The sequence below is a fragment of the Gobius niger genome, assembly GCF_951799975.1.
Source record: "Gobius niger genome assembly, chromosome: 11".
Taxonomy (NCBI): domain Eukaryota; kingdom Metazoa; phylum Chordata; class Actinopteri; order Gobiiformes; family Gobiidae; genus Gobius; species Gobius niger.
Genome location: NC_136862.1, coordinates 33,419,500 through 33,533,718, shown reverse-complemented (window position 1 = coordinate 33,533,718; position 114,219 = coordinate 33,419,500). Strand labels below are relative to the sequence as shown.

The 114,219-nt window shown below is 43.4% G+C and overlaps 6 protein-coding genes across 7 annotated transcripts; 3 read left to right on the top strand and 3 right to left on the bottom strand.

Moving 5' to 3' along the window:
* The first annotated feature begins 1,015 nt into the window (after positions 1-1,015).
* LOC306970409 (P2R1A-PPP2R2A-interacting phosphatase regulator 1) lies at positions 1,016-7,524 on the top strand. The gene is made up of 10 exons (XM_079566388.1): positions 1,016-1,318; positions 2,336-2,552; positions 4,271-4,349; positions 4,505-4,561; positions 4,667-4,713; positions 5,674-5,728; positions 5,820-5,884; positions 6,528-6,580; positions 6,666-6,747; positions 7,179-7,524. The coding sequence occupies exons 2-10, from the start codon at positions 2,455-2,457 to the stop codon at positions 7,252-7,254; spliced, it is 612 nt and encodes a 203-aa protein (XP_079422514.1). The 5' UTR covers positions 1,016-1,318; positions 2,336-2,454; the 3' UTR covers positions 7,255-7,524.
* Positions 7,525-12,001: 4,477 nt separating this feature from the next.
* bacc1 (BPTF associated chromatin complex component 1) lies at positions 12,002-27,481 on the bottom strand. The gene is made up of 6 exons (XM_079566387.1): positions 27,182-27,481; positions 25,483-25,577; positions 25,273-25,374; positions 23,764-24,014; positions 21,785-21,877; positions 12,002-12,331 (listed from the first exon to the last, which is right to left on the bottom strand). Exons 1-6 carry the CDS (start codon positions 27,200-27,202, stop codon positions 12,267-12,269), a joined length of 627 nt encoding a protein of 208 aa, XP_079422513.1. The 5' UTR covers positions 27,203-27,481; the 3' UTR covers positions 12,002-12,266.
* Positions 27,482-27,526: 45 nt separating this feature from the next.
* rnasekb (ribonuclease, RNase K b) lies at positions 27,527-32,218 on the top strand. Its single transcript, XM_079566403.1, has 4 exons — positions 27,527-27,749; positions 29,148-29,230; positions 29,306-29,411; positions 31,700-32,218. Exons 1-4 carry the CDS (start codon positions 27,672-27,674, stop codon positions 31,736-31,738), a joined length of 306 nt encoding a protein of 101 aa, XP_079422529.1. The 5' UTR covers positions 27,527-27,671; the 3' UTR covers positions 31,739-32,218.
* A 3,831-nt stretch (positions 32,219-36,049) lies between these two features.
* LOC306970407 (T-cell immunoglobulin and mucin domain-containing protein 4-like) lies at positions 36,050-61,105 on the bottom strand. 2 transcript variants are annotated; one of them, XM_079566386.1, is made up of 7 exons: positions 61,061-61,105; positions 60,532-60,870; positions 40,432-40,476; positions 40,253-40,362; positions 38,023-38,095; positions 37,882-37,910; positions 36,050-36,177 (listed from the first exon to the last, which is right to left on the bottom strand). In XM_079566386.1, the coding sequence occupies exons 1-7, from the start codon at positions 61,098-61,100 to the stop codon at positions 36,172-36,174; spliced, it is 642 nt and encodes a 213-aa protein (XP_079422512.1). In that variant the 5' UTR covers positions 61,101-61,105; the 3' UTR covers positions 36,050-36,171. The 2 variants fall into 2 exon arrangements, with proteins under 2 accessions (XP_079422512.1, XP_079422511.1); XM_079566385.1 differs by lacking the exons at positions 60,532-60,870; positions 61,061-61,105 and adding exons at positions 42,149-42,487; positions 42,799-42,938.
* An 8,833-nt stretch (positions 61,106-69,938) lies between these two features.
* hspb9l (heat shock protein, alpha-crystallin-related, b9-like) lies at positions 69,939-72,492 on the top strand. Its single transcript, XM_079566486.1, has 3 exons — positions 69,939-70,176; positions 70,661-70,947; positions 72,075-72,492. The coding sequence occupies exons 1-3, from the start codon at positions 70,054-70,056 to the stop codon at positions 72,319-72,321; spliced, it is 657 nt and encodes a 218-aa protein (XP_079422612.1). The 5' UTR covers positions 69,939-70,053; the 3' UTR covers positions 72,322-72,492.
* A 14,518-nt stretch (positions 72,493-87,010) lies between these two features.
* On the bottom strand, positions 87,011-92,197 carry fam53c (family with sequence similarity 53 member C). Its single transcript, XM_079566485.1, has 4 exons — positions 91,732-92,197; positions 91,561-91,618; positions 89,010-89,824; positions 87,011-87,397 (listed from the first exon to the last, which is right to left on the bottom strand). The coding sequence occupies exons 2-4, from the start codon at positions 91,565-91,567 to the stop codon at positions 87,104-87,106; spliced, it is 1,116 nt and encodes a 371-aa protein (XP_079422611.1). The 5' UTR covers positions 91,568-91,618; positions 91,732-92,197; the 3' UTR covers positions 87,011-87,103.
* Between the last annotated feature and the right edge of the window lie 22,022 nt (positions 92,198-114,219).

Sequence of the window (114,219 nt, the reverse complement as noted above, 5' to 3'; positions counted from 1 at the left end):
GTTTGGAACTATAGGAATACATTGGGAGAGGCCAAATATTAACTACATCTTTGGTCGTTTTGCGTGATTGAGGGCACGCACAAAGACCAGACAGGTACACATCAACTCGTCTAAGCTCAGGTAAGAACATATCTCAGTATATCTCAGTATGGAAAAACGGTGGCCTGTTCCTTTAAGACGGGGGGTAAGAGATTAAAATACATGAGTATCCCAATAGATCATATATAAACATTTATATTTATTTATGTCAAGTTAGTCCATGGAAATACCTGTACATTTCCTGGCCGGCGCGTGGTTTATAAGCTTTATAAGCCAGGCAGGACCTTTCCTCCAGAGGCTCCGGGTTCCCCCGAGAATCAAAACATGTACAATAGGTTGCCCTCTGGAGCCGGGACCCCTGAAAATGAGACTCTGAATTCACACATGAACTCATGTTTTTGCCTTGTCGTCTTTAACCCCTTACCTCCCGACATAACCAAGAACTTTTTCTCCAGTTTGGCTTTACCCAAATCTCCTTGAACAAAAGCATCAAAAATAACGACAAAAACTAAAGACATCTGAGGTGAGATCAAAAGAGTAACAAGAAAAGTGATGAAAAAGCAACAAAAAGTGATGACGGGAAAAATCTTTGATCCGTGTAGTTGGTCTTAGCTTTCAAATTGTAGTGAAGCTTTAAGATTTCAGTAGAACTTTTTGTTTGCTCTTTTTTAGAATTGGGTAAAGCCAAAACTGGAGAAAATGTGCTCGGTTCAGGTGGGTGTTAAGAGGTTAAGTGAGTAGCTGGAACTGTCATATGTAACAGCTGCCTAAGTGACTGTAGCAAAAAAGAAAGAAAGAAAAAAGTCGTTAACATATTTTCTGTGTGGTTTTCCTGTTTGTGCCAGTGCCAGACGCAGCTGTGGTCACCTTTGCTCCTCATGCTGTTTTTTTTCTCTCCCTCTTTTTTTTTTTTTTTTTTTAAAGATCATTATTTACTTTTCATGTTTCAGGGTCTTTTGCTCCTCCTGCAGTTCCTCCCCGAGCCCAGACCGCGGCGCCGTTTCCTCGAGTGCCGGAGAGCTAACACAATTTACCGAAGGACCATGTTGTAAAAACCTCCTAAACTCCAGATTCTCGCCGTTTTGGGGGCTCGTCGCGCGGTGTGCGGGAACCGGAGCGGCACCGACACTCCCCTGCGCTCTGTGGCCGCCTCAGAGCCACGCCGAGGGGGGGGTGGGCTTCTGCGGAGCGAGTCGCCGCCGCCGCTGCGCCTGGAGTTAGCTTCGAAGCTAATCCGAAAGTCACCGAGGCAGAGCCAGCGCGAGGGCCCAGGTCTGGGGTGAGTGTGGCGGGGGTCGCAGCGCAGACAGTCGGGGTCACCACCTTCATTTATTCCTTACAAAGACAATTACCCCACCTTTTTAACAGGAATAAAGTGCCCCCTTTTTAAACGTTGCAAATTGTATATCTTAAAAAAAAAAAAAAAAAAAAAGTTAGGCTTTTATCGTGAACAACATCCCGAGTGGGTTTAGTGACCACTGTTGAGGTTTGGGCTCCACTTTCTGACGTGGAGTATGTTTTCATCTGGGGGGAAACGCAAATTAAATTGTCCCATTGTTGAAGTTTTATATCCCTCACTTACACCACTTTTGGAGTCATGTTCTGGGGGTGACCACCTGAAACTGAGGCATGATGGGGAGACGGACTGGAGAAAGTTTACATCATTCAAAGCTAATCATAATGCCTGCAGTGTATTCATTTGTCGTTTATCCACCAAAAAACCCGTTATCAATCCGAAATGCCTGACCGGACAAGAGACCAGCCAAGAGCCAAACATTATAGACCTATATGCCACACAGTAAAATTCATATTATAAGACATTTCATAGGATATCACTTTAAAAGAAAAGGACCGAGGCCTAAAAGAGGTGCTGGTGATTCCCCTGGGCATGTATTTGTGGTTGTAGTCTCTCCAACGGTGGATAAAGAATGTTTCTGCCCGCTGGAGGGGAGCCTGTGTGGGCTGCTGGTTTTCTTGGGGTCGCTGTGTGACTCCTCAGAAAGGGACCTCCACCGAGTAGCTCCACATAACCTTTGTACACTTACTACATGCGCTTGTTTAGTTACATTATAAACGCGTTTTCCTTTTGTTCGTTGCACGTTTAAATCAATCTGCAAACAAACCGTAGGTAGAAACGTCTAAAGAGGAAGCTCGAGACATTGTGTTCATTATCTCGGGGCTAACTGTCCAGGGTGAGCTCTAGCTAGGTCCCATAGTGCACAAGTGTCTCCGAAGCACAGTCGACTCGTTTCTGTTCCCTGAAAGTCGCTCACGGGGTGAAAATGTTCCGTTTCAGGGGGCCATGCGGTGAGCTGCGGTGAGGCCTGCAGGTCAGGCTTTCAGCGGCCTCGAGTGGGACCTGTGGCCGCCTCTGAGCGCTCGATCCGCGGCCTGACGGAGCCCCGCGCGCCGCTGATGGAGCGGATGGAAGTGGAGCCGAGCGCGTGCGCAGCAGGAGTCGGGGGCGGGGCCCTACGCAGATCCAACAGCGCCCCCATGATCACCGGCGTCAGGTGAGGGAACTGCAGCCTCCACGACGCACCGGAGCAGAGTCACTCAAAACACTGCATTTGGCGAGTTTTCTTTTTGTCCATTGAAATGTCAGAGTCTCGTTTCTGCAAGGGGAGTCTTTGCTCCAGAAAAGAAAGGAGAAAAGTTCTAACTTCTTTGCTGCACAACAACTCAAATTGATGTGAATGAATTAACTTTTTATAGTTAAAAAAAAACATGGAACCTCAACAACAGTCCATGCACAGTTCAGATGATGGTTAATGAAGGGGTTCAGCGGCTGTGATAACCAGAGTGTTGGTGGTTCAATTCAATTCTAAAAAACTTTATTTGTCTCCAAGGGGCAATTTAAAACAGAGCAGAAAGTCATAGTCATAAATAAAAGATAAGTTAGTCAGATCAGGTGCTGTATATCAGGTAGCCACAAGAGGGCAGGCTTCTCTGACCCCAACTGCACTACTACTAGCACTACTATTATTACTACTACTACTACTACTACTACTACTACTACTACTACTACTACTACATGTTCAGGAGATTTACAGCCTCAGGGACAAAGGTTGCCCTTCTCCTCTCAGTACTGCAAGCCGGGCGGTGGTGCCTGCGTCCAGACAGTAGCCACTCAAACCGATTGTAAAGCGGGCGAGAGCTGTCCCATAGAATCCTTTGAGTAGATTTCCTAGTCTGCTCTTTGCACAGGGTGGGAAGAGCTCGAACAGGGCATCCAATTATTTTTGAACAACTTTTGGGATGTTCATGAGATGATTGTGGTCCTTAATGTTTAATGAGAAAAACCAGCAAGTGAAGGAGAATGTGACAATACTTTCAATAAATGAGTAGTAGAATGTAGTCAGGATAAATAAATACTGCCTCTGATGTTACTTCTTGAGAATAGCCTCAGTATTGAAGGTAAACTTGAGAGAGCTGTCCAAGATGGTTCTCTGGTATTTGAACTCCTGAACTATCGCCACCGTCTGTCCTTGGACGATGGTGTTCACCGACACCGATTCTCTCTGACTTTTAGAGAATGTTCCGATCATGTCTTTGGATTTGCTGATGTTAAGTCCCAGACAGGACCTCTCACACCAGCTATGGTGATGTGTACTGCCAGAGAGCAAGGACAGGAGCACAGTTTCGTCCGCAAACTTCACCAGATGGCAATTTTGCTGGGAAGACCTGCAGTCTTATGTCAGGATGAACAACTGTGGCGAGAGGACACAACCCTGAGGTGATCCGGTGAATGTCGTAGTCCGAGGAGATGCTATTCACAAGGACTCTCTGCGATCTGTTGGTCAGAAGGTCTAAAACCCACAGAATCAGGTTGTGAGTCTCTCAGCCAAAATGTGGGGCTGAAGAGACGTCTGCAGAGGAGTCTTGCTGTACCGTTCGGGGTTTCAAGATGCCGGTGGATAGTGTCCAAGATTAATAGCTTGGCATCCTCAACCCCCCCGGCCGCCCAATTTTGAAATGTGGCTTTTAACCACCCTGTCCAATGATTTCATGACTAGAGAGGTGAGCGCCGCCGGAAATCGTTGAATTCTTTAGTGACTCCCTTTTTTTGGGAATTGGGAATTTGGGAATCGTCTGTGTGAATGTGACCCTGTCAGAGTGATTTAGAAGAGGGCATCTGAGTGGGAGTCAGGTCTCTGTCAGTCTGCCCCTGGGCGGTGGTGGCTCAGGATGTTGCTGATGAAGTTGATGTTTAATGTGTTTGTGTTTTCAGCGACGGCTCGATGGTGTTCAGCCCCTCGTCCTCCGCTCGATTCAGACGCAGCAGTGTCTCAGTCAACCCGCCCTCACAGGTCAGTCAGATGCCCTCCCGCCCTGTGTCAGATGCCCTCCCGCCCTGTGTCAGATGCCCTCCCGCCCTGTGTCAGATGCCCTCCCGCCCTGTGTCAGATGCCCTCCCGTCCTCCTGCCCTTCTGTCTGTGTGTTGTAATGAATGTGTGCTTGCAGCTGCTGCCGCTGTCTCCGTTTCCCCTGCACCCAGACCGGAGCGAGCACAAGAGACACGTGAGTTCAAAACCAGGCCTGGACCGGGACTGAAGTGGAGCTGAAGCAGGGCTGAAGCAGGTCTAAACAGGTCTAAACAGGTCTAAACAGGTGTGTGTGTTGCAGGAGGAGAGCATGGAGCTGGCTCTGAGGGGCAGTCTGCAGCGGCTCAGGTCAGTGAAGGACTTTTTCTCAGGCTGTGACCCCGAAAATCACTCAACCAACAGCTCAGGACCCCGTCTACAAGATTTAATTTATAATCATTTAAGGAGCAAAACGTTTAAAATCTGGTTGAATTATGTTAGTTTGGAGACTGTATTTTTCTATTTGGACAAATTTGAACAAAGTATACAGTTATACAGTTTTCAATCGAAAAATCATATCAGAAATGTAAGAAATATTGTCTCAAGATCATCTTGCAACCCCTACTTCAGGGTCCCGCGGTCCCCCAGGGGGTCCTGACCCTGGCTTTGGGACCCACTGCAGTTAGGGACAGTGCCACAGGGGGCGCTCTCATGTTCTCCCTCACCTGAACAGGTCATCAACTCTCTTTTCTGGTGCATTCACACTGAAAGATCGCTTGAACACGGTGCAGTCCAGTGCTGCAGCTGTTCAATATTCTGTCCGTTAATCGAGTGCCCGGATAAATGACACTTTTGTGCTTGTAAACAACTATATCAATAGTGTCTTACGAAATACCTGTCACAATTGCTCATTTTAACTTATTCCCCAAAATTTTATTCAGAATTACCAGGGCAAAAAATACATACAACCTATTTCTTATCATATTATTTATTCTAGCAGTTATACTTTTTTTAATAAGTATAAAAGTACTTTACATGAGAATTATTACTAATAATCCAATTCAAACAGTACAGTTTGAGTTTTCAATGAAATCCAGTTGAGGTGAGACTCGGCTCTGAGTCCCAGAAGCCTGATAAAGCTGAGCTCTGGAGTCGGGGCTTTTGAACAGGCCAAAAGACGACTGTCGGTCATTTCACACATGGACATTGGGCTTCGGCTCCGGTTCAACAGCAGTGACTCTGAAAGTTCGTTCGTTCGTTAGTTGAAGAATGGTTTCAGCCCGATTTTGTGCATTTACAAAATGTACTAAGATGTTGTTCTCTCTTCAGTGCGTCGAGTCTGGTCCCGTCTCCTGCTGCGAGTCACTGGAGTCACTCTCACACGGTGCGTTTTACAAACGTTCAAACGTCCAAACGCAAATTCAACCTGGAGCTTCAGTTTGTTTCATTTATTGTCATTCATTTTTCTTCTTCAGTGGAGCCCCTCCCAGGACTCAGGGGTCACACCTAACTCCTCCCCCAGCCCCACGCGCAGGTTCAGGTACTGGACTAGAGCCTAATAACCGCCTTTCCATGGTAGCCTGCCAGCCTCAAACCAGAAATAAACATTTTCCGTCTTATTCTGCAGAATAGTTTATTGTTGAGCTAAATGTTTAGCAAAACAAAGCGAGCTCATTAGCAACAGTTGTCTTTGTTTGGGGACGGCACTCATTGCGTGTTGCATTGTGGGGCAGAGGAGTGAAAATAACAGTGAAGAGCCTGATTCACTACAGCTGGTCATGTGACCACAGATGTTTCAGAAAGTCAGCGGCTCATTGGCTGGGAGGTGTGTTGCTTTGGTTTGACTGCTGTCAGCTGTTAGGATGTTTTCTGGCAACGTAAAAAGCAACAAAAAATTGACTAAAACCCAACAAATGAGTGCTGGAAAAACATATCCAAAAAGTGACAGCACGGCAACAACGTGAGGAGAAAGATCAATTTAGATGGTTTTGTAGATCTTAGCTTTCAAACTGACCCAGAGGCTGTTAGCTCCAGTCGAGGAGCTTTTAGTTTTGGGCAAAGCTGAACAGGAGAAAAATGCACTGATTAATCCGAGGGTTAAGAGTAAAGTTTGTCCACTAGAGGTCAGTGTTGAAGCGACTCTGAGGCTTCTTCCTTTGAGACTCACTGTGCTGTTGTTTCAGACCGGCCGTCAGCGCAGTGCGGTGGCCGCCGCTGGCTCCTCTCAAGAGAAAAGGTAACTTCCCCTCAGCTAATCCTATAATACACCTGATGATGTCACGAGGTGGGGCTCCTCTGATGCTCATGTGCTTTCTCTTCAGGAGGAGTGGAGTCGGACGGTCCGCCTAAAAAGCTGTTTGTCGCTGGAGTCTCAGACCCTCAACGGAGCAACTTCTCTCTGAGGTCAGGACGAAACCAGATCTGAACCAGGTTTAACACTGTTCTGAACCAAGTCTAAACAACAAGCTAGTTTTCCTTTAGAAAGCATAGCTGTAAAGTCTGGTGCCTCATTTTTCAAACTCTCTACAGCTGTATATTCCTCCTGTGATAACGCTGGGTTAGGCACAATCAAAGAAACCAGGCTGGTTTTTGGAAAGGTGCATTATAGAAATCTCGTATATTAATGAAGCCGGACTTTGATTGACAGGCCGTTAGCATCCGAGCTAATGGTGCGGGCGCGGCTACAACCTACAGTGAAGTCTACAGTGAAGATCCCGCCCTTTTGTCCTTTTTAGGTCTGGGTAGGAGGAGTCCTTAACGTAAACGGGGAGGAGTGAGCAGACTGTCTCTAATGTTTCCCGTCTCAGGGACTAACCCAGGTCCTGTGGTTACAGTGTGTCCGAGGCCGTGGACTCCCCCCCTCTCAGCGCGCCGCCATCATTCTCCTCCTTCTCCCCGCACCAGCACTAGCCCCGCCCAGTGGCTCCTGATGGGACGGTGAGCTGAGACCAACACCTGTGAGCGGAGGATTGTGGGAACCGTAGTCACAAATGAAGCACTTACAGAAACAAACAAAAAAAAAGCACCAAAAATGAAGGTTTGATGTTTTTTTTTTGGAAATAAACGTAACAATCTGTAAAGTTATGTCTGTGTAGGTGACGTTCGCTTCATCCTCTGTCAGCGCTCAAATCAGAAACGCGCGTTTATGAAGAGAATGTAACGGTGTTTAAGCTTTAGGCCGGCGGCTTCACTCAGAAGATCAGTGGGTTTGAAATGTTTTCTGATTTGAGCACAAAATTAGGGCATACCTTTTGATTTTGATTTGTAATTTGTGTTCCATCTACAGTTCTGTGCAAAATCCCGGTCCAAATAAAGGCGAGGCGCTGCAGTAATAAATTCAGAGACGGACATGGGCTCGTTCAGCTGGTGAAATCACTAGGTTTAAGTTTAAGGCTGAACACATCTTTGAACACATCGGAGGAGATTGTGTTTGGTTATGTAGTCTTTGAATAAACATTAGAGTAAATCCTGTGACGGACACATGGACAGTCACTGGCTACAAACACGACCAATCATCTACCAAAGCATCTCTGAATGTTTCCCCTGTCAAGTCGAACACTAAAGGAAAATTAAAAAGCAACAACATTTGAACGAGACACTCAAAAAGTAATGATGCGCCTGTTTAGTAGAAAGACTTTTTAGTTTTGGTGTTTTTTTGATGCTCGCTCTGAGATCAGAGGATGTTCTTGTCTTGGCGGTGCCTTGGCAGTGGTCTACCCGATTTTGCACAGAGCTGTAGATCTGAAATGCTTGTTTGTCGTGATTTGTACAGTTTTTAAAGTTGTGAAAAAATGTAAATAGTTTGTACAGTTTTCAGCCTCATATTTTTGTTGAAACGCAAAGATTGTTATTGGAAATGGACACAAGGAAGTTCCTCACCTCCTGATTCTGTGCAGAGAATGTTTCAAAATGTGGAAAAACGTGGCCAACTAAATGTAGCCTCTTTTTTTGTTTCTAGGGTTGAAGCTTGACGCATGATGAATGTTAAAGATGAATTATGTGACCTTTTTATGTGCGTATTTGATCAGCATCAGCAGTGAAAACATACCAGAAACCCTGAAAAAACACTTGTCATAAAGGTCAACACTTGCAAAGTAAAGCGCCATGCTAACCACCTAATGTCAAATACGCACTAATATAGGGTGACCAGATGTCCCAGGTTTCAGACCTTTGTCCCATGCCCCAATAGATCTATCCAAACCCACTGATGTGTCCCAGTTTTGCTCAGTCCTTGTCCCAGTTGTCCCTCAATGCGGATTGTCATGAGACGTCCATTTAGTTCCATTATATACATTATTATATATTGTTATTTTTAATATTTAAAGCAGTACTAAGTAACGTGTTTACCTTAATAAATCCTCCCCGTAGTCCCTGTGGGGGATATACAAGTGTTTATGGGATGATTGGAGGGTCTTTCATCGCCCCCTGGTGTCTGTGGACAGAAAACCATGTTTGCAACTTGACTGCCACCGGTCCGGAGAAAGCAATACACACTAATGAAATCATGAAGAAGAAGCTAACAGGCTAACGGGCAAAGCTAACTGCGGGCTAACGTCACTTTAAACAGTATTTACAGCCAAGTTTGAGTGAAAAAAAATATTTCCGTTGTACAATTGGATGCACAGTAACCCTCTCTCCCTTCGCCTTTCCTGTCAGCGTAGTATTTACTCTCCAAGACAATTAATAAGTTAAAAAATTGTAACTTGCTACGACACCTGCAGTTGCGCTTATGGCCTCTAGGGGGAAGAGTTACTTAGTACTGCTTTAAATATTAAAAATAAATGCTTTAAATACATATTAACTTGATTTTAATATGTTTTTCTGCCCTGAAGTAGCATAAGAGACATTAACTTTATACTATGGGGGTCCGGAGTTGTTCACGTGTCAATTTTCTGGGTCCCGGCCAAAAAAAAGTTTGTGAACCCTTGTCTTAAATAAAGATACAGAGCCATGGGGAGGATTCAACAGCCCATAAATACTTCAAACCTGACAATGCCATCCAGGAATCTAACGTTAGCTACAAGTGCCGATTATTTACTTCTACTGGACAAGCTGCTGTGAGAAAACATCCATATAGAACGAGACGGCAACAATGCTCATGGAATCACAATTTTTCCCTTTTTTCCCGCCGTTTTCTGGCGAACTCTAAACATTTTATAACACACCAGTAAATCACGCCAAAGTTGGGTCCATGTGGATGTTTATTCAAATTGTTCAATAGAAGCGAAAAATGGCACTCGCTAGCATTGCTTTGCTAAAGCTAGCGCAGGTAGCATGAAGCTAACATTAGATCCCTGGTTAGCATTGTCCGTTTTTAAGTATTTATGGGCTGTTGAAGCACTTTGCTCCTCCCCATGACTCGGTGTCTTCATTTAGTAGAAAAATATACTTCATAATTCAGCATTTGTTGGAGAACGATGGAGAAATGGGAGAAAGTTTTTGTATTCCCCTCCTGGCTGCTTCAAACATGACCATAAACGGGCATTTTCAAAGATGTATGTGTGTGATAAATGTTAATAGTCCGCCAAAAAGAGTCCAAAAAAGACCATCAAATCCTTCCCTTAGTCCTGGTTTGGTCCCTGTGTCCATTTCCCCTCATTCTAATCCACGTCAAACTTCCAAATGTATTTTTATTTTGGGCGCGTTTTGCACATTGTGTGGGCTGTAAATTCTGCTGCTTCGCCTCAGCTTTAAACTCTTCAGCTGCAAAAGAAAAGTCATATTATTTTCATAGTGTCCGCTCTGTTTGTTTGCAACAGAATGAAGAAGTCCTCACTAGAGTAGCAGAGTTTGGGCCGTGCTCGACCTGCTTTAGTCCCGTGCTCACAGTTAAAGGGAAAAGCACATCATAAAAACAGTATTTTTCTGTAAATATTCTATTTTCTGATAAAAACAATGTATTTTTATGAAATGATTTGTCTGTCATTCCTCATAAAAGCATTTTATTATTGTGTAAAAAACAAAAAAAAACAATAAATGCTGTAGATACCACTGAAATCAGTCTGTTTATTCAAAATAAACACATGAATTTGAATTTTTACAACAGAACCATGATCCAAACACAGTCCGACAGAGACTCGCTCCTGTGCATGTTTTAGGTTTGCCAAATGTTCTCAAAGCCACACTGCGGAACACTTCCCCAAATACCAGGCCTTTATTTCATGCCCAGTGTTTAAAACAGGACTTTTCCATATCACCATCACGGGACAAAGAATACATTTTTTATCATTTCACTGGCAATGTAAATAAATGACAGGTTTAAGAAATGCTGTTAGCTGCTAGAGAGTATAAGTATAGTTCGTAAAAGCAACAGTTTGAGGTACATTTAAAGCACTTTTAATCCAAATTGGTTGGATGATTGGGCATTGCAGTCTCAGCTCCACTGACCTATACTTTACCCTGGTTTAGTTCAAAGACTTCAGGTCTAACCACGTCCTGGACCCAGGTCTAAAACCAGGTCTAGAACCAGGTCCAAAACCAGGTCTAAAACCAGGTCTAGAACCAGGTCTAAAACCAGGTCTAAAACCAGGTCCAAAACCAGGTCTAAAACCAGGTCCAAAACCAGGTCCAAAACCAGGTCTAAAACCAGGTCCAAAACCAGGTCTAAAACCAGGTCTAAAACCAGGTCTAGAACCAGGTCCAAAACCAGGTCTAAAACCATGTCCAAAACCAGGTCCAAAACCAGGTCTAGAACCATGTCCAAAACCAGGTCCAAAACCAGGTCTAAAACCATGGATCTCGGTACCTGCTTTCAGTTTTTTGATACCAGTTTTACCCAAACATTTTCTGATCCCAAACATGTATCGTTTTAAGGGGGGGTATTATGCATTATGGACTTTTTCAAGCTTTACATCATGTTATTATGTCATTCCCTCATTAAAAACATGCCTGAAGTGTTGCCTTGGCACATTCACGTATTTTTGAGTAATCTGTAAAAACTCTGATGGCGGCCATTTTAGGGATAGGTTTGCCTGAGTCCTCCTAGGAACGCCCCCACCTCCAGGAGACGCCTCCGAGCTTTCGTCACCAGCCGAGTAACCAACCACTGCCCCTCAGCAGAACCCCCTCCCCACTGATGCCACAGACAGCGTGTGGAGGGGGCGTGTCTAAAGGCTCAGAGGTTCTTAAAGAGACAGAGGCCTATTTCAAGACATTCACTACAGCCATTTTGAGAGAGACATTTTATACAAGGCAGTTATTCTAATTTACTGCATTTACAGACCGACAGAAGGTTTGTCATCACTGTAGTGTGATATAGACTGGTGCTATGGGACTGAAAAAAGCAGAACACCCCCTCTTTAATGGTACCAGCCCTGTCGATAACCCACTGCAGAAACCAGCGTTCATGTTGCCCATGACGTTATATCATGTGACCTGGAATGTTCCGCAGTGTGGCTTTAAAGGGCCTTAAAAACCCTCGTCTAATATTGTTGCAGATGAAAACAGAGGCCGGAGTTCTGCTTCGGTTCCTTCATGTTCGTGTAACTCAGCACGTTCAGTCTCCTCCTTCACAGCTCAAAACACTCCACCTGATGATGTCATGAGGTGGTCTCACTCAGACAGCATTTGTATTTAAAATATATTCTCCAGACGTCTACGTTAGTCTAAATTCTACAACAAGACAAACCGAGATTAAAGAGTCCACATGGGTTTCCTCCTTCCACCTGCAGCGTCTCGTCATTTTCTTCTGAACTGTCACGTTAAGTTGGATGTACAAAAAAAAAAAAGAGTGTTCGTGAAACCAAGCCACAAACCGACAAATGAGAAAATCTGCAAACCCCGCCCCTCCAAAAATAAACAAGTATATCAAATGTAACACGCTCCTCAGTGCGCCACCTTCAGGCAAAACTGTGCTACTTCGTCAGAGAGTCCTGCTAAAAAGAAAAGAAAAGTCGCTCCAGGGTTCAGGCGGAGGTCAGGGGTCAGCGGGAGAGCAGCGGGAGGTCGCTGGAGTTCATGATGAGGCTCGAGTCCAGGTTCAGAGATTCTGCAACAAAACAGGAAACGGTCAGAGGAACAAGAGCCAAAGGTTTCAGTGGGACAGTTGTCCAGTTCAAAATATTGGTTTTAGTCTAACACAACTCAAACCTGTTCTGCAACTTTATCCTATTGTCCATTACACTAAATTATGTTGGGGGGGGGGGGGGGGGGGGGATTACCAACATTCTGGTAATTTCTTTCAAAAATCATAACTCTGCAAAGGAATGGGCTCGAGACTTACTTTTTTTTTTTTTGGACATACTTGCGAATTTATGCCCTACAAGTCGTGGGCCGAATTCAATCATCTCACGGGCCGAATTTGGTCCGTGGGCCGTAATTTGCCCAGGTCTGGTCTAACATATACAAATAATTCAAGCTAGGAGTTGGTAAAAATCTGACAAAATAAACATAAAAACCCAAACAGTGCGGTTATATCTATAAAGTTACAAATAATTTAGAGAGCGCAGTTAGCCCTCAGTGGACGTTAGCAATATTAGCATCACAAGGCTAACAGTACATTTTATAACCGTAGAGGCTTAAGTCCTTCGCAGGAGCTCAGTGACAGATGGCAAGTGGCCAGAACAACTAAAGGGATACACAAAAATATATACATATATGTTTTAGTCCGTGCGTCGCCATGTTGTTTTCCCCAACTCGGAGCACGTGAGGATCGTCCGACGTCAGATGTATATAGTTCCCCTTTTTATCCGCTTAGAAAATGGACATGTTTACTTTTGTGGGACTATTGCTGGGGCTGCAGGTGACATCACAGCGCTCTAAAGGCCAATGCTATTGTATGGAGGAAAAATTATTTTGATTTTGAGGAAATGTTTGGTCTTGTACAGAGATCATGGACCCAGTGACTGACATTAATGATCATTTTTCTAATTCATACATTTTCTTTTGAGCTACGGCTTGTGAAAGTGTAATGCTGTTAATAGGAAAAACGGGCTCCTGCAACCCAGCAATAGATACAGACGGCATCTCTGGAATCGCCCATATATGGTCCTGTTTGAAAACAATTAAGGGGGAAAACAATTTTTTAAAAATGTATATTTTCTCTAATTATTCAAAAACTACTGTAACAAATGCTGAATTATGAACATAGTTTCTACTAAATAAAGATACAAAGACATGGAGAGGAGCAAAGTGGTTCAACAGCCCATAAATACATGAATAACGGAGAATGCTGACTTGATGCTACATGTTAGCATTGGGCTAATGCTAACGGTTAGCTAGCGCGAGCTACAACTGCCGTTTTTTCACTTCTACTGAACAATGTGTTGTGAGAAAATATCCATGAGGGCCCGATTTACACCTGACTTTATTTATGTGATAAATAAGTTCATATTCCACCAGAAAATGGCTTAAAAGAGTGAAGAATTGTTTCTCTAAAGCAGGGGTGTCAAACTAATTTGGGTTTGTGGGCCAAAATCTAGCTTCCTTGGCGGGACGTGGGCCGCCTATGACGCGATCAATATGCGCCCGCGTGTTTATAATGTAAACAGGAAAATACTATAGAGAAAACTGTTTTCCAATAAATGAATTATATTGAGCTTTGATTTTAAAATGGTGCTGATTTGGTGAAAAGCCCAACAGGACTGTAATAATAATGGTTCACACTTGTATTGCGCTTTACAAGCCTGTGTCACAAGCTTCTCATAGTACACATTATACTGTATTCATTATTCATTCACTCCACACTGTGGTAGTAAGCTACTATTGTAGCCACAGCCGCCCTGGGGCAGACTGTCCATTTACCACTTGGCTATGATATGCTTATATCTCTTATTATGTCAGTGCCTTTTGCTGGACATGTGTGGAATTCTTTCCTTTTTTTAGTCTAAGCTGCCCCCTAGTGGCTGGAATGAGCATACTGGTTATTTCCTTCAAAATCCATAACTCCACACAGGAACAGAGACTTACTTTCTCTTTTTGACATACTCAGGAAGTCATGCTGTACAAGTCAGGGGCCGGATTTGGCCCGCGGGCCGCCTTTTTGACATGTCCCATACCCAGAGGCTACATTTAGGTGATATCAGCAAGAAAACATTCATGAATTTACCTCAGAAACAAATTAGCGTTCAAAAGAGGCCTCAGTTCTAAATGCTAAATCCTCTTCATTTAAGTTGTGTGTAAGTAAAAGTGTTATTTTTGTGAGGTCTTTCCATGTCTGTGTATCTTTTATTTAGGTGAAAAACATATTCATAATTAATAATAATAATGCATCGGTATATATTTATATAGTGCTTTTCTGGACACTCAAAGACGCTTTACATTGCATTATTCATTCACACCATACTCAATTCTGGCTGCTTCGAACATGACCATATATGGGCAATTAGGTTTCAGGTGACATCACAGGGTTCTAAAGGTCTATAATATTATATAGAGGTAAAAGTATTTTGTTTTTGCGGACATTTTTGGTCTTGTACAGAGAGATCATGGACCCAGTGGCTGATATTAGCTAGCATTTTTGTAATTCATAAATTAAAACTAGCTCCTGCCTCCCACTGAGTACTGTGACATCATCACATTCTCATTTGAGTGCTGGTGTAACCATGGCAACAATGGCAAGCCATGTGACCTAGAATCATGAGTTCCGTTACCTGGGATACCAGGTAATCACTTTGCCGCCCAGGACATTTCAGAAGCCTTCACAAGCGCCAAGACAGCGCTTAGACAGCCTTCAGAAAACCTGTCTACACGGCCACAGCATTCATCAAATCAATATTTAACAAAGAGAGACATGGATGTCTCAGACTCAGAAAACAGTGATTTCTCTGACTCTGAGGAACCCTCTGAGGTTACAGACGTGTCCATTCCCTCTGAGCTGGGCTGGAGCGGTGAAACCAAGAGACCACCGACCCACCCAAGACCACAAGAGTTCAGGACAAGTTTCCCCTGTGATGGGCTTGAGAGAAATGTCAATGGTGTCAGCCCAGAGACAAATCATCACCCAACTGCTCGTATGCACTCTCTGAGGAGAGATGTTATGCAGGAGCTAATGGAGGAAGAAGCTAAATCCTCTGAACACCAAAGTCGGATGTACAAAGATGACAGGAAGTCCCAGACTAAAGGTGACTCGAGCAGTGTGAAAGCCTCTGTGAAAAATTTCTTTAAAGGACTTTGGAAAAAAGTGTCTTGTAAAGAACGCAAGCTCGCTAAGAAGAGAGCTTTTATCCAGATGGTAATAGAGGAGGAAGCGCTCAGGAGGAAAATGGATGCAGCCTCTGACCACATGAGCCAATCTCCAAAATTGCTGGCAAAAAATACTCAGCTCCACCCAGATACAGAGTCGTCTCCAACTGCTAGCGTGCTCTCTCAGAAGAGACATTTTATCCAGATGCTAATGGAAGAGGAAGCGCTCAGAAGGAAAACGAATACAACCTCTGAACACATGAACCAATTTCCAAAATTGCTGGCAGAGAATACAAAGCTCCACGAGGAAATAAACTGTTCTCCAACTGCTAGTATGCTCTTTCTGAGGAGAGATTTTATGCAGGAGGTAATGGAGGAAGAAGCGATCAGAAGAACCATGGCTAAATCCTCTGAACACCAAAGCCATTTTTCAAAACCACGGCCTGCATCTGATCCGACAGCAAACACGCAGGACCTGACTCAGAACAGAAAGTCCAGACCACACTCTGCTCCTGGCCAGTTTCTCAGGGAAGAGGTAGAGTCCACCCTCCCTAGATCCAATGAGAGCTTTATAATCAGTTCTCCAAAGAGGTGTCAAAGTCAGAAAGAGTCGATGACACAATTCTCCCCTGACGGGCGTCACACTTCCACAAAGACGACTGTTGAGAGTTATGTCAATGGCATTATCAAAACAGAACAGTGGGAGGTGAAGGAGTTCGACGATCTGACACAGCAGGAGGATTTGACTCCTTCTCAACAGAGGACACTCCTTAACAAATCGCATCAAGTCCAAAGAAAGGAAAAGCAGGAAGTCCTTCTCAACACAGAGTCTAGCCCCCGTCGCAAACAGAATCAAGAGACTCCTGTTCACCTTTTCGATGTATCTTCAGCCTACCCGCAAAACAGAAATAACTGTTCTTTCCTGTACAAAGATGACAGGAAGTCCCAGACTAAAGGTGACTCGAGCAGTGTGAAAGCCTCTGTGAAAAATTTCTTTACAGGACTTTGGAAAAAAGTGTCTTGTAAAGAACGCAAGCTCGCTAAGAAGAGAGCTTTTATCCAGATGGTAATAGAGGAGGAAGCGCTCAGGAGGAAAATGAATGCAGCCTCTGACCACATGAGCCAATCTCCAACATTGCTGGCAAAAAATACTCAGCTCCACTCAGATGCAGAGTCGTCTCCAACTGCTAGCGTGCTCTCTCAGAAGAGACATTTTATCCAGATGCTAATGGAAGAGGAAACGTTCAGAAGGAAAACGAATACAACCTCTGAACACATGAACCAATTTCCAAAATTGCTGGCAGAGAATACAAAGCTCCACGAGGAAATAAACTGTTCTCCAACTGCTAGTATGCTCTCTCTGACGAGAGATTTTATGCAGGAGGTAATGGAGGAAGAAGCAATCAGAAGAACCATGGCTAAATCCTCTGAACACCAAAGCCATTTTTCAAAACCACGGCCTGCATCTGATCCGACAGCAAACACGCAGGACCTGACTCAGAACAGAAAGTCCAGACCACACTCTGCTCCTGTCCAGTTTCTCAGGGAAGAGGTAGAGTCCACCCTCCCTAGATCCAATGAGAGCTTTATAATCAGTTCTCCAAAGAGGTGTCAAAGACAGAAAGAGTCGATGACACAATTCTCCCCTGACGGGCGTCACACTTCCACAAAGACGACTGTTGAGAGTTATGTCAATGGCATTATCAAAACAGAACAGTGGGAGGTGAAGGAGTTCGACGATCTGACACAGCAGGAGGATTTGACTCCTTCTCAACAGAGGACACTCCTTAACAAATCGCATCAAGTCCAAAGAAAGGAAAAGCAGGAAGTCCTTCTCAACACAGAGTCTAGCCCCCGTCGCAAACAGAATCAAGAGACTCCTGTTCACCTTTTCTATGCACCTTCAGTCTACCCGCCAAACAGAAAAAACTTTTCTTTCCTGTACAAAGATGACAGGAAGTCCCAGACTAAAGGTGACTCGAGCAGTGTGAAAGCCTCTGTGAAAAATTTCTTTAAAGGACTTTGGAACAAAGTGTCTTGTAAAGAACGCAAGCTCGCTGAGAAGAGAGCTTTTATCCAGATGCTAAATGAGGAGGAAGCGCTCAGGAGGAAAACTAATGCATCCTCTGAACACATGAGCCAATCTCCAACATTGCTGGCAGAAAATATGCAACGCCACCCAGATGCAGAGTGTTCTCCAATTGCTAGTATCCTCTCTCTGAGGAGAGATTTTATCCAGGAGCAAATGGAGGAAGAAACAATCAATAGGGCAATGGATAAATCCTTTGAACACCAGAGCCATTTTTCAAAACGGCCTGCATCTGCTCTTACAGCGAACACACAGGGCCTGACTCGGAACAGAAACTCCAGGCCAAACACTGCTCCTGCCCAAGCAAACTAAAACATGCAGGAGCACTGCTTGGATACCCTTGTTTTTTTCTTCAAAGATCTAACTTTGGTGCTCTTCAGTGCAGGGATCAGCAATAGACTTTAAAAAGATACAAAACTGAGGTAGTATTGGTAAAAGGCCTTTATTGCAGCATGGCCATTAGATTAAAACATTGCCTACGCGTTTCAGCCGTATAGGCCTTCGTCAGGGTACTGCCCTGATGAAGGCCTATACGGCCTATATGGCGTTTCAGCCGTATAGGCCTTCATCAGGGTACTGCCCTGACGAAAGCCTATACGGCCTCTATGGCGTTTCAGCCGTATAGGCCTTCATCAGGGTACTGCCCTGATGAAGGCCTATATGGCCTATATGGCGTTTCAGCCGTATAGGCCTTCATCAGGGTACTGCCCTGACGAAGGCCTATACGGCCTATATGGCGTTTCAGCCGTATAGGCCTTCATCAGGGTACTGCCCTGACGAAAGCCTATACGGCCTATATGGCGTTTCAGCCGTATAGGCCTTCATCAGGGTACTGCCCTGATGAAGGCCTATATGGCCTCTATGGCGTTTCAGCCGTATAGGCCTTCATCAGGGTACTGCCCTGACGAAGGCCTATACGGCTGAAACGCCATATAGGCCGTATAGGCCTTCATCAGGGTACTGCCCTGATGAAGGCCTATACGGCCTCTATGGCGTTTCAGCCGTATAGGCCTTCGTCAGGGCATTACCCTGACGAAGGCCCTCACCCCTCACCCCCAACACACCAAAATAATTATTTAAAGGCCTTTGGGAGAAAATCCCAAGTCTCTTCTAAAAAGCCCAAAACTCCATTATTCTTACCTTTTTTGTTTTGTTTCCTTAATTTTCTCACTTGTCTTTTTTAACTCTTCGTCTCTCCTCTGTCTGCATGTGTTAACGTTCTTCTCAATCTCCGGCATGCAAGTGTGTTTTGACATGACACAGTGGAATTTGGCTGAGGTGTGCCACGTTGAACAAGAATGGTAGGTTTAGTACTGTTCTGGTTCCATGCGTGCGCATACATTAAACCCATGTCCCCATGGAGTGACTTTTAAAATGCATTTGCACGCTGTTTGATTTATTTGAATCGAAGAGAAGGAGCTAGGGCACAGAGGAAAAAAGGAGAGAAGAGGAGAAGGATCTAGGGCACAGAGGAAAAAAGGAGAGAAGAGGAGAAGGATCTAGGGCACAGAGGAAAAAAGGAGAGAAGAGGAGAAGGAGCTAGGACACATTCAGTTAGAGGAGCGAGAGGAGAATTTGCATTTGTGGCTTTTCAAATTTGGACATTTTAAGGGAATAGGCCACCGTTTTTAAATACTGAGATATGTTTTTACCTAAGCTTAGACGAGTTGATACGTAGCTGTCTGGTCTGTCTGGTCACGTAAACAAAGCACAGACGGCAAAAGCCTCCCCTCCTCTCCTCTATGGACCCAAACGGAGGTGAAGTTAGAAGCAACTTCCACATTTTCCATATTTAAATACGGTTACATGAGCCTTTACAGCAGGGGTGTCAAACTCAAATACACAGTGGGCCAAAATGTAAAACTTGAACAAAGTCGCGGGCCACCATTGAACAAATGAACCTTTTAATATGGACCCAAACAAGATTTGCTTTAACATTGAATATGGAACAAGCAACACTTATTACTATACAATTAGGGGTGTAACGGTTCATGGGGATGTATTGAACCGCTTCGGTTCGGCCTGTTCGGTTCGGTCCACTTGCTTACCGTTTCGGTGTATTATTTTCATTAAATAATGTAAATTTATTATTAGCCTCATATTAAGTGCCGCGGAACGAAGTTCCTACGCGAGTTTCCGCACGGACGCTATTGAAGCTGCATGAGTAGCTGAGAGAAACTCAGAAACTGCAGTCGTTGAAGGCGCTGGCTTTAAGTATTTGATTAAAAGTCTTGAGCCTCGCTACAATATCCCATCACGTCCGCACTTCAGCCAAAAAGTTATACCAGCGCTCAGAGCCGGTTCTTCCTATACGCAAACTACGCAAGGTGCGTAGTGTTGCTTCACTGATTAATCAACGCGTTGTTACGCCAGTGATACACCGCACGCGCCTTTCAGAGCCGAGCGCCCTGAGCGGCCGAGCGCCCTGAGCGGCCGGGCGCCCTGAGCGGCCGGGCGCCCTGAGCGGCCGGGCGCCCTGAGCGGCCGAGCGCCCTGAGCGGCCGAGCGCCCTGAGCGGCGGCCGAGCGCCCTGAGCGGCCGAGCGCTCCCGCGCAGAGCACGTACATGTAACTGCAGGCGAGCGCTGAGAAGCGCCACGCTGTTCACTCCACCTGTTTCTTTGTTGAACTGAACGCATGTCTTGGCCTCAATCAACTTGATGTCATCCACCTTCACTGCTTTCCTTTTGGGAAAAGTGACGAGGCCACAAAAAAAGAGCAGCAGAGTGACTTGAGGGAAAGTCTTGATGTGGAAAAATGACAAGGTGGTGTAGCTATACTGCCATATGTCAGGCAATATTCCTCTCTCTTTATGAAATAAGCACCCAATACTACTACTATAGTCGTAATAATAATAATGATCATAATAAAAATCATACTAATAATCTTAAACTTGTATACACTCATATAAATAATCATACAATGCAGGACAATCTTTTATTTATTTAGTAATAATGTGTTTTATACATTTTCACCGCGAGCCGCAGACGAGAAAAATGCGCGCGGAGGCATTTTTGAGTTTAGGAGCGGAAGCGGCTTTGGGCTGAGGCGCTCAGCTGCGCCGCCTCGGCTGCAGTGTACACGCACGAGAGCGCGCTCATCTGATGAACAGGGAGCCAACTGAAGCGAGCCTTGCGAATGCACGCGGAGAGGCACTCCCAGACCAATTCGGCTACAAAAACGCGTCCAGTGTATCATTGGCCTTACGGGGACAGGCTCTTCCAGCGCGCACTCACTCTCCGCCTACTTCGCCGCATATAACACCAAAACGGAGTAGTCTGGTGAAGTGAATGAGCAGGAGAGACCGACCACCTTCCCCTGTCTCTTCCAAAGCGCGAGTGCTTCTCCGCTTGTGTCCCGCTCGGCCGTCTGTCTCCCGGTGCTTCGCCTCATGCGCGGCTCACAGTCTAAAACGGGTTGGGCGACTCACAGGCTAATTCTCAGCGGTAAGACAGACACAACCGTCAGGAGCAGGTTTCAGTTAGTTTTAAATCAGCGGTTCCCAATCTGTGGGTCAGGGACCAGAGGTGAGAGAATGGGACCATTTGCCATTTACTATTTTAAAAAGGGAAATAGACTAGTAGTCGTCCTAAATCCCAGTCTCACAGTGGTTTAGTGGTTAGTGGTCCTCACACAGGGGGTCGCTTTTATTTATTTCTATGCAAGAATTCTATTGTGTATTGGCAGCTTTTCAAAAGAAAAATTTTGTTAGTTCTTATTTATTTGTACCGAAAATTAACCGAACCGAGCCCTCCAAAACCGCGAACCGAACCGAATACAATTTTAGCGTACCGTTACACCCCTATATACAATATATAACTTAATAGTCCAGATGTGCAAAATCTGAAAAAAAAAGTATAATACCGGTGGGCCAGCTCGAGTAGTCATTTGGTATAACCTCGCGGGCCAAATATAATTACATTGCGGGCCAAATGCTCTAAAGATTCTATTTTCCCCCTCGGCGAAGCCACGCCCCCTTCTATGACGCGATGCCGTCTGTATCTATACTTGGATTGTGTAAACGCTCACGTCACGGTAAATGGTCGCTTCTAACTTCAGCCCCATTTGGGTCCATAGTGGAGAGGAGGAAAGGGTAAACGCTAACGACGTCTGTGATGTTTTTGCGTTATTGAGCGCACGTGCAAAGACCAGACAGCTACGCATCAACTCGTCTAAGCTCATGTATGTGGATCCCTGTAGCGCCCCCTGCTGTGAGGAGGCCGAGTTGTACCTTGGTCAAAGTTGAGTTTTTTGGAGTCGAGGCCTTCGATGTCCACGAGGTCAGAGTTCACGTCCGAGTCGTTGAGAGCGCTCAGGGTCACGTCTGAAACGGCAACAAAAACATAAATGAAGAATTTGTAACCATAGCAACACAACAGCAACTCATCAGCCTCAAATGTCTGCGCAGGGACTCCCCAAATGGTTTTGTCCACATAAAGAGCTTTTCTTTTCCTCAGTTCAATCCCATTATGGCTCAGGGTTTATGCAGGCAAGTCAAATCTATCGCTCTTAAATGTAATTTTATTAGGCATTTTTTCCCAATAAACTTATCGCCCTTATGAACGGAAATGTGGAGGTTTCAGAGTAAAAAGGACACAAGGACAAACTTGATTTAAAAAAGGCCTAAATGGACTTTGGACCATCATTTTCATATTTTTTGATGAACTTATTGAGTATAATTGTCGTCATAATTGTCAATAATGTCATTCATTTCAGAGAAACAGATTTCACGTCTATTGCATCAGATTTCATGTTTTGAATGACATTTATTGACATTTTAATTGAATTGTGCCTTAATTTTGGCACAAATCAATCAACAAAAAACCCAGAATGTTTTTGATGTTGTGCGCCCCTGAGTTTGGTGATGGATTGTGATATTCAGATAATTGTGATTATCCTGGACCATCTCCACTCATCGTAGTGACTGATTTTATGTGGACTTCTCCAGTCCCATGTTAACAGATAGGAGAAAAGGGGCGGGCACAATTCATGGCGGCGCCAGGGTTGCCAGGTATGGGCAGCCAAACCCGCCCAAAAATATCTGAAAACCGCGGAAAACCCGCGGACATACGGCACGGCAAGAATTTTCAATATTCTTTACTAGTTAGCAGAGCCCATGTGCTCCTACGATGATGAGAAACCGCCCCTACTCCCCTCCCTTATTGAAAAAGCAGCTTACAGAGCCTTGGATTTGCCTTCGAAATAGTGACTTTGATCAATTCAACATTGATTACAGCAAGGCAAAAAACCACGGACAGTTATTTTCACCCGCGGAATGGCTTTAAAAAACGCCCAATTCCGCCCAATTCCGTTTAACCGCGGACCTGGCAACCCTGGGCGGCGCCCACGCGAGCCTCTGGAATAAGGTGAATAGAAAAAGTACATTGAGCAGGCTAATGCTAACGGCTATAGGAAAATACATTGAGCAGGCTAATGCTAGCGGCTATAGGAAAAATACATTGAGCAGGCTAATGCTAACGGCTATAGGAAAATACATTGAGCAGGCTAATGCTAGCGGCTATAGGAAAAATACATTGAGCAGGCTAATGCTAGCGGCTATAGGAAAAATACATTGAGCAGGCTAATGCTAATAGCTATAGGAAAAATACATTGAGCAGGCTAATGCTAATGGCTATAGGTAAATACATTGAGCAGGTTAATGCTAACAGTTATAGGAAAAATACATCGAGCAGGCTAATGCTAACGGCTATAGGAAAAATACATTGAACAGGCTAATGCTAGTGGCTATAGGAAAATACATTGAACAGGTTAATGCTAAAGGCTAAGGAATAATACATTGAGCAGGATAATGCTAACGGCTAAGGAATAATACATTGAACAGGTTAATGCTAACGGTTAAGGAATAATACATTGAGCAGGATAATGCTAACGGCTAAGGAATAATACATTGAGCAGGTTAATGCTAACGGCTAAGGAAAAATACATTGAGCAGGCTATGCTAATGGTAAAAGCTATAGGAAAAATACATTGAGCAGGCTAATGCTAATGGCTATAGGAAAAATACATTGAGCAGGCTAATGCTAATGGCTATAGGAAAAATACATTGAGCAGGCTAATGCTAATGGCTATAGGAAAAATACATTGAGCAGGCTATGCTAATGGCTATAGGAAAAATACATTGAGCAGGTTAATGAACGCTGAGACATTTCCGGACTAGCCGACTTGCTAACTGCGTACGTTAACCCTCACCTGCAGTCTTCTGCTTCTTGATTGGAGGAGGGGCCAGCGAGGCTCCGGTCTGCATGCCCGTGGCCACGACGACCTGCGTGGGAGCCGTCACCGCAGAAACGGGTGCCGACGTGGAGGTTGCCATTGCGACGGCGGCGACTGATGCCGCAGACGAGGGAGGTTTCTTCAGAGTCTTCTTCTGCGCCTCAGAGGAGAGTGGCACACGGCTGTCCTCATACAGCTTCCTCTTCACCGTGCTCTTGATCTGAGCGCTGAGATAGAACACAAACATCAGCATTGGTCACAGCTGCTCAGCCTGGACTTTAGAGCTCTATAAACAGGGATTCTTGAGGTGGTTTAGCAGTTCATATCTCGCAGTGGAGTAAATTTGCAACAAATATATCATAAACATCTAAATTTTAATTCAAAGCTGCTCTCATCTACTCCATTTTGCCGGCCCACAATACTTTGCAAGACGTGCCAGCGAAACAGCGAGCTAACTTCATCCTGCAGAAGCAGAGACAAGCTCCACACCTCCCCTGCCTCACCCCCAACTTACCCTCAGCCCAACATACCGCTCACCCTCAACACACCCCTGACCCCCAACACACCCCTGACCCCAACACACCCCTCACCCCAACACACCCCTGACCCCAACACACCCCTCACCCCCAACACACCCCTGACCCCAACACACCCCTGACCCCAACCCACCCCTGACCCCAACACACCCCAATCACAAGTGTCAATAATTCATTTGTGTTTCAATAACGTATCGGGCCAGAGCAGACTATCAAAAAGCACTGCAGGGGCTGATGGGTCACAGCAATGGTTGGTCAAAAAAATCAGCAGCCTCAGGGGCCGGATCAAAATGTAGGAGTCTGGATGTGGCCCACGGGCCGCATGTTTGGCATCGTTAGCCTAAACACACTTCTCTCTCAGTCTGAGCTCCGGCTGACACATGCTTCTAACTGACTCACCCAGTTTGGAAAGAAATATACAGGAACTCTTCCTCACTTCCACAATCATGTCCTTATTCATTCTAGTGGAGGTTCCTAGCTTTCAAATGTGGAATGGCGTGTTCATATATACTAGTCAAACTTGTGCTTGTGTCTGATCTGCTGCCTAAAGGTGCATTATGCAACGTTTTATGGGAATCAGTGTGTGTTTGACCTTTCAGTGACCCTGCGACTGCTTGGGTGGATACCTCGACGTCTTTACTCTCTGTCCTGGGGGTCTCTATGATGCTCCAGGACCAATTTAGTGTCAAGCTTTCTGGTAGGTTTTCTCGATGGAATGTACACGTTACCATGGAGAGCATGTTTTTAATGGTACCTGTAGGAAACCTACGCAGACACGAGGAGAACGTGCAAACTCCACACAGAAAGGGATCAAACCCAGAATGGAAAGTAAAGGCGGCATACAGCCACCGGGTGACTGAAAGGTCAAATACGCACTAATATGATTTGAAACAGGCCCATTCTCATGAGCTCAGACTGAAATGTGCTAATCCACACTGAGGGCACTCACACGGTGCGCTCTTTGATGACGCTGCTGATGTTGTTGAGGTCGTCTCCGAAGCGTCTCACGGCCAAACGCAGCATTTCTATCTCAGTCTCCGTCCATTTGGCCCTGAGACAAAAACATAACCAAAGAAATGGTTATAATCAGCGTCACAGCAGACCTCAGAGACCCCGCCCTTCACTCTGACACTGGACACAACCCTCTCCCCATGCTCACCCGGCGGGGCTGGAGTCGGACACTGGGTGCAGCTGCATGGTCAGTTCTCCCAGTTTAGAGAAGGCTGCTCCGGCCGCTGAAAAGATCTCTCCCACCTGTAAGACAAATACAAGGAGAGGAGGTAAACAAGAGTGAGAAGAGTCTAACTGGAGAAAACATGCTCAGCTCCAGTGGGGGTTAAGAGGTTAAGATATGCAAACATTTCTTCAGAGGAAAGAGAACTGGCCAAACGGGAAACTTTTTAGAAAACAAATGTGGTAAATTTCAGTCAAAACAGCAGCTGAATATGTTGTAGAGCAGTGGTTCTCAAAGTCAGGGTCGGGACCCCTTGGGTGGAGGTCCTCATGTGATTTTTCAAGATGATATAAAAAGATAAATACGACTTTTTTGCATAAAAAGTTCCATAATGTTCCTTTAAATGTCCCTATTTCACGTTCTAGAATGTGATGATGCCAGAATCTCAGATGAGCCAATAAAATTCGGGAAAATCCACTGTTTCCATGGAGATCCGCCATGTTTGTGGCTGTTTGCATACATTTTCCATAGACTAACAATAGCTAAAAACAGTATCAAAAGTGGAGAAAAAACCTGTGGAGCAGCTCCGTTAACTGCTGAGTCACTGCTGGTAAACACATCAAACACACTTACCCGCCTCAACCAAGCATGTTTTCTCCAGTTCTGCATTACCCAAATCTAAAAGCTTCTAGACTGGACCTTACAGCCTATAGGCCAGTGCGATGCCTCATTTTTTGTTGCATTATTGCTGCTTTTTTGTTGCATTTTTGTCATGTTTTTAACGTTTTTGGGTCACTTTTTCAGCACGTTTTTGTCGCTCTTCGTGGCTTTCTTGTTGCTTTTTCATCACTCTTTAATCGCTTTTTTGTCGCTTTTTATTGACGCTTTTTCAGCACGTTTTTGTCGCTCTTTTGCTGCGTTTTTTGTCACATTTTTGAAGTGTTTTTGTTATTTGTTGCTTTTTCTTGTCACTTTCTCATCACTTTTTGGTTGCATTTTTGGCACGTATTTGTCGCTCTTCAGCCACTCTTTTGCTTTTAGATTTGGGTAATGCCAAAATGGAGAAAATCCACTCTGTAGGGAGGTTAATTAAAAGGTTAAAGTGAACAATAACTCTTGTCTAATTACTTTAAAAAAAAATATCTCCATTACTTTATTATACAGTTCAGGACTGTGGCGTCATATTGCTAAGCATTATGGGATTAGCAGCAATAATAAACTAAAGGAGATTTTAAAAGCTAAAATACTGGAGTTAATGTGCACATTAAAACACTTGGACACTACTGTGAGACTACGCGCAACTTTACGCCAGTTTTAGTTTCGTGCAGATGGGCTCAATCCAATCATTAACCATAAAAACGGCCAAAACATCAGCATTTTGAGTTACCATAGTTACCGCCAGAGAATACTTAGCCGTAAAACTGTGTGCTCTTTAGAATGTTGTGATGTCAAACAAAGCCACAATGCTTCTGGTTGTTTTTTCCTTTGTCACTTGACGCTCTAGAATGCACCAGTGTCTGATGCGCTTCGATTTCAGACTTGATCCGTCCGCGATGTTTCCGCTTTGTTGTGTTTTGGTTCACGCAGTAACACATGATGATGCTACTTCAACACCAAACATCCCACTTCTTTATTTCTGACCAAACTCCTCCATATAAATGCGTATTATTTGTTTAAAACATACCTTTGCTGATGCGGACGTCATGGTGCGCACTGATGAACGGTTTGATGTTTTAAAAATGAAGTGAAATTACTGCAAACACAATGAATGAATCCAGTCGTTAGCTTCGTTAGCTCCGGTGGCGCTAACTGCTTCGCGGCGCTTTAACTCGTTCCATTTAGACGCGAAATCACAGTCGAATCAAACCACAGCCTTAAAACCTTGAGGGAAACCCCAAAAGATTCGTTTGGGAGTTTTCAAAGTTCGTAACAATGTGTAAATGTTGACGTTATTTAGCCACAATGCTAGCAAAAGAGAACGGGAACGGAAGGGCGCGCTCTGATTGGCTGATAGTGCTTCCGGGTGCGTCATGGTCAGCTGACACGCTGAGCTCCGCAGTCCGTGCTCCCGTCCTCCTCTCTCCGTGGCCGTGGATCAAGTGGCTGTTTTGGGGTGTTTTTTTCCAGGTGAAACGTCGGCCTAGAGTGGAGAGAACCAGGGGAGAGCCAGGGCCATGCCGTCGCTGCTGTTCTGCGGGCCGAAGATGGCCGCCTGCGGGATAGTCATCAGCATCTGGGGGGTCATAATGCTGGTAAGAGGCGCAGGCTGTGACCAGGCCCGACACGGACTATAACCAGACAGCTCGGGAGTGTCGGTGTTTGAGCTTATTCAAGTGCTCGTTCCAACTGTAGCTGGGCTCAAAATACGAAGCAAGATTTGAAAACCTTTATTTAGCAGATAATAATTGACATTAAATGGAGATAGTCCTGCAGCGTTACCAGGAATTAGACGGATCCCGGATAGGTCACTTTCACATTATCGTTTATTTTGATAGTTCATCATTTTGTGAAGATCTGTTAAATTATTGCAGTTGCGATTTTCTTTCTCCAAACATTGCGTTCTAAAACGTTCGTGATGTATGGCGCTGGCGTTAGTAAAATGCTAATAATAACCTATGTCATTGTTTATATCATTATACTAGTTTATATCATATGTCAAGCTTATGTAAGTGTTTTAAAATAAGCATTTTGCGATAAATATCCAAACAGTTTGATATTTTCTGATTTTAATCCGCAGTTTATCTTCAGTAAAGGGAAATGAATGGATCATGTGACTGGATTCACGTGACAGTGACGCTCAAAAAGGAAGTCACCACTGCCTCTTTTTAAAGGTCCAAAACATGGATCTATTATATTAAAAAAGTATTAACACAAAAGTATTAACACAATATTATGTGATATGATATGATGTGATATAATATAATATAATAATTTTACACTAGTGTCCACAATAGCAGAGGTGGGAAGAGTAGCCAGAAAATGTACAAATAGTAATTACTTCGAAATAATTTTACTCAAGAAGAGGCAGAAAATGTTGTTTATTGTTTTAATGTGGGCCAAATATCAAAGTAAAATAACTTTCATCACTCATCATTTGATCAGTTTATGCATTTAAAGCAGTACTAAGTAACTTATTTACCTTAATAAATCCTTCCCGTAGTCCCTGTGGGGGCAATACAAGTGTTTATGGGATGATTGGAGGGTCTTTCATCTCCCCCTGGTGTCTCTGGCCAGAAAACCATGTTTGCAACTTGACTGCCACCGGTGCGGAGAAAGCAATACACACTAATGGAATCATGAAGAAGAAGCTAACATGCTAACGGGCAAAGCTAACTGCGGGCTAACGTCACTTTAAACAGTATTTACAGCCAAGTTTGATTGAAAAAAAATAGTTCCATTGTATAATTGGATGCACAGTAACCTTCTCTCCCTTCGCCTTTCCTGTCAGCGTCGTATTTACTCTCCAAGACAATTAATAAATTAAAAAAATCGTAACTTTCTACTACACCTGCAGTTGCGCTTATGGCCTCTAGGGGGAAGAGTTACTTAGTACTGCTTTAAATATGTCAAATAAAATAATTGCAAATCAAATCGCAGTATTTGTCCAACAAATCGCGACTGATGGTGAACACTGTGTGTGTCGTGTGCAGGCGATGCTGGGGATATTTTTCAGCGCCAAATCCGCCATTCTCATCGAAGACGTCCCCTTCACCGAGGAAGACATCCGCGACGAGTGAGTGCGTTGTTATTTCATCTCACCCGCAGCCTCCGCCTCTCTGACCGTGCTGTTTTGTCTGTGTTCCCGCAGTAAGTTTCCTCCTCAGAACATCTATAACCTGTACTCCCAGGTGGGGATCAACTGCTTCATCGCCGCTGGGATCTACGTCGCCGTGGGAGCCGTGTCTCTGTGCCAGGTCACTCTCTTCAAACATTTTACACTCAAACTGTCCATCCTCAAAGGGACTGTGCACGGTGACAGGAGCGCAGTCATACCAGAGGGATTGGGATGGAACGTTATTGTTAAACGCCGCCTTGTTATGGGCAGCTAGTAACTTACAGACTAACATCAGCTAAAACCAATACAACTTTGGACGTCAGGGCCTCACACCACGTTAGGTCGGCCGCATGAATGTATCAGATGAATAATTATAGTTCTACCACAGGCAGAAACTGTGGTTTAAGCCAGTGTTTCCCAACCAGGGGTACAGGGACCCCTGGGGGTACTTGAGCACTTAGCAGGGGGTACTTGAAATTATTTCAGATAAAAAAAAGGTGAAACTGAATAGAATTTCAATATGAATTTCAAAGGAAAGTTAGTTTTAATTATATTTTTCAGTAAATGGTTTGATTTTGAGAGTATTTTAACTTAATTTTGAACACAACACACTGTTAAATACTGTATAATATTAATTTAGTTTGTTGTAATAATATTGGCAAAATCCTCAAGGTAGGGGGTACTCGAGTATAAATCCACGACTCAAGGGGTTGTGGATTTAAGCAACAAACATCTCCCAAATGTCAACTTTAAATCATGGAAGTAAACGACGGGCATCACTGAAAAACACATTTTTAAAAACTGTTTTAATAGAGCTCCAGTAACAGAATGAAAATAGTGAGCTGAAAACAAAGCAAGATTGGTACAACAACACTCGTTTGTACACATTTACAAGATAGATTCCACAGTCATGTACACTTTCAGTATTTACATTTCTTTAAGGTGCTGTACAATGAAATGTTTACCCTATTTTGCTATTGACGGCCCAAGTAACGCCCTTAAGAAAAAATGCAAGCAAAGAAAGGCAGCTGTGAAAAGACGACAAAACGCCTGTTCTTGTTTTTCATCATCCTTAAAGGAACAGGCCAGCGTTTTTACATACTGAGATATGTTCTTACCTGAGCTTAGACGAGTTCATGTGTGCCTGTCTGGTCTTCACGCGTGCCCTCAGTCGTGTAAACACAGCACAGATGGCGTTAGCCTCTCCTCTTCTCCTCTATAGCTCCAAACGAGGTGAAGATAGAAGCTACCAAGCTCTTCCACGTTTTCCTTGTTTCAATATGGTTACATGAAGTGTTAAACTATAAAGTATAATTACACAAAGTTAAACAATGTGGATTTTCTAAGCGGATAAAAAGGGGAACTATATTGTATATTGTAATACCTGGAGTAGTTCAACATCCGGGCTGTAATACCTTCACTTTACAGTGCGGACGCTGAACTACTCCTGGTGTTACTACGCCTTACAATATAGTTCCCCCTTTTATCCGCTTAGAAAATCCACATTGTATAACTTTGTGTAATTATACTTTGTAGTGGAACACTTCACATAACCATATTTAAATAGGGAAAACGTGGAAGAGCTTGGTAGCTTCTATCTTTACTTCGTTCGGAGCGATAGAGGAGAGGAGGAGAGGCTAAATGCTAGCGCCGTCTGTGCCCCAGACTAAAACTATGACTAAAATGTCCAGACATGTTAGTCGACTAAAATAAGACTAAATAAAAATGAAAAGGAGAGACTAAAATCATCCAAACTTCTATTGACCGTCTGAAAGAGCCTCAGATCATGTAAATTCACTGTTAAAGGTTCAGCTCTGAGCTTTGTTCATGTGGAGCAGCTCCATGAAGTTGAGGACCTTGATTAAATATGATTATAATGAATATTATAAAAGCAAAGTTGATTAAATTAGTCTTAAATTTAGTTGACTAAATTGACATGCAATTTTAGTCACTAGACTAAAATTGAAAAGGTTAAATCTCGACTACATTTTAGTCAAAAGACTAAAACTAAAATAAAATATGTTGTCAAAATGAACACTTGGGTGAAGAGTAGGGCAGGGTGATATGGCTTAAAATCTCCATCACATAATTTTGATGATTATGGCTTCCAGATTTTAAATTTAGGTTTTTGCAAGCTGAGCCATAATAATCCAAATAAACAAATAAAGGCTTTACATATCTCCCTTTGCATCTAAGGTCGTCTATATCATATATTAGTTTCACAGTTTAAGTTGAATACCCGAAGTAAATGCACTTTTTCATGATATTCTAATTATATTACGAGCACTTGTAGTTAAAAATGGATAAATTAGATTTGGGTAAAGCCAAACTGGAGAAAATGCGCTCGGTTCAGATTGATGGACGTGACATTCTGCTCAAACAAACCAGGTCACTGATTAACCCCAGCGCTCTCGTGTGGTGTTGCAGGTGCGGCTGAACAAGCGTCAGGAGTACATGGTGACATAAAGGACGACGACGACGACCTCCGCGTGACCTCAGCACAGGCCCCGGACACCGAAACACCCGACCCGACCCGACCCTCCATGTTAGTGTAGCGTGATGTAACGTCAGCAGTGCTTTTCCCTCTGGACATGGTTTATGGTTCATATGTGTTAATATCCACACCAAACAAAAACGGACACAAAGTTCAACACGTTCTTCTCCGTCATGATAAAAAGTGTCTGCATGATTCAGAACACGGAGCTGCTGAAGGCGCCGTGTTGGGCCTGCGCTCTGATTGGTCATGAGAGTCCCATGCTGCGCTCTGATTGGTCGTCTGTGCAGTCGATTATTTATTTGTGGTGAAGTGAACGTGTATCATTCCAGAAGTGTGATTTTTATTCCGTTTGTGTTGTTTTTTTGTTTTTGGAGATTGAGATGAAATGATCTGATGAATATAATTGTTCATATGAGTTTATGAGAAACGTGCAATAAACTCGTTCTGTGTTAAAATGAAAACCGCATCTTCATTTGTTACTCATTTTAGACCAAAGTGTGAAATGATTGTCTCTCTGGAGCAGTGTTTCAATATTATATTAAAATAAAACTTCTTTTTAATGATAAATTGCTGTAATAATCAACAATACACAATTAAATACCAATAAATCTGAGTTTAGCAGATCATTTTCTAAACAACTGGCTGCACATTTCAGACCAACGCCATCATCTCCGGGAGTTCCTGGTTCCTGGTGTGTGTTTGGCGTGGACAGCACCGTCCAGCCGGATGTTAGGAGAGCTTTTTTTTGAATGATTAAACTCTCTAAATTTGTCTTGGTCCCTTGCACTAGTTTGATCATACGTGCAGTTTTATCAGTCAGCTGGAAAAACAATAACTTCTTCGTGACATAAACAGAAATATAAAAGAGACGGAACTCCCTGAGGAATCATTCACTACCACCACACAGCGTTAGAACCGGGGCATTTTGTTTACAATTTCAGAGCCGTTGGAACACATTTTGGTTAGGGGGGGTTGAGGGACAAGATTCCCCCCAAAAATGCTGTTTCTGTGCTCACTGTATTTCATAGTTATTATTATTGCCTGCGATGCACAAACCATCCACCGGGAGGTGCTGCAGCAGCCTCAGCACCCTGGGCAGGTGAGGCGGAGCAGACTGGAGCAGGCCTGAGCTCCTCAAACAGCGCCCGTGCGTCAGGTTGGTGTGAATCCTCCTTAAGAGTTTAGAGGGTACTTTGAGTAGACTCTAGCGTGAGGCAAAAAAGTTCAGGAACCCCTGCCCTAGAGCCTCGAAAACAAATTCATCCTTAAGTCCTTGGTCCTAGCTCAGCTGCAAATGTTCTCCTCTGGTCTGGTCCTGGGTCAGATGTTTTCCTCTGGTCTGGTCCTGGGTCAGTTGTAGATGTTTTCCTCTGGTCTGGTCCTGGGTCAGTTGTAGATGTTTTCCTCTGGTCTGGTCCTGGGTCAGATGTTTTCCTCTGGTCTGGTCCTGGGTCAGATGTTTTCCTCTGGTCTGGTCCTGGGTCAGATGTTTTCCTCTGGTCTGGTCCTGGGTCAGATGTTTTCCTCTGGTCTGGTCCTGGGTCAGATGAAGATGTTTTCCTCTGGTCTGGTCCTGGGTCAGTTGAAGATGTTTTCCTCTGGTCTGGTCCTGGGTCAGTTGAAGATGTTTTCCTCTGGTCTGGTCCTGGGTCAGTTGAAGATGTTTTCCTCTGGTCTGGTCCTGGGTCAGTTGAAGATGTTTTCCTCTGGTCTGGTCCTGGGTCAGATGTTTTCCTCCGGTCTGGTCTTGGGTCAGTTGATTTCCTCCGGTCTGGTCCTGGGTCAGTTGAAGATGTTTTCCTCTGGTCTGGTCCTGGGTCAGTTGAAGATGTTTTCCTCTGGTCTGGTCCTGGGTCAGTTGAAGATGTTTTCCTCTGGTCTGGTCCTGGGTCAGTTGAAGATGTTTTCCTCTGGTCTGGTCCTGGGTCAGTTGAAGATGTTTTCCTCTGGTCTGGTCCTGGGTCAGTTGTAGATGTTTTCCTCTGGTCTGGTCCTGGGTCAGTTGTAGATGTTTTCCTCTGGTCTGGTCCTGGGTCAGTTGTAGATGTTTTCCTCTGGTCTGGTCCTGGGTCAGTTGAAAATGTTTTCCTCTGGTCTGGTCCTGGGTCAGTTGTAGATGTTTTCCTCTGGTCTGGTCCTGGGTCAGTTGTAGATGTTTTCCTCTGGTCTGGTCCTGGGTCAGTTGAAAATGTTTTCCTCTGGTCTGGTCCTGGGTCAGTTGTAGATGTTTTCCTCTGGTCTGGTCCTGGGTCAGTTGTAGATGTTTTCCTCTGGTCTGGTCCTGGGTCAGTTGAAAATGTTTTCCTCTGGTCTGGTCCTGGGTCAGTTGTAGATGTTTTCCTCTGGTCAGGTCCTGGGTCAGTTGTAGATGTTTTCCTCTGGTCAGGTCCTGGGTCAGTTGAAGATGTTTTCCTCTGGTCTGGTCCTGGGTCAGTTGAAGATGTTCTCCTCTGGTCTGGTCCTGGGTCAGATGTTTTCCTCTGGTCTGGTCCTGGGTCAGTTGTAGATGTTTTCCTCTGGTCTGGTCCTGGGTCAGTTGTAGATGTTTTCCTCTGGTCTGGTCCTGGGTCAGTTGTAGATGTTTTCCTCTGGTCTGGTCCTGGGTCAGTTGAAAATGTTTTCCTCTGGTCTGGTCCTGGGTCAGTTGTAGATGTTTTCCTCTGGTCAGGTCCTGGGTCAGTTGAAGATGTTTTCCTCTGGTCTGGTCCTGGGTCAGTTGAAGATGTTTTCCTCTGGTCTGGTCCTGGGTCAGTTGAAGATGTTCTCCTCTGGTCTGGTCCTGGGTCAGATGTTTTCCTCTGGTCTGGTCCTGGGTCAGTTGTAGATGTTTTCCTCTGGTCTGGTCCTGGGTCAGTTGAAGATGTTTTCCTCTGGTCTGGTCCTGGGTCAGTTGTAGATGTTTTCCTCTGGTCTGGTCCTGGGTCAGTTGTAGATGTTTTCCTCTGGTCAGGTCCTGGGTCAGTTGTAGATGTTTTCCTCTGGTCAGGTCCTGGGTCAGTTGAAGATGTTTTCCTCTGGTCTGGTCCTGGGTCAGTTGAAGATGTTCTCCTCTGGTCTGGTCCTGGGTCAGATGTTTTCCTCTGGTCTGGTCCTGGGTCAGTTGTAGATGTTTTCCTCTGGTCTGGTCCTGGGTCAGTTGTAGATGTTTTCCTCTGGTCTGGTCCTGGGTCAGTTGTAGATGTTTTCCTCTGGTCTGGTCCTGGGTCAGTTGTAGATGTTTTCCTCTGGTCTGGTCCTGGGTCAGTTGTAGATGTTTTCCTCTGGTCTGGTCCTGGGTCAGTTGAAAATGTTTTCCTCTGGTCTGGTCCTGGGTCAGTTGTAGATGTTTTCCTCTGGTCAGGTCCTGGGTCAGTTGAAGATGTTTTCCTCTGGTCTGGTCCTGGGTCAGTTGAAGATGTTTTCCTCTGGTCTGGTCCTGGGTCAGTTGAAGATGTTCTCCTCTGGTCTGGTCCTGGGTCAGATGTTTTCCTCTGGTCTGGTCCTGGGTCAGTTGTAGATGTTTTCCTCTGGTCTGGTCCTGGGTCAGTTGAAGATGTTTTCCTCTGGTCTGGTCCTGGGTCAGTTGTAGATGTTTTCCTCTGGTCTGGTCCTGGGTCAGTTTTAGATGTTTTCCTCTGGTCTGGTCCTGGGTCAGTTGTAGATGTTTTCCTCTGGTCTGGTCCTGGGTCAGTTGAAAATGTTTTCCTCTGGTCTGGTCCTGGGTCAGTTGTAGATGTTTTCCTCTGGTCAGGTCCTGGGTCAGTTGAAGATGTTTTCCTCTGGTCTGGTCCTGGGTCAGTTGAAGATGTTCTCCTCTGGTCTGGTCCTGGGTCAGATGTTTTCCTCTGGTCTGGTCCTGGGTCAGTTGTAGATGTTTTCCTCTGGTCTGGTCCTGGGTCAGTTGAAGATGTTTTCCTCTGGTCTGGTCCTGGGTCAGTTGTAGATGTTTTCCTCTGGTCTGGTCCTGGGTCAGTTTTAGATGTTTTCCTCTGGTCTGGTCCTGGGTCAGTTGTAGATGTTTTCCTCTGGTCTGGTCCTGGGTCAGATGTTTTCCTCTGGTCTGGGTCAGTTGAAGATGTTTTCCTCTGGTCTGGTCCTGGGTCAGATGTTTTCCTCTGGTCTGGTCCTGGGTCAGATGTTTTCCTCTGGCCTGGTCCTGGGTCAGTTGAAGATGTTTTCCTCTGGTCTGCTCCTGGGTCAGATGTTTTCCTCTGGTCTGGTCCTGGGTCAGTTGAAGATGTTTTCCTCTGGTCTGGTCCTGGGTCAGTTGAAGATGTTTTCCTCTGGTCTGGTCCTGGGTCAGTTGTAGATGTTTTCCTCTGGTCTGGTCCTGGGTCAGTTGTAGATGTTCTCCTCCGGTGGCGCCCTCTGCTGGAGGTGTAAAGTTGAGGCTGAGGAGCTGAACTGCACCTGGCTCAGATTCTCAGACCTAAAACAAAAGAGGTTCAGGTTCAGTGACAAAACCGATGTTCATATTAAATATTCCACAACAGACAGCACTGGTCAAAGGTCAAAGGTAATGCGTAAACCTTTTTTTGTGTATTAGTTTTATTTCATGAAGCTCATTGAGAAGCCTAGAATAAACACTGACAATTTGGAAGAATTTAAAATATAAAACATAAAACATATTCCCCATGTGTTCATTCAGAGTTAAATGTCTTCAATGAGAATCACATAATGGACATAGTGTTATAGATACAGACGGCATCTCTGGAATCGCCCATATATGGTCATGTTGGAAAACAGTTAAGGGGGAAAACAATTTTGAAAAAAATCTAAACTTTCTCTAATTATTCAAAAACGCAACAAATGCTGAATTATGAACATAGTTTCTACTAAATAAAGATACAAAGAGATGGAGAGGAGCAAAGTGGTTCAACAGCCCATAAATACATAACAAAAAAACGGAGAATGCTAACTTGATGCTACATGTTAGCATCGGGCTAATGCTAACGGTTAGCTAGCGCGAGCTACAACTGCCGTTTTTTCACTTCTACTGAACAATGTGTTGTGAGAAAATATCCATATGGGCCTGATTTACACCTGACTTTATTTATGTGATAAATAAGTTGATATTCCACCAGAAAATGGCTAAAAAAAGTGAAAAATTGTGTTTCTCAAAAGATTCTATTTTCCCCCTCGGCGAAGCCACGCCCCTTTCTATGACGAGATGCCGTCTGTTTCTATACAAATTGGGAGAGTGGAGTTGAACCACCCATTATATTTCGAAAATAAATCTTTTTTTTTTTTTATGTAAGATAACAGATTTCAGACAACAACAAAAAAGCAACTTTTTATGAAAAATGTATTTTTTGAGTGATTTTTTTTTTTAATTGTGTAATTTGAAGAAACAATGAATATCAAACTACAGAACATTTTCATGTACAATTGTATAGTTTTTGCATGATTTATTTGTTATTCTGGGTTTGGTAGAGACGAGCAGATTCAAATGAAATATCAGGGGGCCCTGCTTGGACGTTGAGGGTCCTCCTTACCCTGATACAGACAGCCAATGTTTCGTTATTCATGTATCACTTTGAAATCTCCAGGGCCAAAGTTGGTAACCGAGATCACCAAGATCACAGAGACAGCAGCTACACACACCAGTGCACAGGTGTTAAAGATCAGACACGGTCACTAGGCAAACTCTGCTAAACTCTAAAGGCCTATCCATACTTCACAAGACGGAATTACTTCCGTCTTGTGAAAATGAAGTCACTTGCCTTGTGGCCATGGAAACGTTATGTAACTGACGACAGTTCCATGGCGACTTCATTTTGTTCTGCAGCTCAGGGTGCAAGAACAAAACGTTATTAGTATGAATGAGCCTTAAATCTAATGGGTGTCTGAGAATTCCTACGAACATGGGACCTTGCGGCTGTGAGGTGAAAAGGCTAACCACTCTGCCGTCAAACCGAGAATCAGCAGAGTGACACGTCAGTACCAGGGCAGGAGAGCGGCGAGGAGACACCGGCTCACACCAAAGCTACAGTTTTAGTTTGAGTCAAAGCAGAAGAGGAGAGCGACCCTCAGCCCCAAATGTCACAGTCACTAACGGAAAACGCTGATTCAGAAACACGACTCAGCAAAACACAACTAACTACATGATTGAGGAGTGAGGAGAAGGACTTACATTTTCTTTAAGAGACGCCATTTTCTCACTGAAAAAAACAACAACAATTTACAATATAATTTAGTCCTGGTTTAGTCCCAGGGTTAGTTTTGGTATAGTCCAAGTGTAGTCCTGGTTTAGTCCTGGCTCAGACTCACCCAGGAGGAGGACGATGACTGCGGTGATGATGCAGACCAGAGAGAGCAGCAGACAGAGCATCAGCACCTTGGAGCTTCTGACCATCTGGAACATCACATCAAAGTGTCACAGAAGTCACTAAAATGTGATTCAGCAATCTTCACCCTGCAGCTAACTCCTGTATATGCTAACTCCTGTGCATGCTAACTCCCGTGTATCCTAACTCCAGTGCATGCTAACTCTGTGTATGCTAATTCCTGTGTATGCTAATTCCTGTGTATTCTAACTCCCATGTATGCTAACTCCCATGTATGCTAACTCCTGAGTATGTTAACTCCCGTGTATGCTATCTCCCGTGTATGCTAACTCTTGTGTATGCTAACTCTTGTGTATGCTAACTCCTGTGTATGCTAACTCCTGTGTATGCTAACTCTTGTGTATGCTAACTCCTATATATGCTAACTCCTGTGTATGCTAACGCCCATGTATGCTAACTCCTGTGTATGCTAACTCCTGTGTATGCTAACTCTTGTGTATGCTCACTCCTGTGTATGCTAACTCCTGTGTATGCTAACTCCTGTGTATGCTAACGCCCATGTATGCTCACTCCTGTATATGCTAACTCCTGTGTATGCTAACTCTTGTGTATGCTAACTCCTGTGTATGCTAACGCCCATGTATGCTCACTCCTGTATATGCTAACTCCTGTGTATGCTAACTCTTGTGTATGCTCACTCCTGTATATGCTAACTCCTGTATATGCTAACTCCTGTGTATGCTCACTCCTGTGTATGCTCACTCCTGTATATGCTAACTCCTGTGTATGCTAACTCTTGTGTATGCTCACTCCTGTGTATGCTCACTCCTGTATATGCTAACTCCTGTATATGCTAACTCCTGTGTATGCTCACTCCTGTATATGCTAACTCCTGTGTATGCTAACTCTTGTGTATGCTAACTCCTGTGTATGCTAACGCCCATGTATGCTCACTCCTGTATATGCTAACTCCTGTGTATGCTAACTCTTGTGTATGCTCACTCCTGTGTATGCTAACTCCTGTGTATGCTAACTCTTGTGTATGCTCACTCCTGTGTTTGCTCACTCCTGTGTATGCTAACTCTTGTGTATGCTAACTCCTGTGTGTGCTAACGCCCATGTATGCTCACTCCTGTATATGCTAACTCCTGTGTATGCTAACTCCCGTGTATGCTAACTCTTGTGTATGCTCACTCCTGTGTATGCTAGCTCCTGTGTATGCTAACGCCCATGTATGCTAACCTACGTGTTACCCCCTGTCCTCTAAAGCCACACTGTGTTACCAATGTAATGCTCAGCTCAAATGTATGTTACGGTTCTTTTATTTGTCTTTGTACAACCGTCCTTCTGAGTCTTCCTTCCCTCACACTGGGCAAACCCTCAGGTGATCCGTGTGCAGCCACTGAGTCTCAATATACTGATAGAGCATTAGTGTGTGTGATTCATGTTGGGCTGTTACCAGAACACGGCTGAACTGTGGAAACACTGAAAACCTCGATCTAAACGTGAGATACTTCAGATGTTTCGGTCTGACTCAGACGGAGAAGACCCCAAACCACCAAATGTCAAATTCACAGAACGGAAAAGGCTGATTCAGCTGTTCATCATCAGCGCACGACACTCGCACAACCACAATCACATCACAACTGCCATTTCAGCAGGCACACAGAGGCAGCACACGGAGTTAGTATGATGAGCTCTGAACACAACACGTGTGTTATTTGTGTCAATTCCAAAGCTGATCACCAGTGTAATACTCATCAGACTTATTTTCCCCTGACCAGAACCACCGTGGTCCACTTCATTATTGCTGAAGGAGGAGCGGGCTGAACCGGGTTCTCCTCCTGCAGGGCTGAAGCTGCAGCTCACAGAAGGATCTACAGGCCTGGGAGGTTTGTGTTTCAAGTGGAGAAAGTGTTCTGGGTCATTATGGGACTGGCCCAGGACATCACACATGTGACAGGAAACAACCACAGCCTCACATCACTGTGCTGTGCCCTGTGTCAAAACATCTCTGCAAAGGCGTTCATTTGGCCTGGAGCCTGTGGGACCAGAGGTGTCCCGGGGGAGGCATCGGGGTATTGGCCCTCCATTGACCTCCCGGTCAGCCATTCCTGGAGGGAGGTTTTCCTTTCATGGATTTTGATCACATTTATCATGTATTTGTGAAAACGATACATTATTGTTTTCATAAGGTCAGTGAGTAAAGTGGTTCACCTCTGCTTCGGGCCCAGAGGGGGAAGTCCACAGCCCCGCGGCGCTGGTCACACGGTCAGAGCGGGTCACATGGTCAGAGCGGGTCACATGGTCAGAGTTGGTCATGTGATCTGAGGACAGGAAGCAGAGGGGTCAGGGGTCGCCTCGGGGCAGACTGGGCTCTGGTTTTTGAGCGTTACCTGGAGATGTGCCGAGTGAAGCTGTGGAGGAGGTGGGCTCAGCGGCTGGAACACAAATGGACATAATCGCACTCTCACAACTCCAATCAACAAACTATTTGACATAGTTTTAAATCATTTAAATAAATGTGCCTTTGCCGGAGGGCCCGTGTCACAAACGGGAGAGCTTTGTTCATTTGTCTGACAGAGTGACTCAGTGGCAAAGCACTGGGTTCAATAGTTTGTGTTCCTGTGATGTCACAACATTATGAAGAGTCTATTGTTTAAAAATGAGACGGTCAGCAGCTGAAAATCCCCTGCTGGTTTCTATGGTAACCGTTCAAATGCAGATTTTTTTTTGGGTTTTCTTGGTCTAATGTTAATATTTCTTTTCTTTTTTTCAGGGACAATCCACATGAAACAAAAATGGTCAAAGTGTGAGATCTTCTCACATTAGCCTCTCATAAAAGCGTCCGAAAGTGGTGACAAATGTAGGATATACAAATATTTGTGTGATGTTGGCCAAGACTTTCAGCCGTGAGAATAATTTATTAGGTTTGTGGCTCAAGTCATGACGAAATAATGATCAGGTTACATTTTTTAAAAATCTGTTTTTGCTGACAAAGTTCTGTCTTGTTTGCAAAGTTCTGTCCGGGTTACAAGGCAGACCCATCCAAGACGCCATGAGCTCCGCTCAGCGAGTCAGAGTCAGAGGGGCCCTACTGAGTCCCGCTAAAGCAGAGGTCACTAAACAGGGCACTCTCAGCGCTCCCTCCCTGACTGCAGAGCCGTAAACTACAGCCCAGAGGAACAGGAAGAGAAAGTCCTACATCTGAGCCTCATGATACTTTGGACATTTTTAGAAATGGTTTCAAACTGAAATACGGCTCGCTAAAAAAAAAAGCGGAGGACGCCCTACTGAAATATGTACATGCGATCGTAATACGCAAATAGCGCGGCTGTTTCGATCCGCAGCAGCACACTGGATATAACAGAGGTGATGTGTATTCTGCTATAGGAGCGCAAACTTACAATAAAAGGATTCAATTAATTGCATTATTTTCAAATCACAGTAATAGATTAAATAAAGACTTAAAAATACTCATATAACCAAATTAACCCTGTATGTTCCGGACCTTTGCTCGACAATTTTTTTTCATTTCGGAACATGAATGTGTGACTCCTGCACTAAAGCCTGCAGGACAGAGCTCTGTCTGTGCTTTTTATGCAATAAAGTGATTGAGTAACTTTCCCCCTTCTGTTTTTTTTTGTAGAGAAACGAGTTCTTTGCTTTGCCACCATGCTGTCGTGGGATGTTTTTAGTTGTTAGCACTGTGGACGGGACGTTCAGTCATTAGATAAAAAAGACACGTTTGTGAATCCAATCACTTCCAAATAATGATTAATTTCAACATCAATTGTCAGTATGTTGAGGTTTAAAAGCTCCTGCCCCTGGAGGACAATAAAGTACTCATTACCTTAGAGAAGAGGCTGAGCTTTGTGTCAGGTTTTGTTTCAGGTGAATAGACCCCTGGATTGTTTGAGGCTAATGGCTGGAGGAAACACACTTACACTGAACAGAAAAGACTGTTCACATTTATTAGAAAGAATCCTGCTGCTGCTTTGGAGCCATCAGAGCTGCTTTATGGGGAACATCTCTATCCACATGAAACAAAAACTGCCACAAAGTTCAGCGCCTCCTGTCTATGGTCTATCTAACATTCTTGACACTTCGTACCTTGTCTGACCTCCAGTGTGATGTGGTGTTTCAGATCATTGAACCATCCAGGCATGTCCACCCTGCAGCTGTACGTCCCTGCGTCCTCCACAGAGACCTTCAGGATGGTCAGAGACACGTTGCCCTGATCCAGCGGCCCCAGAAGAAGAAACCGCTCAGACACTCGCTTCGTTACTTTCTGTCCGTCTGAGGAGATGAGTGGTTTTCCTCCACACATCCCAGTGGAAGGAAGTTCTCCTTTAGACCAACAGCTTCTCAAAGGTCCAGAAGAAGAGACTGTGTAGGAACATCTCAGAGTGACGTTCTGACCGCTGTCCACCACCACCTCAGCTGCACAGACTGGACAAGAGACATGAGTTAGACCTGGTTCAGTCCTGGTTCAGTCCTGGTTCAGTCCTGGTTCAGTCCTGGTCCACTCCTGGTTCAGTCCTGGTTCAGTCCTGGTTCAGTCCTGGTCCACTCCTGGTTCAGTCCTGGTCCACTCCTGGTTCAGTCCTGGTTCAGTCCTGGTTCAGTCCTGGTTTAGTCCTTGTCTAGCCCTGGTTCAGTCCTGGTTCAGTCCTGGTTCAGTCCTGGTCCACTCCTGGATCAGTCCTGGTTCAGTCGTGGTCCAGTCCTGGTCCAGTCCTGGTTCAGTCCGGGTCCTGTACCTGTCAGCAGGAGGAGGCTGCAGTAGTTCCAGTAGTTCATGTTTCTTGTGATGACTCTGAGGCAGTGACAGCTTTAAACCAAACCACGTCACTGGACCAAGACCCGCCTCCGCCCCGCCCCGCCCTCAGACCAGCTGAGGTCTAACCAGGACTCGTTTTAGTCCATTCTTCAGCGCCTCCTCTGTGCTTCTTTGGAAACAGGTGAAACGTTTCAGTAGTGGAGGATTAAGTCACCACAGTCGTGTTTGATTCTGCTCTTTCGTGAAACCGCAGCGTCTCGGGTCCAGTTTCCTGTCGCCACTTCCTTTTTCAGCCTTAAAAACGTTATTTTCTCTAGAGGTTCAATTTTTGACTCACACGTTTATTCTTCTTGTTTTAAAGTGTAATATTTACATCATAATAGCAGTTATAAGTTAATGTAAGTTAATGTAAGTTAATGTAAGTAAATGTAGGTTAATGTAGGTTAATGTAAGTTAATGTAGGTTAATGTAAGTTAATGTAAGTAAATGTAAGTAAATGTAAGTAAATGTAAGTAAATGTAGGTTAATGTAGGTTAATGTAAGTTAATGTAAGTTAATGTAAGTTAATGTAAGTAAATGTAAGTAAATGTAAGTAAATGTAAGTAAATGTAAGTTAATGTAGGTTAATGTAAGTAAATGTAAGTTAGTGTAAGTAAATGTAAGTTAATGTAAGTAAATGTAAGTTAATGTAATTTAATGTAGGTTAATGTAAGTTAATGTAAGTTAATGTAGGTTAATGTAAGTTAAAGTAAGTTAATGTAGGTTAATGTAAGTTAAAGTAAGTTATACCATGGTCTGGGTGAATACTCGATTCTGATTGGCTGGTGGGTGCTAACAAGCGTGCATTATTTTCGTATAACCGCACACGTAGTCCGGTAGTTAAATCACTGGGATATCACTCCGCTGTGGGCGTCGCCATAGCAACGCATGACACAGCTGAATCAGATAAACACGTAATTAGTGACTGACAAGAACGTATGAGATGGATTTTGTTTAATTTCAACGTTTTGGGCCAAAACAAAATGTTTGATAAATGGGAAGTAGAGGAGAGTGAGCAGCTAGGTTAGCTACTGTTAATAACATATGAGCTTTACATTTCTATTGAAAACGGTTAAGGCACTATTCATGATTTTCAGGCGTACATAAAATGATCCTGCATTTAAACATATTTGTCTGGATTAGTAAAGTCAATCATAAAAGTTTCAGTTCGTGGGGGCCAGGTGTAAGCGGACTCCACCGCAGCTGTTTCCATAAACAGTTGAGCTCGTTGAACTAGCTAGCTAGCTTCAGGTTAAAAACATGGATCTATTAAACAGCGTAAAAGTGAAACAGCTCCTGCCCACGAGTGCCGCACATCGGTGTTTACTTCCACGGAAAAGTGCCGGGTTAGTCCTGTTGTGTTGTGATTTTGGCGATGCAGCGTGTGCTTATGTTGTTTGGTTGCGCCTGACTGAGATCCTCGTAACTGCGGAGAATGACTCGCCCTGAGACGAGCCTTCGGTGACCGGCTAATAACCAACATAAAATAGTCCCGGTGGTCTGGCATATTTAGTGAGTTTAGTAAATGAAACAAATATTTATTATAAATGTTACGTTTGTGGGACCATGGTATAAGCGGATTAAACAACGAGGAGCCGTGCATTCGACGGTTATAATGCACTTCGCGGAGTAACACCACTCCGCTGCGCGTCGTGGTGTTCTTGACTCCGCGTCGTGCATTATAACCGTCGAATGCACGGCTCCTCGTTGTTTAATCCTTACTTAATGTAAGTTAATGTAGGTTAATGTAAGTTAATGTAGGTTAATGTAAGTTAATGTAAGTTAATGTAGGTTAATGTAAGTTAATGTAGGTTAATGTAAGTTAATGTAAGTTAATGTAGGTTAATGTAAGTTAAAGTAAGTTAATGTAAGTTAATGTAAGTTAATGTAAGTTAGTGTAATTTAATGTAAGTTAGTTTAGGTTAATGTAAGTTAATGTAAGTTAGAGTAAGTAAATGTAAGTTAATGTAATTTAATGTAAGTTAATTTAGGTTAATGTAAGTTAATGTAAGTTAATGTAGGTTAATGTAGGTTAATGTAGGTTAATGTAAGTTAATTTAAGTTAATGTAAGTTAATGTAAGTTAATGTAAGTTAATGTAGGTTAATGTAAGTTAATGTAAATTAATGTAGGTTAATGTAAGTTAATGTAGGTTAATGTAGGTTAATGTAAGTTAATGTAGGTTAATGTAAATTAATGTAGGTTAATGTAATTTAATGTAAGTTAGTTTAGGTTAATGTAAGTTAATGTAAGTTAGAGTAAGTAAATGTAAGTTAATGTAAGTGTGACGAACAGGCTGTTCGTCACTGCACACTTGCACTTTACACGCACAGCACTTTAAATATTCCCAGCACTTTTATGCACACTGCACTTGAAACACGCTAATTTGCACATATAAGAATTGCACACGATTGTCGTTTTTAAAATTATTTATTAAAAGATTTATTGTTGCCCCGTAGGTCCGGTCGGGGTACGTCACCTCCGGTGATGGCGGCCGGTCCTGCGGAGGCAACACGACATATAAGATTGGAGTTGTGCAATTGTATGTGTCATGTTTTTAGAATTGGTTGATGTTTTAGGTGTTGCGTGCATGCGGTGAATGTTGGGGGTGTTGGTGGGGGTGAATGTGTAGGTGTGTGTGTGTGTACAACTACTTGGCGGCGTCTGGGCAAAAGATTCCCCGGGGGACCAGACGCCGCTGAAATGCGTTCCGGGCTGGACCAAGAGAGGAACGAGCTTGGGGGGGTAGTTGTACAAGTTTTAATGGGTTTAGGATTAGTTGGTTCATTTAGGTGGTTTTGTTTGGGAGTTTTGTATAGTGAGGGGTTTCTTTTCTTTATGTTATGGTTGTGGGTTTTATCAGAGGATTTTAATGTGTTTTTAGATGCTAATGTCATTTTAAACACCCTGGCAGTTTTTATGGTTTTACCCAGTTTAGTGGGAGGGTATTTAAGACCCGGGGTCCCCTCACTCTGGAGAAGGCTGCTGCTGGCGACATATGAAACCTCTGATGCACTTTATTTTTGCACTGTGCACTTTATTGTTTTTGCACAAGAAAATGAAATTAAAAAAACGGCTACCGGACCACCAGACTGCCTCCTTGGAATTCTTTATCCGCCCACCGCCACCCGCTCGTGCCTCCGTGTCACATTTGGTGTCAGAAGTCCTACTCAGCGCTGTGAGTACAAAAAACCAACATGAATACTAGAGGAGGGAAGAAAACGGAGCCAGATGACGGGGATGCTACACTGTCTGGCTCTGCAACGTCTAGTGGTGGTCCTAAAAATGAAGTGGAGGAATTGACGGCCCTGGTTAGGTCGTTGATGGAAAACCAGGAGGCCAGAGACAAAAGTCTACAGAAAGAAATGTGTCTGCAGGAGCAGCGCTGGAAGGTTATGCAACAACAGTTCCAGCAGATTCAGCAGCAGCAAGTTCAGCCGTCTGAGCACTCTGAGCTAAATGTGCGAAGACGTACAATTGGTATACAGCCTTCTCGTGACTATGAAGAAGAGGACCTAGAAGATGGGCCAGACCCGGGCGGCAGCGGCGGCTATGGCTACAGACCGCAGAGGGAGCCCAAACTTCCTGTTTTGATGCCAGAAGACGACATTGAACATTTTTTAATTACGTTCGAGAGGATGGCCATGGCCTGTCGCTGGCCAGAAGAAGAGTGGGCGGTCCGTCTGGTTCCCCTGTTGACTGGGAAGGCACGCAGCGCTTTCGTGCTGATGGACATTCGGCACTCGGACGACTACGATAAGGTGAAGGACGCAATTCTGGCCAAGTACGAAATAACAGAAGAAACCTACCGGCGTCGCTTCAGGTCACTAAAAATTGAGCAGGATGAGACGCCCCCGGAGCTGTACGTGCGATTGAAGGACTTGATACACCGGTGGCTCCAACCTGAAAAAGTGAATAAAAGTGTCATTTTGGAGAGACTTATTCTGGAGCAGTTTCTTCAAATGGTCAGTCCAGAGCTCGAGGTGTGGATCCGGGAACGTGACCCAGATAGTGCAGAAGAAGCTGCCCGTCTGGCAGAGGCCTTCCTGTCTGCACGCCAAGGGACCAGAGTTGACTACTCCGGACGGGAGCCCCGCTTCACCCAGTCAAGTAAGTCCTTTGGGGGTGATGGGTGTGGTCCGGTCCCTGGGGGTAATAACAGTAAGCCATCTCCATCTTACCAGTCTCAATCAGGTCCATCAAAAAAATCCTCAAATTGGACACAGCGCCAAGATATTAGGTGCTACAACTGTAACAACTTGGGCCATACACAGCATTTTTGCCCAGCCCTAAAATCTAAACCGTCTTTATTGTGTGCTGTACCAAGACAAACTGCAGTACCAAATATAGAAGCGGGGGGGCGCACAACACCTGTGCTAGTTAATGGCCAAAAAGTAGAAGCACTGTTGGATTCTGGTTGCTTTCAGTCACTGATCCAGTCCAGTTTGGTCCCAGAGGAGAGGTGGTCTAGAGACAAAACACCACTTAGCTGTATTCATGGAGATGAGCATGGTTACCCCACAGCTGAGGTTTATATGACCATTGGAGGGCAAACTTACTTGCTTAACGTGGCCCTGGCAGAAAATTTGCCGTTTGATGTCATTCTTGGTAACGATGTTCCAACCTTAATTGATCTTATTGCTCAAAATCACCTGACAGGAAAAAAGTTTAATCCTGTTTCTCAAAAGCCAATTGCTGAACCAGTTAACTCTGTCAATGTCCTCACCAGAGCTCATAAAGCAAAGGCTATGTTTGAAGAACTGCCTTTCTGGGAGGAAGAGTTTGAAGCTCAGCCAGGGAAGCTTAGAAAGACAAGAACCCAGAGAAGGCAAGAGAAGTTTGCAGGGGCCCCCAGAGAAAATGATGACTTGGCTAAACCACTTAGTCCAGTGGAGTTTGAAATCCCGTCAGATATTGGTGCACTTCAGAAACAAGACCCGTCTCTCAAATCTTGGTTTGAAAATGTGACCAATCAGGGGGAAACGAAACGTCTGGATGGTGCCAGATACATTATCAAAAATGGCATTTTGTATCAAATTAATGAGAAAATTGAAGCCCTTGCATTACCGCACCAGTTCAGACAACAGGTTATGGAACTGGGCCACTCCATCCCCTGGGCCGGTCACATGGCTTTTCAAAAAACCCTGCGCCGAGTGGGCAGTCGTTTTGTGTGGCCTGGCATGTATACACAAATTGCTAAATTTTGTAAGTCCTGTGGGAAGTGTCAATTGACAGCAGGGAAAGGAGTCGCTCAGGCCCAGTTACAACCTCTACCGATAATTGGTACCCCATTCGAAAGAATTGGCATGGACATTGTGGGCCCACTTGAGAAAAGTTCGACCGGAAACCGATTCATTTTGGTTCTATGTGATTATGCCACCCGATACCCAGAAGCTTTTCCGCTGCGCTCAATTAAAGCTAAACAAATTGCTAACTGTTTGTTGCAGCTGTTTTCCAGGGTGGGTGTCCCAAAAGAAATTCTAACAGATTGTGGTACCAATTTCATGTCAAGATTGTTAAAGCAGGTCTATCAGCTGTTGGGAATTAAGGGGATCAGAACCACACCTTATCACCCCCAAACGGACGGGCTGGTAGAGCGCTATAACAAGACTTTGAAACACATGCTGCGCAAGTTTGTTTCCAGCACAGGCGCTGACTGGGACCAGTGGCTACCGTATCTTCTGTTCGCCTACCGGGAGGTCCCACAGTCATCGACCGGCTTCTCCCCCTTCGAACTATTGTACGGACGCCAGGTGCGCGGGCCACTGGACCTCCTGAGGGACTACTGGGAGCAGACGGAGAATGAAGGCGACAACATCATCGCGTATGTCATCAAAATGAGGGAGCGACTGGAGGCAATGGCGGCACTGGCGCAGGAGAACCTAAGGGAGGCGCAGCAGCACCAGAAAACCTGGTTTGACCAAAAAGCAAGAGAGAGAGTCTTCAGCCCAGGCCAAAAGGTACTGTTACTATTACCAACGAGTGACAACAAACTGCTTGCGAAATGGCACGGACCTTATGACGTTACTAAGAAGGTGGGGAATGTAACGTATGAACTCTATATGCCAGATAGACAAAAGAAGCACCAGGTTTTTCATGTTAACCTGCTTAAAGAGTTTCATGTTCGTCAGGAGCCTGCACAGCAGTTGTTGGTCCGGGTTGTGCAGGACGAAGAGGTTACTGAGAAATATTTCCCTACCGGTGCTGAGGAAACTTCTGCTATTGACCTCTCCCACCTCTCTCCCTCCCAGCAGGAATCCATTCAGCCACTGCTCGACCCGTCTCTGTTCAAGGAGACCCCTGGCTTCACCTCGTTGGTGCAGCACAAAATACGCCTGAAGAAGGATGCCCCGGTGCGTCAGAGAAGCTACAGGATACCGGAGCGGTTGGTGCCTGTTTTACAAAAAGAAATCATGCTTATGTTGGAGCTGGGAATCATTGAAGTGTCCAGTAGCGAATGGTGCAGCCCCATCGTACTGGTACCCAAGAAGGACGGCTCTCTGCGATTTTGCATTGATTTCAGGTACCTAAACGCCATCTCCAACTTTGACCCGTATCCAATGCCACGGATCGACGATCTGTTGGAGCGAGTGGGAGGAGCGGCGTATATCACCACCTTGGACCTCAGTAAAGGTTACTGGCAACTGGCACTGGCCCCAGAAGCAAAGGAGCTGACAGCATTCAGGTCACCATTTGGTATGTACCAGTTTAAAGTAATGCCATTTGGTCTGCAAGGGGCGCCAGCGACTTTCCAGCGCCTGATGGACCACATACTGCGGGATGTGTCTGAGTTCTCAGCTGCCTACCTGGACGATGTGGTCGTGTACAGTAATTCCTGGGAACAACATCTACACCACCTCCAGGAGGTCTTGCAGAGGATCAGAGCAGCTGGTCTCACCTTCAACCCCCGGAAGTGTTCAGTGGCCCACCGGGAAGTGCAGTATCTGGGTTTCACTATTGGCTTTGGGAGGATCAAGCCACAGGTGGACAAAATGGAGGCTGTCCGGGCGTTCCCAGTCCCCACCACAAAAAGGAAGGTGAGGGGATTCATTGGACTTGTCGGTTGGTACAGAAAATTTGTGCCAAACTTTTCTGAACGAGCTGCGGTGTTAACTGATCTGACGAAGAAGGCAGCCCCAAACAAAGTGCGCTGGACGGAAGAGTGTGAGCAGGCATTCAAGGATCTGAAGGAGGCCATCTGCACAGAACCAGTCCTCCACAGCCCGGATTTTAGTCAGCCCTTCACCCTTCAGACGGACGCCTCACAGAGCGGGCTGGGAGCTGTCCTGATCCAGGAGAAGGAAGGAGAGAGGAGACCGGTTGTTTTCCTCAGTCGGAAGCTGTTGGACCGTGAAACCAGGTACTCAACAGTGGAAAAGGAGTGCCTGGCAGTAAAATGGGCTGTTGACTCTCTCAGATACTACCTGCTTGGACGTCACTTTGTGCTGGAAACGGATCACCGGGCTCTCCAATGGCTGCACAGGATGAAGGATGCCAACAATCGCATCACAGGGTGGTACCTCTCGCTGCAGCCTTACGACTTCACAGTCCAATATCGGCCGGGCAAGTCGAATGTGGTAGCTGACTGTCTCTCCAGGAGCACAGAAGACTGAGGCTTCGCCATGGAGAGGGAGGGGGAAGTGTGACGAACAGGCTGTTCGTCACTGCACACTTGCACTTTACACGCACTGCACTTTAAATATTCCCAGCACTTTTATGCACACTGCACTTGAAACACGCTAATTTGCACATATAAGAATTGCACACGATTGTCGTTTTTAAAATTATTTATTAAAAGATTTATTGTTGCCCCGTAGGTCCGGTCGGGGTACGTCACCTCCGGTGATGGCGGCCGGTCCTGCGGAGGCAACACGACATATAAGATTGGAGTTGTGCAATTGTATGTGTCATGTTTTTAGAATTGGTTGATGTTTTAGGTGTTGCGTGCATGCGGTGAATGTTGGGGGTGTTGGTGGGTGTGAATGTGTAGGTGTGTGTGTGTGTACAACTACTCACCGCTTCTCTTGTGTCCAGGTTGGCGGCGTCTGGGCAAAAGATTCCCCGGGGGACCAGACGCCGCTGAAATGCGTTCCGGGCTGGACCAAGAGAGGAACGAGCTTCGGGGGGTAGTTGTACAAGTTTTAATGGGTTTAGGATTAGTTGGTTCATTTAGGTGGTTTTGTTTGGGAGTTTTGTATAGTGAGGGGTTTCTTTTCTTTATGTTATGGTTGTGGGTTTTATCAGAGGATTTTAATGTGTTTTTAGATGCTAATGTCATTTTAAACACCCTGGCAGTTTTTATGGTTTTACCCAGTTTAGTGGGAGGGTATTTAAGACCCGGGGTCCCCTCACTCTGGAGAAGGCTGCTGCTGGCGACATATGAAACCTCTGATGCACTTTATTTTTGCACTGTGCACTTTATTGTTTTTGCACAAGAAAATGAAATAAAAAAAACGGCTACCGGACCACCAGACTGCCTCCTTGGAATTCTTTATCCGCCCACCGCCACCCGCTCGTGCCTCCGTGTCACAGTAAGTTAATGTAAGTTAATATAAGTTAATGTAGGTTAATGTAGGTTAATGTAGGTTAATGTAAGTTAATTTAAGTTAATGTAGGTTAATGTAGGTTAATGTAAGTTAATTTAAGTTAATGTAGGTTAATGTAGGTTAATGTAAGTTAATGTAAGTTAATGTAGGTTAATGTAAGTTAATGTAGGTTAATGTAAATTAATGTAGGTTAATGTAATTTAATGTAGGTTAATGTAAGTTAATGTAAGTTAATGTAGGTTAATGTAAGTTAATGTAGGTTAATGTAAATTAATGTAGGTTAATGTAATTTAATGTAGGTTAATGTAAGTTAATGTAGGTTAATGTAAGTTATATATTATATATATTAGGGATGGGCCAAGATCAAATGTCACAAGATTTTTCATTTCATTTTTAACAGCACACATTATAGTAGACGAAAAAATATTTAGTTAAGCTGCCCACAGATGTTTACATAATGTATTGTTTTGAACTTTTAAATGTGTTTTTTTTGTCTCTACACACAATAAAACATACAGTAAGAATAACTTTGTATTTGCATCTAATATTTCTGACATTTTGAAAGGTGAATCTTTCTGTGAAACTGTCTTGTGAGAGGAAAGGGGAAACATTCACTGGTCAGTGTAGTTCAGAGAAACTGGACTCGTGATTTTTGCCATTATGATGAGTTGTTTATTTTCCATATCAATTCAAAAGTACTGCAAGTATATCAATTCAAAAGTACTGCAAGTATATACATTCAAAAGTACTGTAAGTATATAAATTCAAAAGTACTGAAAGTATATCAATATCAATTTCCAGAACTAGAGAACTCGAGACGCCTCAAAATAAATTGGACACATACATTTATAATAGTGTCCACATGACTTTGTAACCGGCGTATAAAGCACATTCAAAACATGTAAACCATAGTACTATAGTATGAAGTGTGAAGTCAAACCTGTGTTGTAATGCTAAGTTCAGTTGGATGCTGATTATTGTACATTTAAGGAAAGAAGAAAGCTCTCATTCTTCTGTTTGGTCATGTCCACTGTCCCCCAGGGGTCCGACTGCTGCACCAGTCGGCCTGTGGAGCCCAGACCAGCGCAGAGACTGAAGTTGAGGAGCAGGACAATCAGCCTTTTAAAACCATTCTAGTTCTTTACTTCATGCATGTTAATGAATGAACATTTGCAACATGTCAGGTTCTAGCGACGATGCTAGGGTTTACATCTGGCAGATGATGAAGAACATAGTGCAGGTGTGTTTAAAGGAATAGGCCACCGTTTTTATATACTAAGATATGTTCTTACCTCACTTTAGTCGAGTTAATATATCCCCGTCTGGTCATTGTCCGTGCGCTCTGTCACGCAAACGGAGCACATACGCAGCCTCTCCCATATGTCACATAGCTCCGAAAAAGCTCACGATAGAAGCTACCAAGCTCTTCCACGTGTTCCCTATTTAAATAAAGTTACGTGAAGTGTTTTCATGCGAAGTATATTTACACAGAAATGTAACATGTCGATTTTATAAGCAGATAAAAAGGGGGACTATATTGTGAGGCGTAATGATACGAGGAGTAAAACGTCCGCGCAGTAACTCCTAAAGGTTATTGACGGAAGTGAGCGGGGGAAGTCTTTAGGAGTTACTGCGCGGACGCTGTGCTCCTCGTATCATTACGCCTCACAATATAGTCCCCCTTTTTATTTGCTTATAAAATCGACATGTTACATTTCTGTGTAAATATACTTCGCATGAAAACACTTCACGTAACTTTATTTAAATAGGGAACACGTGGAAGAGCTTGGTAGCTTCTATCGTGAGCTTTTTTGGAGCTATGTGACATGTGGGAGAGGCTGCGTATGTGCTCCGTTTGCGTGACAGAGCGCACGGACAAAGACCAGACGGGGATATATTAACACGTCTAAAGTGAGGTAAGAACATATCTTAGTATGTAAAAACGGTGGCCTATTCCTTTAAGATGAAGAGCGTCTCAGCCTGGATAATCGGCCGTGGCCGGAGTAAAGCGTCTGGAATCAAGTCACAGAACCGAGCGGAGCCTCAGATCACACAGCGCCTCGTGTTTGTTTCAGAGTTCGTGAATACGACTATGTTACTGTTTATGGTGGACACATTTGTGTTTTTCCCACTCACCATCAGAGCAAAGGATGGACTCTTACAGTTTAGGATTCAAATAGATAATAAACAACTTATTTAAGCCTAAAAGTTGGACACATCCTCAGCTTAGTGTCAAATCTGACACATTTCTACAGATCTAAAGTAGATCTTTGTGGTGAGAAAAGAGAAGAAGAAGGCAGCACTTTTCAGATCAAAACAGAAATCAGACCCAATCATCGGCCACTCAGCTGTGAGCGCCACCATGCCCACCATGCCCACCATGCCCACCATGCCCCCCATGCCCACCATGCCCACCTGACCCAGGCACTGCAGCAGCATCTAGGACACACTGCAGGCGCCTGGTTCATCTTAAACACACCTCAGGCCAGGCTACAACAAAAACAATTACACAACAGCTAAAGCCTGGAGCCCCTCACAGGCCCCCTGAGCTGAAAGAAGCCATTTTCACCACTGCATGGACCTCTGCTGTACACCTGACTTAGTCCGGGTTAAGTCTTGCTGTAGTCCTGGTTTAGACCTGGTTCTCGTGGCCTTCTCGGTTGTAGGTCGAGCCTGTGGACTCTCAGACTCTCAGACCTTCAGACTCTCAGACCTAAAAGAAAAGTGTTCAAAAAGTTAAAAGCGAAAACACAACGCCCGGGCCTTTCCGGAACCATTCCCTCCTCCCTTCCCCTACACCCTTCCACTCGGGCCTTAGTGAGGGCACCTTCTGACGTTCACTCAACAGAGAACATGGAGCTGTGCACAGACCATAATGTTCCAAAATCACAAGTTCCACAGATCATACTTTTAAATAAAAAAAAAAGTTCCCTTATGAGTTTACAAAGTAATCCAGATTACAATTGCTCGAATTTACATTATATATGTTTTAGCTTCTTCAAGCTCACAATAAAATCATATTAAGTCTCACTGTCGCTTTCTTTATCATTAATAAATGTCATATGACAATAAAGTTGTTCAAATGAACACTTAAGTGCTCCTAAGTAAACACGGAACTGATGTCGTTTGGTACGTGTTGCTCATGGGACGGCTCTCAGGTGTAACACACCTGTTAAGTCTGCATCGATGCAGACTTAACAGGTGTGTTACACCCAGTGCTAGTTTAAACTGTGTGCAAGACCTTTACTAGGGGTGATTAATAAAAATAGTAAATGTTTGACAGCATGAGTTAAATAACATCTTGAGGTCCACAGATGTTGGTTTCCTCTCAGAAGCTCAGTCTGACAAAGTGACAGAAGAAAACGCTGCACTAATGTCGACTCTTCTGCATTTGCGATCAGAACCACATGTGCTAAACACAGTCCGAATCTCTAATGGAGGAAAAGTCTACTCTACAAGAAAAGAAAGTGATCCTGATGTAATGAGCGTCAGTGTGGAGACTCACTCAGGAGGAGGATGGCTGCTGTGGTGATGCAGAACCAAGGCAGGAGCATGGAGAGCAAGAGCACTGTGGACCAGAGGGTCTCCTGAAACATCAGACCAAACGTGCTTCTGTCAGGCCACAAATCCTTCTTCAGCTTTACCATATGATGTTCAGCCCTGAACAACAGCACCCAGGGTGACACGGATCCACCGAGTGTTATGCACATGTCTTTTAAACATTATGAGGCATCTAATAATAATAATAATAATAATCATAATAATGATGATACAGTCCTGACCAAAAGTTTAAGACCGGTTGGAAAATTGTAAGAAAAAAAAAAAATATATATTTTGCATAGTTGGATCTTAACATCTTAAAGGTCCTATATCCTGCAAAATCGACTTTTTAGAGCTTTTAGCCATGTTGTTATGCTATTTCCTTATCAAAAACACCCCCAGAGTGGTTTGTGGCTTCATTCACGCAGCTCTCAGTAATCCTCCTGAAAAAGAAGCGCGTTTGGCTACGAGGACGAGGAGTTTGTTCAACTTTTTTCAAGAAGAGGCAACTCAGCTGTTTTTCTCTCCTGGATTCAGCGACTTTCACCAAAATATTGTTTTTCTGTGACTGTCTCTGATGGATGTTTGGGGAACCTTCACCTGAACCAAAGTGGATTAACTTTTATAACCAACGCGAGTCCCATAATGTAAACAGCGATGGACCAGAGGGTGAGTCAGTCCAAACGCGGGTTAGCTTGTGTGTTAGCATATTAGCATGTGTGTTAGCCATTTATGAAGCTGTGTTGCAGATGTCAACTCCTTATAACTGCATCGTGAAGTAACTTCACTCATTGTTGTTTATTTATATTACGGTAAAGTTGTATGTGCGGAGAGAGGGGGCGGAGTTAACTGAATCGAAGCGTTGTGTCTTCCGGGTTCGAAAAATACCTCCAGAAAACACTTATATTTATCACAAATGAGTGCTCCATAGTGGTAGAGGTACAATATATCATATAAATGCCTATACTTAACTTTGGAATGGCTAAGATCCTTTAAAGAGGGGGTATTCTGCTTTTTTCAGCCACATAGCACCAGTCTATATCACACTACAATGTTGACGAAACCTTCTGTTGGTCTGTAAATGCAGTAAATTAGAATAACTGCCTTGTATAAAATTGCTCTTTCAAAATGGCCGTAGCAAATGACTTGAAATAGGCCCCTGTCTCTTTAAGAACCTCTGACCCTTTCCGACACGCCCCCTCCACACGCTGTCTGTGGCATCACAACACTGCGCTCATTGTCTCAACAGTATTGAAACTACGATCGGTGCATTTTAATTTTTATTGTTGGAAAGGACCTACTGTTTATCACTTTGTGAACAATGGCCACACAGGATATTATTTGGAGACGAACCTTCCACACCGGACGCTTGGAAGGGGCTCTGGCCTGAAAAATAACTGCTGTTTGGAGGCTCTCTCTTTGCATCTGCCATGCCCTATGGATCTCTAACTATACCCCCATGGACGACACCAGGATCTGCAGGAGCCCATACGATTCAAAAGACGGACATTATCTGTGCAGGTGGACAGTGGTTTTTCGAGGTTACCCGTTAGCTTGTTATAATCGACTACAGCTCATTGTTGATGAAAAGTCTGCAATAAACCACAAATGTGTAAAGCCAGGCTCATTGTGTGATCATCGTAAAGGCTGCTTCGAGTAGTTGCCTGTTTAGTGACGTTTTCAACGCATAATATGCTGCTTGTATTCAGTGAATTTTCCCGTTAGCTTGTCGCGGCTAGCTTGTTAGCTCCGGGAGAAAGCCACTCGGCTATGACCCATTGTAGATGAAATGTGAGCAATAAACTTCCAAATCAACAAGGCAGGCTCCGTGTGTGATCATTGTTAAACGGTTCTTTATGTGTGTGGTGGTTTTATTGACTTTATGTGTGCATATTTCTCGTTTTCACGTGATGACTCGAGGTTTAGCTTAGCATTAGCTTTCTCCGGAGGCTCTGTGCATCATCAAGGCCCAGCGCAGAACCAGACACTGAAATAAGTGTTCTTGTCACCGGTTTTAATCCTGGGTGTTTCGGTAACAGAAACACTGATGTGTCTTTGTAAAAGTCTGCTGTGGCTCCGGTTCACAACACATGGAGCTAATCCTCCATTATGACTCTGTTTACATCTTAGGGCTAGACACTGCGGGGAGGGGGTTCTGCTGAGGAGCAGTGGTTGGTTACTCGGCTGGTGACGAAAGGTCGGAGGCGTATCCTGGAGGTCGGAGGCGTTTCCTGAAGGAATCAGGCGTTTTATCCCTAAAATGGCCGCCATCAGAGTTTTTACAGACTACTCGAAAATACGTGAATGTGCCAAGGCAACACTTCAGGCATGGTTTTAATGAGGGAATGACTTAATAACATGATGTAAAGCTTGAAAAAGTCGATTTTGCATAATACCCCCCCTTTAAAGAGACAGATGCAAGTTGGCCATTTTTTACTCACTACTGCCACCTCAAGTCTTAAGTGTAACTGCACCTTCTATATTAAGCTCATGCATGACGGCATAAACACCTTTTTGAGTGACAAGCAGTTGTGGTGAACAGGTCTGAGCTCATTCAACACATTAGGACATGGCTGAACATGTAGAGGGATGAAAACACTTAGTTTTAACATTTTTAAACTCTGTAGTGTCCCTTTAACTTCAATGTGCAACAAGAAGAAATGTGAGTAAACCTTTCATTGAGAGCAACAAACTGAACTGAAATAGTCTGTTTTTACAGCTGATCCAGTTCGACTTTACCCAAATCTAAAAGCTTCCCGACTGGAGCTTACAGCCCATAGGCCAGAGTAACGCCTCAGTTGAAAGCTAAGACCTACAAAACTGATCGTGAACTGTTTTTTGTCGTGGTTGCTTTGTTCATTGCTTTATTTCCTTTCTTTTCTTTCGTGTTTTCGTCGTGTTTTTGTCCGTTTACAGCCATGTTTTTGTAGCCTTTTCATCGTGTTATTGTTGCTTTTCCAGCACGTTTTTGTTGCTTCTTTGTCGCTCTTTTTGTTGTTGTTGCTTTTTCCATCACTTTTTTGGTTGTATTTCATCCTCGTTTTCGTCCCTCGTCTTGACACTGTTTCCATAAAACTTTGAGATTTGGGTAAAGCCAAACTGGAGAACCTGTGCTGGGTTGATGTGGGGGTTAAGAGGTTAAACAGTGTTATACTTCGTGCGCCTCAGCCTTGGTCTCAGAGGAGGGGGTCCAGAGCTCCTCAGGGCTGGTCACAGGGTCTGAGCTGGTCATGTGATCTGCGGGACAGGAAACAGAAGAATATTATAATATAAAGTTGTTTTTTCTCTGAATTGTTTTACTGTTTCATCTGGCTCTCAGGTGAAGAAAGTGTTACCTGGAGTAAAGAGGCGCTCGGGAACCGTGGAGGCCGTCGGCTCTGCGGCTGAATCACAAAAGGAAACGACATGACATGTCACAGTTTGGGCTCAAAGATCTAATAATGTGAATGATGGAGCGCGAGGGAGAAGTTTGGGCACCTGCAGACTGAATACCTCGTAGACCCAAATATGTCAAGTATCACATCTTAAATGGCTTTTCTAAATTATTTTAATACATTCTTCATTCATCCTAAGAATTGTTCCCTGTGCCACAGGCTGCAACACAACCCCAAAGGAGGCCTGACCACCTCCAGGATGAACCGCTGGACAGATGTTCTCTTCATGAAGTGCCCCTTCTTCTCCAAACTGACCTCAATGCAGCCAAAACAATCTACAGTGGGATGATGATGATGATGAGGATGATGATGATGACAGTCCCCATATATTTTGGAGACAAAAAACAGAGGTTCAATTAGAGCTTTTTGGCCAAAATGAGCAAAGGTCTGTTTGGAGAACAAACAGTGGCCCAGGGAACCTTTCTATGGTCGAACAAAGAATGTATAAATAAATGTATAAATTGTGAATGAAGACACACCGCCTGAATCACAGCTCCACAGTGTCCAAGCTCATTGAAGCTGTGGATAAACCTCCAAAGAGCAGCGCGTCACAGAAAGCTGGAAGACTTTTGTTTGGAAGAAAGAACTAAAATCCCTTAAAGTAGAGCTGAAAGACTCGGTTCATAGAAGCTGTGGTACTTCCTGTATGTGGGTCTGAGGCGTTATTTCTGCAGGGCCCAAACATTTGATCTGGTCTTTGTAACATTAATATTATTTTGAAAATGTAAATGACTGATATTTCACTTGTTATGGGAGTGTCTCATCTACAACATCTGGCCTGGAGATCTTCTCTTCATTATTCACATTATTGAGAGTTTGGATCCGAGGAGCCTGAAGTCTCTGTATGTTGTCACGCGATAAAAGTACTGAGTATTTGAAGATGATATTTTCACCGATGTGTCCTCTGCATTTGACCCATCCCTCAGTGTTAAACCTGTCAGGAGCAGTGGCAGCACTGCAGTGTACTGTAGTACTGTAGTGTACTGTAGTACTGCAGTGTACTGTAGTACTGTAGTGTACAACAGTTCTGCAGTGTACTGTAGTACTGTAGTGTACTGTAGTACTGCAGTGTACTGTAGTACTGTAGTGTACAACAGTTCTGCAGTGTACTGTAGTACTGTAGTGTAATGTAGTACTGCAGTGTACTGTAGTACTGTAGTGTACAACAGTTCTGCAGTGTACTGTAGTACTGTAGTGTACTGTAGTACTGCAGTGTACTCTAGTACTGTAGTGTACAACAGTACTACAGTACACTACAGTACTGCAGTACACTGCAGTACTGTAGTGTACTGTAGTACTGTAGTGTACAACAGTTCTGCAGTGTACTCTAGTACTGTAGTGTACAACAGTACTACAGTACACTACAGTACTGCAGTACACTGTAGTACTGCAGTGTACTGTAGTACTGTAGTGTACAACAGTTCTGCAGTGTACTCTAGTACTGTAGTGTACAACAGTACTACAGTACACTACAGTACTGCAGTACACTGCAGTACTACAGTACACTACAGTACTACAGTACACTGCAGTACTACAGTACACTACAGTACTGCAGTGTACTGTAGTACTGTAGTGTACAACAGTACTGCAGTGTACTGTAGTACTGTAGTGTACAACAGTACTGTAGTACACTGCAGTACACTGTAGTAGAATAGGAACCCATCTCCACTTTTAGGCTGATGGGAAAACCCAGAGTATGTCGATGTAATGGCCCCGTTCAGCCCTGGGGCCTTGTTTCAGTGAGAGCCCGGAGCCCCAGGCTGCATCAGAGCAGAGGGAGGGGCTTGTGAAGCATGTTGTCGACTGGACTGGGTTTGGTTGAGTGAGTACCTTTCACTTACATTCACAGACACAAATTTAGGCTCTTGTGGTCACAAGGTGACTTCCTGGATGAATGAGAGCCTGCACAGACTTGTTCAAACACTTTCATATGGTTTGTCTTTTACAGCACTGTGTGATGATATCTGTGAAAAGCACTTTAGAAATAAACTTTACTTACAGTGCCTACATTTGTCTGTCCCTCTTCACCACAGTCATGACAGTCAGCCCCAGGGCAGCACTGGCTGCACTGGCATACAGACTCCCACCAAAGCATGAACATGTAAAGACTGTGTTGTGGTTCTAGTGGAGGCTCATGACACAGTTGAGTCTGTACCTTGTCTGACCTCCAGTGTGATGTGGAGTTTCAGATCATTGAGCCATCCAGGCATGTCCACCCTGCAGCCGTACGTCCCTGCGTCCTCCACAGAGACCTTCAGGATGGTCAGAGACACGTCGCCCTGATCCAGCGGCCCCAGAAGAAGAAACCGCTCAGACACTCGCTTCGTTACTTTCTGTCCGTCTGAGGAGATGAGTGGTTTTCTTCCACACATCCCACGGGAAGGAAGTTCTCCTTTAGACCAACAGCTTCTCAAAGGTCCAGAAGAAGAGACTGTGTAGGAACATCTCAGAGTGACGTTCTGACCGCTGTCCACCACCACCTCAGCTGCACAGACTGGACAAGAGACATGAGTTAGACCTGGTTCAGTCCTGGTCCAGTCCTGGTTCAGTCCTGGTCCAGTCCTGGTTCAGTCCTGGTCCAGTCCTGGTTCAGTCCTGGTCCAGTCCTGGTTCAGTCCTGGTCCAGTCCTGGTTCAGTCCTGGTCCAGTCCCGGTCCAGTCCTGGTTCAGTCCGGGTCCTGTACCTGTCAGCAGGAGGAGGCTGCAGTAGTTCCAGTAGTTCATGTTTCTTGTGACTCTGAGGCAGTGACAGATTTAAACCGAACCACGTCACTGGACCAAGACCCGCCTCAGCTCCTCCTTGGTCTGAAGGAGGAGCTGGTCTTGGGCTAACACCTGTTTTATAATCAGAATCCTTTTAGTGGCCATTGTTATGAACAAGTTCACAATGAGGATTTTTTTTTGGTTCAATCGTGCAACATGAAGCAGATACAATGCCTCTCGTAAGTATTCATACACCTTGAACTTTTCCACATTTTGTCATGTTTACAACCCTAAACATAAAGATTTTATATAGATTTTTTTACTGAACGTTCGCACACAAGTAACAGACAACTGCGAAGTGAAAGCAAAATGATACATGATTCTGTTATTTTTCAAAAAATAGAAAAGTGAAAAGTGGGCCGTGCATAAGTATTCATACAGCATTTTCTGAGTGCATTAAATTGCCTTTATAACATTCCTAATGACTCCAGAATGTTCACACCTTGGCCTAACAGTTAAATAGAGGCACCTGTGTGTAATCTACTCTCAGTATAATTACAGCTGTTCTTTTAGGCCCTCAGAGCTGTGGTCGGAGTGTATTGGTCACTAAACAACATCATGAAGGTCAAGGAGCACCAGAGAGGTCAGGGATAAAGCTGTGGAGAAGTGTAAAGCAGCGTTAAGTTATACAAAGACTTCCCAAGATTTAAACATCTCCCGGAGCAACTGTTCAATCCATCATTCAGAAATGGAAAGAGTAAAGCACCACTGTCAACTTACCAAGACACGGCCGTCCACCTAAACTAACAGACCGAACAAGGAGAGCACTGATAAGAAATGCAACCAAGTGCCCCAAGATAATTCTGGAGGAGCTGTGAAGTCCTGCCGCTGAGCTGGGGGAATCTGTACATGGGACAACTATAAGTCGTATCTACACAAATCTGGCCTTCATGGACGAGTGGAAGAAGAAAGCCATTATTGAAAGGAGGCCATAAGAAATCCTGTTTGAAGTTTGTAGAAGTCATATGGAGGACACAGCTCCATGTGGAAGAAGGAGCTTTGGTCAGATGAGACAAAAATTGAACTTTTTGGCCCAAATGCAAAACGTTATGTATGGAGCAAACCTGACACTGCTCATCGTCCTGAGTGCACCATCCCCAGTGGGAAATATGGTGGGGGGAGCATCATGCTGTGGGGCTGCTTTTCCTCAGCGGGGACTTGGGAGATTGTAAGAATAGTTGTGAAGATGGATGGAGCCAAATACAGGGACATTTTGGAGGAAAACCTGCTGGAGTCACAAGAGAACTGAGACTGGGGCGGAGATTCACCTTCCAGGAGGACAATGACCCTAAACACAAAGATAAATCTACAATGGAATGGTTTAAAGACAAACATATTAATGTGTTAGAATGGCCCAGTCAAAGTCCTGACCTAAATCCTATTGAAAATCTGTGGAAAGACCTGAAAACTGCTGTTCACAAACACTCTCCTTCTAATGTGACAGAGCTTGAGTTGTTTTGTAAAGAGGAATGGGCTAAAATGTCAGTCTCTACATGTGCAAATCTTGTACAGTCAGACCCCAAGAGACTTGCTGCTGTTATTGCAGTAAAAGGGGGTTCCACAAAGTATTCATTCATGCTGTATGAATACTTATGCAAGTCCCACTTTTCACTTTTCTATTTTTTGTAAAATAACAGAATCATGTATCATTTTGCTTTCACTTCACAGTTGTCAGTTACTTGTGTGTGAACGTTCAGTAAAAAAATCAAAATAAAATCTTTATGTTTAGGGTTGTAAACATGACAAAATGTGCAAATGTTCAAGGTGTATGAATACCTATGAGAGGCACTGTAACACGTAACTTTAGATAAATAATAAACTATACAACTCCAAACTAGTCCTTAGACCTGCTGTTCTCATGGTTTAGACCTTGGTTACTTTTTGCCCTGGTATTACTATGTTTTAGTCCTTGTTAAGATCTGGTTCAGTTCTTGTTCAGACCTGGTACATCCATCACCTCTGTGACCTTCTTCTAGGCCTCCTGTCCCTCCTCTCAGCCTCCTCCTTCACTGTCCCTCCTCTCAGCCTCAGCCTCCTCCTTCACTGTCCCTCCTCTCAGCCTCAGCCTCCTCCTTCACTGTCCCTCCTCTCAGCCTCCTCCTTCACTGTCCCTCCTCTCAGCCTCCTCCTTCACGGTCCCTCCTCTCAGCCTCAGCCTCCTCCTTCACTGTCCCTCCTCTCAGCCTCCTCCTTCACTGTCCCTCCTCTCAGCCTCAGCCTCCTCCTTCACTGTCCCTCCTCTCAGCCTCCTCCTTCACGGTCCCTCCTCTCAGCCTCCTCCTTCACTGTCCCTCCTCTCAGCCTCAGCCTCCTCCTTCACTGTCCCTCCTCTCAGCCTCAGCCTCCTCCTTCACTGTCCCTCCTCTCAGCCTCAGCCTCCTCCTTCATGGTCCCTCCTCTCAGCCTCCTCCTTCACTGTCCCTCCTCTCAGCCTCAGCCTCCTCCTTCATGGTCCCTCCTCTCAGCCTCCTCCTTCACTGTCCCTCCTCTCAGCCTCAGCCTCCTCCTTCACTGTCCCTCCTCTCAGCCTCCTCCTTCACTGTCCCTCCTCTCAGCCTCCTCCTTCACTGTCCCTCCTCTCAGCCTCAGCCTCCTCCTTCATGGTCCCTCCTCTCAGCCTCCTCCTTCACTGTCCCTCCTCTCAGCCTCAGCCTCCTCCTTCATGGTCCCTCCTCTCAGCCTCCTCCTTCACTGTCCCTCCTCTCAGCCTCAGCCTCCTCCTTCATGGTCCCTCCTCTCAGCCTCCTCCTTCACTGTCCCTCCTCTCAGCCTCAGCCTCCTCCTTCACTGTCCCTCCTCTCAGCCTCCTCCTTCACTGTCCCTCCTCTCAGCCTCCTCCTTCACTGTCCCTCCTCTCAGCCTCAGCCTCCTCCTTCATGGTCCCTCCTCTCAGCCTCCTCCTTCACTGTCCCTCCTCTCAGCCTCAGCCTCCTCCTTCATGGTCCCTCCTCTCAGCCTCCTCCTTCACTGTCCCTCCTCTCAGCCTCAGCCTCCTCCTTCACTGTCCCTCCTCTCAGCCTCAGCCTCCTCCTTCACTGTCCCTCCTCTCAGCCTCAGCCTCCTCCTTCACGGTCCCTCCTCTGCATCACATCATGAATGATCCTCGTTACATGTTCTCAGTAAGTCAGTTCTCGTCTATGTGGTTGTGTCTCAGAAAGTGTAGTCATTGACCACGAGTCCACAAACACGCTCTGTCATATTTGACTCTTCTCTCTCGTGAAGCCGCAGAGTCTCGGGTCCAGTTTCCTGTCGCCACTTCCTGTTTCAGCCTTTAAAAAAACACTTTCATTTCACTCAGAGTTCACTTTTCTTTACCCACGGGTTCATCATTGCATTATTGTTTCAAGAGATTATTTTTATAGGCCTATTTTTTTTGTTTACGAGTTAAGTGATAGGAATAATGGTTCGATCAGAAAGACCACTGAAACCTCACGCACGTGCTTATCAATATACAACATAAGTGGGAAAATCGATGATGGTCTTTTTGGATAAAATGATGTTCATAAATGAACATTTAACATAAAAATACATATATATATATAATACAGACTTTCTGACTCCTGTGAACTGGAGTTTTTTCTAACGGAGACACTACTGACAGAGTCCACTGAGCGGCGCTGTCGGGCACGCTGCGGCCTGCTGCCTCGTGCTCTGAGAATAAGGTAAGAATGAAGTCACTTTTCCAGGTTTTCGTCGATATTCATGAGGAATCTTGAGGAAAAGGAAACAGTTCTGGCGTTAAAACAGTATCGGGGGGAAATACAAGGTTTAGCCTTGAAATAACTGGAAAACTTTTACTAATTAGATCCGTTTAAGCGACTCAACCGAATATGGGCCATATTTAAGGTAAAAAAAAAACATGTGCCTGCGTTAAATTAAATGGATTTTTAAACGCACTAAACAGTTTAAAGTCGAGTTTTAAGCGTTTTGTTTGTATAATGACTCGTTTATTACCTGGAGATCGGTGATGTGCTTCTCGTGTCTCGTAATAATAACTTCATGTTCATGTTAATTACAATCATAAGATCTTTTTTTCATTGTGGAGCGACAAGTGTAAAGGCAACACTGCAAAATGTTGTTCTGCGGACATTTATTGTGTGTTTTTTTGTCTTTACTGTCAAATAAGCAAAACTCCTGCAACATCGCGGGGCCGCGCGGCGCGCTCGTGCGCGCTTCATGGTCCGAGGCGAGGCTGGTAAAAAGTACAACATTAAATAAATAACAACAATCTGACGTAAATGAAAGAAACTAAAACAGAAAACATGTTTCCGCCCGGTTTCGAACCGGGGACCTTTCGCGTGTGAGGCGAACGTGATAACCACTACACTACGGAAACCGATGGTAGAGTTAAGGAAGTGTGACGTCATATCAATGCTACGGATAACGTCATGGTGTAAACATTTCCTCTACTATTCCTTTACTAACTTATGAATGTGGATATATATAGTGTTAATTGTGCATTTTGCTGTATTGTTTATTTAATGTAAACAAACCATTAACATAATATGCTAATGCTAATGCTAATGCTAATGCTAATGAATACCAGTGTAAATGTCCGAGTGGGAGCAGCCTGTTTGTGTTCGAGCCGCGCGTTACTGGTTTCAGTCTGTAATATATGAGTTAGAGCGAGCCACGTGTACGCCATGACGTTAACCGTAACATTGATATGACGTCACACTTCCTCAACTATACCATCGGTTTCCGTAGTGTAGTGGTTATCACGTTCGCCTAACACGCGAAAGGTCCCCGGTTCGAAACCGGGCGGAAACATGTTTTCATTTTGCCTTTGGTTGTTCAGTTGAAGTCAGAGCAACTGCTCTTCTTTTCTGAAAATAGATCTAAAATAAAATGGACAAATGTTCATAAGTTGTTAATGGCTTTAATGAGACTCACAAACCTGACATTGTTTTTATGTCTGAAAGGCCTTTCTCCTGACCTCCAGGACATTTATGTTTAAGACGCCTTTATCTGAATATATTTGGACCTTCGTTCATACGTGCGAACAGAGACTGGACTGTCCCAGTAATGACAGAGATATTCACCCAAAACAAAGTGTGCACCATGACCTTAGTAACTAATATCATAGAGTTCTTATAGATGGGAGCAACATCCGGGTCCCTCTGCTGAGCCGCTCCTTTTGGGGGAACAGAGTGAAACTGGCATTAGTGTGTATGTGGGAACAGGCTCATCAGGATCAAGTATTCAGACAGTGATCAGAACCTCAGGAAAATGGCCGTTCTTGATTACAGACACATTTACTCACTGTCAGAATGAGCCAGTTTAGCGATTGCTCCTCTCTGTCAGGGGGGGCTCATTATTGACAGCCTGATTCCCCTCTATATGTTTATACAGAGGGGAATCAGCCTGGACCCCCCGCCACAAAGTCACACCGATCCCATGCAATAAAACGTGTTTATATGCGTCACGTGTTGTTCAGGAGCTCGATCTAAAACCATCTCCTACTGTGAGTCCAGGAGCTGTGTATGAGTAGCTTCCCTGTAAGTACACACTTGTAGTAGCAGTAGTAGTAGTTGGGTTGTTACTCATTGAAGTAACCACAGGCTTGATCCTCTATCTCTAAAGTACTTGGTTGCGTGGGCTCGTGTGGCAGCTGTCGATGGCGCGGCGCCGCCACATTCCCGCCGGGCTCGGCTCACGGCTATTTCTGCCGCCTCTGTCACCGCTTAATATTACTCTGCCTTTGTCACGGCAGATTCCGGAGCTCTGACGCCGACGATAAACGGGACGGTGACCGCGACGTGGAGTCAGGAGGGTCAGAACAACAACACAATCAGCCAGAGACAAGAGGGAAGAAAAACATGAGTCTGGGTTCTGTCCCGGTTTGGAGGCGATGAAATGACAAGGCTCAGTCGTTTTTGAATCGTTTTTGAATGTAAATAAGTGAACAGTTCCAATGATTGTGTTTATGTAAGACCGTACGGGTACAAACTCTTAACCTGGCATCACTGCAACATGCTAGCTTGAGCTCTCCTCACGTTTATGATCATGTTATTAATACGTCGTCCCATCCATTCTCCTAAAATAGCCGTGATTCTCATCGTCCCGTGTGTCCGGCCTCTCGGACGGTCGGCTGATGCCTGGATGTGTCGCGTCTCCTCTGGACTCAGCTCTTAAGAATGCGCTGGAACTTTCCCCTCATGAGGAGTGTGCAGAGCGGAGCAGCTGCACATCCAGGACCGCAGGTTTACCACATAGTGCCATCCGTCTCGAACTCTGACCTTAAAGTGCGACTAAACACCAAAGCTGTATGTTTTAACCTCTTAACTCCCGCCTCAACCGAGAGGATCGTTTTCCTCATGTCATGAAGTTTTTTCCATAATTTTTTTGTTGGGTATTCAACTATATTTTGTAACTTTTTGTCATTTTTTTTGTCATTTTTTGTCAATTTTTTGAATTTTTTTGGTCACATTTTTTATCACATTTTTGTCACATTTTGTCACATTTTTGTCACATTTTTATCACATTTTTGTCATTTTTTTGTCACATTTTTATTACATTTTTGTCATTTTTTGTCACATTTTTGTCACATTTTGTCACAGTTTTGTCATTTTTTGTCACATTTCTGTCATTATTTGGTCATTTTTTTGTCACATTTTGGTCACATTTTTATCACATTTTTGTCATTTTTTTGTCATTTTTTTTGTCATTTTTTGTCATTTTTTTGATTTTTTTGGTCACATTTTTATCACATTTTAGTCATTTTTTTGTCATTTTTTTGGTCATTTTTGGTCATTTTTTTGATTTTTTTGGTCACATTTTTATCACATTTTTGTCATTTTTTATCACATTTTTGTCATTTTTTTGTCACATTTTTATTACATTTTTGTCATTTTTTGTCACAATTTGGTCACATTTTTGTCAAATTATTATCATATTTTTGTCATTTTTTTGTCACATTTCTGTCATTATTTGGTCATTTTTTGTCACATTTTGACACTGTTTTGTCATTTTTTTTGTCACATTTTGGTCACATTTTTATCATATTTTTGTAATTTTTTGGTCCCATCTTTGTCATTTATTCGTCAATTTTTCGTCAATTTCTTGTGACATTTTGCCAGTTTTTCATCCATTTTTCCTCACTTTTTTTGTCATATTTTGGTCATTTTTTGGTCACATTTTTGTCATTTTTCGTCCATTTTTTGTCAATTTCTTGTGACATTTTTGCCACTTTTTCATCAATTTTTCCTCACTTTTTTTTGTCACATTTCCATCATTGTTTTGTTGCTATTTTCACAGCTTTTTTCCAGAAGCTTTTGGATTGGGGTAAAGCCAAACTGGAGAAAACGTGCTCGGTTCAGGTGGGAGTTAAGGGGTTAAGAGTATCGTGTGCGGTTCTCAGTTTGTTTTTGTCAGTTCATTGGGTTTTTTCAGTGGAAGTTTCTGTAAAGCACACGGTGATCTGATCAGCGGGTCATGCCCTGATCACACCCAGTGTAGGAGGAGGTGTAGGTTTTATTGTAACACCCCCAGAGTACCAGAGGTGTGTCATTAGCACTTAGCACATTGTGAAGTCAGCTACTCGACATTCTTCCCCTTACTCCCTCTCGCTGAAAAAGCAGCTTGGATTTTTTAATGAAGAAACAAACTCAAAATATCCCATCTGACATTGATAAAAGCGTGGTAAAAAGCTGCCTTGACTACAGACCTGGCAACCCTGTTTCAGACTGCTAATGTGGGCGGAGTTTAGTCGTTGACCAGTGATGATGAAACTCATGTGTCAAGTCACCAACGGAAACGCGACTTAATACTTTTATTCTCCGTTTGGCAGTCGGACAAAAGGCCTTATGGTGATTGTCCCAAATATTAAAGGGACTATACGGAGTTCAAAAATGTTAAAAGTATTTTCCTCCCCCTACATGTTCAGCCAGGTCCTAGTGTGTAGTGTAATGTGTAATGCACTGTCACTCAGAAGGTGTTACTTCAGGACCAAAGTGCCGTCATGCACGAGCTTAATATAGAAGCTGCAGTTACACGTATGACCTGAGGTGGCAGTAGAGAGTTTATAAATGACCAACTTGCCTCTAGTCCCTTTAAAGGTGCAATATGCAAGTTTTTATGCAAAAATATATCGTTGATGTTATTGCGTAGTACGGGTGGTTAGCAGCTCCAGACCAGGATCAATTGTTTTTAGGTTTTCTGGGTGGAATGTATGCGTAACCATGGAGATCAGCAAAGAAAATAACAATTGGTCCTGGAGCGTCTTAGAGGCCGCCGGGATGGAAAGTAAATACTCTGAGCTAACCAGACAGTTTTAGATTGGGCAAGTCAGCTTTACTTAAATAGAAAAGTGGTGTAATTATAGATCAAACATCTTTCTGTGATATATGAGAGTAACTATTGTAAAGGTCAAAATACAGATGTTTTGTCTTGGTGTTTGACCGCGTACAATTATTTCCTCATAAAGGCGTCCGTCCAAAAGTGCAGACACAAACATGAGTGTGATGTTGGTCAGATAAAAGGACATTCAGCTGTAAGATGAACGTGGCAGGTTTGAGAATCCATTACTTCCAAATAATGATCCATTTCAACATTTGGACTTTTTTCCCTCCCTCCCATTGAGGGGTGTTGGTTCCTGTAGTCCAGGAACATGTCCAGGACATTCTAGAAGTCACCAGTCATTTGAAATGATCAAGACTGATTAGTTTGTGAATGATGGGTCCTGAACCTGCAGTGTGCTCCGGCCTGCAGCTGTTCCGCCCTGCTGTCAGAGGGAGGGAGGGAGGGGCTGAGGGGCTATATAAGCCTCACAGACAGACTGCGGTCAGAACACGACCCGGAGCTGACCACACGAGCCACACAGAGCCGACAGGAGCCACACAAAGGACTATCAACCTCTGGATCTATCCCTCCTTCTTCCCTGTGTTTAGGATCTCTCCACCCCATCGTCAGGACCATGCTGTGCCCACGTCTGCCCGCGCCTCTCACTGACCCCATGTGGCCTCTGGCCCGCAGCCTGTGGCCCGACACTCGGCCGCTCTTCTACAGCATGGAGCAGGAGGTGCTCCGACACCTGCAGGTACGGCTTTAGGACGATGTTTATAGTTTGACTTCCTGAGTGGATGTTTACGTGTGTGATGTCATGTGTGGCTGTCTCTACAATGATATTCTTTTTCCCCGCCTTCACCGAGCACATTTTCTCCAGTTCAGTTTTACTCAAATCTAAAAGCTTCTCGACTGGTTACAGCCTTTAGGCCAGGGTAACGCCTCATTTGAAAGCTAAGACCTTCTTGCTTTTTGATGTACTTTACACATTACACATTTAAACCTGGCTTTATTCATTATTTAAACTTTTACACACAAAAGGCCTTGTTTGGAATGAAAGCATAACATGACAGAAAACTTGCAATACATTATCTTCACTTCTCATATTCATGTCAGGAGTCCACAACCAAAGTTTCAAATTGATATCTCAACATCTCATTTTCTGCCCTATTCGCCTTCACCGTGTGGATAAACTCATGGTCCTGTCGCTCATGAGTTGGTTCTCCTCTGTCCCGCAGGAAATGCGTCACAACATGGAGTTCATGGAGCGGCTGCACCAGCAGATCTTCGAGCAGATCGACCAGTCGACCCTGCGCTCCTCCTCCTCCTCTTCCTCCCTGTCCTCGCTCAGGCCCGTGGCGCTGGAGAACCTCAGCACAGACGCAGAGGGAGCGTTCGCCGTGAGCCTGGACACCACCGAGTTCACCCCCGAAGAGCTGTCCGTCAAACAGGTCGGACACAAGCTCCGGGTCAGCGGCAAAACGGAGAAGAGGCAGGACAACGGGAGAGGCTCTTACTGCTACAGGTGAGACTCACAGGCGAGACCCACAGGGGAGACCCACAGGTGAGACCCACAGGCGAGACCCACAGGCGAGACTCACAGGCGAGACCCACAGGCGAGACCCGCGGGCCAGGCACAAAACTCACAACAGCTCAGCTAGTGGTGCCTTAAATGTACAGCCTGGCATCACAAATGAATACGAAATATATGGAGACCTTTCTAAGTTCCCGCTTCTACGGGCCTCTCGGATTTCGCAACTGCTAACACAAATCTTTCCATTAATCCACCATTTGTATTTATTCCTTAACTCTGATACTTCTGTGCAGTTTCCCACTTTTGTTCACTTTTTCCCATTCCTTTAAGCAGTGCAAAGTAACTCTGCCCCTAGAGGCCATTAGCACAACTGCAGGCGTTGCGATTTTTTAACGTATTAATTGTCCGTGAGAGTAAATGTTTTTCTGCTCAAACTTGGCTGTAAATACTGTTTAAGTGGCGCGAGCCCACAGTTAGCTTTACCCGTTAGCCCTTTAGCTTCTTCTTCATGATTCCATTAGTGTGTATTGGGTGCTCCAGTCTGGTGGCACCAAAGTTGCAATTGAGGTTTTCTGGCCAGAGACACCAGGTGGAACTGAAAGATTCCCATTAACACTTGTATTTCCCCCAGAGGGACTACGGAAAGGATTTATTAAGGTAAACACGTTACTCAGTACTGCTTTAAAGAGACTACCTGCAAGTTGGCCATTTTATGCTCTACTGCCACCTCAGGTCTTACTATTCGGCTTCGATATTAAGCTCTTAACATTGGAGATAACGCGATATTGTTGCATTTCCGATATAATCTTGTAGATGTTATATTGCCCACCTGTAGCCTGAACACCCGATCTTCATTCAGGCTGAAGCGGGACTCAGGGAGGACTTTTGCCTCCTCTCTCGCCCCGGTCTGACTTTACAGCGAGCGCCGCCCTGGGTCTGAGTCTTGTCTCTCTGCTGCTGGATCCTTATTTGGAGCTAGGCTTGTATCTGACAGATAAAAGCTGCATGTGTGTTGAGTTTATGTTTATTAACGGAGTGCCCCCTGATGTCCGGATCAGCTGGTTCACGGTCCAGTCGCTGTTGAGCAAAGTGTTGATCTTTGACCTTGTCCTGTGCAGGTGTGAGGAGTTCCGTCAGGAGTTGGACCTGCCCCGAGGCGTTGACCCGGAGACCGTGAGCTGCTCTCTGGTCGGGGGCCGGCTGCAGATCACCGCCCCCCGAAACAAGGCTCTAACGGACGGCAAGGAGCGCGTGGTGCCCATCACCCTGACCCCCGGCACGGCTCAGGCTCCGGCCCTCGACAAGCCCCCGTCTGAGGCCGACACACGGGAGAGCGAACCGACACACTCCAGCACCAAAAACTAGGATTCAGGAAGAGAAGAAGCGACGAACTGGACCTGCTCAACATGTCACGCTTAAACTCCAGGCAAATCATTTCATTTAACTTTGTAAAAACGTGCTCAAAAACTCCTCCCTGAGAAGAACTGAGAGACTGGAGAGTTTGGACCAGGCACACATCTCCCCAGCATCACTAACCATGAACCATGAACGACAACATCTCAACTAACCCAGGACTAAAGCTACAGTAGATGTGTTGTCAGAGATGTGCTCAGTTTTAGAAATGGAAAGATGTAAATGCACTCATTTTTTTCAATAAAGAATGTGAAAAACCAGTGTAAAGCATTGGCCTCCATCTCAAAGCAGCCTAGTCGTAGTTCTATTAGAGGTTTTTACATTCCCACCCCCGTCACTTACCCCAGGTGAGCATAAACAAGCGGCACATGCCTGAAACTGTTAAGAATCACCACCATTTTGAAAGGCTGCCAATGTTCGGACCATTTAAAAAAAATAATATTTTGTGTTAAATGTCTAATTAGACTTTTTTCTTTGTCTTCTCTGTGATGTTCCAACGCACACAAAAGACAAACAGATTTATATCAAAGCATGTGTAATTGCATTCACTTTCTGGGAAAAAAAGTCCGTCCTTGACAGTAGCAGACAGTGATAGTAACAGAGGCTGACTTTAATTCAGTGCTGATCAAGTGTAACAGTGCATGATTGGATCTTAACAAGGTTCCAAGTAAACTTCAATATGGAGCCAGAAGAAATGGGAGAAAAAAACAAATGGAGACATTTTTTTATTGAAAATGACGGATAACTGATGGCTGCGTCACAAAAGATGGCCGCTTGAAGTTTTACTCCGCTCCGGACTATAAATCTTTCTCTATATTTCTCCGTTTTGAGAGGCTTGACGGGTGAGTTTTTTTGCTGAAAATGCCCGGGAAGAGTCGGAGCAAAGATAACCAGAGCCTCAACGCCTCAGACCCTCCTGCTGTGAAGAATAGTGCGAATCTAAGACAGACACGCTCGTCCAAGGAAGACATGCTGGATGCTAGCGAGCCGGAGGCAGCTAGCTCAGTCCCTAGCGTCTCGGCTGGCTCAGCCTCTAACCAGACGGCTACCAACATGGATATCCTTGCCGAAATCAGAGAGCTGGCCAAGAATGTGAACACTATGGATGAGACAATGGGTAACCGCTTGGACTCGATTGATGAAAGCCTGACTGATATTAAAACTTCAGTAACAACAGTTGAAAACGCCATCGCCTCTCTCTCTGAACGGGCTACAAACTTGGAAACACGGGTCGATGAGGCAGAAACCCGAATATCAACTGTGGAGGATCAAATCTACGAGTATGATTCAACGGTGAAATCTCTTGAGAAAACTGTGGAGTTTCTGAAGCAAAAAGTTGACATTCTAGAAAATGACCAACGGAGGAGAAACATGAAGATTGTCAACTTTCCGGACAAAGTGGAAAAGGATTTGCCGCTTCCACGGTTTCTGCAGTCCCTACTTCCAGGACTTGTACAGCTACCACCGAATTACCCTGCATTGGATATTGAATATGCCCGGAGACGCGAAGCCGCGAATGCAGGCTCAAACGGTAAGACTGTATTTGTGCGCTTCTCCCGTTCTTCTCAAAGAGACGCTGTTATCAAAGCTGCTATAAGCAAAAAGCTTATCCAGTACGAAGGATCAACACTACGGTTTTATCCCGATGTTCCAGCGGAGGTTTTGCAACGGCGACGTGAATTTGACTCTACGAAGAAGATAATGATGTCCCACAACATGTACCGGGGTTTTGCCTATCCTGCCCGGCTGAGATGTTTCTACGAGGGAAAAATACGACTGTTCGATACTCCTGGCTCTGCAAGGGAGTTTTTGCAGTCCATCAAGTTAGAGACTCCTTCTGGATGACGGTTCATCTGGAGAAATAAGACAAAATAAAGCTACTCTCGAGACGACTGGACGGCTACTGGCACGCACTTTTTAATCGTAACAAACTTCTGAAAGTGCATGAACACTCAGAGTGCTGGATGCCTTACCGACAACAAAACTCTCATTAGAGTAGCTTTTATTTGCTACCTTTTTCTATTTAGTCTGGAGCGTAGACTTCAGCGGCAGTAATGTCAACTATTTGTCACTATGATGAGGTGCTCACTGGGTAAGTCACTTGGGGTTTTGGGGGTCATGGGTCTATGGGCGGGTTTGGTTTGGGGATTGGGAAGTTGTGATGCTGCCTGTCTATTGTTATGTTTTTTTTTTTATGTTGTTGTTTGTTTTCATTTTACTTTATTACTACAGGAATTATGACTAGGGAACTTAAAATAGCAACTTGGAATGTACAAGGGATTGGTAATGTAATTAAACGCAGAAAGATCTTGACCCAGTTAAAAAAATCAAAATGTGACGTTGCTTTTCTTCAAGAAACAAAACTGTCAGATGTAGAACACATAAAACTACGAACTGATTGGGTGGGTAATATATTCTTTTCATCATATTGTCAAGCCAAAAGGGGCACAGCCATCTTGATTCATAAAAATATTCCTTTTATTCTAGAATATGAAGAAAAAGATCCCGAAGGTAGATACACTCTTATTACTGGGTTCATCTCAAACAAACATGTAACTTTCCTAAATGTTTATGCCCCGAATATAGATACACCTAAATTCATATCCCAGATAATTTTATTATTTAACCAACACTGTAAGGATTTTGGTATTTTGGCTGGGGATTTTAATTGTATAATGGACGCTGCTATGGATAAATCTTCCTCCGCAGCAATCTCCAACCCACAGGCATCAAAAGTTTTGTTTAAGTTGACTAAAGAAACTGGTTTAACAGACGTTTGGCGGTTTTTAAACCCTACGGTAAAGGATTATACTTTCTACTCGCACCCACACCACTCTTATTCGAGACTGGATTATGTTTTTATCCCTCAACAATCACTACATGCCGTTCAAGCATGCCAGATAGATCCAATTGTTTTATCTGACCATGCTTTACTGTACTTAAAAATTGATTTATTTCTAAATATTCCAAAATCTCCACGGTGGAGATTTAATACTTCATTGTTACATAGTGAGGTATTTACCTCCTTTTTGCAAAATAGAATATCTGATTTTTGGGAGGATAATAAGAATTGCCTAGTTTCACCTTCAACTATTTGGGATGCTGCGAAGGCCACTATTCGTGGTTATGTTATTTCTTACTCCTCGCATCAAAAAAAAAAGTTTACATGCATACAGAGAGGGTCTTGAAAAAGAGGTCTATCGTTTGGAACAAGAACATAAACGGGCCCCCACATTTTCCAACTTAAAAGCTTTGTCAGCTGCAAAATCTTTATTAAATCTGGATCATACTAAAGAAATTCAAAAACAATTACTTTTAATAAAACAAAAACATTATGAACATGGGAATAAGGCAAGTCGCCTTCTTGCCCATCAATTAAAAAGGCAAATCAATAATCACTCTATTAATATGATTAAAACAGCTGATTCAACGATTTCCCATGATCTCAGAATAATTAATAATACTTTTAAACTGTTTTATAATTCCCTATACTCATCAACAGCGACAAACGTTGATGTAAAAAGTTATCTGAAAAATATAGATTTGCCTGCACTTTCAGAAGAAGATGTTTCCCTGCTTAATACTGATCTCACTCCAGACGATATTTGGGCTGCTATTAATACATTACCCAATGGGAAAAGTCCGGGTTTGGACGGTATTCCAATCGATTTTTACAAAAAATTTTGGCCTGAGATTAAACCTATATTCATGGGTGCAGTTAGCAATATATGGTCAGGAATGATTCCACAGTCATGGAATGGTGCATCTATTTCTCTTCTATTAAAGGAAGGAAAAGACCCTCTTGAATGCACCTCGTATAGACCTATCAGCCTACTTAATGCTGACTATAAAATAGTGGCTAAAGCATTAGCACTTCGTTTGGAAAAAATTCTCCCTAAAATCATACATCAAGATCAGGCAGGATTTGTTAAAGCAAGATACGGATCTGACAATGTAAGGCGGGCTCTGAATATTATTAATCAACTTAACAATGATAAAGATCCTGCCGTAATCTTTTCACTGGATGCAGACAAAGCTTTCGATCGTGTGGAGTGGAATTTTCTTTTCTGTGTGCTTGAGAAATTTGGTTTTGGGAAAAAATTTATTGATGCAATTAAGATACTATATTCGCAACCAACAGCTCAAGTTAATACCAATGGTTTCCTGTCAGAGAGATTTCCAGTTCAACGAGGATGCAGACAAGGGTGTCCCCTTTCGCCTTTATTATTTATTTTATTTATCGAACCCTTAGCCCAAATATTAAGATCTAATACTAAAATTCAGGGGATTTCCATGGGTGGGAATACCCATACCATTTCTTTATTTGCAGACGACGTTCTTTTATATCTCTTAAACCCACAGAAATCAGTTGAAGCAGTTTTACTTTCTATTACTGAATTTAGTAGTTTATCAGGATATAAAATAAATCTTAGTAAATCTGTTGTCTTGCCTTTCAACATTCCACCTACGGAATTGCGAAATTTTCCATTTCCAGTGGCTAAAGGGGCACTCAAATATTTAGGAATCAACTTAACTGCTGACCTAAACGACATGTTTGAGACTAACTATGCACCTCTTATCTGTAAAATTAACGAAGATTTAACCAGATGGTCATCACTGCCAACTTCTTTTTTTGGGCGAGTTAATGTTATTAAAATGTATATCCTCCCTCGACTAAATTATTTGTTTCAAAATTTACCATGTTATTTATCAATGCATTTTTTCAAAAAGTTAAACAAGAATATTTCCCAATACCTTTGGAAAAATAAACACCAACGAATCAAGTATAGCACTCTCACAAAGCCCAAGCATTTAGGGGGTGTAAATTTGCCAAATTTTCAGTTTTATTACTGGTCGGCCCAATTAAGAATGATGACCAATTGGTTTCTAAAAAGAGATGAATCTACTTGGGTTGAACTGGAATCTTCTATATGTAGCCCTTTAAAACTGGAATACATTCCTTTTATCAATAATATAACAAAAGTGGAACAAATAAGGACAAACTTGATAATCCACAATACGTGGCAGGTGTGGAAGGATGTGAAGAAACATTTAAATATCCCGTTAGCTTTATCTTTACAATCTCCACTATGTTCAAATCCTGATATCCCTGAGCAAATAAAAAGTATTGGACTTTCCTATTGGGTATCAAAGGGTATTACCAAATTTGCAAGCTTGTTTTCAAAAAATATCATGAAATCCTTTGATCAAATGAGGAATGAATTCAATATTCCAGCAAGAGATTTCTATAAGTATCTCCAAATTCGAAATTACATAAACTCTCTGCTAAAGGAAGAAAAGCTTAGACTTTGTCTGTCCAAGTTGGAATATGCGTTGATCTCAGCTAGATCGTTAAAGGGAAAGATGTCTGAGTTCTATGCCCTTTTGTCACAACAAAGTTCTAATGATTTTGACCCACTAAAACAGTCTTGGGAGCATGATTTGGGAACAACCTTTAGTTCAAAAGAATGGTCCGAAATTTGTAAGAAAACATTTCCAAATTGCACCTCGCTATCAATTCAAGAACACAATTTTAAACTGATTCATAAATTTTATTATACACCTGTACGTCTCCAGAAAATGTATCCCGATTATTCTGACCTTTGCTATAAATGTAAAAAACAAAAAGGCACTTTATTGCATCTGTTCTGGGAATGCGAACATATCAACCGATTTTGGAAAGATGTACACCATGTAATCCAGGAAATCACAAGAATTTCATTTGCCATGTCACCATCATTATATTTGTTAAATTTGAACACCGATCATCTCTTTGATAGGGCTACCGAATCTCTGTTAATAATTATCCTGTCACTGGCAAGAAAATGTGTTCTCCTAAATTGGTCATCATCTCAAATACCTACAATGGACATGTGGTTGGCTCAGATATCCTCGATTATCCCTTTAGAAAAGTTAACTTTTGAGTTGAATGAGAAACAAGATATGTTTTGGCAAATATGGACACCGATACAATCCTATTTACAAAGGTGATGTTTTGAAATAATAATAATTATTATTATTATTTTTTTTTTTTTTTTTTTTTTCTGTTTTTGGTTAGGTTAGGTTTTTTTTTATTTTTATTGTTATTTTTTTTATTTTTTATTTTTTTATTTTTATTTTTTATTTTTTTGTGCTCTTTTTGTTTCCCTTGACCTCTTGGCTCCCACCTTGGGCTAGTAACCCCCCCCCCCCCTTTTTATTTTTACTTTTTGACATTTTTTGTATTGTCTATTTTTTTTTCATCTTTTTCATCAAGAGAAAAAACAAAACAAAAAACAGAAGAAAACAAAAAACTAAACAAAAATAATAACAAAAAGGAAAAAAATCAAATAGTAAAAAAAAAATATATATTTTTATTTTTTTATTTTTATTTTTTTATTTTTTGTCGCACATTCTTTTTGACACGTGCGGTCGTTTTGTGGCTCCTTTTTATTTTTTTATTTTTTGGGGGGGATGGTGTCCCTGCCTAAGGGGGAGGTCGAGAGGTTACTGTTCTGTTTTTTTTTTGTTTTAAAAAAAAAACATATATTTTTCTTATTCTTTTATTTTATTTATTTTTTCCTTTATGTACTGTTTCATCTTATTTATTTCATTTATCTCTGTTTTTATCTTTGCAGCATCAATTGTATGAATGGGGGGAGGGAGGGGTGGGATGGGTGGATGGGGTGGGATGGGTGGATAGGGTGGGAGGGGAGGGAGGGGAGGGGGGAGGTTTGTTTTGTTTTTTATGGTTTGCACCTCAATCTGTGACTTGTACGATTTATGTGATGCTTTGATTGAATCTTGACCTCACGGTCATATTGGTATAAAGAAAAAATCAATAAAAATATAAATCACAAAAAAGAAAATGACGGATAAAGTTACCTTGCCTCAAGTGGAGGAGTTCAAGTATCTCGGGGTCTTGTTCTCAGTGAGGGACGGATGGAGCGTGAGATGGACAGACGGATCGGTGCGGCGTCAGCAGTGATGCGGTCGCTGTATCGGTCTGTCGTGGTGAAGAGGGAGCTGAGTCGGGGCAAAGCTCTCGATTTACCGATCGATCTACGTTCCCGCCCTCACCTATGGTCATGAGATTTGGGTAATGACCGAAAGGACAAGATCGCCAATACAAGCGGAGTAGAGTCGCTGCTCCTTCACAAGGAGCCAGCTGAGGTGGCTCGGGCATCTGTTCCGGATGCCTCCTGGTCGTCTCCCGCGGCCTCATGGAAGACCCAGGACACGCTGGTGGGACTATGTCTCCGAGCTGGCCTGGTGTCGCCTCGGGGTCAGAACAGCTGGAGGAGGTGTGTGTGGATCGGGGAGTTTGGGCATCTCTGCTGAGGCGCTGCCCCCGCGACCCGGCCCCGGATAAAGCGGAAGAAAATGGATGGATGGTCCGTTTTTGCAGCTGATCAAAAGTTCAGGACCACATGACTTTAAAAGGACTAATCTGAGCAAAAATGTGGATTCTCTGTCATTTTCTGTCCGGGTTTCACAGTCATGACTTTGTCCTGATGCAAAGGTTTGCTCGTGTCTGGGTTGTTGAGCCTCTCGCAGCACATATTCAGCCATATTCAGGCTTTTTCCTTCAGTGGAACAATGGAGCTTCAGGTGGAGCAGGTCAAAGGTCAAGCCGGCTCTGTGCAGACGTTACAGACTGAGGCCCTCGTCTGGGCTGCGGTCGCTCCCGGAACGGACAGAGCGGTGCTGCGAGAGGCTCTGCTTTTGCAGCTCAACAACCCGGCCACAATCAAAACACAACAGTCATGACAGTGTGAAAACCTGACAGAAAATGACAACAAATCCACACTTTTGCACAGATTTGTCCTTTTAAAGGCCTGTGGTCCTAAACTTTTGATCAGCTGCATAAACATTTAACAATCGTTTTCAAAATAAGATTTTCTCAAATGTTTTGTCTCGCTCTCATGTCGTCTTGTTGCAGTTTGAAGATCTGCTTAAAACCTCGTTAAGCTCTCATCATGCAAAATGTCAACTTTGACCTCTTTTCCACTGCTCTGAAACTGACCTGTAGAAGCACATTCAGCTGCACGTCTGTGAGGCCTGTAGGTGGCGCTGTAACCTCTTTAGCTCCAGTGTTTAGTACAGTCACTTCTATTTGAACTGTGACAAAATAACAGACACCGCACACTTGGGATATTTTCATCTTTCTTTGTAAAATAATTCTCAATAAACTTAATTTATTCACAAACTGCGTCAAATTCCCATGGTCATTTTTTTGAAACACATACGATAATAAAAAACAGTTCTAAAAGACGAGAGGCGTTACCTTTTTTACACTGCGTTCACTCACTCACTCGCTCGCTCAGTCGCTCGGTCGTTCACGCTCACGGTCGGAGTATTTGAAGAGACGCTGCAGGCAGAAAACTAATTATTTCATGGTTTGGTCCAATTTGAACACGAGCTTTCACCTGGAAACGCAGGAATAGTCTCATCTACACGATAAACACCTCGCTCCATGGCAGGATTTAAAGGCCGTTTCCCAAAATGAGTTTAAAGTGATGGTCTGCAAGTTTAAATGTTTTACTAATTTAATAGACTGCGTTGAATTCACCACCCGGGTCTGCAATTTGACGTAACATAAGCTACATTCAAACTTTTTTTTTAAAGTCCATCCCTTTGCCGATCTCAGCATTTATCAGAATCCCCGGTGCCATCACTTTGACCAGTGAGAGGAGGTCTCCCTCTGTCCGGTCCAATCAGGAGAGAACGGGGAAGAGCATCATCGTTTACTTTCCAAATCTTTTATCCCTCTCCTCATTTTTCCAATTCCAGATTACTGTGATATGATATGTGCGCTGGAATTTCAATCTGGCTCTTGACAGGTAAAAAGCTGCGTTACGGAAGATTTTATGAGGGGATAATATATTTGACCTTTCAGTGAGCCAGCGCCTGTATGAGTGGTTACATGGTGCCTTTACTTTCCATCACGGTCTCGAGGACGCTCCAGGTAGGTTTTCTGGATGGAATGAATGTGTATATCACAAAGAAGTGCACATCCTACAACTAAAGAGGCGTCGATCCACAACAGATGAACTTAAGGGAAAAAGGATCTGCACGGCCAAAAAGCTCCAGGAAATACTTTTGATTGCTCACCACGAGTAATGTGTCGGGCGTAGCCCTTCATCAGACGTGAAGCACTCTGAGGCGCACCTGTATGAATACGTCTGTTAAGTGTGACGTCACACACAATGAGACAAAACACAGCAAGAAACACTATCTGAAATCATATCTCACCATTTCTCCAGGTAAAATGAAGATATTTTTAGATTAAAATAAGTCTTCACTATGTATGTGAAAAGGCGTTACCAGGGGATGTGATATTTCTGTGTGATCAGATGTTTAAAAAGAGTCTTGTAGTCGGCTCTACAGCAGGTTAAAACCAGCTAAATCCCTTTGTACAGAATAGGGCCTAAGTTCCATTGGACCTGGAAGAGGAGCGATGACATCATCACTAAAACCATCCCACACAGGTGCGTCTTGGAACGTCTTTCGTAACCATGGAGATGGTTCTATCAGCAACCCTAAAAAACGATTGATCCTGGAGCGTCCTAGAGGTCACTGTGATGGAAAGTGAAGGTGCTGTGCAAACCAGCCACACAAGCGCAGGGTCACTGAGAGGTCAAATACAAACCAATGTCTTAAAGAGTTCCATAATGCACCCAACAAACTAAAATGGGATGAAATAGACTCAAACTTGGTTCAGACCAGACTGTTTTCTCATAATTACATTCAGTCTGAGACCAGACCAAACTGTAATGAAATACTAACTGTACATAAAACATATCCAATTACTGATAAAATCGTCCATCATCAGTAGCTCCTGTACTGCACTTCTGTGTCGCGGTGGCTCAGTGGTTAGCACTGTAGTTTGAGCCACTGAACTGGTTTCTTCAAAATCTACCTAAGATCCAAAATCCCAACAAAAACATCTTTATATCCAGTTAACGGAAACGTCTTATGAAGACAAAGAAGCATTGTTTGTGTCCCTAAAGTGGTTCCTGTTGGCCTGCAGTGTCTCTCCTCGATACTGGAGCCTCTCGGTTCAGAGAAAACAGTCAAAAGAAGAGACTAACTCTACGTCACATGTACAGAATAATATCGTGTTTAAGGCTTATGCTGCGAAAGTCCAGGAAACTCAGCCAAAACAAAACAATAAACGTTACATCGCCGCGGGCCGCTCCACCAAACAGGCGTTTCTCCAAACGTCGCACCGTCAGGTCAGGACTTCACATTTATCAATTACAAATGGACTAAATGAGCCTTTTCTTGACTATGGACCAGGCTCCGAAAGAGTTGCTTTGCGGATTTGAAAAATCAGGTTGTGTCAAAAATTGTCTTCTGCAATTGTGGGTCATTTCTTTCCCCGACTTTGGTAGCTAAATCTAATCACTTTTAGGCGTTTACACCTCACATTTCAACTACTTTCTCTGGACATTTCCTTCCAGATTTGAATTGTCATGAGCCGCTTTGGTTTACCGCATCTTAAAATGCAAAAAAAAGAAGATGAAATGAAATCAGTGACCGACGTCGTCATGGAGAAAAGGCCTGTTGGGTGGAGGAGCCCCACGGTCCGGACCAATCCGATCTCAGAGATTGGGTCACGTGATCACACAGACAGGAAATGCATCGGACAACGGCATCGGCGGCGAAACCACGGTGTGCGATGGGAAGTTTACCGGCAAAACAACGACCCGTTTCTCCTCACGTGTAAAAAGTGAACGTAGACGTTCAGGCGCCGTCGTGTTTTGTGGTAAATCCCATCGCTGTGAACTTGGGGAGTGTGATTTAGAGTCTCAGCTTTGGTTCGATGGAAGATGCCGGGACGTTTTCAAAACCACATGAAGTAAAAGTAACGGGCGGATAATATTTGGTATCGGTTTTCATTTTTACTGTAAATTTTTATTTAGTTCCACTCTGAGAGAAAACCATGTACTGCGTTCAAGGTCTGGTCAAAAGAGGCGGCAGATACAGATGGCACCGCGTCATACAAGGGGGCGTGGCCTAGCCGAGGGGGAAGAAAACCTCTCATGGGAATCTTAATTTGTATAAAAAGATATTTATCACACAAAATCAGGGCCATATGGATGTTTTTTCACTGCAAACTGTTAAGTTGTAGTGAAGAATGCCACTCTTGTCCAATATTAGCATATGTAGCATGAAGCTAATGCTTCCTGGTTAGCATAGTTTTTTGTGTGTGTGTGAAGTATTTACAGAGGTGGGTAGAGCAGCTAAAATATCGACTTAGTAAGAGCAACGTTACTGGAAAATAATTGTATTCAAGTACAAGTAAAAAGAAGTCACCAAAATATTGAAAATGTATAGAGTAGAAAAAGTACTTCCAGGCAACTGGTAACGGAGTGTAAAGGTTTGATTCATGTTTCAGTCATGACATAAATGATGAGGAGCAAAACATGAAACAATGTAAAAATTGTTATATTTTCAAAGAAAATAGAAAAATATTTTGTGTCAATATTAAGTTTTGTCAAGTTTTACTCACAGTGGTATGAGTAAAAAAAAAAATTTTTTTAGTCAAGTATGAGTACAGATATTTTAATATTAGTCACGTGGAAGTAAAAAGTACTGTAAGAAAAAGTACTTGCAAAAGTACAATTACTTTAAAAAGTTGCTTACGTATGTACTTGAGTAAATGTAACTGAGTACTACCCACCTCTGAGTATTTATGTGCTGGGTCTCTCTAGCAGAAAAATATATTCAGAATTTAGAATTTGTTAAAGTAATGGTGGAGAAAGTTTAGTTTCTTCCCTGCTTTGTTTTCCCTCTGGCCGCAGTGAACATGACCGTATATGGGCAATTCCAAAGATGCTGTCTGTATCTATAATTTAAACAGACAGTGGGCAGATACATCTATGGTGATGCTGTGTCAGGCAGCAAGTATTTCTGCAATTACTGGACAGAACCACATGAAACTGAGGCTTCCCTTTCAGCCTATTTCAACTAACTATTGTTTTCTCATGAAAGGTGTCCACCAGAGTGCTTAATGTTGGCCAGCTGACAGGACTTTCAGTCAGAAGATTCATCCGATATCCACTAACAAACAATTATCAACATTTGGAGATTTCCGGTTTTGAGTTTTTGTTCAGAATCTGCAGCTGGCACCTGCTCCGACTGAGATCACAACGTTATCAAACTCCGTGAACACAACAAAAGTGCATTGAGTCTTTTGAAATCTGACTAGGTTTGAATAAACTCAAGGGGCAGCGAGAAGCACGTTTCAAATATTAGTGACAATTTCCAGGATATTCCGATCGCGACTCCACCAAAAATGCAAAACCATCATGAGACCTCGAGAACAGCTCTGAGGGGAGAGAGATAGACGGGGGTCAATCACACTTTCCCACAGGTGCTCTTCAAGGATCCAGGTAGAACTTCTAAAGAGTTTAGAGGAAGGAGGCGATCCGAGGCACTCTGCCCACCCTTCTTCAAAACTCTTTAGACGTTCTGAGAGAATGTTGTGGAGCAGCGGGATTTGGACCTGCGGAGCCCTAGAGTTGTTCATCGAACCAGGAATGTGTGTGGTTTTGAAAAGGACCTTTGTTATTTGGAGCCAGTTTGACAAAGAATTAAAGAGATAAATATTTACAACGTTTAAGTTAACAGCTATGGCAGACAGGATCAGTGATTCACACCGAAAAAAAGACACCAAGCACACTCGGCTGCACCAGGACTAAACCAGGACTAAACCAGGACTAAACCAGGACTAAACCAGGAATAAGACTAGGGCAAAACCAAGAACTAAACCAGGTCATGTCCCAGCTTAAATCCAGGACTAAAATCTGTACACATCACCAAACTAATTATTTTACAAGCAGGAGTCTTCATATTACGCTTTTGTGTTTGACGACAACTTCCAAAATGTATCTTTTTACTTTCCAAATCATTGTAAGAGTTAAACATGTTATACGTGTAGTCACAAGTCACAAGAAAAAAAAAAGGTATTCAATCCTGAACGTGCTCCTAACGCTCAGCTCGACACGGACAATGTATTTCTACTCATGTTTAATGGGGGAAATGTTCCGCAAAGTGGCTTTGATTTTACTTTTTCCTTATTACAAAAATATTATAATTAGAAATATTAAAAATCTGTGTCAAACTGGCTCCAATACATTTCAGCAGAATGGCTAGCCGAGTGGTAAGCCGTTAGCAGAGTGGTAAGCCGTTAGCAGAGTGGTAAGCCGTTAGCAGAGTGGTAAGCCGTTAGCAGAGCAGTTAGCCGTTAGCAGAGCGGCTAGCCGTTAGCCGAGTGGCTAGCCATTAGCCGAGTAGTTAGCAGTCAGCAGAGCGGCTAGCCCTTAGCAGAGTGGCTAACCGTTAGCAGAGTGGCTAGCAGTTAGCAGAGCGGTTAGCCGTGGCCGCCGCGTCATCGCCGTTGTCTCTCTCTTCTTCAAAGACCAAGAAATTTCCAACCTCGTCCCGCAAAGCCGTCCGATTTTAGGAAGAGAAGAGGTTTCCTGAGCACTGTGCTGATTGGTTAGTTTCCAGGAAGTAAATAAAATGCGTAGAAAAAGGGGCGCGGGGTGTAGAGGACGCGCCGTTTCAGGGAGTCTCAGGCAGGCGGCAAGAAATGTCATCAGCAGACAGCGAAAAGTCTCCATGGGCTCTTGTTACAATGTGTAAAAGCTGCTAACCCAGTAGTTAGAGGTCTACAAACATGTGCTGCTTGTAGGTTACAAACACAAATATGAGGAAAATCATGAAATGTTTTTATCTTCAATAAAAAACAAGAAAAATCTAAATGATGGAAAGAGCCAAGTATAGCTTTATTTTGTTAAAGAATTATATTTAAATAAAAATAATTTCAGACTTAGTGCTTTAATAAGCTAGCTATTGGACAAAATATATAAGTAAATATTCAAAAATGTTCACTTTGTAAAGCTCAACAGATTGGTCGAGAAACAAGATATTGGAAAATCATTCTGAAAGATCCACCAAAGTCTTCAAAAGACTGGATCATTTGGTAACTGTAGGAGATGTTAGCACAACGCAGGAAAATGGCCTTTAGTTTCCTACATAAATCTATGAGATACTATCAGTAAAATATTTTAACACGTTATTTATAAAATTGGGCAAGGATTTGTGAAAGTTGGTCTGCAGTGTCTCTCATGAAAAGGTACACTTTTGATCTAGTAAAAAGGTTGACATTAGTGCAAATTTGACCTTTGACCCAGTGGATTTATGAGTAGTTAGCATAGCGCCTTTATTATCCAGCCTCTAGGATGCTCCAGGATCGACTGTTTTTAGCGTTACTGAATGGAATGTAGGTGTAATCATGGAGATGATTGTAACAGCAGGGAAAACCAACAGAAACCCTAAAAAAAAAAAACTATCCATCTTGGAGCGTCCTAGAAGCTGCCGTGATGGAAAAAAGGCGCTGTGCTAACCACTCATACAACTACTGGGTCACTAAGGTGAAATGCGCACTAATATTACCTTCATTCCTGCATAAGAAGTTGCTCTACTACGTGCTCTACTTGCATCCCAAATATGATCTTAACTATATTTGGGGGTTAGCAGGTTTTAAACTTTGATCCCATGGAGTTGGAATGCGCTTTTACCGTTGGAAAAGGGCTGGTAAATGGTACCAAAACTTCCATTCTAATAAATCATCATAATCATGGCGAGATAGGGCCAGGGGTCTACAGTCCGTATCTTCCTGACATTTCTTGCCTCTGCTCGCCCTCCGTGAAAAGCGCGTCCCTGTATAAATAACGCTCGCTCAGTTCTCCTCGATGAGGCTAATGTCCAGTTCTGTACAGTCGCGCTCGAACACCGGCTGCGTGTTGGTCTCTCGCTCCTCCCCCTCCTCTTCCTCCTCCTCGTCGGGGTCCTCGGGGCACTCTTCGTCGCTCTCGCTCAGGGGCCCGATGCTGCTGCGGCCCAGGAGCTCAGCCGGGGAGCACGAGCCGCGGAAATCGCCCAGGAACGGCTCCATGGAGATGCACACGTCGCCGCCGGAGAAGGAGCCCAGGCGGCCGCGCTCCAGGCAGAAACCGGGGTCCATGCTGCGGGTCTGCGGAGGGACAGGGACGCAAACAGGTCAGACTGAGCCAGAGGGTTGACCACAGTCGAACACTTTACTGTGGAAGAGTAGTGACCATAGCACCACTATCAACACTACTACACGGCCTTAGTAGTACACAAGTATTTACCTACATCATCATGGTGAAGCCCAATCCTTGTTTAAGAATTATGCAGTAGTAACAGCAGTAGTTGTCTTATCAGCTGCAGTACTTACCCGAGTCATCTTGGGCTGAATTCGAATACCTCCAATAATAGCTCCTATGTCCTGATCCTAGCTCGTATCACCTTGTCACGCAATAAGGTCCTTATGCAGTTAGGAACTAGAGCTTCAGCTGCGTTTGCACAATCCCACCATCCTCACCCAGCGGTTGAAACAACAGGGGAAGTGACATCACCAACAGCTGTTTCATAAAAGCCACATACAGTAATAGTGGACTACAAAAAAATATGGGATGGCACATTGCTCCTAATCAATGGTGAGGAACCTCCAGAGGTCCCTGTGCAAAAGGAAGTATGATAGGAAGCATACAGGCTCCTTTCCCTACTTCCTTCCTCACTGACAGTACTATTCGGACACTGATGCACATCCGGCTTTGGCTTAGACCCCTTACCAATTTGCTCAATTCGGAAGCTGCTCTGGAGAAGGTAGCCCTGGTCTTCCAGGCACCCTGTCGGGACCTCGTCCCCTCTTGAGTCCAGGCTTTAGCAGCAGTAGCAGTGGAGCAGTAGTAATAGTAGCAGTAGCAGTAGCAGTGGAGCAGTAGTAGTAGCAGTAGCAGTAGCAATAGCAATAGCAGTAGTAGCAATAGTAGTAGTAGTAGTAGTAGTAGCAGTAGTAGCTGTAGCAATCGTAGTAGTAGTAGTAGCTGTAGCAATCGTAGTAGTCGTAGTAGTAGTAGTAGTAATCGTAGCAGTAGTAGTAGTAATCGTAGCAGTAGTAGTAGTAATCGTAGCAGTAGTAGTAGTAATCGTAGCAGTAGTAGTAGTAATCGTAGCAGTAGTAGTAGTAATCGTAGCAGTAGTAGTAGTAATAGTAGCAGTAGCAGTAGTAGTAGCAGTAGCAGTAGCAGCTGTAGCAATAGTAGTAGTAGTAGTAGTAGTAGTAGCTGTAGCAATCGTAGTAGTAGTAGTAGTAATCGTAGCAGTAGTAGTAGTAATCGTAATTAATCTTGGCAATAGCAATAGTAGCAGTAGAGCAGTTGTAGTAGAGTAGTAATAGTAGCAGTAGTAGTGCAGTAATAATAGAGCAGTAGTAATAGCAGCTGTAGCAGTACTAGTACTAGTACTAGTACTAGTACTAGTACTAGTACTAGTACTAGTACTAGTACTAGTACTAGTACTAGTACTAGTACTAGAAGCAGTAGTAGTCCAGTAGTACTAATAGTACTAGCAGTAGTAGTAATAGTAGCAGTAGTACTACTAATAGTACTAGTAGCAGCAGTAGCATCAGCAGTGCAGTAGTTACCCGAGTCATCAGGGTCTTGTCTCCTCTTCAGTCTGGGCTTTAGCAGTAGCTTTAGCAGTAGCAGTAGCAGTAGCAGTAGCAGTAGCAGTAGCAGTAGCAATAGCAATAGCAATAATAGTAGTAGAGCAGTAGTTACCTGAGTCATCTTGGAGAAGTCCAGCCCCGGTCGTCCCGGGGGCCTGTCAGGGTCTCGTCTCCGCTTCAGTCCGGGCTTCAGCAGCAGCAGGTCGCAGGGCTGGGAGTGGCAGCGCGGCGCCGGGGGGAGGCTCCGCCTCAGAGAGGACGGCGTGCTGCAGGCAGAGGCAGGAGGCGGGGCCTGTGGGGCAGGGGGTGGGGCCGGTGGAGGCATGAACAGCCCTGAGTCTCTGATGAGCACCGGAGAGAGAGAGAAACGTCGCTGTGGTGGCGGTGGGTGCAGTGGCGACGGAGACGATGAACACGAAGAAGGTGACGGGAAGAAGCAGCAGCAGGCCCCGCCCCCCGCCTCCTCCCACGGGAAGCTCCATGGCAACGGCGAATCAGGCGACAGCGCCAAGCTAAAGAAGGTTGGGCTAGAGGACGAGTGCAGCGATGAGTTCAGGGACGAACAAGCCCCACCCACCGCCCCTACCGCAGCCCCGCCCACCGCTGTAGCCCCACCCACCACCGCTGCCCCTGGACAGTGCCGTGCCACTGGAGTCCAAACCCGCGACGCGCTCGGCCGCCAGGTGTAACGGCAGCGCGACAGGTCCTCAGGCACCGACAGAGAGCGGCAGTGCCGTTTGGGCGGCGGCGGAGGGGGCGGGGCTAAGGGCCCAGAAGGGGCCTGGGCCGCCGCGGTGGGCGGGGCCAGAGGATTCTCCACCGACGGCCCATCGGCCGCAAGAGGCAACGGCCCTGGAGGAAAACTGGAGCTCAGCAGCCCACCGCCCTGAAGGGGCTTCGCCGGGCAGAGCTGCCAGCACCCGCTCTCTGCAAAACACATCATATAAACACACATTATACACATACAAAACACATCATATAAACACATACTATCATATACATTATACACATACAAAACACATCATATAAACACACATACTATCATATACATTATACACATACAAAACACATCATATAAACACACGCTATACTATGATATACATTATACACACACAAAACACATCATCATATAAACACATTATACTATCATATACATTATACACATACAAAACACAACATCATATAAACACACATACTATCATATTATACACATACAAAACACAACATCATATAAACACACATTATACCATCATATACATTATAAACATACAAGACACAACATCATATAAACACACATTATACACATACAAAACACATCATATAAACACATTATACTATCATATACATTATACACACACAAAACACAACATCATATAAACACACATTATACTATCATATACATTATACACATACAAAACACAACATCACAAACACACATACTATCATATACATTACACACATACAAAACACAACATCACAAACACACATACTATCATATACATTATACACACACAAAACACAACATCATATAAACACACATTATACTATCATATACATTACACACATACAAAACACAACATCATATAAACACTATCAAATACATTATAGGAGGAAAAAGTGAGTACTAAATCGGTCAAAAAATGTGGTCTCTTTATTAAAATCATAATGAATAAATAAACCGTGTCTGCCAAACATTTAAATTTGATCCCATTTTTATTGGCCATAACATGTAAACATTCACAGGACAGCGTGGAATAAGTAAGTACATCCCCCCTGAATCTGACTGAACTGCAGGATCATCCTGATCATTGTGAGCGTCTAATCTGCAAAAAGCAGTTATTGCTACAAAAGAAGCGTCAGCCAGCTATTTAAAAAAAAAAAGTTAAAACTAATATATGATATAGACTAACTACACGCAAAGTGACATATGTCAAGCCTTTATTTGTTATAATTTTGATGATTATGCATAGTCCATTTTCAAAATAGTCTACTTGTATGAGATTTTTAATTGGGGTTTATACAAGCTGACCCATTAAATTCAAAATCATCACATGCAAAGTGAGATATGTAAGCCTTTATTTGTTATTAGTCTATTTCACAGTTTGAGATGAATAACAGAAATGAATGCACATTTTAACAATATTCTAATTTTCAGAGTTTCCCCTGTACTTATTCCATGCTGTTGTGAATGTCTCAGGTTTTTCTGCAATATATCTTTTTTCTATTCTATTGATGATATCATGTTGTCCAGGCCCCTTCACAGTGAGCATAGGGTTTTGATGTTCATGTGCTGTTCCATTCTTCCTCCACACATGATGTTGTGTGTTCCTCCCAAACTATTCAACTGTGGTTTGTGAAAGAAAGAGCACTTGGATGCTTCACAGCACTAGTGGCAAAACATTCTGTGGACTGACTGTTTGGGAGGCTAATAAAAATATGATAACATGTAAATGTTTGGGTGTGATTAGTTCAAGCAGACATTGTTTTCTCATTCCTATGATTTTAACAAAGATCAGACCACATTTTATGACCAATTTAGGCAGAAATGTGAGAAACTATGTACTGACTTTTTCCTCCCACTGTACACATACAAAACACAATATCTTATAAACAACACACTTACACTATCACACACATTACACACATACAAAACACACACTCACCTGGCATCAACCCATCGGGAGCACAGGCTTCAGCGAGGGCTTTAGGGTCCAGCAGGGACTGAACACACAACTACTGTTAATGAATGTTTTTGACACAAATAAATGGCACAATTAAACAAAGACTAAAGCATTTGCTGATGAAGTCCAAGTCAGGGTTACAGTCAGACTCACCGGGTAGCAGTCCCGCGGCGGGGTTGGGTCGCCTTCCAGACTCTTTGCTCAGGATTGGCGGCAGGAGCAGAACCACAGCATCGCGGCTGTGAGCGGGAACAGGGTGAAGGGCTGAGGTTTGAACAGTCCAGGCTCCGCTCCCGTCCCTCGGTCTGTCCACTCTAAGTCAGGTCCAAGCTGAAGGACGGCCTCGTCACAAGAGACACTTGGACCCCGAAGGTTTCCACATCATCACAAGAACACCATCAGAACAACCAGGAGGGGGCGCCCACTGCTGACCTCTGAGCATTGCTCCGACTGCCCCTTCATTAACCTTTAAATCTACAACTTCAGGGTTCTTTAAAAGGGGATCATTTTGGGCCTAGAACATTCCACTGACTTTTGGAAACTTTTTCGGGGAGCAGAGACGAGGGGATAGGGCAAAGGGCCACACGCCCCACCCACTTTATGATGACATCATCCACAAACGCTCTCCACCTGAAAAACACAGACAAGAGCTTACACTCCGGGACAGAGAGCTTGCTTACTTCAAACCTTGGATTTACAAGGAAGATGAGAGGCCAGGTGAGGCCAGGAGGTGAGCGAGAAATGAAGGAGGAGACGGGGGAGAGGATGCGGATCTACCTAATGTTTGTGGAGGCGCAGGTAAACTGAGCATTGCCTAAAAATTAAGTTAAAACCTAGGAAATGGAAATAAGCCACTACATTGTATATTAACCCAGAAAATAAGCTGGAAAACCTGCTAACATGTGTGCCTACATTATTACATGACGGATTTGGACGTGAACATATTGTACTTGTTATAAATGAGGCGTTATTCCTCCGCTGTTAATATGATGTCATCACACGACTCGTCGACATCATTGTCAAGAAAGTCAACCTAAAAAAACGATAGTTAACTGAACAATACTTTTTCCGAGACATATACTAAAATATTTGTCACCTAGAACCAGAAAACAGAGCAAGGGGGATTTTTTTGGGGGGATAAATTGGTTAAAATGGGAGGAAATAAGTAGAATATTAGTAATAAAAATGAGTATATAAAAAATTTGTGGGAAAAATTGCAAAAACGAGAACAAAAATTGGGAAAAGGGTGGGGTACCTGCCTTCGATACTTTCATATTTTCGATACCAGTAGTACCTGAACTTTTTCTCAGATACCACTACAGGTAACAGTGCCCAGCCCTAGCACTACGCAGTGATAAGGTAAACATTCGGACTTCACTCGGGAATAATTGATTATCCGATGGATGCTTTCCCTGAGGAGGTCTGCTCTACGAAATCACCTCCAATTAAAATGAATAAAGTGTGAAACTACAGATGACCCTGAGGACCACCAGAGGCTGGCCTTCTCATGGGAATCACAATTTCTCACTCTTTTTAGCCATTCGTTTGGCAGACTATTAACATTTTTATCACACATCAATAAAGCCAAGCCAACATCGGGTCTGTATGGATGTTTTAGAAGTGAAAACATCACTTGCTAGCATCGTTTCGCTATCATTAGAATACTTCCTGGTTAGCGTTGACCAGTTATGTTTTCAGGAGCCGTTGAATTACTATTCTCCTCTCCATGTGTCTGTATCTTTATTTGGTACAAAAATATTCATAATTCAGCATTTGTTAAAGTAAAATTCGAGTCATGGGAGAAAGTTCAGTTTTTTCCTCATCTTTGTTTTCCCCTTTGAGCTGCTTTGAACATGACGACGCCACGTACTACAATTCTCGAGGGGGATGAAAACCCCTCATGGGAAGCACAATGTGTCTCTTTTCAGCAGTTTTCTGGCAGAATCTGAACGTAAAATTAACCACATACAAATAACGCCATGCCAAAATCGGGTTCATGAGAATGTTTTTTCACAGCAAATTGTTCAGTAGAAGCAAAAAACAACACTTGGTAGAAATGCTTTGCTAACGTTAGCATACGTAGCATGAAGCTAACGCTAGCTTCCTGGTTAGTATTGTCCATTTTTTTTAATGATAATAATGAACTGTCTCCGCATCTTTTTATACTGTAGTAGAAAATATATTCAGAATTCCACATTAGAGTATTATCACTGCGGGCGCCGCCGTTGGATAGATAAATAGGGTCGTGCCGCTCCAGACTTTGGGAATGGCCCTACTATTAGTTACTATTACTGACACTCTTATGCTTTAGTGTAGTGTTTCCCAACCAGGGGTACGGGGATCCCTGGGGGTTAGGGTTAGGGTTGGCAGGGGGTACTTGGAATGACCTCATATTCTAAAAAGGTGAGACTGAGTAGAATTACAATAATCACAGAATAGTTAGTTTTAATGAGTTTTATCTTTGAGAGTATTTTTGCTACATTTTGAACATAACACTCTACTAAATACTAAATGTTTAGTTTCTCACTTTTGGAAGGATGCTCGAGTTAGGGGGTACTCGTAGTACAAATCAGGGGGGTAAGAGGGACAGAAAAAGGTTGGGAAGAATGTATAATAAAATGTTAATTAAGTGGATAACTTACAATTATTACATTTTCTTGTTCATTTGTGTTTATTTTGTTGTCAATTATACTGATTTAGATAGGAAAAGGTCAGCATGAAAATAAAGATTTTCAAACATAGGTAAAGTGTAATGGAAGGGTCATTTAAAAGGAGCCGTGTCCGTGTTAAATAAGGTCACTGGCCTCAGAGCTGCTCACTTATGTATCATAGAGGCGCTTACAATTTCATCATTTATTATGAATGATCAGAGCTGCACGCGGTGGAGCCATGGTGGAGCAGGGAGATGTTGCAGTGTGATGTTGTGGAGGATGTAGGCGGTGATTGGGAGCAGGGACCGGGCTGTCTGCACCTCAGAGGCCGGCCACAGCAGCCTCTCCTCTGGATCAGGCCTTGCGCATCTCCACTACGGCACCTGCGGACCGATAGCATCCAGCTAACACCTCTCGCGGTGCAAAAAAATGGCTGAAATTAAGTCGTATTTTACGATAATTCTTGATTGTGTCCGTCAAAAGTAACGAGTAGTGGCCGTAGGCAGAGCGCGCTGTCGGCCGCAGTGGCCGTCTGAGGCCATGGCTGAGCTCAGAGACAGGCTACAGCTAACGGGGCTAACATCTAATGGAGCTAACGGGACTCTAAATGTGTGGCATTTCGTCCAGGGCTGGTCTTGTCGCTACCGCCACCATAATAAAATGCACAAAATAACAAACCGGCCCATCCTATACCTAATGTGTGTTTACGTTGTGGTTTTATTTCTGAATGAGAAAGAAAGCACGTCTTGTAAAACACATTTTATAATAAACAAATGCTTGAGACCCAAAACTGCTGTATAATCCCTTTAAACAAGTCCCTAGTTCCCAACCTTCCCCTTTACCAGTTTAACAATTAAACTACATTTTTTACCATACTCAGCACTTGGATATTACAGAAATCACCAAAGCCACTGCACAAATCCACGACAAGCTCATTGCTAAACCGGCATCCACACTTGGGACGAAATGCCCAAAATGTTGCGAGCCCCTACAGCTAACACTGCTAACAGAGCTAACGGACCAGCCCAGGTCCTGCGCCTGTTAGCTGCGGCAGCTAGCGGCGTCAGTTAGCAGCGGTGATTTAATGAACCAACCAGCAACATTTCAATAAGAACATCCACGGTGTCACGTTATTCTACCACACACCACTGTGCCACATTCATGGGAACTCGTAATGCGCATCCGGCATAAAAACGGTGCAAAATTAAAGGCCGGTAATAAAAATAACAGGGCGGTGAGTGCAGACATGAGCCCGGCCTGAGAGAGCGCAGAGAGCGGCGTGCAGCGCGGAGAACACACGGCAGAATAATGATGGGGCTGGTTAAGTCACAGACACACGGTTTACCTGCTCTGTCGAGGCCGAGGAACGTGCTTACCTGGTCGGACTGCAGCACCAGGGCCCCGGGCCGGAGTATTGACCCAGTATTGTTGAAGACCACCGCGCCGTTGCCGCTTCGCTCTGCCGCGCCGCCTGCCGCACCGACACAATGAATTAAAGCCTGGATTCTACCGCACTAAACATGCACCACCGCGTCCAGCACATGCCAAAGCACCGTGCATTATTCCAGCCCGACTCTCTTTCTAATAAACCATAATAACACGGTCCGTACGCGCACACGCCCGTGAACGACAGCGATCATAAATAAGAGCGTGCAGAGCAGAGGCGGGGCCACATCCGCGCACGGCACCTGCTCCTTTATCCTAAAAACACCGACATTTCACCGGTCCAGCTCAGACATGCCGTCAAATCACCCACACCGCTGGATTCAAAGCAGAAAAAAAAATCTATATTATAGGAGAATTAGCCGTGCGAGCTAAAGGCAAAGCATGCTGGGAGTTGTAGTTGATTGACAGCTTGTTTACATCAGCTGCCGTGGATTCGAAATGATGGAGAATGAATGTAGACTCAAATTCACGCAGGCATAATGGAGCTCAACAGTCACGCAGCGGAGGCATCGGGGAGTAAGAATTCCTATAGACCATCTCCAAATAAATAAATAAACAATGAATTCTATGATGAAGTCCTACATTATTGGGGTGAGAATTATTTGAGGTGGGCGGGACTTGAGCTCCATACTCCTAAAAACAAAATAAAAGTCTGACATTATGGTTGATTACAAGATCCGACTGCACCAGCCCGGGCCAATTTGGTTCAAAGCCCACTTATGTAAACACGCCTATTCACTTTGACAATGTCCTATTGTGATTTTTTTAATCCTTGTATCTCATGTCAGATGACCTTGGGTGTTTTGAAAGGCACCGATAAATAAAATGTACACCAATGGGGGAAAAAAAGCTTGACTTGATCACAACTTTGGTTTTCAAATCTAAAATGGGAGTCAATATGAAATCCAAGATTATTTGAAACATTTTAAGCAATGGAGTTGAAAGGGCCAACTCTAAATCTATGATTGAGTCACTGATAGGGATGGGCGATACCACGTTTTTTGGAATCGATACGATACCGATACTGGTCATTTCATATGGGTGAATGTATTTCAATCAGTATACATCTCTAAAACTGGTTATTTTATACAATTAACTGGTCAATTAAAATGATATTACTTTAACTGGTTAATTAAACAATACTAATGTGAAATTGAATACTTAAACAACATTTTAAATTAATACTTAAATGACAAACAGAACCTTAAACAGAATGATATGCCTGGCTCAGTTCAATCCTTTGCTGTTGTGACTGTTTTGGCTCAGAACAAAGAAATAAATCATCTTTTTGTGTTGATAATTGCTGCCCCGCCTTCTTTTAGAATACGCAAATTAGTATCGATACTTTTTGCCCAACATCGATACTTTAAAAATAGCCGTTTGGTATCGATATATCGATACTTTGGTATCGATCCGCCCATCCCTAGTCACTGACAGTATGGGTAGTAGTACGGTGGCACAGCGGTTAGGCTACAGGACAACATGACTGAGGCTGTATCAGAGTTTCAAAAGGGTGAAACTAGAGCTCCTTCCATCGCTTTTCTTCTGCTTTACCCAGGGCCGGACCGTGGAGGCAGCAGTCTGAGCAGAGGTGCCCAGACGTCCCTATCCACACCCTCTTCTGGGATCCAGAGGTGTTCCCAGGCCAGCCCAGAGACATCCCTCCAGCGAGTCCTTCCATGGGGCCTCCTCCCAATGGGGCACGCCTGGAGCATCTCCCCAGGGAGGCCATTCGAAGACATGCGAATAGATGAGCCAACTCAGCTGGCTGGAAGGAACAGCAGCTCTACTTTGAGCTCCTCCCGGGTGTCTGAGCCTCTCACAGCATCTCTACAGCAGGGGTGTCGAAGTCGTTTGGGTCGAGGCCCGAAATTCAGCCCCCACGGCGAGTCACGGGCCAAATATATTGTAAAAGACTGTGGCCTCATAAATAACGGCTTACACTTATTGTGCTTTATCAGCCTGTGGCACAAGTCTCTCAAAGTGCTACATAAAGTCATTATTCATTCACTCCACATTCGATGGCGGTAAGTTACTATTGTAGCCACAGCCGCCCTGGGGCAGACTGTCCATTTAGCACATGGCTATAATATGCTGTTTATATCCTGATCTCTTATTATGAGACTTAACTCATTTTGTGTTAAAATTGATCAGTACAAGCAGTTAGCAATTCATTGTTAAATACTTCATTCATCATTTATAAGACATTTACACATGTTTACTAACCATTGTTAACATTATTTAAGCATTTAAACAGAGAGACAGTGACAATGAGCACCATCAGTCTGGTTGGGTGTGTTGTAGAATTGAGTCTAAACTGATTAATTGACTGAACAATAAAGTAATCATTTAGCTTCTTTCAAATGAGTAACAAATGATGAGGAAAGCTTTGTAGATGTTTTGGTAATGATCAGATAAGTATTGACAAATGCCTTAAAAGTGCGCAGTCATCATTAACTGTTACCACACATTTTATTGCTTTACATAATATGTTAAAGCAAAATAAGAAAATGATTACATAATGTGGCACATTATTACAAAATGTGGTTTTATTTCACAAAGAAGTAAACATTGTTTTACATTTGGAAATGCGGCTTTAGAACGGGTGAAGCGTAAATGCAGTGACAGTAATACGCTTGGAACGTATGGATCTATTTACAAATGAAATGGGAGCCTCTTGTCGTCTCGGTCAATACCCAAATCTCATGGTGAGGATAGGAATGTAGATCGAGAGGTGAATCGAGAGCTTTTTCCCAGACTCAGCTCCCTCTTCACCACGACGCACCAATCCTTCTGTCCATCTCATTTTGAATACCAAAATAGAATTATGTAGTACTACAACATGTAATAATGTTTCTACTCAGGATGAAAATGAAAGACAACTGATGACAGTGGCATTTTTATGAACTCGTAATCCTAATACTCGTAAAAACACGGCCTCAGAAATGCATATTTATGTGAAGAAACCAGTGAGTCAGTCGTTAAGCTGCTCAAGACCTTTGCATGCTACCGGTTAGCATGCTATCGGTAAGCATTTCGCTTCAACAGCTCAGTTCTGAGCTCACCAAGAGAAACCCCTGAACCACAAACATCTAGCCTTGGATACAAAATGCTGCTACTGTAGACATGGGACCCACACATGTGTTTATTGTGCTGAATAATTGACAGTTGATTGAATTAACTGTCAGTTGCTAACCAGTAGCATGCTAACATCTTGAGCAGCTTAAACACTGAATCAGACTGAGCCTCTGTTGACATGACAAACTGTAAAAATCACAGAGAAAGGTTTTCTGTTCCCTCTTTGATGTGTTCATTTAGTCTTCAGAGTGAAGCAGATCTTCCTGCTGTAGCTCCACAGACAGAGCTGCTACGTCTGGGCCACATTTGCTGGTTTTATCACATAAACGTGCATCTCTGGAGCAATGATTACGAGTACATAAACATGACACTGTCAGTCAGATGTCTTTCATTTTCATCCTGAGTAGAGATATTGTTACATGTTGTAGTACTGCATAATTCTACTTCGGTATTCAAAATGGCCACCGGAACTATGTGTGATGTCATTGGAAACGCATGTATAACCATGGCCTCGGATTTGGAGGTGCTGATCCTCATCCCGGCTGCTTCACACTCAGCTGCAAACTGCCCCAGAGCAGCTGAAGGTCTGGGGCGGACACCCTCCGGTCCCGGGCGGACACCCTCCGGTCCCGGGCGGACACCCTCCGGTCCCGGGCGGACACCCTCCGGTCCCGGGTGGACACCCTCCGGTCCCGGGCTGCGCCTCCGAATTCTGTCCATAAAGATAATGAACAAAGATGGAGGTCCCAGGTTCGACCCCAGGCCAGGTGTTGAGTTTGCATGTTCCTCCTGTGCCTGCGTAGGTTTCCGTTCTCCTATAAACATATACAATGCCAATACATTTAACATTAAAACCCACAGGCTGACCCATCTGCCCCAAGACCATGTGAAGTGAAATGAAATATCACAAAGCTGAGAACAAAGGCACATATTTGAATAAATATTGAACTCGATTTGAAATACACAAATATCCTGCAAAATCCTTAATTGAGTTGATTGTTTATGTGACGTTATAAACTGGAGACTCATTTTCCATACATCTTATTAAAATAACAATCAAATGTACATGTGACAGAGGTAAGAGCTGAGCTGTAACTGTATTATCTCCTCAGAGAGTTCACAGATGTAATGTTTAGTGTTTTGAGGCTAAACCGCGGTATGATCATGCTAATGTCTTAGCTTCAACACTGACATGAGGCTCTGTTGACAGGACAAACTGTAAAATCCACAGAGAAAGGTTTTCTGTCCCTCTTGGATGTGTTCACTTGTCTTTAGAGTGGAAGCAGATCTTTGGTAAATCCTGCTGTAGCTGGACTGACAGCACTGTTACATCTTATAACATAACCAATGTGGCTTGTTTACATAAACATGTGCCTCTGGAGCCGTCTTTTTACACTTGATCAATGATTACGGTCATAAACAAAATGCTACAGTCAGTCTGAGTAGAGATATTGTTACTTACTTTAAATTTCCTTACTTTAATCTTTATTTTAGGGACAAAGTACAAAGACAATAGGCTCACAGAGACAGATGTGCTGCACCTATAGCTAAATAGATGTCCTTGGTGTTATGTACATGTTATAGTACATTTTATAGTATAGCATAATCAAAAACAAATGAATAGGAAAAACGGCACAATCCTAAACTATGACTATGATGATGTTTTGTCCTTTTTATGGCATTTACGTAAGGTTTCATCTTATAAGACTTATAATGAGCATTTAGCTCAGAGACACTTTTAGACGCTCATTTGTAGGCTATCAGAAGTATCTCGAAAGGTCTGTACATTAATGAATGATTTCTAACGAGGCTTGGACCTAAATGTGGTCGATGGTTGACAACAGCTGAAAACATCTGGATCGTTCATAATTTGCATTGGTGGCTCATGCTATAGGCCAGTGGTTCTCAACTGGGGTCGCGAGACAAATTTGGGGGGTCGCCACATCATGTAGATAAAATATACCTACTTCTTTTAGCATATAATATTATACTTCATAGTCGCTTGTGTGTGCTATTTTACCAGAGTGGCATTATATGTTTGTTATTTTATTCTAGCCATTTGTTTTTTTCTTTGTTTTTTAAGAATTATGTAGGCTAATGATCCGATTCCTCACGGTGTAACCCGAGCGGGGGGTCACGAACCCCTTTAACTGTTATAATGGGGGTCGCAGCTCCAAACGGTTGAGAACCACTGCTATAGGCTATCGGAAAACTACATTCAGCAGGCTCGCTAAATTCTTTTTCGTAGATAAGATGGTACACAGTGGATATTCATCATCCAAATCAGAGATGTATGAAGATTAGGTACCCGCCCACTATCCTTAAAGGAACAGGCCACTGTTTTCACATTCTGAGATATGTTCTTACCTGAGCTTAGACGAGTTGATGCGTACCTGTCTGGTTTTTGTGCATGCGCTCAGTCACGCAAATGTTGTTAGCATTTGGTATGGTATGTTTATTATTTAGACAGGGACAGTGCACAATTTAACATTGACCAGAAGGAAAGATGTATTGTACCAGGTTATAGCAACAATGCTAATTTCCACCTGCAGTCCGTGGGCAGGTTGATGTTGATGATTTAGCCTCTCCCAGCAGAGGTATAGCTCCAAACTGGGGTGAGGTTAGAAGCGACTAAGTTTTTCCACGTTTTCCCAAATACAGTCATGTGAAAAGTTACACGATCCAAAGTTTAGTTACACAAAATTAAACATGTGGATTTTCTAAGCGGATAAAAAGGGGAACTATACTGTGAGGCATACTAACACCTGGAGTCGTACTTTGACGAAATTACTGCTTGGACTTCGACGTCCAAGCAGTGATTTTGGCAAAGTTTTGCTGGGAGATGCTAAATGCTAACCACAGTTGTGTGACTGAGCGCACGCACAAAGACCAGACAGGTACGCATCAACTCGTCTAAACTATAAGAACATATCTCAGTATGGAAAAAACGGTGAACTAGCTATACGAGCGATCGCGATGTCGTCACATCCGGGGGCCGTGGCATTTTATGTTTTAAACAAATGATCGGCAAAAACAATGTTCATGAACAGGGCACTGCTTCTCCCGCGCTGTGACAGATCGGTCATTTTCCAAAACCGTGTTAGAGGCCTGGATCCATCAGCGAAAACTGTGGAAGTAAACAATAACAATAATATCGGCCTAGTGGCTAGGGCAGGGTCAGGGAGAAGCCCACTGAGATGAAGAATCTCTTTTTCAGGGGAGTCCTGGCTCCACAGGGGAACCTATTGTGCATGTTTCAGTGTGAATCGTATATGTATGATAATTCTCTCATGACTTGTGATTGGTTGATGCACCAAATAACCAACGGAAGAAAAGTTATAAAATCACCTCCCGGACAAGCCAACTTGCTAAGTGTCGCTTACCGCACTGCTTTTTATTTCTATGATAATTCCACTTTGGTCTTCAAAATGGCGGCCTTCACTATGCTAACTATAAGTGAAGTCATTGGAACACTATACCAATTATTTGAATGTCACTTTAACCCGCACCCGCTCACTTCACATTATTTACAACACATATCAAATCAGTGTCAGTCAGTCAGTGTGCTGCCCCCTTAAGGCCCTAAGTGTACACTGCTCTGCTTTACCGCATTACAGTGATGCTGCTCTGATATAAAACACCACTCAATCACTTTTTTTTAGTTCACAGCTGAAGTAGCGTATAGTTAATCTGATTATCTGATTTATTTGGCAGATATTCCATTCTTTAAAGGGGCTGGAAGCAAGTTCGCCATTTTATACTCACTACTGCCACCTCAGGCCATATGTGTAACTGCACCTTCTATATTAAGCTCGTGCATGAAGGCAATTCGGGCCGAAGTGACACATTTCTGAGTGACCGTACAGGATTTTAGAGGCAGTTGAGGTGAACAGGTCTGAGCTCATTCTTCACATTAGGACATGGCTGGAACATGTAGGGGGAGGAAAATACTTAATTTTAACATTTTTAAACTCCTTATAGTCCCTTTAACGCAGTCCTGGGCAAAGTACGGCCCGCGGGCCACATCCGGCCCGCGAGATGATTCAGTCCGGCCCATAACTTGTAGGGCATAAATTCATAAGCATGTCAAAAAAAAAAGTAAGTCTCTAGCTCATTCCTGTGCGGAGTTGTGATTTTTTTTTATTATTACCAGAATGCTCACTCTAGCCACTAGGGGGCAGATTAAATAAGAATAAAAGTAAAGAATTCCACAGGTGTCCAGCAAAGGGCACTGGCATAATAAGATATAAGGATATAAACAACACATTGTAGACAAGTGGGAAATGGGACAGTCTGCCCCTGGGCAGCTGTGGCTACAATAGTAGCTTACTACCACGGAGTGTGGAGAGAATGAATATTGACTACAATGTAGCAGAGACTTGTGACACAGGCTTGTAAAGTGTAAGCCGTTTTCATGAGGCTACAGTCCTGCCAGGCTCATCATTATAGATTTATTGAAAAAAAGTCCTCAATGTATTTTCCCAATCAAAACATTTTTTTTTATTTTGGAGCTTTTGTTCATGGACCCCGGCGATACACTCCCGATATATTATACTTATATCCCGATATAAGTTTGTGTTATTGTTGGTGCGGCCCTCCGACTCAATTCAGCCTCCTCATGTGGCCCCTTATGAAAATGAATTGCCCACCCCTGCTTTAACGGCTTTATGTACAAACATGGAATCACCTTTTTATTATTTATTATTTCACACATTGAAAGGCAGCCCTGATATTATTTGTTGTGCATCGACATGAACTGTGCCAAGTTTGAAGAAACCCCTGTAGTTGATCTGAAATGTGTGACTTTCCCATGGAGTGACCTTTATGGACCAATGTAAACAAAGTAAAGCTTCCCTTTGGGGGCATGGAACATGTTTAGCTTTGGAAGTGTTGGAGATACAGGATATGAGGCCTCCTGGTAGAGAGAGTTATTAGGACTCCAAAAGCAGACACAAACAATATGGAGGGAAAAAACACATCTTTATTTACAGGACTTGGCTCTGGTCTGGTGTTGTGCTCTCCGATGTAGGCAGAAGATCTAAAGCAGGAAAACGTCAGATAAAAGTGAAACATCGACTTGACTTAGGTCGACCTAGGCTACGCTTCCCAATTTTTTATTTATTTATTTATTCATTTATTTATTTATTTATCAGGGACGATACAATCAACATAGTTACAATGAATATTTGCAGCTGATGCGATGCATGAAGAGCTTGTAGCTAGTGCTAGGTCGCAGCTCATGTCCCTGGTTGGGCCTTTCTACACAGTTTACAATAATAAAATACATAAATACAACATTTGTAAAAAACTGTGTCAGTCACACTCATACACACTGTGTCAGTCACACTCACACACACTGTGTCAGTCACACTCACACACACTGTGTCAGTCACACTCACACACACTGTGTCAGTCACACTCATGCACACTGTGTCCGTCACACTCATACACACTGTGTCAGTCACACTCATGCACACTGTGTCCGTCACACTCATACACACTGTGTCAGTCACACTCATACACACTGTGTCAGTCACACTCATACACACTGTGTCAGTCACACTCATGCACACTGTGTCAGTCACACTCATACACACTGTGTCAGTCACACTCATACACACTGTGTCAGTCACACTCACACACACTGTGTCAGTCACACTCATACACACTGTGTCAGTCACACTCATGCACACTGTGTCAGTCACACTCATGCACACTGTGTCAGTCACACTCATACACACTGTGTACGCTCACACTCATGCACACTGTGTCAGTCACACTCATACACACTGTGTACGCTCACACTCATACACACTGTGTCAGTCACACTCACACACACTGTGTCAGTCACACTCATACACACTGTGTCAGTCACACTCACACACACTGTGTCAGTCACACTCATACACACTGTGTACGCTCACACTCATACACACTGTGTACGCTCACACTCATACACACTGTGTCAGTCACACTCACACACACTGTGTCAGTCACACTCATGCACACTGTGTCAGTCACACTCATGCACACTGTGTCAGTCACACTCATACACACTGTGTACGCTCACACTCATACACACTGTGTCAGTCACACTCACACACACTGTGTCAGTCACACTCATGCACACTGTGTCAGTCACACTCATACACACTGTGTACGCTCACACTCATACACACTGTGTACGCTCACACTCATACACACTGTGTACGCTCACACTCATACACACTGTGTCAGTCACACTCACACACACTGTGTCAGTCACACTCATGCACACTGTGTCAGTCACACTCATACACACTGTGTACGCTCACACTCATACACACTGTGTCAGTCACACTCATACACACTGTGTCAGTCACACTCATACACACTGTGTACGCTCACACTCATACACACTGTGTCAGTCACACTCATACACACTGTGTACGCTCACACTCATACACACTGTGTCAGTCACACTCATACACACTGTGTCCGTCACACTCATACACACTGTGTCAGTCACACTCATGCACACTGTGTCAGTCACACTCATACACACTGTGTCAGTCACACTCACACACACTGTGTCAGTCACACTCATGCACACTGTGTCAGTCACACTCATACACACTGTGTCAGTCACACTCACACACACTGTGTCAGTCACACTCACACACACTGTGTCAGTCACACTCATGCACACTGTGTCAGTCACACTCATACACACTGTGTCAGTCACACTCACACACACTGTGTCAGTCACACTCATGCACACTGTGTCAGTCACACTCATACACACTGTGTCAGTCACACTCACACACACTGTGTCAGTCACACTCATACACACTGTGTCAGTCACACTCATACACACTGTGTCAGTCACACTCATGCACACTGTGTCAGTCACACTCATACACACTGTGTCAGTCACACTCACACACACTGTGTCAGTCACACTCATGCACACTGTGTCAGTCACACTCATACACACTGTGTCAGTCACACTCACACACACTGTGTCAGTCACACTCATGCACACTGTGTCAGTCACACTCATACACACTGTGTCAGTCACACTCACACACACTGTGTCAGTCACACTCATACACACTGTGTCAGTCACACTCATACACACTGTGTCCGTCACACTCATACACACTGTGTCAGTCACACTCACACACACTGTGTCAGTCACACTCATACACACTGTGTCAGTCACACTCATACACACTGTGTCAGTCACACTCATGCACACTGTGTCAGTCACACTCATACACACTGTGTCAGTCACACTCATGCACACTGTGTCAGTCACACTCACACACACTGTGTATGCTCACGCCTACGTTCACACAGACTCAGTGCTATTTACAAACGGGCACAGCTTCGGTTTGTTTTTAGCCAGGACTTAACCCTAGAAGTGAACATTTTAAACTCAGATATGGTTTTAAGTTCTGTGGGTATTGAGTTCCACAGCTTCGGACCAGAGAACGAAATGCAGTTTTCCGGTCTGGAATGGTACAGTTGTGATTGATGCAGCCTCTGGTGACTCTGTTACTGTTTTGTCTCTGTATAAATGAACTGAGTGGTTCGGGTGCAAGATTATTGACACATTTGAATATTAGTTTGAGAAAACACAACTTGCCAAAGTTTTCAAAGCTCAGCAGTTTATGCTTCTGGAGAACATTGCAGTGATTGTAACGGATTGTTTTTTTGTCCATGATCTTTATTGCTTGATTGTATAATTATCCAATACGTTTAGTGACTGAGGGCGTGGCCTGTGTCCATGCCGTCATACAGTATGACATATGTGAAAATATCACAGCGTGCATGTACAAGAGGGCAGCCTGGTTTGGGATATAATGTCTAATTAACTTAAAACAATTTACATTTCTTTGTATTGTCTGTGAGATTAAGTTGCAATAGGTAGCGTTCACGTGACATCACAACATTCTAAAGAGCCGATAGTTTAACATTGAGGTGGAGCAACTGACGGTAACTATGGTAACGGTGGTAACTGACAAAATGCATATTTTTATGTCTTTGTTTTATGGCTCATATCTCAGTCATGACTGGAGGAATCCACATGAAACAAAAACTGTCACAAAGTTCATTGTCTCCTCTGTCGGCACATATGCACTAATGTGCAATTATTATCTCTGAAAAATGTCAAAAAGTGGTGACAATAACATGACCATGATGTTGTCCAATAGAAAGGACTTTCAAACATAAAAATAATATCACAGGTTTGTGAATCCAATCACGATCAAACTGAAGAGGAAAAACATTTGTCAATTTTCGTTTTGGAGATTTCTTCCAAAAACTGCATTTCTCCCATAGAGTTGCATTGGCCCCGCCCTCCATCTGACATTATGACATCATCACATTCTAAATCGTGAACGCCGCCTATTAAATGTTTTGTAGAATAAACAATTAGTAAAGTGTAATTTATTAATTCATTTATTTCAGTGCTCACAACCTTATCCATGTGTAGAGCACAAGTTCACAAAACAGAACAAAGCAATTTGAACAAATATCATTTCAGCAAAGGAAGAACGGGCACCAAGTTTACAAATGACTCTCTGACCTTCCTCAGTAAAATAAGTTTGAACATGGAGGGGCGTCTCGCATCAAATTTAGGCAAACATTTTTCTAAATAAATGACGTCGGCTTTCGAACATTCGAACATTCAAACAGTGAATGAAACTCATCACAACAACATTGTCATTGCAGAGATTACAGAAACAAAACACCTTTATATCGGCCCACTACTTTTATATTATTTCCAGTTCTTAAATTACAAATGACATAATGGTCTTAGATTCCACATAAGCATCACAGGACGACACACTTCCACATTCCCCTCTCCATGAACTGGACCTTTAGGGTTCGTTCCACTGTGAGTTAACATTTGTGTTTCCTGAGATCTCCAAACATAGGAGAGACGTGTAGGATCTGTTTCACTTTGCTGTAACCATGGCGACATGCAGTGAGAACCATATGTTTACATACATTTCATAAAAAGACATATTTGCGTTTTTCTCACTGTCTGACATGAAACCAGAATTAAGTCGAATTTAAAAAAATATTCAGATTCGTCATATTCCAGAAGAATGACAGATGTTTTTTTCTACACAAATTTAACCAAGTCAGAAGTTTGGTTTCATTGGTTAAAACAATGATGGAAATGTCCAATCATCACACAGATCAGAAAGAAGGCGGGTTCTGTGTCCGAAATGTGAAGATCAACCCAAGAACAAATGAGCTGGTGAAGATGCTGAACCTGGTAAGAGTTTGTCATTATCCAGAGCATTATCCTGCACTGACATGGATACATTACCTTTATACCTTTATTTGGTGAGTTCATGCCTCAGAGTCAGGGGCGGACTGGCCATATGTCCTGTATTCTGGAAGAGCATAAAGGGGCCACTGGCTCTAGGGCCACCGGTCTGGCCTCTCACTTTACCCCCGGGCGAAACCGAGCTTCACCCAAATCTAAAAGCTTAACCTCTTGACTCCCGCCTGAACCAAGAGGATTTTTTTTCCTCACGTCATCAGATCTTTTTTTCCATCATTTTTTTGTTGGGTGTTCAACTCATTTTTGCAACTCATTTTTTTGTCATTTGTCATTTTTTTTGGTCATTTTTTTGTCTTTTTTTTGGGTCTTTTTTCTGTCATTTTTTGGTCACATTTTTATCAAATTTTTGTCACATTTTTGTCACTTTTTTGTCATTTTTTGTCATTTTTTCGTCTAATTTTTGTCATTTTTTGGTCAAATTTTTATCACATTTTTGTCACATTTTTGTCATTTTTTCGTCTAATTTTTGTCATTTTTTGTCACTGTTTTTTTGTGTGTCATTTTTGTGACATTTTTGCCACTTTTTCATCAATTCTTGTTCTCTTTTCTAACAAGCAGAGGGACATACAATGATTTTTTTTTTCTCACGCTGTGACACCGCTGACCAATACTGTACGAGGAGTGGACGCCTGTGTCTGGACAGAGCTGCATTAACCTGCACTGAGGACATTCTCTACAGTTTGGCATTGCTCATATCGTGAGAAAAAAATACATTGCAAGTTTTCTGTCATTTTATCTTTTCATATAAGAACAAGGTGTTTTATGCCTAAAAATGCCCCAAATTTCACATCTTTTCACATTCAAATTTATGGTTTCATTTTATTGATGAATGAGACTTTCTCAGAGGGGATTCTGGATTTCTTGTTTAGTTTTAAAATAAGCTGTTTTTTTAGTGGAAAAATTTGTAAAAATGTAATTTTCGCCTTATTGTTTGACATTCAAAACTCAATAAATGGGGCTTAAGGGATTAAATAATAAAGAAAATCCCTCAGAAAAAATCTTCCAAATATTGTTCAGTCCAAGGCTGGAAAAAGTGAAGTCTTTAGGTCCGACTGACGTGGACATGGTGTCGCCACAATGACAGAAAAATGTGTTTTGAGAAAAAGGCCTTTGAAATTGCATTGTCCCATATAAGTCTATGGGGGAACATTGAATCAGCGCAATATTTAAACATGTTATTGTGAAGTTTAGGCATATTTTTCGTTTCCGGGTGAAAGCTTGTATGTTCAGAGACCAATTTGGCCCAAAACCTGAAAACTGAAAGAATTGAGTTTTGCCTGCAGTGTCTCCCCTTAAATAAACAAATAAACTAAACTAAAACTAATCTTCTTGAGAAAAAAAAAAGGCGTCAATATAGCAACGAGACTGAGGAGGAAAACCCAACAAAAAACGTGCCAGAAAGGCAACAATAATACAACAAAAAAGTGACTAGAGGGCGACAAAAAAGGTGACAAAAACAGAACAAAACAATTAAGATCAGTTTTGTAGGCCTTAGCTTTCAAATGAAGCGTCACACTGTTGCTCTCCAGGCCAGAAGCTTTTAGATTTGGGTAAGGCTGAAGTGGAGAAAATGCGCTCGGTTCAGGCGGGGGTTAAGAGGTTAAGCCTAAATCATGAAACGATCTACAAACTGAAGCACGGACAAAGACTCTTTAAACACACAGTAGTTCTGTGATGAAGCACGGACGAGGTGAGTGTGAGGGAGGAAACAAGGAACCAGTCTATTCCATTTACTAAAGCTCCTCATCAAACCCTGGAGCTCAGATGGAGGAGATGATTTTCTCAGATACTTATCGTCTCTGTGACAGAAATATAAACTGCAGCACATCAAATCAGATTCTCATGCTGCAGTTTGTATCTGTCTGTAAAGAAACAACCTTCAGTTCCATTTATTCCCGGTTTATTCCAGTTAATTCCCCTATATTCCCGTTAATTCCCATGGAAAATGTCCAAAATTGAAAATTCCTAGAGTTTGGAAACCCTGACCCAGGTACGGACCACTGTGTCTTGGCTGGAGATGGTCGTCAGCGCTGGAGGAGTCAGGCCTGGAGGAGTCAGGCCTGGAGGAACACAAGAGGGCGGCAGAGAGCAGCAGAAGCCCTGGTCCTACAGCACACAGAGGAATGATCCATATTTATGAGACCAACAGGCCCGGCTAGAACCATGAGGCCGTCCGTCTGTGGACCCAAGAACCATGAGGCCGTCCGTCTGTGGACCCAAGAACCACGAGGCCGTCCGTCTGTGGACCCAAGAACCATGAGGCCGTCCGTCTGTGGACCCAAGAACCACGAGGCCGTCCGTCTGTGGACCCAAGAACCATGAGGCCGTCCGTCTGTGGACCCAAGAACCATGAGGCCGTCCGTCTGTGGACCCAAGAACCACGAGGCCGTCCGTCTGTGGACCCAAGAACCACGAGGCCGTCCGTCTGTGGACCCAAGAACCACGAGGCCGTCCGTCTGTGGACCCAAGAACCACGAGGCCGTCCGTCTGTGGACCCAAGAACCACGAGGCCGTCCGTCTGTGGACCCAAGAACCACGAGGCCGTCCGTCTGTGGACCCAAGAACCATGAGGCCGTCCGTCTGTGGACCCAAGAACCATGAGGCCGTCCGTCTGTGGACCCAAGAACCATGAGGCCGTCCTTCTGTGGACCCAAGAACCATGAGGCCGTCCGTCTGTGGACCCAAGAACCATGAGGCCGTCCGTCTGTGGACCCCCCACCTGCAGGAGGAGCCACAGGGGCTGCTGCAGCTCCAACAGCGGCAACGGAAAAGTGGAAGAAAATGGATGGATTATTATTGTTGCTATCATTATTATTATACTTTTATTGCTATGGTTGTTTTTATTATCATTATTACTATTATTAATATATATATAATGACAGTGTGGACGATATTAGTAATTGTAATATTACTGTGGAGGATGATGTTGATGATGACGACAATCATTGCTATTAACTCTATTTGTCATTACGCACACACACACACACGCGCACACACACACACACACATACACGCGCACACACACACACGCACTTCTTCTTCAGTGTCATGTGAGGTCTGTTGTCTGTTGTTTTTTGTTGTAATTGTCTTATAACTCACAATAAAACAAATACATTTAAAAAAATATATCAATTTTGTAGGTCTTAGCTTTCAAATGAGGCTGTGAGTTCCAGTCGAGAAGCTTTTAGATTTGGGTAAAGCCGAGGCGGGGGTAAGAGGTTAAATAGTGGGTTATACAAATACATCACAATACTAGAGTTTATACGGCTTAATTACTCAGATGGTACAAATATCTGTGTATATAATGCTGCTGCTTCAGAGAAATGAAGGTGGTGTTGAACTGGTCCAGCCCTGTGTCCACTGTACTACAGCAGGAGGATATCAAAACACAACACCTGCTCTGCTTTCTAACAATATACTTGTACTTGTACTTGTACGTGTACTTGAGTAAGACAACAATGAAGGATCTGTACTCTTACTCTTGTACGTGACTAAAACACAGTTCCACACGGAGTAAACCTTTAAGGGTCATGTGACACATACATGTGCTTTGTGTTCAGAGGTGGGAGAGTCACCAACATGTTTACTCAAGTAAGAGTAAAAAAGTACTTTGAGAAAATCTTGCTTGAGTACTGTGAGGAGCTGAGTAACTGCTCTAGTGAGAAAAGTTTTCAACGACGGCATAAATTGTCTGAAACAAAATAATCCTGTGGAAATGTCAAAGAAAATGGCAGGACATATAGAGACAAACTAGATCATCATAAAGAACGAGGCATGAGACGATCTATGTGTTTTATGTTTGATCAAAAGGAAGCATCTGCCACTAAGTACAGAGAAGTAAAAAGTATGATAAAGCCAGATAGGGCTTGCTTTGATTTTATTATTGCACTTCCGTTATGTGACGTCATTTCCTGTTTTGGGGAAGCGGAAATGTTCAAATGTGTCATTCACTTCAGCTGTGGTGACATAATAACTCACTTCGAGCATCGGAATAGGAATTTAGAATACCTCGCAAACCTGTTTATATTGATAGGAAAAAGCCATATTCATAGAGCAAAGTTTGGAAATAGGAAGCCTCGTTTTCATTCATTGTTAATGGAAATTAAAAGTTACCCAACTTGTTTACAAAACGTCTCAAAACGCTTGATTCACTACAATCACTAAACCTGTCTATGTAATTGTAAATCTTGTAGACACCTTTATTTGCACCCGTATGTGATTATGTTTCTGTAACTGAACCTCTGTAAATGAATCATTGTTTTGCCTCGGAAGGGAAAAAGAAACATACTGTTTAGGTGGCGTTCACAATGTAGAATGTGATGATTTCACAAAGAGAAAGAGAAATGCCGTTTTTGTAAGAAATCGCAAAAGTCAAAAGTCAAATGTTTTTCCTCTTGTGTAACTGTGACTGGATTCTCGGGCCTATGATGTTGTTTCGGCGTCTGAAAGTCCATTCTGTTGGACAAGATCGCGGTCATGTTTTCATATACTGTCACCTCCTTTTGACGTTTTACCGAGAGGACGGCTGGACATTGGCTCATGTGGACGGAACTTTGTGAAGATTTGTTGAACTCTGTGGAAGGCTGTAATGGCATGTAAACGCAACCTATGGGTTAACCAACCTTTATGTATGCCAGGTGTGCCGCATGGCCTGGCTGTACTTTTCTTTAAGTTGGAGCAAGCTCTCCATTAGTATTGTTGTTGTAAACATGAATGAATGAATAAAATAAAATTAAATAAACATTTTTTAGGGGGGCCCAAACTTTTTGTCTCCGAGGGCCAAAATGAAAAAGTGCCTGTGGGTCGCGGCCCAAACACGGCGATGTCAAGCGTGAAACATATAACTGCAAATAATAAAAGTGACTTTATTTTCTTTTTGGTATACCTTTGCATTTAATTCAATCTGTGCAATTAACCTCCCGTCTGAACCGAGAGGATCTTTTTCCTCACGTCATCACATTTTTTTTCCATCATAACTTTTATGTCATTATTTTTCATTTTTTGTCACATTTTTGGCATTTTTTCATCAATTTTTTTCACCACACTTTTGTCACATTTTTGTCATTTTTTTTTGTCAATTTCTTGTGACATTTTTGCCACTTTTTCATCAATTTTTCGTCACTTTTTGTCCATGTTTTCTCACTTTTTTGTCACATTTCCATCATTGTTTTCGTCTCAGTTTTGTTGCTATTTTCACAGCTTTTCTCCAGAAGCTTTTGGACTGGGGTAAAGCCAAACTGGAGAAAATGTGCTCGGTTCAGGTGGGAGTTAAGGGGTTAAACATGCTACAAAAACCTGGGTTTAGTAGAACAAAATCAATTATTGTAGCAATATAGAGCAAAATGGAAACAACAACACCTACAGTGACTTTAGCTCATTCATTTCTTTAAGTCAAAGAAAATGCCATATTATATCATTTTAAAAGTGTCAGTTCAGCATAAATTCTTTTATAAGTCATAGATGTCAACGATTTTTGCAAAAAAAAAGTTGGAAAAATGGGAAAGTTGATGCTATGACGCTCTGTGATTGATAAACACCAAGACACCACAACAGTGTTTCCTTAACTTTGCGAAAGGAGTGAAACAGCGCCCCCAATTTGGCCCGCGGGCCCCACTTTGGGCACCCCTGGTCTAGCGTCTACGTAGCTGAAATGGGGAATAAAGGTATGCCGTACGGTGCTCATGACGGTTGTGTTGGTTTTGTATAGTGACTGATAACTAATTCATTGTACATGTTTTTAGCTTTTACGGTGGTAATGTGCAACATGGAAGAATAAACGGAAAGAACACATCCACTTGTACGCGATTCATTCAGCTGGGGCGCTATACTAGTCTAAGAAGTACAATTACTTGTAACTGAGTAGTACCTGCCTCTGGTTTGCGCTTCATCAACTTTATTCTTCAGAAAAACAAATATTTTCAGATATTTTTTGGACTTTTCTTTGGAAACACAAGGATTTCAAATTTTGCTCGTCATCATATTTGTTTTGGAATACTCCGCATTACTCAAGTATCCTTTGGTCATGTTTTACTCTTACTTGAGTCATTATTTTGGTCTCTACTTTGTGTCTTTTTAAAGGTGTTTTATGCAACTTTTAATGTAAAAAAAAAAAAAGTTGATATT

Bases quoted from the DNA above. Each gene is read 5' to 3' on its own strand.
- LOC306970409 (XM_079566388.1), top strand. From the start codon at position 2,455: ATGGAGCGGATGGAAGTGGAGCCGAGCGCGTGCGCAGCAGGAGTCGGG. The intron at 4,714-5,673 runs GTCAGTGAAGGA...TTCTCTCTTCAG, and splicing joins GGCAGTCTGCAGCGGCTCAG to TGCGTCGAGTCTGGTCCCGT. The intron at 6,748-7,178 runs GTCAGGACGAAA...CTGTGGTTACAG, and splicing joins CGGAGCAACTTCTCTCTGAG to TGTGTCCGAGGCCGTGGACT.
- bacc1 (XM_079566387.1), bottom strand. From the start codon at position 27,202: ATGACGTCCGCATCAGCAAAG. The intron at 25,578-27,181 runs GTATGTTTTAAA...TTTGTCTTACAG, and splicing joins TGACGTCCGCATCAGCAAAG to GTGGGAGAGATCTTTTCAGC. The intron at 21,878-23,763 runs GTGAGGGTTAAC...TTGCCGTTTCAG, and splicing joins CAAGAAGCAGAAGACTGCAG to ACGTGACCCTGAGCGCTCTC.
- rnasekb (XM_079566403.1), top strand. From the start codon at position 27,672: ATGCCGTCGCTGCTGTTCTGCGGGCCGAAGATGGCCGCCTGCGGGATA. The intron at 27,750-29,147 runs GTAAGAGGCGCA...TGTCGTGTGCAG, and splicing joins TCTGGGGGGTCATAATGCTG to GCGATGCTGGGGATATTTTT. The intron at 29,231-29,305 runs GTGAGTGCGTTG...GTGTTCCCGCAG, and splicing joins GAGGAAGACATCCGCGACGA to TAAGTTTCCTCCTCAGAACA.
- LOC306970407 (XM_079566386.1), bottom strand. From the start codon at position 61,100: ATGAACTACTGGAACTACTGCAGCCTCCTCCTGCTGACAG. The intron at 40,363-40,431 runs GTAACGCTCAAA...TCCTGTCCTCAG, and splicing joins TTCACTCGGCACATCTCCAG to ATCACATGACCAACTCTGAC. The intron at 37,911-38,022 runs CTGGGTGAGTCT...TTGTTTTTTTCA, and splicing joins CCGCAGTCATCGTCCTCCTC to GTGAGAAAATGGCGTCTCTT.
- hspb9l (XM_079566486.1), top strand. From the start codon at position 70,054: ATGCTGTGCCCACGTCTGCCCGCGCCTCTCACTGACCCCATGTGGCCT. The intron at 70,177-70,660 runs GTACGGCTTTAG...TCTGTCCCGCAG, and splicing joins AGGTGCTCCGACACCTGCAG to GAAATGCGTCACAACATGGA. The intron at 70,948-72,074 runs GTGAGACTCACA...TGTCCTGTGCAG, and splicing joins AGAGGCTCTTACTGCTACAG to GTGTGAGGAGTTCCGTCAGG.
- fam53c (XM_079566485.1), bottom strand. The intron at 87,398-89,009 runs GTAACTACTGCT...GTCCCTCCGCAG, and splicing joins ACTTCTCCAAGATGACTCAG to ACCCGCAGCATGGACCCCGG.